Source organism: Capra hircus, chromosome 11 (assembly GCF_001704415.2).
Source record: "Capra hircus breed San Clemente chromosome 11, ASM170441v1, whole genome shotgun sequence".
In the NCBI taxonomy this organism is placed as follows: Eukaryota; Metazoa; Chordata; class Mammalia; order Artiodactyla; family Bovidae; genus Capra; species Capra hircus.
In genome coordinates this window covers 90,157,888-90,302,066 of record NC_030818.1, presented here as the reverse complement: position 1 = coordinate 90,302,066, position 144,179 = coordinate 90,157,888, and positions in this window count along the sequence as shown.

The window sequence follows — 144,179 nt, the reverse complement described above, 5'->3', positions numbered from 1 at the left end:
CTTCTTCAAAAGTTTCCTGCCAGGGTTGGGCCATGGGGTATAACCTAAATAATTTGATGTAATGCTAACATTAGGCTCTTTCATGAGATCAGTTCTTACAGACTTTGATCAACAGCAATTCCATTCTTTCTGGCTGATTTGAACTCCTTGCTCTTGCTAAGAAGACAGAATGAAAGTATCTTGTGGTGGCAGGGGAAGGGTGGGAGCATTCAAAAGTGTGGCTTTTTATGTGCAACCTTCTTCAGGGCCCAAGGAGGCACCAACATCTTCTCATACTTCATCTGGTCCTCAGATCTGTCCGGGACAAACCCTCTGACCTCAGTTCTCAGCCCTTTCCTTTCACAGCAGCGTCCACCATGGGGGTGTGGGGCTTTCCTAGATGAGCATGTTTCAGGGGCATAAACTGCTGTTAGACCTAGAAAGGCCAGTCTACTCATTAGTAGCAAAGTGCCTATTAGTTTTGAAATCTAGGTCAGGTTTTCTCTGTATTCCATACTATTTTGTAGATATTTGGTCTTCCTCTTTTTGTTAAGCTAAAGGGCTTTCTGCTTCCCAAGTTCACCTAGCTCATCCCCAGACACTTCTTCTAAACAAACCAAAAGAGCAATTCTTCCTGAAATGGCAGCTCTTTAAAGCAGAGCACTGGCCTTCCTGTGGCAGGTGTGCAAGTTACAGCATCCTACCTGAGTGGGGGAAGCAGATGGTTTGTGCAGGAGTGTCACACTTTTCTGACCGTTTTGGTTCGCTTTGCAGTTCCCAAAAAAGGTGTCCTTTTCATTATAGGGGACTGGAGTGCAAAAGTAGGAAGTCAAGAAACACCTGGAGTAACAGGCAAATTTGGCCTTGGAATACAGAATGAAGCAGGGCAAAGAATAATAGAGTTTTCCCAAGAAAATGCACTGGTCATAGCAAACACCCTCTTCCAACAACACAAGAGAAGACTCTACACATGGACATCACACGATGGTCAACACCGAAATCAGATTGATTATATTCTTTGCAGCCAAAGATGGAGAAGCTCTATACAGTCAACAAAAACAAGACCAGGAGCTGACTGTGGCTCAGATCATGAACTCCTTATTGCCAAATTCAGACTTAAATTGAAGAAAGTAGGGAAAACCACTAAACCATTCAGGTATGACATAAATCAAATCCCTTATGATTATACAGTGGAAGTGAGAAATAGATTTAAGGGACTAGATCTGATAGTTGGAGTGCCTGATGAACTATGGATGGAGGTTCATGACATTGTACAGGAGACAGGGATCAAGACCATGCCCATGGAAAAGAAATACAAGAAAGCAAAATGGCTGTCTGAGGAGGCCTTATGAATAGTGGTGAAAGAAGAGAAGCGAAAAGCAAATGAGAAAAGGAAAGCTATAAGCATCTGAATGCAGAGTTCCAAAGAATAGCAAGAAGAGATAAGAAAGCCTTCTTCAGTGATCAATGCAAAGAAATAGAGGCGAACAACAGAATGGGAAAAACTAGAGATTTCTTCAAGAAAATTAGAGATACCAAGGGAATATTTCGTGCAAAGATGGACTTGATAAAGGACAGAAATGGTATGGACCTAACAGAAGCAGAAGATATTAAGAAGAGGTGGCAAGAATACACAGAAGAACTGTACAAAAAAGATCTTCATGACCCAGATAATCATGATGGTGTGATCACTCACCTAGAGCCAGACATCCTGGAATGTGAAGTCAAGTGGGCCTTAGAAAACATCACTACGAACAAAGCTAGTGGAGGTGATGGAATTCCAGTTGAGCTGTTTCAAATCCTGCAAGATGATGCTGTGAAAGTGCTGCACTCAATAGGCCAGCAAATTTGGAAAACTCAGCAGTGGCCACAGGACCGGAAAAGGTCAGTTTTCATTCCAATCCCAAAGAAAGGCAATGCCAAAGAATGCTCAAACTACCACACAGTTGCACTCGTCTCACACGTTAGTAAAGTAATGCTCAAAGTTCTGCCAAGCCAGGCTTCAGCAATACGTGAACCATGAACTTCCTGATGTTCAAGCTGGTTTTAGAAAAGGCAGAGGAACCAAAGATTAAATTGCCAACATCTGCTGGATCATGGAAAAAGCAAGAGAGTTCCAGGAAAACATCTATTTCTGCTTTATTGAATATGCCAAAGCCTTTGACTGTGTGGATCACAAGAAACTGGAAAATTCTTCAAGAGATGGGAATACCAGACCACCTGACCTGCCTCTTGAGAAACTTATATGCAGGTCAGGAAGCAAGAGTTAGAACTGGACATGGAACAACAGACTGGTTCCAAACAGGAAAAGGAGTACATCAAGGCTGTATATTGTCACCCTGCTTATTTAACTTCTGTGCAGAGTACATCATGAAAAACGCTGGGCTGGAAGAAACACAAGCTGGAATCAAGATTGCCGGAAGAAATATCGATAACCTCAGATATGCAGATGACACCACCCTTATGGCAGAAAGTGAAGAGGAACTAAAATGCCTCTTGATGAAAGTGAAAGTGGAGAGTGAAAAAGTTGGCTTAAAGCTCAACATTCAGAAAACGAAGATCATGGCATCTGGTCCCATCACTTCATGGGAAATAGATGGGGAAACAGTGGAAACAGTGTTAGATTTTATTTTGGGGGGCTCCAAAATCACTGCAGATGGTGATTGCAGCCATGAAATTAAAAGATGCTTACTCCTTGGAAGAAAAGTTATGACCAACCTGGATAGTATATTGAAAAGCAGAGACATTACTTTGCCAACAAAGGTCTGTCTAGTCAAGGCTATTGTTTTTCCAGTGGTCATGTATGGATGTGAGAGTTGGACTGTGAGGAAAGCTGAGCATCGAAGAACTGATGCTTTTGAACTGTGGTGTTGGAGAAGACTCTTGAGAGTCCCTTGGCCTGCAAGGAGATCCAACCAGTCCATTCTGCAGGAGATGAGCCCTGCAATTTCTTTGGAAGGAATGATGCTGAAGCTGAAACTCCAGTACATTGGCCACCTCATGTGAAGAGTTGACTCACTGGAAAAGACTCTGATGCTGGGAGGGATTGGGGGCAGCAGGAGAAGGGGACGACAGAGGATGAGATGGCTGGAATGCATCACTGACTCGATGGATATGAGTCTGAGTGAACTCTGGGAGTTGGTGATGGACAGGGAGGCCTGCTGTGCTGGGATTCATGGGGTCGCTAAGAGTCGAATACGACTGAGCGACTGAACTGAACTAACTCCCAGATTTCGGTGGGAAAAAGCCATCCTGAGAGGACAGTGAAGAACAGCTGGGCCCAGGTGGCTGCAGAGTGGGAACCCTCAGTGTCATTGGCAACAGCTACGGTGTCCAGCGTGTGGTTTGATGTATTCCTGACAAAGGTTCTAGGGTTATCTGTAAACAATAGCTTTCTGTGACATGAAAGAATCCCAAGAACAGATTCCATTTCTTAAAGCATCAGTTGGGCTTTTTCTTTTTTTCTTTTCAGATGACAGAGGGCTGTGGATGCCCCTGGCACTTAGTGGATGAGTGTGGCAGGGTGCTGGATGCTCCACGTGCACGGAAGGAGTCTCAGCTTGGGTGAGAGTCATGGTGGACCGGGGCCGGTGTGTTCACCCTGCGTGGTAGCAGGGATGACTTGGGGACACGCTCCATTCTATTTACTCAAGGGTCAGCTTTCCTTCAGCATCGCCCGTTGCCCTTCAGCCACCGGTGCCCGCAGGGAATCCCTTGTGTCCTCACTCAGGTTGTGTAGCGGTCATGTGTAAGAGGGTGCTTTTTTCACAGCTGCCCTCTTCCACACTGGTACTAGAAACCACCACGATCATGAAAAGACAAACAAAACAACTGATGCTACTGCAGCCACTTCCAAAATTATCAGAGACATAGATGGCATTCATCAGAGCCGCCGTCCTTAGTGATTTATGCCTCTGAGTACACACATCTCCACATTGTAAGGCTTCCTCTTTTTTTTTCAGGTGCCCCAGCAATGCTGGTGGGGCAGCTTCCTTCTCAGGCCTGAATGTGTGGGCACAACTGAAACTGCTCCTCTAGAGTTTCCGCTGGGCAGTCAATCTTTGCTTCCACGTCTAAGGTCGCAAACACTGCACCGCGGAAGGTGGTTACCCCACCCTTTCATGAGTTGAACCCACAATGGAGAAAGGGAAGAGAAAGGTCACAGGGGATTTCACATCCAGAGGGGAGAGGCTCTGGGGCACTGTGAGGGGCACCAGTCAGTGGGAGGGGCGAGGGGGAAGGGGGCTCTGGGGAAACGTGGCTGAAGTCTCAGCTCCATCATGGAGCTCTTTGGTACCATGGATACACTGTTTACTTAATCCAGCTCCTGCTTTCCCTCCTATGAAATAAACGATGCTCTCAAACTCTCCAGAAGCATTTGGAAAAACTTACAAATTCATAAAAATGTTGCAAGAATGAAAAATAAGAGTATAAAGAATACCTATATACTCTTGACCCATTAATAGATTTGTTTTGAAATTTTTACTGCATTTGTATTTTCTCTCTCCAGATATGATACAGATAAAGACAGATATAGAGATAGAGATTGAGATCAATATCGAGATATATAGATATAGATATGTGCAGCTTTCCTGATGGCTCAGCAGTTTAAGAATCCACCTGCAATGCAGGACACACAGGGAATGCAAGTTCAATCCTTGGGCCAAGAAGATCCCCTGGAGGAGGAAATGGCAACTCATTCCAGTATTCTTGCCTGGGAAATCCCATGGACAGAGGAGCCAGGAGGGCTACGGTTCATGGGGTCACAGAGTCAGACATGACTGAGAAAATAAACACACAGATGCACACACACACATACGCGATTGTTTCTGAATCGTATGAGAGTAAGTCCTATGCACTATAACCCTCTATCCTAAATCCTTCAGCGTATATTATACACACTAATATGTACATACATACATAAAGCACAGTTATAAGCTGTAGTAAAATTAGTATTGGTATAACACTTCTATCTAACCTATCATTGCATTGCAGTTTTTGTCAACAGACCTAGTATTTTCTTTTTTCTTTTTCTTAGCAGTACGACGTCCAGTCTAGAATCTCATATTGCATTTACTTCTTTTATCTCTCTCATCTCTTTCAGTCTGGATCATTTCTATAACCTTTCCTTAGCTTTTACGACATGGACATTTTTGGAGAATACACTGCCTTTCCATTTTAACACCACGTTTCTGAGCTGGGGTTTGCCTGCTGTTGCTCCGTGGTTACACCAGCTCATGTTTTGGCTGTAATATGGCTTAGGAGATGCTGTGTCCTCCTCCAGGAACTCGATCTAGAAGCCCACGATATCCACGGCTATAATCACCCCATGAAAAGATTTTCTGATTTCTCTGGCACTGCAGTTTATAATTTTACTTTGCAGCTGATAAGCCATGCAAATAAATACTTGTCTGTTCTTCATCAGAATGTCCCTCTTGATTTAGGATAAATGGATGATATTTTTCATGAATCAGTATTTACTGTGAGGTTTGAGAAATGACGGGTTTCATTCTGCTACATTCTTTTCACATTTACTAGCTTGCCTTAGAAGTTCTACTAGAAATAAGAGCCCCCTCTTAGTCCCCAGTTTCTTATGCATTATTGGTATGAATTTTGGACTCAAGGTTATTACAGTTTAATTATCTTGATATCCCCCAGCCTTGCTGCAGTGTCTCTGTGACTTATCCTTGTCTTGGTTTTGAGCACTTTACTACTTTCTGGTATAAAACAATGTTCCAGGCTCAAAATGTACCCACTCTACCCTCACCCTGGAATCACCATGACATGAAAAATTTTTGAAAACATCAGCTCCATGGTTTATCCTGGAACACTGCTAGCAAAGTAGCCTGCATTATGTGAGACCGAAGCTCTTTAGATAAAAGTAAAGTAAGTCCCTTCAGTCGTGTCTGACTCTTTGCAACCCTTTGGATCTGTAACTGCCAGGCTTCTCTGTCCATGGGATTCTCATGCAAGAATACTGGAATGGGTTGCCATACCCTCCACCAGGGGATCTTCCCAAACCAGGGATCAAACCCAGGTGTCCCACATTGCGAGCAGATTCTTTACCATCTGAGCCACCTGGGGAGCCCTTTACACATAAGAGCATGTTTGTAAGGTTTGTTTCATTTCTAGCTTTAGGAAAATTCAATTATCTAACCTTTCTCTGATTAATTCCTATACCTGAAACATAGCTTTAAAAAAATCCACTAAGAACATGATCAAGTGCTTTAAATTTCCAAAGTTCTTGTCCGTGGCATCATGTAAAATTTAAGGAAATAAAAAATGACTCTATCCCCAACATTTGAAGGATACGATAATTAATCAGAAAACAGTTACTTGAAGGTTAATTCAGATAAACACTTAATCTCTGCAAGTCTGAGGGTGGGCAGACATGGGCCAGGTAGAGGATCTTCCTGGACAGGACAGAGCATCCTTAGTGGGCAGCCTCAGGCATGTTTGACTGGTTCTTGCACTCACCTGCATGTAGAATTCAAAGGCATCTGGAAAACAACAAGAGCTTAAGTGTCTGATCTTCATTACCTGAGGCTTCTCTCTTGGTAAAACCAATAGATGTTTCACATAGATTTACGACAAAGGAAAGGGAAATGCCACATGCCACTGGGCTGCAGCTTGGCTCACGGTTTCACCAGGAGAGGAGGTGATGGGTGTGAGGGACCAGGGAGTGAATGCTGAATTTCAGGTCCCCAAAGTGCCCAGAGCAGGATTCTAGCACAGGCCAGTCACTGAATTCAGTTAAGCTTTCTCTACATAAAACATTGTACTTGCTTTGTAATTATTTTAACCCATCCTTTAGACATGTTAAGGATATGCATGTTTTAGCCAAATACATGTTGGTTGTTAAAATAAAAGCAGAGTTATTTCCCAGACAATATATAGATAGACTAAAATTGTTATAAACAATAAGAAAATTTTAAAAGGTGAATATAAAATAAAAATTAGAAAAGCAAACAACAAATCGAAACAAAAAGGATTCTGCCTTGAAATCTTAAGCAAATTCTATTTTTTCAATGATATTTGATGTTTTCTTTCTGCAATTGTGTCAATCAACTTATAAGGGACTTTCAATTTCCATTGTAAAGTAGTAACATACACAATTTTTTGTTCACAGATAGTCAATTATACCAATAATATTTATTAAAAAGCTACATTTTCAGTAGAAGTCTGAAAGGAAAAGAAATTTTTAAAAGATATATGTATATATTTTTTTCAGAGCACCACTTTATGTCTAAAGGTGAAATATCTGCTTCTTTCTTTTGGCAAGTTCTCACATGCCCACCTACGCCCCTGTGAGTTTATCGAAGTCACAGGACTCTCTGCTATTGCCCAGTGAAAATCAAAGGCAGTTCTGCACAGCCTGCTGGAGCTGCTGAACAAGAGTCTTCACGTGGTGATGTGGGCAGAATTCTGCTGTGACATGAATTTACTGCTGACTCTCATCCCACAAGGGCAATAATATAATACAGAGGCTCTCCAATAGGCTTGATTTTTTTCTTTTTTTGGTTGTGGGTGATTTTTGTTTTTGTTTTTTGCTTTTAAGGAATAGTTTTATTGAGAAATAATTCACATACAATTTACCCATTTAAACTGTAAAATTTAGTGAGTTTTAGCATGTATAAGTTAACTATATACATATATACTAAATATATACATATATCCATATCTGTGCAATCATTACGACTAATTTCAAACAATTTCATTTCAAAGTGAAACCCAGTACTCATTAACTGTCATCCCCCTTATAATTGAGCTGTGATAATTCCTTATATATTTCATACCCAACTTCTTTATCAGACACATTATTTACGAGTGTTTTCAGTCAATGATCTGTGACTGGTCTTTTCATTCTCATCACAGTGTCTTTCAAAGAGCAGAAGCTCTTAATTTTGACAAAGTTCAATTTGTCAATTATTTTTCTTTTCTAGATTGAGCTTTGGCTGGTATTTCTAAAAAATTTTTGCTTAGTCTCAAGATCTGTTCCTGGGTATTTTTAATGCACTTGTGTAAACAGGCACAAATTATAACCTATCTCACCAAGGTCAGAAAATGCCCAGACCTGGGCTTTCAACTCCAACCTTTTTCTCAGGCAAAATGGACCCCACAGGCCTGCTCCAACGTTCCTTCTCTCTTCCCTCCCAGAGATGATCCCAGAACAAAGTATTAAACCCACTCAGTGGCTTTCTTTCTCCGTCTCCTCCCTTTTTCATTAATATTTCATCTCTAAGCCCGAACTGCCAGGAACCATGGTCTAGGAACGGTGTGGTTTTGATGAAACAGACCCTCAGTGTCTGACTCACTTGAGAGGCCAGCCTTGATGGAAGCCTTGAGGATGGAGCGAAGTGGCCCCCAGGCTGGGGAAGGAGGGCTGACAACTCTGAGATCAGGGTGTCGCCCACCCCAACCCCCACCTCACCCCCGCCCGTGTGAATCCATCTGCCTGTAGCTCCTGGTTTTGTGAGCTTTCGTTCTTTTCCAGTTTTTTAAGCAACTGATTTTTATTGCTGTTGTTGTTGTTTGGCGTATACATGGTGGGGTTGGGCACACTGGTTAATGAACAAGAAGCTGATTTCTGATTCTCCCCGCCCCCCTCCTTCCCCTTGTTTCCACCTGCTCCCATCTGCCTGGCCCCCTGGAATAGGACCGCACTTTACACCTCGCCCCTGCCTGGCAGGCGGCAATTAGGTTGTGTTGGAAGACTGAAGAAGGTGAGCATCTTGCAAATAACGTGAGAAAAGGCTCTACAGCAACTGGCGCTCCAAAGCGGAGGCGCGGGGGTCCGAGATGCTGGATCTTCGGGGCTCACCGCTCGGAGACTGTGGGGATGTTCGCGTTATTTGCTAAGGCACGCGGCCCCGCGCCAACTGGGCTCGGCGTGCCCCGGCATCCCTCAGAGAACGCGCGCCTGTCTGAATTCTGCCTGGGTGAGCCCCTGCTCACTGGGCCTCGAGGCGCCAGGAAACCTGGCTGTGTGCCTCCGTTGGGGAGGGGGAGAGGGAGGGGAAGGGGTGGGGAGAGGGAGGGGGAGGGGAAGGGGTGGGGAGGGGGAGGGGCGAGGGTTGCCTAGAGAGTGGTACCCGTGTGGTACCCTAGGGGTTCCCAAGAGAGCAGCGACCAATATGAGCATCAATATGGAAGCAGAGATGCTCTGGGAGCCTGCCCAGAGCAAAATCTTGATTTTTCTTCTCTCTCTGTTTCTCCACCCCCAGCTCTGTCCTCTCAGAAGCCTCTCCCAGGGGGAACTGCGTCTACTTGGGGAGAGAGAAGACGGCAGGCTGTTGGTCTCCTTTCATAGAGCGTATGTGTAGCAGGGGCGCTTGCCAGCTTTATTAAGGAAGCTTTAGATTCACGTTCTGGTGGGTGAGAGGGAGGGGGAGTCGGACAGGAAACAGTGGCCGCAGCGGTCAGTCCGTGACGGATGTCCCCCGCGCCCCCCACACACGTGAATTACCTGCTGACCTTCTCCTGGAGATAGAGGGAGGTTAGAGTCCAGTGTGCCGGGAGGCAGCAACTAATGTGTGTATTAATATGAGTTAAAAAAAAAAAAATCCCTGTGGATGAGGAAACCGCAGATAATGGGTGCCTACAGTTATTTAATAACTTTTCTGTCTTCACACTGTCTTATCTTGATCAGGAGACCCATCCCATCAAGCCTGCTAAGTAGCTCTAGCTACATGTGGTTGTTATATGCATTCGGGGAAGTTTTCACAGATATCTAGATGCCAGAACTGCAGTCACCCATTATCTGTGGTTTCCTCATCCACAGGGATTTTTTTGAACTCATATTATTACACATATTAGTTGCTGCCTCCCTCCACACTGGATTGTAAACCCCCTTCTGTGAAAGGGTAATTCCATAAGGCAAAATGGATCTGTCTCTCAAACTGAAATGAGTAAATAAGAAGCATCAACACAGTGAACTGGGTGTCCCCTCTTGTTAGACCCCAAAGGTCTTGCATATTAGATAACAAAGTGGCTTTTGTCAATTTCTGAATGGTCCTGGTGAATATCAGATTGTACAATACAAGTTGTACTCATATGTTAAAGAGGTAAGGGAGGTGGAATATGGACTTATACACTTCACATTCAGCTGTGGCAACACACGCACGCTAGGATGGACAGGGAAGCCTGGCGTGCTGCAGTCCATGGGTCACAGAGAGTCAGACACAACTGAGTGACTGAACAGGACCAAAGGATGTTTAATGAAGCAAATGAATGCAAAGGAGGAAAGAAACGAAGGGTTTCTTTACTAGGAGAAAACAGCTGTTCTAAGAGCACCTAGAAAACTAATGCTTCTTTCTGTCGATCAGGAACTATCATGAGTTTGAGCAAACTCTGGAAGACGGTGAAGAGCAGGGAAGCCTGGCATGCTGCAGGTCATGAAGTCACAGTCAGACATGACTGAATAACAGCACCATGCTGGGAAATGGAGGAAGTTAAGTGTGTGCCGGTGTAGGTGTGCACACACGGCTGCAGGGTTGATTCATCAGGGCGCTGGCAACACGCTCTTATCTTGTGCACAAGCTGAAGAAATAGTGTTAAAGGAAGAGTCATTTGGATTTGTGTCTGATGATAAAACCTTTCTCTCGATATTTTGATGAATGAATTTCTGTCCACCAGATGATAAGGAGATCTAGACCTGTGGCAAGGATCCTACCTAGTCCTTGTTTGTCCAATTCAAAACTTGTATTAGTATAAAGTTGACTGTGTGTATTTTAGATATTTTTCTATTAAATATGGAAAAAATAAACATATATTTTCTGATGTCTTGAAAGCTTGTCATTGTCATATGATAAATCTTATACACCCTCAGAGTTGGTGTTTCTTGCTTTCCCTGACTGCCTGGGTTGGGTGTCAGCTCTGGTGCTGATTCTTGCTGACGGGGGCCTGGGGGCCACCGGGAGCCCCTGCTGCGTCTGCTCCATTTGCCTGAACACTGTTATCTTTATCCTTCATCAGATATTTAGTGGGCGCTCCTAAGCCTTCTTATACAGAAGAAAGAAGATCAACCTTTAGGATTTGACACTTGTATCACCATGTAGTTTCAGCCTCACAAACAAGGCTCCTACCGGAAGGCTGTTCAGCTGCATTCAAGGTTCCAGTGAGACTCCAGGGTCCTAAGACCTGGAGTGGGGGTGGCTCTTCTGCCCCGCACAGCTCCATTTCTCCAGTTGCCTCCACCCATCCTGTGATCCGGGACCACTATCCCTAGCCCCTGCTCTCTGCCTCCAGTCTGCTGAGGTCTGGCCCCCACACTTAGGTCTGCATCTTCCTCCTGCTTGTTCTTCCCAGCTCCTCCTCTCCAGAACTCTCCATTTGCCTCTTGAGTCATGGAGGTCATGCCCTTGCAGGATGGGACTGACCTTCAGTTAGTGGGCTTTGGATGTGGGCATGAACGAGAATATTCTCCCAGTGCTCTTCCTAAACCAGGGACAGTGGTTCTGCTATCATTTGAGAAAGTCAACATTTAGCATCTAGGCCAATTTTTATATGCTCTCTAATTTTTTTCTTTTTCTTTTGCCATGCTGTATGGCATGTGGGATCTTAGTTCCCTGATCAGGGATTAAACTGGTGCCCTCTGTAGTGAAATCTTGGAGTCTTAACCACTGGACTGCCAGGGAAGTTCAAAATATGTATTGATTTTTGACAGCTCCAGCATATCCAGATTCACACACATGCACACATTTTTACAGACAAATCCATCTGTCTAGGTTATAAGAGACAAAATTGTGTAGTAGCTAAACTAGAGTCAGAATGTCAGTATTTTAATCCTTTCTCTCATCTCACCAGTTGTATATTCTTGAGCAGGTTATTTAACATTTCCCTGCCTCAGTTTAAGCATCTGTAAAATGAGGCTGACAATGGTACTATTCTCTTGCCTTTGTTGCTGAATTTGCATCAATTTATTTCATATGATCCACTTAGGACAGTATCACCTTTTAGGTTTTCAATTCCATCCTCAACATATCCATGAAAAGAGAGTAAACTTAGTAATTACCAGGGCTACAGGCACTTTGCTGACCTTAGTTGATTGTTGACTATATTTCAGGAGCTGTGCTGAGCACTTGCTGTCAATTGAATTACACAAGTTTACTGATACCTCTGTAATTAGGAAAATTAGGCAGCTCCAATGAACAATTTTCCCATCCACAAAATGGGCACAAAATATCTCTTTTGAATTGTGATAACAATTTAAGTGAGGTTAGGTGAAGTATTGGTCAAAGCGTTTACTACATGATGACTGCAGTTATTGTTGTGATGGTTGTTAGTATTGTCCTTGTTATTATTAATCACAGCAAGTTGTTTTCTTAAAGAGTGAAAACAGATTGTGCTCATCCACAGACCCCACTCGTCAGCAGAAGTATAACATGATACATATGTGTTCTTCTCAGGCCCTCAAGGTCTGGGGGAACATTTATTTCTTTTCTCCTTCTAAAAGCATGTTTAGTCAGTGTATGGGTGAAACAGGGCTTCCTAGGTGGTTCAGTGGGTAAAGAATCTGCCTGAAATTCAGGAGACGTGGGTTCAATCCTTGGGTCATGGAGATCCCCTGGAGGAGGAAATGGCAACCCACTCCAGTATTCTTACCTGGCGAATCCTATGGACAGAGGAGCCTGGCTGGTTACAGTCCATGGGGTCGCAAAGAATCAGACATGGCAGACGTGACTGAACACACGAACACACCCCATAAGTGAAACGAGAGCAGGAGCAAGGGTAAGAGTCTTTGTTTTAAAACAACACCATTATTTTGATATGGGATGGGATGTTTTAATTTTTCCAAACCTGTGTAGTCTTATGTATTTTGCTTGCATAGTTGAAGAAATTAAGTGTAAGTACTGCTCATTCTCATTAACAATAGGAACAATCAAACAAACAAACAAAAAAACTGTAAAAAAAAAAGGAATCAAATAATGTCCTGCAAACCTCACTGGTCCTGGACGGTTTAAAATTGCTTCTCCACCAATGCAGCTGTGACACAGTGTTTCCTGGGCTCCGGGAAGCTTTGTCTATAAACGACTCCATTTTGAGAGTGGCCCCTTGTTCTTTGGTGGTGGTTGTTGTTGTTACTTATTTATTTCTTCCAGGAACAATATAAGGGTCTCCAATTAGTTGCAGGTGCAAATATTATGCATGCAATTAATTGTCTTCAAATGGTTAATTATGGGCAGAATTGGCTAATTCAGGGTGCAATTAACTGCTTGCCACTTCTTCGGAGAATGCCCGTAGACAATTGTGTCTGCAATTAATTTACAAGAGCCATTCCAGTGAAAACCTTGAGCTATAAATCCAAGAATAGAGTGGGAGGATTTTTTTTTTCGAAGCAGGATTTCACTCTGGGTTAATTGCATTGACTCTTTCCTTTGGCTTTTCTATGCAGGTTGACTGTAAATGGGGTTTTCTATGAGCTTCAGACATGATTGGAGCATGCTTGCTCCCTTGGAGAATGCTGAAAATGAGCAGAGAATCAGGGAACCTTCATGGAAGCCGAGGGACCCTTGAGCATCCAGGATCCAAATGGCCTTTCAGGGAGCCCTATTGTCCATGTGGTGGTGGTTTAGTTGGCTCAGTCATGTCCGTCTGACTCTTTTGTGACCCCATGTACTATAACCTGCCAGACTTCTGTCTATGGGATTTCTCCGGCAAGAATACTGGAGTGGGGTGCCATGCCCTCTTCCAGAGGATCTTCTTGACCCCGGGATTGAACCTGGTCTCCTGAATTGACAGGTGGGTTCTTTACTGCTAAGCTGCAGGGAAGCCCCTGTTGTCCATCAGTTCAGTTCAGTAGCTCAGTCGTGTCTGACTCTTTGCGACCACATGGACTGCAGCACGCCCGCTTCCCTGTCCATCACCAACTTCCAGAGCTTGCTCAAACTCATGTCCGTCAAGTCTGTGATGCCATCCAACCATCTCATCCTCTGTCGTCCCCTTCTCCTCCTGCCTTCAATCTTTCCTAGCATCAGGGTCTTTTCCAATGAGTCAGCTCTTCCCATCAGGTGGCCAAAGCACTGGAGCTTCAGCATCAATCCTTCCAATGAGTATTCAGGACTGATTCCCTTTAGGATGGGTTGGTTGGGTCTTCTTGCAGCCCAAGGGACTTTCAAGAGTCTTCTCCAACACCATAGTTCAAAAGCATCAATTCTTCAGTGCTCAGCTTTCTCTATGATCCAACTCTCACAGCCATACATGACTACTGGAAAAACCATAGCCTTGATTAGATGGACCTTTGTTGGCGAAATTATGTCTCTGATTTTTAATATGCATCTAGGTTGGTCATAGCTTTTCTTCCAAGGAGCAAGTGTCCTTTAATTTCATGGAACTCTCTTGCATTTTTGATGATCCAGTGGATATTGGCAACTTGATCTCTGGTTCCTCTGCCTTTTCTAAGTCCAGCCTGAACATCTGGAAGTTCTTAGTTCACGTACTGTTGAAGCCTTACTTGCAGAATTTTGGGCCCTACTTTGCTAGCATGTGAGATGTGTGCACTTGTGCCTGTTGTCCATGGTTCTTGCTTATTTGTTTTCTCTGCATGTTCATTCATCTCTGTACCTTTTCTGGAACTGCATTTCGGTGCATTTGCAGAAATGGGTGTCCTCATGTCTTCCCCATCATGTTCAATGTCTCCACTCAACAACCGATTTTCACAGCTACTTTTTAATTTACTTATCAGCAGAGATCAACACTTAAACAGATCCTTTCCACAATCATTTAAGTATAGTTTTAAAATTTGCTATGTTCTTTCTGTGGGCCAACCACTGAGCTAAATACTATGATTATGTTATCATATTTAATCCTTACAATAATCCCGTGTACTAGGCCCTCTTTTTATCCCCATTTTGCTTATAAAATAAAAAGAGTTTTGGTGACTTGCAAGTAAATGGTGGAGCTGAGATTAAACCATGCTAAATGGATTCAAGTACAAGCAGCAATAACATAAATGCTGTGTGATGAAGGAGGTCAGCACAGAAAGGATGGATACCCTTCTCTTTGTTTCTGGTGAATTGTAAACTACTTTTTGGAATGAAAGTAAACAAAGGGAGTGAAAGAAATCTATCCAGATATATGCCAAGTGTCAGGGTCTTCATACACCTTGTCTTTAAACCCATCCATCTGCCTTGCATGAGAGATGTTTGTTACCATTTAAATAAGGAGTAGACAAATCTGGGAAAGATGAGCCAGCTTGCCAAAGTTCGCATGCCCCATCAAGCAGAGAGAGCCTGAAAGGACGTGTCATGGGGTTGACGATAATGGTAGTCACGACTCGTTGTTTCCTCGTGTCGTGTTTCCCAAAACTTCCTGTAAGATGACTTTGAGTAAGGTTGGGTTCTCACCACTTTTTAGGATGGTGGGTAACTCGAAACTCTTTTCTCCTGTAAAATATGATTTTGTTTTGCTCCTAAACAGGTGTGGCTTGGGGAAACATCTTCTGTTTCCATCAGGATGTGTGTGATCATTTGATGGGTGTGCGGGGATGATGCGTGGAGCCCCTTGAGTCTGATCCCCTACTCTGCATCCGAGACCTGGTTTCTTATTTACGTCTTAGGTCTTGGCCACACTCTTGGATTTAGGGTTTCTGATTTGCACTTCTAACAGAGATTAGGATGTTTGGTACCACTTCTGTCAGCTTGTTGTTGTCTTCAAAATCTCAGGCCCAGCATGACAGCCCATAGTGAGCTATTGTTTTGAACATAGACCCTCCCCTGCCCATTAAGTCCTTCTCCCTACTCCCACCCCCTAGTGTGACAAATACCTCATGATCAAAGTGTGGATTCCAGAGCATGCACCTGTAATAAGAATAACACTGTTCATTCCTCATCCTAGAAGATACAAAAGGTACCAGAAGGCTAAAAATTTGGTTTTCAGAAAGAAACAAGAAAAAAAAAATCCATTTCAGAAAGAAAAGACTTGTCAAGGCAATTTCTTGCAAGAGCAAACCTTTCATTAGAAATCAAGTTAGGTCTAGTTTTGAAGGCGTGGCGAGATATTGCCTGGCGTTTCCTATTGTCATTTCTTACATGACACAGACAGAGGAGAGTGATTGTTTTCAGTCCCACTTATATTAAAAGAGAACTAACCAAATGAGTAAAATCAAATATAATTAGTTTTACCTAAATTGTAGGTTTTCAGAGCAATTAATAAACCAGAAAGTTGAAAGCCGCTTGTTAAGCGAATCAAAGATCAAGGAATATATTTCCTTTATTGAATGTCATTCCTATGTAAACCAACCTACACAAATCATCTTCATGTTTGAAATATAGCAAGTGGGTAATTGGAATATTCAGCCGCAGCAGTAACTTAAGCACTGCAGGCATCTCCCTGGCTCCTGACTATAGCATGATATCTCCACCCCTAACTCCAGTTCTCATCCCTGAGGAGCTGGAGGCATAGTCGTCAAATACCAGGATACTGGAATCAGGGAGGACTCCAGTTTGAGTCTCAGCTTGGTTCCCCCACTGACTCTGGGACCAGGAACACTCCCTTTACCACCAAAGCCCCACATTCCCATCAGTAAAGTTGGTCTGCCCAAGTGGTGTAGACCCTGATGCCAGGAAAGATTGAGAGCAGGAAGAGAAGGGAATGACAGAGGATGAGATGGTTGGATGGCATTACCCACTCAATGGACATGAGTTTGAGCAAACTCAGGGAGATGATGAAGGACAGGAAAGTCTAGTGTGCTCAAGCCATGGGGTTGCAGAGTCAGATACAACTGAGTTATTGAGCAAAAACAGCCCAAGTCATATTGGATTGGAATTCTTCAGGAGGAATTCTTCAGATGTCTTATGCAAAGTATTAATATTTAGCAAACTGCTTTTCACATGGCTTAAACCAATAAGTGCTTTTTACTACCATTATTCTTATTTTCCAAATGATATGTGACATAATTCTGGGGAGCCAGTTATGGTCACATTATCTTTTCCAGAACTTACCAGTCCATTGTAGTGTGCCATGATCATGCACCTCTCTCCCCAGTTGATGGTGGGAAACTGTAAGTCACTTTCCTGGCTTGAGCCTTGATTTCATCAGGACAATGGACACTTCCTTCAGCCTTCATAAGAAGGTCCTTGGAATAGAGGTCCTTATGGCAAAGTTGTGCCATGTGCAAGAGCTGTATACTTGGGTGCCTTTAAAAATTTGGGGAAAATATTTCTCCCTCTAAAAATTCATATAGCTTAGGACCCCAGGGTGACTCTCCAGGGACACCTCATTATAGAACCACAAGCCCAGGAGATACTAAGAATTCCAAGGCAGCATCTGAAACTCCATTGCCATGTGCTTCATTCTATCAACCATTGAAGCATTTGGCATTTGTTCTACCTAAGTTGATCTCGCATTTTTCATGGCAAAGAAGGCACATGTGATACTGTGGTTTTATATTATATATATAATATATATAGTCTTTGTTTCTGTACAGAGTTCTGAAAACCCTTGAGATTTCTTGAGTGAAGAGAGTGACAAAGATGTCTTTTGTTACGTTAACGAGGGGATGTTTGGAAAGCACCTCAGGTCAGGGCGGAGCAGGGGGTGGGGGTGGGGGTTGCTGATTGCCTAGAGAACCAACCATATGTTTGAAGGGCTGGCACTTAAATGCCCTCCTCCTGGCCACTGAAAAGGGAAGAGGAGTTGGAGTATGCACCAGTGACCAACGGCCAATGATTTCATTAATTACACCTATGTAATGAAGTCTTCATAAAGACCCCAAAGTGGAGGGCTTGGAGAGCTTCTGGATTCGTGAATGAGGGGAGACTTGGGGAGAGTCGCATGATCAGAGAGCCTGGAAGCACCACACCCCGTAGCCACAGCTTGCCGTCTACATCATTTCCACCTGGCTGTTCCTTATAATAAGCAGTTAATCTAGTTAGTGAAATGTTCCTCTGAGTGCTGGCAGCAGTTAATAGAACCCAAAGAGGAGTTGTTGGAACCTTCTGTTTCTAGACAGTTGGTCAGAAGGGTGGGTAGTTATTTGGACTTGCAACTGGCATCTGAGGGGAGGTTGGAGGGGTGGTGGGCAGGCTTGTAGGAAGAAGCCCTTAATCTGTGGGGTTGGACATTATCTCCATTGTCAAGACACCCAGCTCATATCCAAGATTTGGCAGGTGGTGTGGAAATACCCTCCATACGCTGGAATCGGGAACTGGAATCCTTATCATGTATCATTATGCCTGTTTAGCAGATAAACACATTGAGAAAACAGAGCACAGAAGCTGTCCACAGAGTGTGGGATAAAGTGTAAAACATGCCTTCTCTTAATGTTTATGACAGTGACTCTTACCGACCTCTTACTTTAGCATCTCTTTACTATCACCCCTGCTTTTAGGTTTCTGTTGTTTGTTTGGTTGATTTTTTTGTTTGTTTAACAGATGGCAGAACAATTGCAGGAGAGGTGAGGACCTAATCTGTATGCCTAGTTTCCTGCAGCTCCAAGGTGTCTCCAGGATTCCACTGAAAGTGAAAGTGAAGTCGCTCAATCACGTCCGACTCTTTGCGACCCCATGGACTGTAGCCTACCAGACTCCTCTGTCCATGGACAGGCAAGAGTACTGGAGTGGGTTACCATTTCCTTCTCCAGGGGATCTTCCCAACCCAGGGACCGAACCCAGGTCTCCCGCATTGGAGGCAGATACTTTACCATCTGAGCCACCAGGGAAGCCACTGAGCCAGGCATCAAATGACGGGTGGTCCTTTATTGAGGACCTGAGAGTCTCCTGAGAAAAATGACCAAGGAGATGCTGGAACTGACTTTCCAACCAGGGTATTAGAAAAATAGAGTCTTCCATAAAGGAGCAAAGATTTTTCCTGGAATCTACCAGGAAGCCCAAGAGAAAATGTAGCACATTTTATTTGGACTATAAACAAACTTACATTAAAAAATGCTTGCCTTACTTCTAAATTAGATGTGGTACCAGGCAGTGGGGTAAATGGGCAGCCTGCAGGTTTGGGAGGCAGAGTAGTCTAAATGGGCCAATCCTCCTGTGAATGGCCTCATGCCCCAGGTAAGCTCTGTTCTGTGGGTCCAACTGAGAGTGAGGGCAGTGACCTTTTTCACAGCTCTCTGGGAGGACCTAATGAGATGCTGCATATCACCTGCCCTGTTGACCTTCGTATCATGAGTCGATTGTAAATGGAGAGATGTTCAAACCCATTAATACATCACCATTTTCCATCACGCCTAAGTAAGGTTTCCTTTCTGGAAACAAACGAGGGTGTACAGACCTTAATATAAAACCCCATTCCCAAATAAGCATACAAACCTTCATAGAAACTTAAAAAGATATTGAATAATTGAATAATAAATAGAACAGCATATAGATGAATTAAGAGCCCAGGAATGAGTACCATATGGGTGAGAATTTGCTTAAAATACACATGGGGCTTGGAGGGAAGGGGGCAGAAATAGAAGATTTTTGGCAAAAAAAAATACGCTTTGGGATGATGCCAAATTTGAAAACATTTGAATAAATAAGCTTAGGGAAAGTATAGAAAGATTTCTCTCATCCTCCTAGATAAATGAGAGAGAAGAAATGTAGGTGTAGATCCAGAAAACTCACAGAGAACATGCAGGCATTTTGGCAGAAACTAGTTTGGAGTTGGCTTGGCCAGTTTCAGAAACAAGACCCTTCCTCTAGGATGTTGCTGTTTAGCACACAGCACTCCGTTGAATGCTTGCACGTAGAGGCATCTTTCCCTTTAGTTTCAGCATAAGCTCCACCAGGAGTCAAGTAAGGGGTGTGCCTGGCACATAGGACACCTCATACCTGTGTAATAAGAGCCTGCACCTGTCTTTTCTGCAAAAAGGATGTGAGATCCTCCTAGAATGTCAGTTCACAATCACATTCTTTTTGTTCAGTCCACCATCTCACTTGTCATTTTCAAATTCTCTGCTGTTGTGCATGAATATGGAAATGTGCCTTACTTTCACTCTCTTTTAACCAGGACAATGACTTCATTTAAATAGACATCCTTCTCCCAAATATTTTGGTCCTGGGCTCAAGAATCTATTATATTTCAAATAAAACATGTACAGGGAGAAATAATTTTGTGTTAACTGTGCACTGACTTTCAGGTTAGAACTCATTGACATCCATTTTTTGGTACTGTGTGGTCAAGTTCAGTTCAGTTGCTCACTTGTGTCTAACTCTTTGTGACCCTGTAGACTGCAGCATGCCAGGCCTCCCTGTCCATCACCAATTCCTGGAGCTTGCTCAGATTCATGTCCATCAAGTCTGTGATGCCATCCAACCATCTCATCCTCTGTCGTCCCCTTCTCCTCCTGCCTTCAATCTTTCCTAGCATCAGGGTCTTTTCCAATAAGTCAGATCTTCGCATCAGGTGGCCAAAATATTGGAGCTTCAGCTTCAGCATCAGCCCTCCCAATGAATATTCAGGACTGATTTCCTTTAGGATGAACTGATTGGATCTCCTTGCAGTCCAAGGGACTCTCAAGAGTCTTCTCCAGTACCACAGGTCAAAAGCATCGATTCTTCGGTGCTCAGCTTTCTTGGTCAAAGAAAGCACAACCTTGTGGTCAAAGATAAACACGATTTTGGGTTGGAAAGAAGTCAGTTGTGTCCTCACTGTCCAGGGAGAGCTGACCCTTCATTTCTTCACCCTCGCTGCCCTCAGAGCACTGACCTGAGATTTCCAAGGCTGAAGTCCCATTTCTGAAATCAGAGGAAGTCTGTTTGTGTGCCCAGCACTCTACGCCTGCTCCAATTTCCCAAATTCTCAGTTACTCACTCATGGTGCTCTGCACTGAGCACCTACTGTGTCGCTTGGCAAACATCGTGGCGGGTCTCAGTTTACAGAGCCTCTGCCTTGAGAAGCCCCCTCCTGCCCCTGGAGCATGCACAGTGCATACTCAAGAGGCTTCAGAAACACAAGAACAGCAGATAGGTGGACCATGACTTAGCACCTCACATGGCCCTTCGCTGCTCATTGGACATCAAGCCAAACAGAAGGTACAACAAAAGTACAAGCTCTCCAGCCTGCTCTCCCCCTTATACTTTTCTTAAGCAGCATTCTATAAGCCATGTGCTCTGTCACCTTGAGGAAAGTAATTTGTTTTTATCAGTACAAGTTATAATATTTCTTCCAGGGATTTCTGTTTCTAAAAGATTCTAATGACTCACCAGTCTTTGGTGAGTAGATTCTATGACCTGGTCGCTGGAACCTTCATGATCTGGGGTTAAATCTCTCCATTTTTTTTTTTTTTTTTTTTAATGATTCAACCGAAGTGATGGAGTCCACACTCTGTGCTTTTCCCAACTCTGCATCTCTGTTCACTTTTTTTTTTTTTTTTTTTTGCGCAGAATGTCCTCTGTCTTCCTCTGTGTCTTTGCTCCTCCTCTCTAGACCCATCCAGTTCTTAAAGTGCTGAGTCATCCTTCATCTGCACACCTGGACCAGCTAACAGCCTGGTAGTGAGATGCTGATTTCAGGAAGTCTTGGCTGTGGATCTTGGATCTTCCAAATTTACTGATAATTTTGGGTGGATTATTTTCTCTCACTGATCCTCAAATTTCTTCACCTGTAAAATGGGACCAGCAGTGCTTATTTCTGAGTTACTGCAGGTGAGATTAAATAAGATGAAAGTTGCTCAGTGGTGACTGTAGCCCACCAGACTCCTCTGTCCCTGGGATCCTGCAGGCAAGAATACTGGCATGGGTTGCCACTTCCTCCTCCAAGGGATCTTCCACACCCAGGGATCGAACCCAGGTCTCCTGCATTGCAGGCAGATGCTTTACCATCTGAGCCACCAGGGAAGCTATCTACATGCATTCAGTGCTCCTCACAGTCTTTGCCTCATGTCTCTATTTAGTTATTTTTATATTTTTTAACTCAATGAAAATCAGGTTCTTGTGATTCAAGACACTACTCTTCTTTTATACCACCATGATCTTAAAATGATGCCTTAATAGGCAGAGTAAACAGGACGCATGCCAGTATTAGTATTGTTTCTAAGTAGCTTTCAGGCACGTAAAGTAATACCTATATGACAAGAACAGTTCAGAATTTTGCCTTTTAAAAAAATCTACAAAACACAATTTTGTTTTAGTTTATTGGTTGATTTTTGCACTACTCAGATGTGTTCTCATGCTGTATTTTACACATAAATTTTAAAATGTTGTTTTTCAGATGTTAGAAAAAAATATTTCAATATGATAGGATGTATCAGTCTTCTAGAGTTGTCATGCTGAAACATCACAGACTGGGAGGTCTTAAACAGCAGAAATGTATTTTCTCAGAATTCTGGTGGCTGGAAGTCCAAGATGAAGGTCCAGCAGGTGTGAGTCCTGCTAGCAGATGGATGCCTTCTGGGCTGTGCTTGCCTATATGCCTGTGGAGAGAGAGGGGGTGAGGGTCCAGATGTTCCTTCTTATAAGTGCACTAATCCTGTCAGATCAGGGCCCCATACTAAGGCCACACTTAGCTGTCTTTACTTTCTTAGAGTCCCCATCTCTGAATAAACCACACTGGAGGTTGGACTTCAACATCTGAGTGGGTGGGAGACAGAATCATTCAGTTGATAATAAAGGATAACGGTCATCATCTGAAAATAACCTCCAAGGACCTTATGTGGGTAGGGTTTCAAGCAACACTTTCACCACTTCTTGGGTTGATGCACACCCCTGTACGTCTTTTTGTTCCTTTGAACATCTGCAGGATCTTACTTTCCATTTGGCCTTCTTTCCAAGCTCCAATCTTGTTTGTTAAAGAAAAGCCACCAAATTGTGGTTGACACTATGACTCAAATCTTGATGAAAAGATCTCTCCCAAACTAAGAAATATTTTTAAATAGATCTGATGTCGATGTGTTGAGTGGAAACTGCTTATATGCTGGTTTCCCCAGAGTCAGTGGAATGGCTATATTTTGTGTGACTGGTTTGTATTTAATTTAAAAAAAGAAAGATGAAATCATAGGCCCTGAAAATAAATTTAGAAGCAATTGAAAATAATTGTGTCATGACAAAGCAGTGCAAATTTTTATTCCAAAGCTAATATTCATTATTTTACCTCTTGGTATCTCTCTCTGCATCTATATCTAAACACATACAGGTATCTTCAGTATATGTGAAATATGTCAAAATAGGTATGCAATCTTTTTGCTTGATTCACAAATACACAGGCTAATCTAAACCCCAACATGTATACAAACCAATCCAAACCCCAACATGTGCACAAACCAATCCAAACCCCAACATGTACACAAACCAATCCAAACCAGCTATTGTGATTCAACTCAAGAAATGAGATTCTCTAGAAATAAGTGTGCAGGTAGAAATGATACAAATCCCCCATGTGTGATAAAATTCTAGCTCTGCAAGGTGCTCTGCACACCCCCTGCCCCACCCCCAGCCTCACTGTGTACGATCTTTTATCTTTAATATTTCCACATATTTTATACTAGTGGATCTTGATGAATTTAAGCCTGGGCACTGCACGGATTCCAGATTTCAAATGAATAACTCTTTCATTTAGTTAATAGCTGCAGCAGAGCCATAAAATGGTAATAGTTTATGACTTTCAGGATATAACCTGCAACCACAGACAATATAAATTATATTACATCGCACTTTACAGCCGTATGAAGCATAGCCAGGAGCTCACCACTGGTGTAAAGTCTGAGGAGGAGGGGGTGGGTGAGGGAAAGAACTGTTTATTTTTTTGCTTGTTGGCTAAAAAAACGCTTTCCTCTCATGACCCAGTAAGCCATAATTCTGATCGGAGGCGTCCACACCACTGTGCTGAAGACAACTGCGGCCACAAAAGAAAACTATTCTTAAAGAATGGAGGTGGATATTTTCATTCCATCCTCAACTTATAGGGCTTCATCCAGCACAAATGGAAAAGCAACCTCCGTTTCTGCTATAGGCATCGGTAATTGTTTTCAAGGAGACATGTGTCATTAGAAATGTGAGGTATGGGGGAGCGTATAGAAATGCGCTGTGTCTGGACTCGCCAGGGTTTTTGTTTTGTTCTCTTATCTGTGAAGAGAAGCCTGAGTGATGTTATCCTTCCTTCAATTGTTCCTGTGGCTTCTAAATCCTGCTTCATGTCTTGGCTTAAGGTTAGGCCTCTGAACTGAGAGTGGAGGATGAACCCTGATTCTGTAAATGGACCGTCTAAATAAAAAATGAAGATAATAGAGCTTCAGAAATTGTTAAGGGCCAGAGGGAAAGAGTGAGGCAGCCCAGCTTTTGAAACGAGGGAAGGCCACTCACTCCTTCGCTGCACCTGCTGCCTGAGAAGGGCTGTGTTTTTGAAGAGGCCTGTGGTCCGATCTGCATATCAAATAGCTGATTTGTAGATGAGGTCATTCATTTTGTGGTCTGTCTGTTTGCTGGGCTGAGGATGGGCTGTTGCCTAGCAGTGGCCCCCAGGGTCCCTGCAGCCCCTTAAGTCAGCAGCCCTCCTTGTCCATTCTGAACTCAAATCCAGGATTGCCTTTCATGAATAAATCTCTGAAATATCTAAGGGATTGGTAAGTTCAAAGCATGGGCAATACGTGACCAGCAAAGCTTTTCCTTGATGGCATTGGTTCATCAACTTAGGTATTGTTTAGGTAAAAAAGTCAGCTTGTCAACTTTTCTGTCTCCTGCTCACTATCACAGGGATGAGTAAGGCTTTAACACAGAAACATGGTACCTGCTTTGGGCGTATTTAGGGAAAGCTTACTGCTTGAACACAGGGTGAAAGGAGAAATTAAAATATGCTGCCCTCTCTGTGGAAATACATAAATACGGTAGAATTCAATGTGGAAAATTGATTCCAACTTCCAAGTAAGTTTTCTTGCTCTATAATTCTGTTAACCTGCTGGCTCTTACTGTGTGCATGTATGTGTGTGTCTGTGCTTGTGTGCATATAAACACACCCGTGTATTCCTGTACACACACACACACACACACACACACACATACACATTTTAACTGCAGGTTCTTTCCAATAGAAATCTGCAGAAGAATAAAATCATGACTTCAGGTCAGCCAGCACCTTTGTAATGTAGTCTTTGTATGCTTTTCAAAAGAGAACAGTCATTTCACCTGGTCTAATTCTTTAGACTGCATTTTTCATGGCTTCACGGCTTTGTCTAGTAGAAAATGTTCCAGAGCAGAACTTTCTTCTAAAACTTAGGAATTAGAACCTGGAACAAAATTTGATTTAAATACATAATGATAACACCCATATTGTGGAAGTGTGCATCTTATCACAGATCCTTTTCTGGAATAAATATCTTTCTTTGTTATGGGTCTCTGGTTCATTACATTTTTCAGTCTCCAACTGCTATTTCAGGCTGAAGGAATAGCTTTGCAGACTGGGAATATCCTATAAGATTACAAAATTTTGTCAGAATAATCACATACATTTGTAAAAACAATAGCAAGAGGGGGGGAAAAAAAGGTAGAGTTCCATAAGTCAGGTGGTGAAATAAAAAAAGTATGTTATTACTTTAAATAAATATTATAACAATAGTTGGAAAAAAAAGTATCTTTAGATCTTAAGGTGTCACTCCCTGAATAATCTGTTTCCTTCCTTAGAAAAGGGAAATCACCAACATATAGAACACTAACATTTACAAATTTCTTCAGTGAAGTGTGGTCAGTAAGGAATGCTTTTCTGATTGTGAAAGGGCCATTTAAAAGTAAGTAACCAGAAGGAAACTGGTCAACAGTGAAACCAACTAAATAGTGCTATTTGAAGATTGGCAATTCTACTGATTAATATCTATATATATATATATATATATTTTAGTATCTTGCAAAGCTGACATATAATTATAGAAATAATGACCTATGTTTGCATGAGTTTGAAGCTCATGCTGCTGCTGCTGCTGCTGCTAAGTTGCTTCAGTCATGTCCGACTCTGTGCAACCCCATAGACGGCAGCCCATCAGGCTCTGCCGTCCCTGGGATTCTCCAAGCAACAACACTGGAGTGGGTTGCCATTTCCTTCTCCAATGCATGAAGCTCATACTCACTTTCAAATACTTCAGTGGGTCCTCCCTTTCTTGATCTGCAGAGACTGAGGCTTCAGAAGCTGTGACTTAGTCAAGGTCATTTAGCAAATATGGAGCCAGGACAAAAATGTGGTCTTCTCACTTCTGGACTGATGCTTTGCAATGGCGTTCCCCAACAGATAACTGAATGGATAGCTGATGAGAACTGTAGGCTAAACACATAAAGAAATTCTATGCTAGGATAATTATATATATATAAGAGGATGAGATGGTTGGATGGCATCACTGACTCATGGACATGAGTTTGAGCAAGGTCTGGGAATTGGTGATGGACAGGGAAGCCTGGCGTGCTGCAGTCCATGGGGTCACAGAGAGTTGGACATGACTGAGTGACTGAACTGAATGAACGTATAGTTAGAAAGCAAATCATATTTTTTCAAAGTGGCATTTTTAATAACAATGTACAGGAATCCAATTCTGGAAATACAATCTGGTCGTGTACGTTGTGGAAGTCAGCAGACATCAGTTTCTTCAATAAGACTGGAGAGTAAAGAGCTATCCAACCCTCACTGTTGTTAAAGATACGATCCTGTATATGCAACATAGAGTAACAAAAACATAGTGACACAAGGTGCCCAGAAAGCCCAGGAGGAGTGGGATTTACATCTAGATCTAGCCTGATCTTTGACCCTTTTTACAGACCAAAAGCCTTTTGGAAACTGAAGCTCTCAGCCACAGATTAATGAACTGCAGGCGGGTCGTGGGCCCTGCGATACTGCTCAGAGAATGTGTTCAATTCCTACAGCAGCGAAGAGGTTAACATCAGTCATCTCCTAGGGAACCAATTGATGGTTCACTGCAGAGTGCTGGGCAATGACTGGTTTTCTGTTTAATAAAGTAAAGGTTGATGGCTATGGATGATTCTTTTTTTGAGTCCGTTTTTTTTTTTTTTTTTTTTTTTGTCACTGTAAGCAAGTTAATGCCTCCTACCATGGTACAAACCCAGAGATATTCTTCACACTGGAAAAAACTTGGGATTTAAAAGCAACAGGAATATTTGTAAAAATGCTCTGATAGTGTGTATATTTACAATGTCTTATTTTAAATATTTTTATGTGAAATTACATGCAAGGTGTTCCCACCATTTAAAACCATTTACAAAGCTGTATCACTTTCTTCCTCGAGAATGAGAAAAGGTTAATTTCTGTAAATTACACAAAACAAATTTTAAGGTATTGGATATTTTGTGATATATTTGCCAGCTTTTAAAAAAAAAAAAAATGGGATCTTGATTCTGAAAATAAACCAAAGCAGAATTGTGTAGATACCCCACCTTCAGACACACACACACAAAGATTCAAAGTTCCTTATGCCTGTCTCCTTTCTCTTTCAAAATCAGCTTTTCTGCGTGTTGTGGTGTTGACAAGAGGTAACAGGAAAACCAGTGCATTTGAGCTTAATGAGCAATTCATCTGCACACTGAGAAGTAGAGAGGGAAATAAATCCAGGCCAGCACTGTTCAGGTGGTGGTGGGGGAGAGACATTTCTTATTTATCATGCTGCATAATAGAGGACTGATCTCCTTGCCCATAAACTCCCAGCCACCAACAGAACATCTATTTTGCATCCTTCTGCTCCAGCACTGACTTTCCCCATGAAGCAGCTTTGTTCCTCCACCTAAGAAGCCTCGGTACCCAGCTTGACATGTATTTTGTTTGTTGCTTGGCTGTCTGATTACTGTCCCCAAATATACCCTTAATAATTTAAGTATACACACACAAAGATACTGGCCTCATTGATCAAGGGCAGATCATATGCAGGTGTGGATATAAAATGCACAGACTCCGGCCCCGTAAATGAGGCCACCATCTCACAACAGCAGGGGCAGGATTGATTTGGGGGAGCCACAGAGAAGACGGCCCTGTGAAGAGCTTTCTGAACACATGGCCAGGGCTCGGGTTTGCACCGGGAGCCCAGGAGGCTGCAATCCTACAAAAGAGCTTTGTTAAACCAAATCTTTAATTCCAAGAGGAGTGCCTAATTTACACCCTGCCTCAGGCTGGGTATTTTGCATCTGCTATTTTTACAACATTTCTGAGGTAGCCCTTTGTTATTGCAGTTACCAATGGAAAATCAAAGGCTGGCTTTCTCCCCTCTCCCTAGTAATCTCCCCATGTTTTGTCATCCTCACTCTGCTCGAGATTAGAAAAATCAACAACACGATTCCCAAACCTAATGAATAGACAACACTAAGGAATGTATGCGATTTTTTTTTTTTTTTTTGCACCAAGTATATATTCTGGTAGTAAATTCTGTGATGTTCACCGCATCAATGGTGCGTAACCCTGTGCTTTTCTTAATAGGATTTATGCTTGTCGGCTTTCTATATGCCCTGCCATGCTGGATAAAGGCAGGCAGAGTTCCCCTGGTAACCACGGCCACTCCAACACTCCCAACTCTTGGCAAATTCCTCTTAAGCATAAAACAGACAGCTCCGGGAGACAATGTCCGCTGATACATAAACATGACAGACCCATCTCTGGAAGCCCAAGGTGTCCAGCCTCCGACCGCATCGCGATTTTTCTGATTGTTGGGCCAGATACTTCTATTCAGTCTTCCCTTTGAAACATCTGCAATTGGCAAAACAAGAAAATCTTAATTCTTTCCAGATTCAAATCTATTTCTAGTCAAATGTCACCAGATTCCACGGAGGATGGAGGACACAGAAGTCTTCCTGCCTCTGCTCAAATTGAAAAGGTTATTTCACTGTCTTCAAGATGGCTCAAGCTGCTGGGGGAGGGGGAGCTGGGGCAGGGGGTGGGCTGGGGGGCTGAGCCCTGAATGCAGGGGTTGCTAGGAGATAAGTCCAGCTTGCCGACCACATTGGTTGGCGTTATCTCTAATTGACAGCTCCTTACCCTCAGGGTCTCATTCTAACCTTGAGACCCAGACTATAATGAGAGGGCAGCTTGCCGTCACCCCTGTTTTGGGCTCAGGCAGCAAGATTCCTGGCAGCCTGCTTTTCTGGGGTTTTGTTGGGCCTCTTTAGGATGGAGGCCCTGAGAGGGAGAGAGACTGTTTGCAGCCCCCTCCCCCTGGGCATCACTGGGGGCTTGTTCGGTTCCTGCCACCTGAATAAACTTTCTCTTTCACTTAAGATGGTCTCCCTTTGAAATCAGAAGGGTGTGCTGGGAGAAGCCTTCACTGAACTTTAAAAGGATTTGGAATTTGAGCAGGGAAGGTGGATTTTTAAAAAAGGGAGGGTAGGGGAGAGGGGGAGGGGGGTTGGGCAAGGAGGAGGGGGAGGGACATAGAAAGGAAAGAAAAAAGAAAAAAAACCCCACTCTTTCTCCATGCTCAATCGTCGATGCCACCCCCAGCTATCCTTAAAGGGGTTCGCTGTGGCCTGTGCTGCTCATGAGACACAGTTTAGTTCTTGGGGACAAACAGTAAATAGAGACGCAGCACCAGGAAGAGGCTGTCAGACCTGGAGAAGGCGGTTTGGTCCGCCAATCTGAGGAGGGTGCTGACTTATTATTCTGACAAAATAACATAGATCATGAGATTCTGCCAAAGCCTGAGGCTAATCCACCGAATGGGCTGAGGGATCCTTTGCTTGGCAGAGGTGTCTATGAAGCAGCTCAGATTGCTGTGAGCAGGAAGGTGAAGCCAAGGAGGGAAGCTAAAGTGATCTGAGGCAAAACCATCCCCTCTATGAATTCAGCCCTTTCTTCTCTTCCAGGGCCTCGCCCCACCCCTAACTGCCAAGGACTCATTTAAAAATAACACCATTTTGCATTTTTGAATCTGATTGTTGTCATTTCACAGATGGCGAACCCTGATCCTTGCTTTTCCTACAGGAGGAAAATTGTTACATTGGGGTGCTTTCCTGCTTAATAAACATATTTTGAACATGCAACATACAATCTTATTAGAGGTTGTAATAATTGTGACAAGGTAATATTTCTTTTTCACCAGGGGAAGATGGCTAAAGGTTGATTTAATTGTGAGTGGGTTTATGGATGACTTAAAATAGGGAAATATCTGAGGAGTCAAGACCCAGAGATTAGAGACTCTGTTTATCCTTTGTGATCGTGAACAGCCTAGACACCAAAGTCATGTGTTTTCAACCCAACAGAGCGGGAGTGGGATGGATACAAAAGACCAAAATCAAAGTATATTCTTGAACAAAATAGTATGTTAGTTTTCTCCTATTTTCTAAATATTTTTGTTAAAATTTCTGCAAAGCAGGGCTGTTTCTAAAAAAGAATATTATTTCTAAATGTAACCTTTGTAGGGGTTAAAAGAAAAAACTACAAAAGCATCATCTTTACAGTTTTAATTATATTTTTATTCAATTTAGAAATGTAATTAAAAAAAGAAAGAGTACATATCAAAAAGAAAAGACTGATAATGATCAAAATAGTCAATAAATAACAAGATTTTCTTCTTATATTCTTAAGAATATTTTGGATACAATTTTAGTTTACAGAAGAGTTGCGAGAATAGTGCAAAAATGTCATATCCTTTGCCCATATTCTCCAATTGTCTACATTTTGCCCACGGCATTCTCAAACTATCTGTGAGTGTGTGTGTGTGTGTGTGTGTGTGTGTGTGTGTATTTATAGATTTTTTTTTCCTGAACCATTTGTAAAAGGTTGGAGACATGTCTCTACCTCTAAATGCTTCAGTGTGTTTCTCCTAAGAAAGTTTCTTTCTGTGCAATTACCCAAATCACAAAATTTAACACCGTTGAGAAATTACTATCTAATTCACAGTCTAAAATCAAATGCTGTTATGTGTCCCAACAAAGTCCTTTATTGCAATGCTTTCCTAGCTTCAGATAAATTCCAGATCTCATGCTGCATTTAATTATCTATAGGAGATTCGCCATCCTCTCACCTGGAAGGGTTTAGAATGTTCATGAGAGAGCACTGTAAGACACGTCAACTTTTGGTTGTTTTAATATGCAACATTGGGAGCAAGGAGAAACCCCAAGGTGAGTCTGACACTGGTTCTGTGAGAGAAGTCTTGACCTCTTTTAAGGAAAAATGGGTCATTTATCCTCACATATCGCCTCTAACAAAAATCACTAATGGAAATTTTAAATAGTTTGTAAAAATTAGTGATCTTATATAATATGAGAAATGGCATTGACTACAAGATAGCTGTAGAAACCAGCATGTGTATTTCTAAAAGATTCATACATATAAGCTGTCACTAGTGTGGGCACTTTTCCATGACAGGTTGAGAGAAGGGGGATTATAGATCATGAGAGAGTGAAGAAATGATATAATAAATCACCAGCTCAGGGTGCAAAGAAACAAAACTGTTGAGAAAGGCAAGAACAAAGTCGATTTTAAAAGTTCAGGTTTGTATCATCTCATTACCATCAATCTTGTTGTTAGGTTGCTAAGGCATGTCTGATTCTCACGACCCCATGGACTGCAGCCCACCAGGCTCCACTGTCCATGGAATTCTTGCAAGAATACTGACATAGGTTGCCATGCCTTCTCCAGGGGATCTTCCCGAACTGAGGACTGAAGCCGTGTCTCCTGCATCTCCTGTAGGTGGATTCTTTATCACTGAGCCAACAAGGAAGCCACTACCATGAATACTCTTTCATAAAAATGAATCTTGTAGATATTATCTTGCTCTCAGGTCCTTCAGACCTGTTTGGAGTCCAGGGGGTTGTTGCCTCTCTTACGTCCTTATCAGCCAGAGCAGGGGTAATGGTCCTTCTCTGAGTGGTGTTGACTTTATTTATTTAATTGGCATATAATTGCTTTCCAATGTAGTGCTAGTTTCTGCTGTACAATGACGTGAACCAGCTATAAGTGTATATATATCCCCTCCCCCTAAAGCCTCCCTCCCAAGCTCCCGCCACCCCCTAGGTCATCACAGAGCGCTGAGCTGAGCTCCCTGTACACAGGGAGCTTCCCACCAGCTATCTATTTCACTCATGATAGTGTATATACTGCTGCTGCTGCTGCTGCTAAGTCACTTCAGTCGTGTCAGAATCTGCGTGACCCGATAGATGGCAGCCCACCAGGCTCCCCTGTCCCTGGGATTCTCCAGGCGAGAATATTGGAGTGGGTTGCCATTTCCTTCTCCCGGTAGTGTATATATGTCAGCGATTCCCTCAGTTGGCCCCACCCTTGAAAAACAGTACAAATGAGCCTGTTTCCAGGGCAGGGATTAGAGACACTGATGTAGAGAACCGACTTGTGCACACAGGCAGGGACGGAGGGGGTACTGACTTCCGAGCACATAACGTTTATTGAGTCGGTGGCCGAGCTCTCTTCCCAGACAGCTGAGCACCTGATCCCAGCTTCCTGCACTTCCAACCTTCTCCACACAAATGAGCACAAGAGCCATCACATAAGGATGTAAGATCACCGGCGTGTCTCTCCCTGTGTTTCTCACTAACACAGGACAGGAGCCTTTGGCGTTTCCTGGCAGCATGAATCTTGACGTGTGTGCACACCTGCACCAGCGTTTGCACAGCCTCAGGTCCAGCTCTTTTGTTCACAGCCAGGATGCTCCCTTCCCTCAGTGTAGTTTTGGAGCTCACAGGAATGTATGTGCAATTAAACAAGCGTATTAAAAAGCAGAGACATCCCTTGGTCAGCAAATTTCCGTATAGTCAAAGCCCTGGTTTTTCCAGTAATCATGTATGGATGTGAGAGCTGGACCATAAAGAAAGCTGAGCACTGAAGAATTGATACTTTCGAACTGTGGTATTGGAGAAGGCTCTTGAGAGTCCCTTGGGCTGCAAGGAGATCAAACCAGTCCATCCTACAGAAAATCAACTCTGAATATTCATTGGAAGGACTGATGCTGAAGTTGAAAGTCCAATACTTTGGCCACTTGAGGTGAAGAGTACACTCACTGGAAAAGACCCTAAGGTTGGGACAGACTGAGGTCAGGAGGAGAAGGGGACAACAGACGATGAGACAGTTGGAAAGCATCACCGACTCAATGGAAATGAATTTGAGCAAATTCCAGGAAATAGTGGAGGACAAGGAAGCCTGGCAGGCCACAGTCCCTGGGGGTCACAAAGAGTCAGACACGAGTTAGCAACTGAACAACCACAACATTATTTTCTCAAGGGCAAGGATTCCTTGACAGCCAGGTTTTAATTCACTTTTCAAAACTTTGCGTTTTTCTTCCAAAGTAAACCACGAACTTTAGGCTGCAGCCTGTCAAAACAGATAGGGGTAGGCAGGGAATTCTACTCAGAAGGCGGCCTTTTCCAGAAGAGAAGTTCCTCAGGGTGGGGGGACAGGTCCTGACTGTCTGCAGCAGCCGTGACGTCGATCAGGGTTTGCTGGGCTGAAATGAACACTGTTTCTAGCAGTGGTTTTACTGATGTCTGATGGCTCCTGAAGATGAGGCTGATGGAATCAGGGAGAATCTGCTCTGTTGTCTTCAGCTATAATAACTGGACAAGAAAGAACACACATTTTCATGATCAAAACATCCTTGGGTGCTGCACTGAGTCCCCAGTGTAAGCACAAGTTGTCTATAATTGATCATTATTCCAATAATTTTCTTTCTTTCTTTTTTTTTTTTAAGAGGGTGAACAGGAATAGGTTCAAATCCATGTCCGTCACAATGAAAACAGTTACCTGCACTGGCTCTGATCACTCCCTATATTTGTCCCCCTGTGCCCGCCGACAGAGTTCGTCGTGACAGCAGACCCGTGACTTTTTCTCCTCTCTTATGAGATGGGAGCGCATCATTAGCTTGCAAGGCAAGTAGACGCTGATGATGAAAGCGCGGAAAGGAAATACATTTCAAATACGCAACTAAATGCCAGGAGCTCCAAAGTAAGGAACCACAACATGCAAAGGCCCATAGAGCAGACTCCTGAAGTCCGGTAGGTGAACGGCTACAGGATGGTTGCAGACAGACTGGGAGGTTTTTGGCACACTCTGGGGTCAACTATATCTTGTCTCTAAACACAGTCATTCCTCAGGTATACCGTCTTCTCAATCCTACCTATGACGCTCCCGTGGTTCTTGTGACTACATGCATACATGCCCTGCCTCGTCCTTGCTGGAGAAAAATGGGCTTCATCTAGAACCACCCCTGACCCCTGTCAAAGAGGATCTCAGGATATTTCAAGGTGCAAAGTGCTCTATAAATACTTACTATTTCTAGTCCACACTGGTGTCCTCCATGAATTTTTTTTTTTTTTTTTACTGTGTTTCGTGTGATTAGAGTGGGTGGGGTGAACTCACATGTAAGTGTGAAAGTGTTAGTTGTTCAGTTGTGTGTGACTCTTTGCAACCCCACCAGGCTTCCCTGTCCATGGAATTCTCCAGGCAAGAATGCTGGACTGGGTTGCCGTTCCCTTCTCCAGGGGATCTTCTTGACCCAAAGATCAAACCCAGGTCTCCTGCTCTGCAGGCAGATTTTTTACCACCTGAGCCTGACCTAACATGAGTATCGGTGCATCCCTGAGTCTAACCAGGGCTGACTTCGTGGCATGCCTTGAGGTTAATTTTCCTTTATTATTATTATTTTTTTAAGGCAGCTCATCCCTCATCTACAACATCCCCTTTACATTTTGCTTTGAGGTTGAGGCATTTAGGCCCCCACCCAAAGCCAAATGTGTTATTTAATCCATTAGCACTTTAGCCCAAAATAAACAGCACTCAGAAACAAGTGTGGCTCAAGAGTCATTTTGAAATCTTAAGCCCCAAAAAGACTGATCTGGAATTTCCTGTTTAGTCCTCAAATAGAAGAGCAGGTATGGTGAGGGTGGAGCTGGGGCGGAGAGCAGAGATGCTCCTTTCATTCCATCGGATATTCCAAGTGGAGAGTCAGCCTGGCTGCTATGAAGAATTCACAGACAAGAAGCCGGACGAGCCTCTTGCTGAATTTCTGGGTGAAAACTTTCATTAGAAACAAACAAACAAACAACAACAACAAAATAGAGAAGAAAAAAGCAGCAACCATGTGCTGTATTTTGTGTGGAGTTGGAGGCATACAAAAACCCCAGCCTTAAGGACACAGAAGACACTGCTATTATACACTGAGTTGTGTGCAGCGTGCTATGCTGTAATTATATATGAACTGTTATGGGGTTACAGATGTGGGAAATTAATTCTCCCTTGTGGAGTCAGGGGTGACTTCACAGAGGAACTGACATTTGTACTGTAACTTGAAAAGTGAGTGTGGCTTTGCCAAGTAGCCAAATGAGGAATATCATTCCAGGTAGCACAGTAACTTTAAACTAGGGGGTGGTATGAGTTTCATGTCATGTTCCCAGGATGATGGTAAACCTGCATCAATAGGGCTCAAGGTGCAGAGATGAAGGGGCAAAAATCAACCTGGGTAGGGATGCTCTGGGTGGGGTGGCCCAGGGCATTCTTTCCAGATGATGGATCAAGCATCTGCCCTGAAGGGTGCCTGGTTCCTGGTACTCCAGACACAGTGGTCAGCTACACGAGATGTTCCCAATATAAAGAGAGAATTTTGGATAATGAGGAGAGCTACAAAAAAGACAGATCATGCTACCTTCAGAGATAATATCTGTACACTGAGAATGAAGGTGTCTGCCTTTGACTGGATTTTCCAGGAGTTTTGCTCTGGGAGCCTGAGGTCTGAGCTACAGCTATTCAGCTGTCCTTCTGGCTAGGGGTCTGGTGTTAACCTCAAAGTTAGCGTTGCCAGTAACGAGACTGACTGCCAGCATGAACCTCCCAGAGTCCACATGGGAAGAAACCTGACGTCACCTCTGTTGTACTCCTGCCAAAAATGGAATATTCTGAGTCATCATAAGGAAACATTAGACAAAGCCAAATTGGGAGACATCTTACAAAACGCTGGCCTATGCTCTCCAACTGGGGAAATCTTAGTAAGTTCTGTTGATTGCATCATACTTTATAGAATTAATTGCATGATATTGATCACTGGAATGTGTTTATGAGAAATAATTCTTTATTTTTGAAAACTCACACTGTCGTGTCAGTGGTAAAGAAACATCTTGTCTGCAACTTATCTTGAAATCATTCAGAAAGAAAACTACATAACTGAGTGAGTGTGTGTGTGAGAGAGAGAGAGAAGGCTAAAGCAAAAAGCAAATGTGTTAACATTTGAGTAATCTGTACAAACATTATCCAGGAATTTTTTGTTCTATTCTTGCCACGTTTTGTGTGTGTTTGGTCTGAAGTACACCACAAATTGTCCTGTGGAAGGCGACGGTCCTCTGGAGGATGGAGTCGCACGGTGTCAGCTCAGGCTGTCCGACTCTCAAGGGTTTGCTGACAATCCATATTTCTGTGTCTAGCATTGCATCATTTCACAGTGCAGGTTGCAGACAGCAAGTTCTGGCAACAGCTTGGAGTTCCATCTGGCTGATGGAGGCTCACTCTCTGGGTACATATTGGTGCCTCACCCCAGCCCTTCTCAAGGATGACAGCTGGGCCAGAATGCTGTGCTCAGCCTGCTGAACCCCCTGCAGTCTGATCTGCGCTCTCCCCGACCCGAGAAAGCTGAGCCCCCGTGAGGGTCCCTGTGAAGTGCCCCTTGGTGAAAGCAGCCTCCCTCCTACCAACAGTAAATGTTCACTAACTCAGGGCTGTTAAAACTGGGAGGCAAAGTTCCTCTTGATTTTTTTTCTATCAAAGATTAAATCTTTCATTCCAGGGAAAAAAAAAGAAAGTAAAACTCCTATTATCAAGAAACTGTAGGAGGAACCATAAACTAATGACACTGGTGATCTTTTCCAATTAGGCTTATGTAACTTCCAGCGGGAAACACTTAGCTGATGGCTTCAACAGTTTTTTTTTTTTTTTTTTTTTTCTCCTCTATTATATAGAGAAGCAAACCACGGGTGCTGACTCAACAAGTCTGACTGCTTTGGCCAGGTCAGTTTATCATTTCTCTGGATTAAGAACTCCCAATTTCCTAATGCTTCTGACATCCAATCCAATTTTTTTCTTAGTCTGGAGCCCGAAACCTCCTCTCAATGGACCTCATTCTTTCTATGGAATCTTATTTTCAAAATTGCTCAAACTCAGCCATCATTGCATTTTCTCTCCTTGCTAACTAAAAAACAAAAATTGTTCATCAAGCTTCTCCATGTTCATCAAACATGAGGTTCTAGCTTTCAATCTAATGGCTCTTTAGTAAGCGCATTGAAAATGGTCATCAAATTAAAAAATAGACAAATCTATACAGTTTCTTACTAGTTAAATAATAACAGAAAATTTATTTAAACATCTCCTGACTCTTAGTTTTACTTCCTGTAAAAATGGGATATTCATTTTATCAGATAATTATAATTCGATTAAATGTGCAACTCACTAATGTACAAAAATTGTCTAGCATAATAGCTGGCACACAGTAGGAACATAATAAAAGTTGGTTCGATTTCTCCCCTCTTCCATGAATCTTTTTGATGACCCCTGTCTACAGAAGCGTTTTTCATTTTCTAAATATCAAAAGCATTTTTCTGTGCCGAGCAATTCACAAACTCAACTGCATATCTTTTTTTTTTTTTTTTTTTTTAACATTCTCTCCAGTTGTTTCACAGAAATTCAAGCTGTAGGCCATTTAGGGGAAACATTTTTTTGTTCTTTCATATTCTGTTGCAACATAGCATATTTATTTAACAAATGCAAACCGACTTCCCATAGTCAGGGTTTGAAGTGATGACTCTGTGAGGCCGTGAATTAAATAATTTATCTTACTAATAGAAAAGGGCACAATACTCTCAATTCTGACAAATATGTAAATGAGCCAATTTGCAGTAGCTAATAGAGTGTTCCCTACACAGCAGGTCTTCAATACATGTTCCTGAATTATTGACAGCGAGATATCACGAAATTCTTCCATTTCAACCCAAGTGACAAATAAACATAATTCTTGTGTTCTATTAGTCTCCAATTTTTTTCTATTATATTCAACCAGCAATGCATAGAGTTTCAGTGATATACTGAAACAGTTTATAAAATGCAATACTCTCAGTCCTGTGTCACTGAGCACACATTTGTGGTCCTGAAAATATGGAAGCCAAAGTCTCAAAAATTAATTCATACTAACTGAAGCTCATGTGGCTTCCTTGGTGTTTCAGCAGTAAAGAATCCACCTGCAAGAGACATGGATTCTATCCCTGGGTTCTGAAGATCCCCTAGAGAAAGAAAAAGCAACCCACTCCAGGACTCTTGTCTGAGCAGTCCTATGGACAGGGGAGCCTGGTGGGCTACAGTTCATGGAGTAGCAAAAAGTCAGACACAACTGAGGGAAGAAACAACAACATCAGGGTCAATTGAGCATAAAAGAAAGGCAATTGAGATTTAAACAAAGGATATGAAAGCAGCTTCTAAAGCAGCCTTAGTGAGAAAACTGCTGTGGACCCCTGGCCCTTTGCTTCTTTTCCTCTTTCCTTGTGGCTGGTGGAGGGGTCCCAGGATTGGCAACCAGAAACAGAAGCATTGCTATGGTTCTCCTATTTCAAGTTTTCTTGATGAGACACAAAGACATAAAGAGCCCAGGCGGGCCAGGTACCACAAGGGGGCTGATGCGGCTGCAGGGCAATCTGTCTTGTGTATGTTTCATAGAGATGAGTTGGGGTGGGGTTGGGGGACTGGAGAGGATGCAGCCAATCCAAGCAAAATAATACTGAAGAGACAACAAGAAGTTTGGATTTTTAATACATTGGTCTCAGAATAATCAAAACATCTAAAAATCTACATAACACCAATAATCGTATAATAACACACTATGAACAGTGTTCAAAAAGACCAAGGTCACGTCTACATGATTAACAACTCATAAACTAATGTCTCTTTTATTATTAGATCAAGTTCTTTGAAAGGGTACTTGGGACAAAACGGTGCGGAGAGCGGATTTTTCCTGGTTCCTAACACGGTTTTCTGGACTGTGTCATGAAGGACCGTGGGTTAAGAGTCACAGAATCAGGATCTACTTGTAGTACATCCCTAATTAGCTGTAATATGGGAGGAGTCACTGGACACTGCGAACCTCTGTTAGTCTGGGAAAGTGACATGTTGGGAGACTTCTTCTCCAGGTTGTCAGAGGAAACTGAAAGTTTCATGCACGAGTGAAACCTGACTATACTCATACACTGTAATGTTTTTAATATTTTAGAGATTAAAAATAAATGCCTAAGATATTCATAGGTTTTTCTATTTGAATAAGGAAGACAAATGTCATTTCAGATATCAGTTAAAAATCGTGCAGAATGTACATATGAGTCCCTGGAAATATGTTGAGAGAGCTCCCTGCATGCGTGGTCTGAAAGCACCCGTGACTGCTCTCTCTCTGATCACAAGTGAGAGATGTAATTCAGCAAATCTTTTCTGCTTTCTTCCAAGAAATCTAATAAAACCAGTTCTAGGAAAAGCCGATATGGTTAGAGTCTACCAGAGATGAATATATACTCAGAATATTGCCTCCAGGTCCAAATAAATAGATTTCCTTATTATGGCTACAATATGATCACCAATGTATGAAATGTGGATAAAATAATAAAAGTAAAAGACATAGAGCAGAAAACCACAAGGCTAAAAGAAAATTTCTCAAAGAAATATTTCAAATGATCTGAAATATCTCAGCAAATTTTTCTCGAATAATAATAAAAGAGGGTTTAGATGTTTACACACTTCGGCATCCCACTCTGCTTTCCCAGGGGGATGAACCCCCGTCTCCTCTGAGTTGTCCTTAGACTCCTGCATATGTATTGACATGAAATTGCCTACAGAGAGATCTCAGCCTGAGTAGGGGCAGGCGGGGTAGTGTGTGTGTCAGCGGGGGCGGTGGGGAGGGATGGGGGGGAGGGGTGAAAACTTGCAAAGGAGTAAGGTGGATAAGAATTGCTCCCTGCTGAACTAAATTTTCTCCTGGGTGAAGCTCACATTTAAATTGTGTTCTTATAAGCTGGGCAAGTCAAATAAAAGCTAAAATCAACCACATTCTTGACCTCTCTCTCTTTCAACGTTTCTCACTCAGTGATATCATCCATTGAGCACCTGCCATGTACAAGGTCTGATTGGGAAATGAACGAGATGGAGATTTTTGCTTCCTCTCTCTTTGCACCTACAAGTCAAGATGTATATTGCAATTAATATAAGACGTGAACAATGAGGCTCCATAAATGCATTGCCCCTTTCAGGAGAGAGCTTATGCTCAGATAAATATTTCAGGGGTGAATGACAGAGATTTGCTAAGGCAAGGAGAAAGGGAACTGTTAAGTTGTAGCAGGAAGAAAAGGTAAGATTTGAACTTTGGAGGTTTGGAAATTGATAAGGCAAATGGCTTCCCTAGTGGTTCAGATGGTAAGGAATCTGCACATAATGTAGGAAACCCCAGTTTGATTCCTGGATTGGAAAGATCCCCTGAAGGAGGAAATGGCAACCCATTCCAGTATTCTTGCCTGGAGAATTCCTATGGACAGAGGAGCCTGCATCCATGGGGTCGCAAAGATTCATACATGACTGAGAGACTAAGCAGAGCGCAAGGCAAAAGGCTTCAGTCAGGGCAGCAAAGAGGGAGCGCATGTATGTTAAGGAGCTTCCCCGATGGCTCAGCCAGTAAAGAAACCACCTGCCAAAGCAGGAGACATAGGAGATGCAGGTTCAATCCCTGGGTCAGAAAGGTCCCTTGGGACGGAAAAGGAAATGGCAACCCACTCTAGTACTCTTGCCTGGAAAATCCCATGGACAGATGAGCCTGGCAGGTCACAAAGAGTCAGGCATCACTGAGCAACTAAGCGCACACCCACATGTATGTTAGGATATCAGTAAAGTGGGGTTACATGAGGAGTGTTTGGAGCATATATAAAGTGTCATAGAAACAGCTGAGAACAACTGGACTGATGATTTTATGCATATTCTGTGACATAAAATAAAAATATATTGTAAATAGGGGAGCAACATTAATGGGGGGGGTTTCATAAAAAGGAAAAGAGAAGGACTGGACATGCATACTGATCGGGCACCTGTGGTTTCAGCCACCCTTATAGGCACTTACTCACTGAAGATGACCGGGAACAAATAACCCACCTGAGAGATAGTGAGTTACATTTTCAAAGTCATTTGGTTGACTCTGGTAATTGACAGAGATGGAACTGGAACTGATTTCTTCTTGGGAGAAATGCTTTCTCTCTCTCTCTCTCAATACCATGTCTTGAATTGCATAGAATAATCTGATAATAGTTTTAAATAGGAACGGAAAATATAATCCTTAATATGCTTTGCAAGAGAAGCATACATAAAGGTACAAGGAGGTCTGGCTGCAAGACATGTAATAAATCTTATTCATATGGTGAAAGTGAAAGTTGCTTGGTCGTGTCCAACTCTTTGCCACCCCATGGACTGCACAGTTTATGGAATTCTTCAGGCCAGAATCCTGGAGTGGGTAGCCTTTCCCTTCTCCAGGGGATCTTCCCAACTCAGGATAGAACTCAGGTCTCCCTCATTGCAGGGAAGCCCAATAATTTTGGAGTGGGTAGCCTATCCCTTCTCTAGCAGATCTTCCTGACCCAGGAATCAAACTGGGTCTCCTGCATATAAAATGATGACAAAATAGTAACCGATATCTATTGCATAGTGAAGACAAGCCAGTGACTTACAAGAACCCATTCTTTAAGAGTTATGTAAAGGTCTGGAGAAAGCAATGGCAACCCACTCCAGTGTTCTTGCCTGGAGAATCCTAGGGACGGTGGAGCCTGGTGGGCTGCCGTCTATGGGGTAGCACAGAGTCGGACATGGCTGAAGCGACTTAGCAGCAGCAACAACTACCAGTAGGAGAAAAGTTCATTCCAGGAGCAGACACAGTCTAGGCAGGCTGAAGCTGAAGCTCCAATACTTTGGCCACCTGATGTGAAGAGCCAACTCATTGGAAAAGACCCTGATGCTGGGAAAGATTGAGGGCAGGAAGAGAAGGAGACGACAGAGGGTGAGATGGTTGGATGGCACCACTGACTCAATGGACATGAGTTTGAGCAAACTTCAGGAGATGATGAAGGATGGGAAAGCCTGGTGTGTTGCAGTCCATGGGGTTGCAAAGAGTTGGATATAATTGGAGACTGAACACCAGGCAGATCAACTGCCGTTCAGGAACTATCACCGCACTGATACTATTGTGCAGTCGCTCAGTCATGTCCAACTCTTTGCGAACCCATGGAATGCAACACACCAGACTTCCCTGTCCTACACCATCTCTGTTGCTGCTGCTGCTAAGTCGCTTCAGCCATGTCTGACTCTGTGCAACCCCATAGACTACTAGCCTACTAGACTCCTCTGTCTCTGGGATTCTCCAGGCAAGAATACTGGAGTGGGTTGCCATTTCCTTCTCCAATGCATGAAAGTGAAAAGCGAAAGTGAAGTTGCTCAGACATGCCCAACTCTTAGTGACCCCATGGACCGCAGCCTACCAGGCTCCTCCGTCCATGGGATTTTTCAGGCAAGAGTGCTGGAGTGGGGTGCCACTGCCTTCTCTGCACCATCTCTGTGAGTTTGCTCAAATTCATGTTCATTGAGCCAGTAACGTTAGCTAACCATCTTCTGAAATGTAATTTGAGAGTAAAGCACTCAGAGATAACCCCAGGTGACCAGGTAGGAGCTGATGGTGACAGTTTTGCATAGCACTGAGCTGCATGTCTTAAAGCAGACGCCTTCGAAACTTTCCATCACCTTGCTGATGCTTAGTAGTTACTACTGTTTGGTAACATGTGTTTCAAGAAGAAAGTCATAAAACTAATTAAAAAATTAATCAGCTCTCTGGCCAATAGAAAAATTAAAAGTACTGCTAAGCTCAGCTATAAGCCACTTTATGGTTTTATTCCTTGGGGGCTAATTAATATCCTGTGAAAAAAGGAATGGAGAAGCGATCATGTGTCTCTTTGGAATAGATGGAGTTCCCCGTTCAGAGCAAAGCTCCAAAGTTTTGTTATCTTTTTGCTGACTAGAAATTATAGATATTTGTGCTCTATAAAGGAATATGCCAGAGAGTTTAGAAATAAGTCCTATTAGTCAGAGTAAGTAATGCTAGCTACTGTGACAACTGACCTTCAAATCCCAGCAACTCAACAAAATAGCCTGAGTATCTAGATATCCAGCTCACCAGACAGCATCAGAGTCCAGCGGAGTCATGGCAGGGGCCCAGGGGCCCTGCTGGTCCCACCCTGTTCCATGCTGTGGACAAAGCCATTGCATGGTTCCAACCGTCACCGCAGTCACTCTGTTACGTGCCCATTACCCATTCCGGGGTAGAAGATGAGGAAGGCTGGCTGATGTCCTCTAGCGAAGGCAGTTTGTTGGCCTGGCTGTTCAAGGACTTTCCTGCTGGAGATCAATGTGAGACTCAGAAATCTCCACAATACTCACCACCCTGCTGTCCAACATCAGGCTTCACCCCTTGTGATCTCAGGTTCATCTATGTCCCAAATCACTGCAGATGGTGACTGCAGCCACAAAATTAAAAGACACTTACTCCTTGGAAGGAAAGTTATGACCAACCTAGGCAGCATATTAAAAAAGCAGAGACATTACTTTGCCAACAAAGGTCCATCTAGTCAAGGCTATGGTTTTTCCAGTAGTCATGTACGGATATGAGAGTTGGACTATAAAGAAAGTTGAGCACCAAAGAATTGATACTTTTTAACTGTGGTATTGGAGAAGACTCTTGAGAGTCCCTTGGACTGCAAGGAGATCCATCCTAAAGGAGATCAGTCCTGAGTGTTCATTGGAAGGACTGATGTTGAAGCTGAAATTCCAATACTTTGGCCACCTGATGCGAAGAGCTGACTCATTTGAAAAGACCCTGATGCTGGGCAAGATTAAAGGCAGGAGGAGAAAGGGACGACAGAGGATGAGATAGTTGGATGGCATCACCGACTTGATGGACGTGAGTTTGGACAAACTCCAGGAGTTGGTGATGGACAGGGAGGTGTGGCGTGCTGTGGTCCATGGGGTCACAAAGAGTCGGACATGACTGAGCGATTGAACTGAACTGTACTGATACTCAAATCTTTAACAAAGGGATGAGTTATCTATAACTCAGGCAGCAGTTTCTAAGACTGAGTATTTATGTCTTAAAGTAATTTTAAATATCATTTAATATTTTGGAGTGTTATAGATCATTGGATTTTTCAACCTATAAGGCTTTTCTTTCTATAGTTTCTTTATCCCCTTTCTTTCTTGCTTATGAACTGGCTATTTCCTTCTTGAGCTTATCTGTTTCTTTGCTAAATTCAGTCACCAAGAATGAAATCAACATACTGATTCCTTTCAATCTTTTTTTTCTAGAGGTCTAAAAAGTAAAGCTACAAAATGTAGATATTCTAAATATATACTAAAATTAACACAAAAGTCATAGACACATTCTTACAAACCATTAAGAAAAACACAAAGCTCAACAGAACAATGGGAATATATGAACAGGTGTTCTATAGAAGAGGAAACACAAATAGCAAATAGACACAGATAATCAGAACCCTTATAGTCCAAGTGCATATAATTTAACACCTCCATGAATTACAGTTATATCCCTATTCTCCTGAAAAGAATATTAAAAAAAATATGATTAAGAGTGTTGATATCAAGAGTTCAGGACTACAAAAATCTGGAAGCAATCTAAAAGTCATCAAAAGAAAATAGTGAATAAACTATATGCCATTGTTATTAATTTATTTTGAGTCTGATAATATATATCATTGGACTCAAAATAAACTAATAACAATGACATACAAGATATGATAAATCTTGGCAACAATTTTAAGTGAACAAAGGATTATGAAAGATTATAAGCAGCATAAAATATACTTTGAGAAATTAAAACAACTAAGATAGAAACACGTGTCATACAAACTCTGTGTGATGGCAAACACCACGATAAGGATATAGATGCTCTCGAGATCGCCGCCCATGGGTGCCCAAGGTGATGGTTGAATGCAAGTCCTTGCTTTTCTTTCATGGGAGGTTCACAAGTACTTATCAGAAGATTCTCAATAGGTAATGTGCTGAATCAATGATTGTGAACTCTATGTGGACTGATGTGTATTTCATGAACCTAAATGATTAATCCATAATCCAATTATAGGCACTTGACATCCAGAAACCAAGAAGGAAGGAGGAAAGGAAGGATAGAGGGAGGAAAAAGGAGAGAGGGAAGGGAGGGCAGAAGGGAGGGAAGGGAAAAAAGAAAGAAAGGTAGGAAAAAAGAGAAGGAAAAAATTTTTTTAAAAAATAAACCAAGCAGAAAAATTACACTTCCTAAAAGTGATGAAATTAGCCTTGTTTCAGTACCAGTAGTCAATGCCAGAAATCTGGCAGTGGAGGAATATCTACTAATTTCTTAGAGAAAGAAAATGTGAGCCAAGAATATTACATGCCCAGTTATTTTTTTTTAAGTGTAAAAAAGGAAACAGAAAGACATCCTCAAACACTAAAAAGAAAGAAAGAAAAAAAGAAATATAACCCCCATATGTTCTTTAAAAAAAAAAAGTTTACTTAATGGAATAACTAATTCTTCAATTGTTGTACAGAGAAGCACTGATACAAAGAATGTGTGCTGTCCTCAGGGTGAGAAAGCAAAACAGCAGAAAAGAATCTGTGACCCAGCGCTTCTATTCTTGCCTAAGATGTCATTCAGGTACAAAGTCAGCAGGTAGGTTAGAGAATCATTTGCTCTTAATGACGATGAAACCCCATCAAACAAGAAATCAACAAAGAAATTGCGGGAATGAAGATGTTGGGGGAAAAACGGGTCATAGCAGCTATGAATCCACTTAGATACAGAAGTTGTGCTACACAACAATTATAGATACATAACTGAATATAATTTTAGTAAAATGCAAACAAAATATAATTTCCAAAACCAAGAGATGAGGAAAGAGAAATGTAAGAGCACTATTTTCTTCATTTAATATAGCTTACAATAAACCAACCTGTGTAAAAATAAATATTTAAATTGAAGTGAAATTGGCAACAACTGGTTTTTTTACAGAATCACCTTATTACCTTTAGAATCTTTCTTGGAATCAAATATGTAGAAAGGGTGGAAGTCTATAGTTCTTTCAGTTACATTTTTTAAGGTTTTAGTGTTTACAGAAGTTTCAGGTTTACAACAAAACTGAGAGGGAGGTATAGAGATTTCCCATACACGCCCTGGCCCCACACGTGCATGGTCCCTGCAAAGTCACTTATCAGAATGGTACATATTTTACCAAGGATGAGCCTCATTATGACACCATAATCACCCAAAGACCATAGTTTACAGTAATCTTCACTCTTCATACTGTATGTGAAGAAGCCAGTATCCATCTAATCCATTATTATACTTACAGAGTATTTTTTGTTCTAAAAATACTCTGTGCTCTGCCCATTCAACTTTCCCCACCCTCGCTTCTGGCAGCTGCTCACCTTTTTATCGTCTTTACACTTTGGCCTTTTCCAGGATGTCCTATGGTTGGAATCTTATAATTTGTAGTCTTTTCAGGTTGGCTTCTTTCAATTAGTAATATACATTGTTTTCCTCCATGTCTTGGCTTGCTAGCTCAGTTCCTCTTAGTGATGGATAATACTCCTTTGTCTGGATGTACCACAGTCTACTTGGTCACCTAATGAGGAAATCTTGATTGCTTTCAAGTTTTGGCAATTATGAATAAAGCTACTATAAACATCCTTGCCTAGGCTTTGTGTGGACATAAATTTTCAGCTGCTTTTGCTAAATGCCAAGAAGTTTAGTTGCTACCTTTTATGGTAAGAGCATACTTAGTCTTGTTAAAATAATTAAAAAAAAAAGAAAAAGCCAAACTGTCTTCCAAAGGGTCTATACCATTTTGCACTACTACCAGCAATGAATAAGAGAGTTCCTGTTGCTTCACGTCCTCACTGGTATTTTGTGTTGTCAGTGTCTGGATTTTGGCCATTATAATAAATATGTGATGGTATCAAATGTCTGTTCTAATTTGCAATTCCCTAATGACATATTGTGTGGAACACCTTTTTATAAGCATATTTCCCCGCTGTGTGTCTTTTTTGGTGAGGTGATCGTTAAGGTCTTTTTCCAGTTTTGTAATGGAATGGTTTGTTTCCTTACTGTTGGAAGTTTAGAGTTCTTCATATATTTTGGATAACAGTCCTTTATGCGATGTGTTTTTGCAAATATTTTCTCCTAGTCTGTGTCTTGTCTTCTAATTCTCTTGATACTGTTTTTCACAGAACAGAGCTTCTAATTTCAATGAAGTCCAGCGTATCAGTTATTTCTTTTATGAATTATCTTTAATGTCATATCTAAATAATCATTGCTATATCTAAGGTCACCTAGGATTTGGTTATCTTGTATTATCTTTTGGTGTCACAGTTTTGAAAATTTTACTTTTATGTCTATGATCCATTTTGTGTTTTTTTTAATGAAATTAGGTGTTTTTGTTCTGTTAAAGTAAAACTAATTTTCAAAAATTTCATAAAATAACACAGCATGATCTCATTTTTATGAAATGGTTTGTCCCTGTATTTTTGTTTATCCATCTCTGTATCTCTCTGTTGATCTAACCTTGTTTCTATATAAATGGACATAAATGAGCAGCAGTTGTAAACGCACTGTCCAAATCTAACTACAGATGTAAACTGTTTGGTTCACACAACGCTCTGTTGTTTTAACTCATATCTCAGCGCATTTAGCGAGGGTCTGCCATTTCTGTTTCTTTTCAGCCACCTCATCCCATTTGTCTTTTACCTAGTTAATTCAGTATTTATTTCAACTTATTGGCCCCTGAAGTAATATGATTCCATAACAATTGCATGAACAGTGTACAAAGAATGTTCTTACAATCTGAATAATGAGATTTGTTACTTTCCTATGGTCTTTTTTTAAACTTTTAATGTCTGTAGTGCTGGAAATGTGTATAATGTGTTGGTACAATTTATCTTAAAATTGTAAAGTCAATGTAAATATATTCAATGTATGCAATCAGCTAGAAAAAAATTGCTTATAACATTTTTATTTATATGGTGACTTCCATGAAAAATAACTGATAATAACATGTAGATTGATGACAATTTTGAGACCGTTTTATCCGAAGCAGATTCTGCAACCGACATGTCAGATGTCAATATTTATAAAACAGGCACAGTGGTAATGTGTACCTAATTATGTCTCAAAAACATTAGGAGAAAGGCATTGATACATATGAAGTGCTTTGAATAATTTGTAAGAAAAAAAATGATATACAAACTCAAGATGGTATTAGAAAGAATGATAATTTACTGTGGGATTTTTTTTTTTTTAACCAATGGATCTCAGCCCCACTTAAATCCGCTGTCTGGAAATTGTTCAATAAATTCCCAGAAATGTGTGGATCAATCTAGATCAGCTTACGTGAGCAGATTCTACAAATCAAAGCAAACCTTTCTCATGAGACTTGATCTCAAAATTAAATGAATACTGTTGAGAATTCTCTAAGCTTCCTTTATTCATCACCTGCCTTCTAGCATCCACACTTTCTGTCTTTCACAGGTGATCTGCAGCTTAGATTTTATCTTCCTTTTCTACATCCTCAAGCTCCTGCCCAGTCTCTAAAAATCTTTGTTGTAAGCTCAGAAAACTACTCTCTCCTGAGGAAATCATGAATGTCCACATCCTGATTCTATGCATTGTGCTGAAATTAACTAGCCTCTTCCCTCTTTTTACTACACCCGCAGTTTGGTGCTCATCCTTCAAAGCCTGATCTGTGCCATCTTCCCCGAGAACCCTTCCTGATGCACTCAGAGATGACTAAACACTCTGGGTTTCAATAGTGGGTGCTCAGACTGTTGCACAGATGGTGTCCACATCACTGTGAAACTGTGGGCTGGGCTTAGGTATTCTCTCTGCTTCCTGTCAAATATGTTAAACCTTGATACCACTGACAGAAAGCATGGGTCTTGTGCACATGGTGGGTTGAGAGGAATTGAGTTACCGTGAAATGAAAACCAAGTTTAGAATTTCATTTAATAAACTTCAAGTAGGTGGTCTCAGAATTACAGCCTCAATTATCTTAGTAGTGAGATCTGGGTACCCAGACAAGCGCATCTACTGGAGAGTTGGCTGAGAGATGGTTGCATCTGTGATTCTGTTTTTCAGATGGGATATTACTTTATCAGCTTCCCTGGTGGCTCTGTGGTAATAAATTCGCCTGCCAAAGCAGGAGATGCAGGTTCGACCCCTGGGTTGGGAAGATTCCCTGGAGAAGGAAATGACAATCCACTCCAGTATTCTTAGACAGAGGAGGCTGGTGGGCCACAGTCCATGGGGTTGCAAAACAGTCAGATGCGACCGAGTGACTAAAGAATAACTATTGCTTTACTAGGTCATTCTTGTGTAAAAAGGAGCAATTTCATTAGAATAATATGTTTTAAAAGGTCACCTAGGGCTATATTTTACTCCATGTTTGCTTTATGTTTCAACTGCATTGTAATAGCTTCAAAGCTTCCAGAACACAGGCTTTGCATAGCATGAGTCAGAAATAAGTGAGCATTGAGGTGCAGAGTCTTGACTGCCTCCTTCGTCTCTTGTCCCGTGCTGGCTTCAGCTCCATCTCAGGGGCAGCTCTGAGGTGGGGAAGAAGGGTAGCCACTGCTGAGGACAGTTTCCTCCCAAGCCATGGATCTCACAGGTAGTCCATTCCGAACCTGTGTGGCTCACAGAATCTCACATTCGCCACTAATACAACACAAAGGGGAAGCCAAAAACTAAACAGTATTATTAATAGTGACAGAAAGCTTTTAGCCTGACTCCCTTATACAATGATGGATATTGTTTATCATATTTCACTTGTTGCTTTTAAACTTTCCTTGTCAGAATGAATCATGGCTGCTAAGGGTAAGGGGACAAGATTATAGACAACGTGATTCGTCTAATTGCGATCGCCCCTCATCAAGAGGTGGGAGCAAAAGTAAGCAGAAGGAGCAGGCAGGCCTGTCTAGGGATGAAAAGCATTCTGTTTGCCAGGATCTGTCATGGTTGCACCTGGACCCGAAAGAAAGAATGCAGTCTGCCATGTGGATCATCTCCTGTCTGCACTAAGAGAGTGGCATTTCAGTCTGATGCTTACTATCTGGTAGATTGATAATGAAGATTAATTCGCTTATCTCTTTGCTACATAAATTAGTGTACAGAAAAAAAAAAAAAATCTTGCAGCTGCCCAGAATCTGTCTTTAATGATGCCTTATTTAGTCTCCTCTTATATGTAATGAAGTGTGTGGAAATGCACAGAAGCAAGATTGCTGCATGCCTGCTGCGCTCTCTCATCCTGACTCTCAAAGAATTCCAGTGCACTAGACGTTCAGTCGGAGAAGGCGATGGCACCCCACTCCAGTACTCTTGCCTGGAGAATCCCATGGACGGGGGAGCCTGATGGGCTGCAGTCCATGGGGTCGCGAAGAGTTGGACACAACTGAGCGACTTCACTTTCACCTTTCACTTTCATGCATTGGAGAAGGAAATGGCAACCCACTCCAGTGTTCTTGCCTGGAGAATCCCAGGGACGGGGGAGCCTGGTGGGCTGCCGTCTATGGGGTCTCACAGAGTCGGACACGACTGAAGCGACTTAGCAGTAGCAGTAGACATTCAGTAAACACGTGTTAGTTTTTAACAGTCATTTGTATATTTTTGTTATTTCTTTCTTGTTTTGGTTCTGGCTAGATCTGATCTGTTTAATATTCTTGGGAAAGTGAAAGTCGCTTAGTCGTGTCCGACTCTTTGTAACCCCATGGATTATAGAGTTCATGGAATTCTCCAGGCCAGAACACTGGTGTGGGTAACCTTTCCCTTCTCCAGGAGATCTTCCCAACCCAGGGATCAAACCAAGGTCTCCCACATTGCAGGCAGATTCTTTACCAGCTTAGCCACCAGGGAAGCCCAATACTCTTGGGAGGAACAAAATAATTCAAAAGACCCTAAGTAACAAAAATCAATCTTTTGATACATACAGAAGCTACAAATTCTGAAGCTGAAATTAAGACTGATTCTTTAAAACAAAACAATACAAACCATAGACATTTGGTTTTTAAAAATGAACAGAATTCATAATGTATCTGTAAGAGAGTAAGAGGTTACTAAAGGTAATTCTTACAGGTGTTAGTGGCAGATGGAAAATTATCCAGGTGCTGAGACTTCTCTGAGAAACACACTTACGTGTTCATAGACCATCCTGCTTGCTATTTACCATAGATGTTGTCTATCTCTCTGATGTCAAAGCATATCCCAGGGACCCAAGAGTCAGAAAGTTTGGGTTCTAACCCCAAATTAGCAAAGCTTATTTCGCCACAGTTCTGACAGGTAACACTGCCAAAGTTCATCCAAACAATGTCCCTCATCAGTATCAAGAGGAAATGGACCACAAGTCCTCCAATACTGTGACTGCCTCGTTAGGCTCACGCCTCTATGACTTGGGCTAGTCAACACTGCTAATCTTCAACTAACCCAACATGGACCTAAAAGTACACCCTGAAATCATCAGGGGTTGTGGAGAGTAGAGGAAATTATAACAATGATAACATTTGTAGTATAGTGCTTGGTACATTATGACTGTTAACAACCTGAGCTCTTATTACTGTCCTTGTTATTTATGAGCAATTGTGACATGACATGGATGGTAAGTAATTTCTACTGAGAAGCAAAAGAATACAAGAGGCAAAGATATTTTGAATCTGAGCTATGCAATGGAACTAGGGAGGAACTGTGATGAGACACAGAAATGAAGAAAGACTAAGAAAAAGAGTCAAGGCTATGGTTTTCCCAGTAGTCATGTATGGATGTGAGAGTTGAACTGTGAAGAAAGCTGAGCACAAAAGAATTGATGCTTTTGAACTGTGGTGTTGGGGAAGACTCTTGAGAGTGCCTTGGACTACAAGGAGATCCAACCAGTCCATTCTGAAGGAGATCAGTCCTGGGTGTTCTTTGGAAGGAATGATGCTAAAGCTGAAACTCCAGTACTCTGGCCACCTCATGCGACGAGTTGACTCTTTGGAAAAGACTCTGATGATGGGAGGGATTGAGGGCAGGAGGAGAAGGGGACGACAGAGGATGAGATGGCTGGATGGCATCACGGACACGATGGACGTGAGTTTGAGTGAACTCTGGGAATTGGTGATGTACAGGGAGGCCTGGTGTGCTGCAATTCATGGGGTCGCAAAGAGTCAGACACGACTGAGTGACTGAACTGAACTGAACTGAAGAAAAAGAGGAAGTGGGATGGCATTCATGTGGGTCAAAAAATGAGTAGAAAGTGGAAGGAAGAGAGCAAGTGCCATATACAGAAATCCGAATCTGTTTAGCTGTCCTGTAGGGCATGTGAGAGTTGGACCATAAAGATGGCTAAGCATCAAAGAATTGATGCTTTTGAAATGTGGTGCTAGAGAAGACTCTTGAGAGTCCCTTGGACTACAAGGAAGGAGATCAGACCAGTCAATCCTAAAGGAAATCAACCCTGAATATTCCTTGGAAGGACTGATGCTGAAGCTGAATCTCCAATAACTTGGCAACCTGCTGCGAGAAGCTGACTCATTGAACAAGACCCTGATGATGGGAAAGATTGAAGGCGGGAGGAGAAGGGGGTGACAGAGGATGAGATGGCTGGATGGCATCACCGACTCAATGGATATGAATTTGAGCAAACTCTGGGAAACAGTGAAGGACAGGAAAGCCTGGAAGTCTGCAGTCCATGGGGTCACAAATAGTCAGACATGAGTTAGCAACTGAACAGGAAGAGTATGGGGGTGGCAGGACAGATGACTATAGGGTAGAGTTGGGTCTAGATGTGATGTAAAGACAGGCCATGATCACTACTGTTCCAGTAATTCTGGCTTGAGTGACAGGAAGAATGATGAAGCTTACTGCATGAAAGTCTTAATTTCTTGCTCTACACATTGCCAGGAAGAGGGAAGCCCAGAAGCGTGAACATCCCATCCTCTGCGCCACATCTTACTCATTCCTCCCCGTAGAGAACGGGTTGGTTGTGACAGGTTTGGATCCACTTTTCTGAATTGGATAAAGTCACTCTGTTAAAAGATTTATCACTGTGGAGTTTGGACTCTTTCATTTCCTTCTGAGATCCTAGGAAACAGTCTTCCTCCATATGTGTGTCTGTTCAGACCCAAATCTTCCCACCGAGTTTGTTCAGCTGGCAATTTCAAGATCTGGATTTGACTCTGTGGAAGGGTGTCAGGCAGGGAATGCTGGCAAGTCCATTTGGTCATATGTTAACCAAATCTTTCCACCTAGATTTTATCTGTGATAAATGCCCCAACTGTCTGATTCCTGTATCTATCTCTCACTTGGTTCCAAACTGGGCTGTGAATTAAATCCTGACATTAAAGCCTGAAGATGCCATATAGAATTTGGGGAAGATTAAGACAGTGCAGTAGTGTCAAGGTGTATCCTGATCTACCCAGTAGATTTCACCTGGTTCATCTCGTTTTACTGTCAAATAGGTCTATTGTCTGAGGAAGAACCTGAGACTCTGAGACGAAGTCAGTTACAGACTTTGTAGGCAGTAATGCAACATTAGAATCTAGAGATTTCTGAGTTAAATAAAGTGTGTTCTTTTCTGCTATATCTCATGGCTGATTTTCAATTAAACATGTTAAATTTCATGTTTCTTTAGTTTTTCTTAATTTGTGTGTGTGTGTGTGTGCATCTCACAGTCCTGGCTGGATTTAGAGCTATTCAACATGACAAAAAGAACAATAATACCTACTTCTTTCCCTCCAAAGCATAGAGTTGTTCATATTGTTGAACCTTTGCAAATACTCTTTCTGGATTATACTTATAGGTTATAAGTGATTACATATAGTTTAGGGATTTTATGAAATCATGCTTCAAAGGCCCTAGCATTAGTAAGTGTCAGAAATGAAAGTGAAGGCCAGACTAGATATTCCAGAATTGAATTTGTGCCAGGAACATGAAGGGCCTTAGATCACTCAGCTTTTTTGTAACCTCAACTTCCTAAAACTACCCATTACAGAAAGATGTCTAGAAGATCAAAATTCTGTCAGATACAGTAAGTGTTGAGAGAGAAGAACCAGCATTAATGCTTAATAACAATGCTAATTCCTTAGGAGTCTACCCTGTTTTGAAAATTCCTTTTATAGCAAGTTAGAATTTTTCTCTCTTCAGTTCATCTCCAAATCTACATTGGAGACAAGTATAATAAGTATGAATCATTGGTGCCTATATTAATCACTATGATGGATGGATGAGGTTTACTGACTAATTATATATTAAGTCAAGCACTTCTCTTCCTCCTTGAGATCATCTGCCCAAGGTTTGCAGATTGTTTTTCTGTGTGTTTCCTAGATAAAGCGCATTAACCCAGCTATACACTTAATGTTTATGCTAAGCTTTATAACAGATTCTCTAGTCTGCTATTATGTACATTCTTGAGCCTCATGTCTGCTTCTTGCTGGAATCTGTATAGGTATAAATATTTGCTATGTCCATGCACTCAAAATACAGTTCCAGGTACCACCTCAGTAGTTATAAATTTCTACTTGTTTATCACACTCTATGAATGAATATTAGCATCTTTTCCCCCCTTTTTACTAGTAAGTGCAAATGTTTCTAGTATACGTGGTTTACCCCCACTGTTTACTACTACTATTTGACTATCCTGAAAGCTTTCCATTTACTTTCTTTTTTCTCACATTATTGCATATCCCAGCATTGTCACTAAGTAGATTAAGGAACACAGGGCTAGTTTTATATTTTGCTGAATTCTTTCTCCTGGTAACCTTGCTCAGGCTTGGAAACTCACATATGTGAGCAGGGTTGCTGATCTGATAGAGTCTTGTCCCAGCAGACAGGCTTGTCTTAAGTTTAACTGACAAGAAACCATGCTTATCCATCAGAGAGGCATATTCCCAGGTTAGGACCAAGCCACAAAAGCAGCGAACAAACAAACAAACAAAACAAAAACAAAGACAAAAACAAAAACACTGCTACCTTCCAGCAAAGGGTGAACGGTAAAAATGCAGAAAGTAGTTTTAAGTGCAGAGAATGTGCTTTGCTTCCAGCCCAGGTAATTTCTGTTCCAACATTTCTTTTCCCATTGAAGTGAGGCCATGCACCAGGAAAAGGCCATGTGATGCCCTAACTGGAAGGCAGCTACCTGCAAGACAGGGAGAGAGCCCTCACCAGGACCTGAGTCAGCAGAAGCCTTGATCTTGGACTTCTGGCCTGAACAACTGTGGGAAATAACTTTTCTGTTGCGTGAGTCACTCAGTCTGTGGTACGTAGTCATGATGGCCTGAGCAGACTAGTACAATGGGAGTTATTGTCCACATGGAGGTTCTGTGGCGTGTGGATGTTCAAGGCCGGGAGTAGGGATCGAGAGGCAGGATGCTTGACACAGACAGTTTGTAGGTGGCGTAGTGGGTCAGTTGGGGCAGGAGGAAAATGCCTATCATAGTGACAAACTAAAGAATGTAGGAGACCAACACATGGAGATTTCACTTATGTGGATAATGAAGTGACTCAGATTATGCCAGGATTGTGTGGGCAATGGTGTCCTTAGCAGTTGTTTTCCACCTTCTGTGTATGGAAAATGACCTGGAGGTAAGGCAATAATGATAAGGAAAAGTCAAGGGTGGTATACCTGAATGCCTAGTTCTTTTTCTTAAGTTAAATTATAGTTAATGTAGTCTTCCGTGATAGCTCGGTTAGTGAAGAATCTGCCTGCAATGTAGGAGACCCTGGTATGATTCCTGAGTTGGGAAGATGCCCTGGAGAAGGGATAGGCTACCCACTCCAGTATTCTTGGGCTTCCCTTGTGGCTCAGTTGGTAAAGAATCTACCTGCAATGCAGGAGACCTGGGTTCGATCTCTGGGTTGGGAAGATCCCATGGAGAAGGGAAAGGCTACCTACTCCAGTATTCTTGCCTGGAGAATTCCATGGACTGTATAGTCCATGGGGTGGCAAAGAGTCGGACATGACTGAGCGACTTTCACTTTCACTTTCCATGCTTGATGTACAATGTTGTGCCAAACTGTTGTACAGCAAAGTGAGTCAGCTATACACATATATGCATTCTTTTTTAAACAAATATTCTTTTCCATTATGTTTTATCAGAGAATACTGAATATTTCTTTTCAAAAACAAAGGAATGCAATGTGAGCAAAGGAGACTTGCTTCTTCTGATCAAGCTTGATATTAGAAGACCAGCTATCATCAGCACAGGACTTCGTAGAAAGTGGGCTTCTTGAAGGACACACAGGGATCAGTCAGGATAAAGAATTAGAGAAAGATTTCCAGGAAGAGCATCACGGTCCAGGGAATTTTCTGGTTATCAGTTAGAAGCTGTAGCTTCTGAGGACCTCGAGACCAGCATGGGCAGCGTGACTTGACCCAAGGCAGGGGAAAATGAGGCAATCATGAAGGGACCGAAGGATGGGGTGATGGGGAGTGGATACAGAGGTGGCTGTCATTTAACCCCAAGTGACTGGACCTCAAGTCATTTTTAAGTATTTTTACATAATCAAGGTTGGTTAACTATGGTATTGAATTTCATCCCCAAATCTCAGTGGTTTTGTGCGACTAAGGTCTGGTCTTCATTTCTGCTGCTGCTGCTAAGTCGCTTCAGTCCTGTCTAACTCTGTGCGACCCTATAGACATCAGCCCGCCAGGTTCCCCCGCCCCTGGGATTCTCCAGGCAAGAACACAGGAGTGGGTTGCCATTTCCTTCTCCAATGCATGAAAGTGAAAAGTGAAAGTGAAGTCGCTCAGTCGTGTCCGACTCTTAGCAACCCCATGGACTGCAGCCCACCAGGCTCCTTCATCCACGGGATTTTCCAAGCAAGAGTACTGGAGTGGGGTGCCGTACAGTCTAATGACAAGAGTATATGTTGGTGGTTGTCATCCACTTGTGACCTGCCTGGTCATTTCACAAGCCTTAGCTGTGTTGAAAGAGGAGATAGCAGGGCTAAAATTAAGAGGATGGGGAAAGAGACTGAAATATGTTCCTAGTGCTCTCTCCGCAAAGCAACATTTGACAAAGAGAACAACTCGAATGTCCCATATATCCCATACTCAGTTTCCCCTGTCAGCAACATCCTATATTAGTGTGGTACTCTTGTTACAACTAATGAACCAATATTGAACCAATATTATTAACTGAAGTCCATACTTACTCAGATTTCCATAGCTTTCACCTACAATTTTTCTTTTCTGATCCAGATTCCTAAGTAGGATCCTATACTTGATCATCATGTCTTCTTAGGCTCCTCTTGGCTGTATGTGAAAGCATACAGCATTGATCTCTCTATGTCTGACTTAGTTCCTGGCTTCCCGGGTGGCTCAGACAATAAAGAATCTGCTTGCAGTGTGGGAGACCTGGGTTCTATCCCTGGGTTGGGAAGGTTATTTATCATAATGTCCAAAAGTCTATCCATGTTATCAAAAAAGAAAGAACTTCTTTTTTATTGGTGAATGATATTCCTGTGTGTATATACATCTTCTTTATTGATTTATCTTTGGTGGACACATAAGTTGTTTCCATGTCTCAGCTGCAGGCTGCAGTGAATGTGGAGAGGCAGCTCTGTCATCAATATAGTGACTTTCTTTACTGCGGCTGTATATCCAGAAGTGGGATTGTGGGATCTTTTGAAAGTCCTATTTTTAATATATAGGAAGCCTCTGTATTATGTTTGCCATTTTTGTAACTATAAAACTATTTTTTAATTATTTAAAAATACGTTTTATTTTTAAATTATTTTAAAAAGAGAAAAAAAAAACTGCTGAGTGTAATTAATTGGGAAATTTATACAAATGTTACCCTGGTCACTGATTTAAGTGCCTTCCTCACCTAAAAAGAAATCATTTTAATGAAAACCCATTTTCCCATGGAATATTCCTAACAGCAATCAGCATCTTTCTTGAGAACGTCAACAGATGTGTCTTACTGGAAGCATCTGAGTCCTTCTGGAGCCTGCAGAAATCCTCGTATGTACTGATGGCAAACGGAATTACAGTGAATAGAGTATATAGTAACAGACGTATCAGGGTGGATTTGACCAGACTCCAACTTCAGGAAGATATTCCAACTGACAACCTGCTGTGCTGTACAAGGTTTGCTCACAATGTCTCCTTCTTCTGAAAAGGTAGAGGATAGCGGCAGGCATTAGCAACAGTGCTCTGACCTGCTACAGCACAGGAGTCTTCATCTCTTTACCATGCTTGAGTCTTATCTTGTTGAGCCCACCTGCCCTTCTTCCTCTGTCTGTCTCCTTAAAGTCACTGAGTCCTGCACCACACAGAAGCAGACAGTATGGGTCAGTTGAGATCTGCTTAGATTAAGAATGCCAAGACGGCACACAACTGAACTACAGAATTCGGCAACGTCTAGAGTCAGGGATCCCTAATGACTGAGCTGAGGGCTGGTGCATCCCCATCGAGGTGCTGGAGGGTGAAGCAGAAGGGAGGGACCCAGGGCTGGGAAGAAAGAGGACCTGCAGCCTCTATTTGCACTCCCAGGGAAAATCCACTTTCAGTTAGAGTAAAATATAAAATAGATGGCAAATAGATAGGGGAAAATGGACACAGTGACATACTATATTTTTTGGACTCCAAAATCACTGCAGACAGTGACTGCACCCATGAAATTAAGATGCACGCTTCTTGGAAGAAAAGCTATGACAAACCTAGAAAGCATCTTAGAAAGCAGAGACATCATTTCCCTGACAAAGGTCCATCTAGTCAAAGCTGTGGTTTTTCCAGTAGTCATTTATAGATGTGAGAGTTGGACCTGAAAGAAGGCTGAGCACCAAAGAACTGATGCTTTCAGACTGTGCTGGAGAAGACTCTTGAGAGACCCTGGACTGTAAGGAGATCAAACCAGCCAACCCTCGACCCTGAATATTCACTGGAAGGACTGATGCTGAAGCTGAAGCTCCAGTACTTTGGTCACCTGATGTGAAGAGCTGACTCACTGCAAAAGACCCGGATGCTGGGAAAGATTGAAGACAGGGGAAGAATGGAGTAGCAGTGGATGAGTGTTGATATATACAGTGGATTATTACTCAGCCATAAAAAATGAAATAATGCCATTTGTAGTAATATGGACAGACTTGGAAATTATCATACTAAGCAAAGTAAGTCAAACAAAGACAAATATATGATATCACTTATATGTGGAATCTAAAAGAATGCTACTGCTGCTGCTACTGCTGCTAGGTCGCTTCAGTCGTGTTCGACTCTGTGAGACCCCATAGACAGCAGCCCGCCAGGCTCCCCCGTCCCTGGGATTCTCCAGGCAAGAACACTGGAGTGGGTTGCCATTTCCTTCTCCAATGCATGAAAGTGAAAAGTGAAAGTGAAGTCGCTCAGTCGTGTCCAACTCTTCGCGACCCCATGGACTGCAGCCTACCAGGCTCCTCCGTCCATGGGATTTTCCAGGCAAGAGTACTGGAGTGGGGTGCCATTGCCTTCTCCAACTGCTGCTGCTAAGTCACTTCAGTCGTGTCCAACTCTGTGTGACCCCATAGACGGCAGCCCACCAGGCTCCTCTGTCCCTGGGATTCTCCAGGCAAGAATCCTGAAGTGGGTTGCCATTTCCTTCTCCAATGCCCACATGCATGCATGCTAAGTCGCTTCAGTCGTGTCTGACTCTGTGCAACCCTATGGACAGCAGCCCACCAGTCTCCTCTGTCCACGGGATTCTCTAGGCAAGAATTTTAGAGTGGGTTGCCATTTCCTTCTCTAAAAGAATGATACAAACGAATTTATTTACTACCATCAGAAACAACTCACAGGCACAGAAAACAAGCTTATGGTTGCCAAAGGGAAAAGGTGGGGGTGGTATAAATCAGAGATTAAGATTAACAGATACACACTGCTATACATAAAATAGATGATCAACAAGAACCTACAATTTAGCACAGAAGACTATATTGAGTATCTTGAAATAAGCTATAATGGAAAAGAATATGAAAAAAATAGGTAGGTATGTGTAAGTGAGTCACTTGATAGCACTCCTGAAACTATCACAACATTGTAAACCAACTATACTTCAATTTAAAAAATCTTCTATGAGGAAAAAAAAAAAGAAATACCAGTAATCTAGTCTGGGTTCTGCCAAAAGCTCTGGAATTTGGGAAAGTTACTTATCTTCTATGAGCCTCAGTTTCCATGGTTATAAAACAGAATGTGTGTGTGTATCTATGTGTGCTCAGTTGTGTCTGACTCTTTGTGACCCCATGCACTGTAGCCCCCAGGCTCCTCTGTCCATGAGATTTTTCAGGCAAGAATACTGGGGCAGGATGCCATTTCCTACTCCAGGGGGTCTTTGAGATCCAGGAACAAAACTATATTTTTTGCATCTCCTGCATTGGTTGGTGGATTCTTTACCATTGCACCACCTGGGAAGCCCCATAAAACAGAATACTAATAGTAAAATAGCTCACCGGATAGCATCACTGTAAGAGTTAAATAGAAGTGTGTGTAGCAAAGGCCTTTCAAAATGATTAGCCCAAGTCAGGCAGTATTATCGGCAAATATTATTGACCCAACCCTGATTCTACATCATGGATCTTAGACTATGTCAGTCTTTTTAGATACACTTAACACAGATCTAATCTTCCCTTTCTTCCTGGTTTTCCCCAATTTGTGTCATCCCCTAAGTGAAATATTCCCTTTCCCTATCAGTTAAGTTCAGTCGCTCAGTCATCTCCGACTCTTTGCGACCCCATGAATTGCAGCACGCCAGGCCTCCCTGTCCATCACCAACTCCCCGAGTTCACTCAGATTCACGTCCATCGAGTCAGTGATGCATTCCAGCCTCTGTCGTCCCCTTCACTTCCTGCCCTCCCAGTATCAAAGTCTTTTCCAGTGAGTCAACTCTTCACATGAGGTGGCCAAAGTACTGGAGTTTCAGCTTCAGCATCATTCCTTCCAAAGAAATCCCAGGGCTGATCTCCCTCAGAATGGACTGGTTGGATCCCCTTGCAGTCCAAGGGACTCTCAAGAGTCTTCTTCAACACCACAGTTCAAAAGCATCAATTCTTCAGTGCTCAGCCTTCTTCACAGTCCAACTCTCACATCCGTACATGACTACTGGAAAAACCATAGCCTTGACTAGACGGACCTTAGTCGGCAAAGTAATGTCTCTGCTTTTGAATATGCTATCCAGGTTGGTCATAACTTTTCTTCCAAGGAGCAAGCGTCTTTTAATTTCATGGCTGCAATCACCATCTGCACTGATTTTGGAGCCCCCCAAAATAAAGTCTGACACTGTTTTCACTGTTTCCCCATCTATTTCCCATGAAGTGGTGGGACCAGATGCCATGATCTTCGTTTTCTGAATGTTGAGCTTTAAGCCAACTTTTTCACTCTCCTCTTTCACTTTCATAAAGAGGCTTTTTAGCTCCTCTTCACTTTCTGCCATAAGGGTGGTGTCATCTGCATATCTGAGGTTATTGATATTTCTCCCGGCAATCTTGATTCTAGCTTGTGTTTCTTCCAATCCAGCGTTTCTCATGATGTACTCTGCATAGAACTTAAATAAGCAGGGTGACAGTATACAGCCTTGACGTACTCCTTTTCTTATTTGGAACCAGTCTGTTGTTCCATGTCCAGTTCTAACTGTTGCTTCCTGACCTGCATACAGATTTCTCAAGAGGCAGGTCAGGTGGTCTGGTATTCCCATCTCTTTCAGAATTTTCCCCAGTTTATTGTGATCCACACAGTCAAAGGCTTTGGCATAGTTAATAAAGCAGAAATAGATGTTTTTCTGGAACTCTCTTGCTTTTTCCATGATCCAGCGGATGTTGGCAATTTGATCTCTGGTTCCTCTGCCTTTTCTAAAACCAGCTTGAACATCAGGAATTTCACGGTTCACGTATTGCTGAAGCCTGGCTTGGAGAATTTTGAGCATTACTTTACTAGCATGTGAGATGAGTACAATTGTGCAGTAGTTTGAGCATTCTTTGGCATTGTCTTTCTTTGGGATTGGAATGAAAACTGACCTTTTCCAGTCCTGTGGCCACTGCTGAGTTTTTCAGATTTGCTGGCCTATTGAGTACAGCACTTTCACAGCATCATCTTTCAGGATTTGAGAGACCTCAACTGGAATGCCATCACCTCCACTCACTTTGTTCATAGTGATGCTTCCTGAGGCCCATTTGACTTCACATTCCAGGATGTCTGGCTCTAGATGAGTGATCACACCATCATGATTATCCGGGTTGTGAAGATCTTTTTTGTACAGTTCTTCTGTGTATTCTTGCCACCTCTTCTTAATATCTTCTGCTTCTGTTAAGTCCATGCCATTTCTGTCCTTTATCGAGCTCATCTTTGCATGAAATGTTCCCTTGGTATATCTAATTTTCCTGAAGAGATCTCTAGTCTTTCCCATTCTGTTGTTTTCCTCTATTTCTTTGCATTGATCACTGAAGAAGGCTTTCTTATCTCTTCTTGCTATTCTTTGGAACTCTGCATTCAGATGCTTATATCTTTCCTTTTCTCCAAATTTCACTTGTGCTGTTTTGCATCTTTCCTTTTGGGAACTAAATTCTCGACATGATTATAATAAGCTTATTTAATTTGACATAAAGAAGTATATCAATCTAGCAGCCAATTTTTAAACTGTATTTTTTTTATTATTTCAGTATTTTCTGTGAATCATATCACTTTTTATTCAGAAAAAAAAGAATTGATGGCCTCTCTCTTGAACTTTTACTTTAAAACATGTTCTTCCTTTTTCATAATAGTTGAAAATATCTTCTTAATATCACTATGAATTCTTTAACCAAAGAATTACCATCAGAGGCACAGTAGGAAAACTGTCCATAAACCTTACAAAGACATGGGTCCACCTGCCATCTGACTTAATTTTAATGAGGTTGGAGAGTAAACGGCAGGGAGTAAGGAGAATGTTTCCACAATTCCCACCATGAAGGAAGGCAGGGGATTTTTACTCACACCCTTGATCCATACCAGAAGTTCCATCAATATCAGAAGACCCCCTCATCGCCATTAATTGATTCAGAGAAAAGTCTCTCCGCTTCCAGTTTGCGTAACAAATCAGCCAGGGCTGTGCAGTGGAGTGGATTTTAGCAATATTTTAGCTCCTTGAATTAGGGACACTGAGAAGTACAATTAGCAACAGCTGACCTTGGAAGCCCCACTTTCCCTTAAGAGCTTTGTCCATCCTCCATGGCTGCAGTCTAGCTTATGGCTTTAGAATCAGTAGGTTACCTTAGGGCTGCTAGGCACCTAGGCTGCATTTAGGGCAGGGAAGCAGCATGGGGCAGGGCAGCTGGGAACCAGCAAAGAGAACTGGGCTTCCATATCCCACCCAAACATCAGGAGATGTCCCCACTGTCACAAGCATACTACAGTCAGTGCATCACAACGCTTCTCCTACTCATCCTACAGAATTGTTGAGAAGATAAATAAACAGGAAACAAACAAATGTTTTTCAAACCATACAGTGTTGTACAGTAAAAGGCAGCAGGAGGGTTTACAGGGGACTGAGGCTTCCCAGGTGGTTGTTGTTCAGTCACTAAGTCATATCTGACTCTTTGCAACCTCATGGACTGCAGCACACCAGGCTTCCCTGTCCTTCACTATTTCCGGACTTTGCTCATGCTCATGTCCACTGAAGTGGATGATGCCATCCAATCGTCTCATCCTCTGCCGTCCCTTTCTCCTGCCTTCAATCTTTCCCAGCATCATAGTCTTTTCCAAAGTGTTAGCTCTTCACATTAGGGGGCCAAATTATTGGAACTTCAGCATCAGTCCTTCCAATGACTATTCAGGGTTGATTTCTGCTAGTTGTAAGGAACCCACCTGCCAGTGCGGAAGATGTAAGAGGCACGAGTCTGATCCCTGGGTTGGGAAGATTCCCTGGAAGATCCTCCGAAAAATGTCATATGTAGCCATTTTTATATGCAAGACAAATGAAGTGCAGAAAGGTGCAATAATCTTCCCCCGGTCACATTTTATTGTATGGTGGTGATGGTAGCTTTCAAATCAAATGATATACAAGATCCCCATAACCCTAAAATTATACATTTCTAATTTTTTCTCCAGAAGAGAATTAAAAGTTAAAAAATTATTGTATAAGTTTATGATTCACATCTATAGAATAACATTTCTTTTCTTCCAGGGATTTCTAGAAAATTGGTGGAAGCATATATACATAATTTCAAATGACTTTTTTCAAGAACTCATATTTAAGGGACTTCCCCAATGGCCCAATGGCTGAGACTCTACGCTCCTAATGCAGAGGGCCTGGGTTGGATAGCTGGTCAGTGAACTAGATCCAACATGCTGCAACTAAGACCTGGTGCAGCCAAATAAATAAATATTAAAAAACAATTCACAGTTGAGCAAATTTGTATGTACGGTGAAGACGGCAGGCTGTTAGGAGAAGGATAAGTTGAAAAAAGTGTATGAGGAATTGTTCACAATATGTTATGTGCAAAAAGCATAGCACAACTGTATGACCTAAACTATAACAAAATCGACCTACATATGAGCAGATGAGTGAAAAACAAGAAACTAGATATAGTTATACCAATGTGTTTACAGTAATTGTTTCTTTTGAAAACTGAGATGATGGAATTAAATTCTTTTATTTCTCTGTGTATTTTGTAGCCTCCAAACTTTCTGTTACATATTTTCATAATTTAAAAAAAGCTGATTTTAAAATAAGAATAAAATATGTTTATGGTCTTCCCAAGTGGCGCTAGTGGTAAAGAATCTGTCTGCCAATGCAGGAGATTTAAGAGATGTGAGTTCAATCCCTGAGCCAGGAAGATCCCCTGGAGGAGGAAATGGCAATCCCCTCCAGTATTCTTGCCTGGGAAATTCCCATGGACAGAGGAGCCTGGCAGGCTACAGTCTATAGGGTCGCAAAGAGTTGGACAGAACTGAAGCGACTTAGCATGTATGCATGCACTAGCCATAGAATTATTTTAATATTTATTAGACTAAAAAGAGCTCAGAAATCTTACCACATTTGAAGTATTTTAACAGTGTTTTATGTTTGTGCTTTTAATAGGCTGAAGCCCCAACCCTGATAACACTCCCTGCAGGGAGGTTACCAGTAGCATCCAAAGTTCAGGACCATGATTCATATGTGTGTCAATGAATGTGGACGATTAGGTGGCTTCCTTTATTTTACTTTCTGCTCCAATTCTGGCTTTCTTCCCACTGGGGATTACCCTGGATAAAAGACCTTGATTCCTTTTTTCCAAGTATTTGTGTGAACATTCTGTGACCTTGACCTGTCTGGCCACCCTGAGCTTGCCGTGGGAACCCAGGCAGTGAGGCCCCTTGAGGCTCTGCTTGGTTTGGGGCTGGGCTTGGAGAAGATGGGGCAGAAGGAAAGGCAGAAGCCCAGGGAGGAGAGTCGAGGGAAGGAGAGTCACCCCTGGTCCGCTGACCCATTCCCTGGGGAAAGGCAGCAGTTGACGGGCTGCTCCTCCAAAGCATCTCTTTCAACATTTTTGTATTTTTGACCCCACGTGTCACAAATCCCATCCTTCTTGTTTTGAATGGCCATAGAAATGGCAAACAGCTTCATTTCCCACCATTTGTTACTTTTATATAGCCACACATATATCCATCTCAACAGCTTAAATACTGCTTCAGGAAAAGCAGCCGTGGTATCTTAGGATGTAGACATGTTGCCCCTGTGTATACAGTGCTCTGTGCCTGGAACGCGGCCAGTTTAAATAAATAACATTTCTCTGAGGCTAGTGGCAGAGAGAGGAAAAATACAAACCCGTAGACATACAGGGGACTCTTACATAGCCTTACAGGTTCTTTGTAGCAGCAAAACCCCAAGGATAAAAAGAGGATGAAGCATTCTGTCTGGCTGAAGGATTCCATCTCATTTTCAATATGCTTAATGGACCATTCAGGTAACAGCCTGAAAGATGTCTCTGCAACAGAACATGTGACCAGAGATGGGACCTCGGCCTCTCTGCCGCCGCGATTAGAGCCAGAATCTACCTCTGTCGGGCACAGTTACTGGCCTGCGCAGCCATGGAGCCTCCTGATCCAGGGAGGATCTCGTCAGTCCCATTAAATACACACAGCACAAACCTTCTGCCCTCTGTAACAAGGAAACTCCTGAGAAAGAAGCAGCAGTATTAGGAGCCCTTCTAACTTGTAAGGAATATTAATATAATGTACTCAGCAGGGAGAATGAGCATTACATTTAAGCGTATCAAAAATGGCCAAGCATAAGTAGAACAAATTCTGCATTCAGGACCTTCTAACAGATTACCCAGTTACGTACGAACAGTGGCCACATTCTGCAGAAGGTCGCTTTTGTGTGTGCTCCTGTGTTACATTTGAAAATCCCAAGGCCTACGGACAATATACGTCAGCTTTGTATCTGTATTGATTTTTTATTCTTTCTGAATTGAACGTGAATATAAACAAAACCTTGACCTTCATATTAAGAGCTCTCCCAATAGCTCCCTTTGTTTGCAAAAGATATCACTAGGTTGCCTTATACGAAGCTCTGGTGTGAGTAGGACATGAAAAAGGCCCACCATTTTCTGTTAGAAATTCAGAAAACCCTTTCATTTTTCTTTCTTTAAATATAAACTGTATATAACTTCTGTCAAGAGCAAAGAAAAGCCCAGTGGGTACCTGAGCTACGGCAATATTTCCCCAGCTGAGAAATGAATGTGCGTTCATAAGCATTATGCCTGGTGACAGGCGGGGGAGGGGAAGGGTCTGGATGAAAAAAATCAGAGCCTCATTCTGATCACATCAATAGCAAGGCCAGAATCCAGAAACTGATTTTCACTATTGTTACTATTGTTTTGTTTTGCTTTTTTAATTTTTGCATAAGAGCTTCAAATTGGACACAACTAGGGAATGAGCATGACAGGTTGAAAACAAGGGAAAGAAAGACTCAGAAGGAAAAAAAAAGAGACAGGGGAAGACAAGACTGAAAAGTCAGGTTATAAAAGCAGAGAACAGTGAAAATGGTCAAGCTAGTGTTTTCTGTATGCTCATTTATATTCAAATACAAACACACAAACTATACACCCCTCCGACCAGGCTTGAAGAGAATTTGTTGTTGTCGTTTAGCTGCTAAGTTGTGTCTGACTCTTTGTGACCCCATGGAGTGTAGCCAGCCAGGCTTCTCTGAACATGGGATTTCCGAGGCCAGAATATTGGAGTGGGTTGGCATTTCTTCCTTTAGGGGATCTTCCCGGATCAGGGATTAGACCTGAGTCTCCTGCACTGGGAGGCATTTTCTTTTCTGCTGAGCCACCAGGGAAGCCTAAAGAGACTTAGAGCTGGGTGTTAAAGATGTCTTCATTGTTTCGGAAGAAAAAAAAACTTTCAGTTTTTGTTTCCAGGATAATCTGCATTACATTTAAAATTAAAAACAAAGCCCGAGAGGTCCCATCATCTAGGGGTGATGAAAATGGTATCTAAAGTCAGAGGGCTCTGCTAAATCCTGGTTTTGTACTTTTAGCTGCGCAAATATTTGTAGGAGTCTTAACAGTGCCTCAGGTTTCTCATCAGAAAATGGACTGATAGTTCTGATTAAATGATTCAGTACAGCGTCTGAGTCAATACAGCGTCAAAGTCGATACGCAGTAAACGTTAGCTGTTATTGCTGCTTAATTATCAAGAAAAATCCAAAAGTTCAGTGAAAGCTCCCTGGATCACTCAAATATGGAGGGTGTTATGGATAAGTGGGAATTCTAATTTATAGAGGACTGTGAGTGTATATTATTTATGTATGTATATGAAATATACATGTATTTTAAGTGCTCATGGAGACTTTATTATTTGAATTGACAAATAGTGTATTACCAAATGAAGCTAACTGAAGGGCCATTGAAAAACAATGGATTGATCTGCATTGAATGTTCTAAAAATTCTTCAAAATGATTTTCCAAGTAATTATTTCTTAGCTTTCATGCTTGTGTTAAGTTTGCTTGAGATGGGTGGAGAATAGTTGAAACAGCTAGTGTAAACATGGTCTCAAGTTCCAAATGACTGGATACTTCATAAGTTCGCATTTCTTTTTTCCCGAATTAGCTGCTGGTGCTGTAGGTCAGAGTGGATACAGGAACAGAGAGGAGCCCTGGGAGATGGGGACCTGTGCTTGGGCACCATACCAATCACTTAAAACGAGAATCTGGAGTTTAGATATTTGATTTCCAGAGCAGATTTTTTTCCTTTGCCTCGTTTTCTGCCCTCTCTCCTTCTTTCCTTCACTCTCTCCAATCCCTCTGAAATATCGTCTACTTGTTCTGGTCTTAGGTGTAACTAGGAAAGGAGAAAAGGCTTCTTGGCAGAGGAGGTGACATTTAACCTGGGCTTATGATATGGCACTATTTTCTTTTCTCTAATTTAAGAGAAATCCTATTATAAGGAGCACTGCTTTGGAGCACCACTAAGAAAAAAAAAAAAAAACCACTTCAGTTAAATTTTTTACTTATTGTCTACTTTATAACATTACAAATTTGGAACTTATCGAATATAAACATGACTATTGAAGGGCTTCCCTAGTGGCTCAAGGGTAAAGAATTCACCTGAAATGCAGACAATGCAAGAGGGTTCAGTCCCTGGGGTGGGGAAGATCCCTTGGAGAAGGTAGTGGCAACCTGTTCCAGTATTTTTACTTGGAGAATCCCGTGAACAGAGGAGCCTGGTGGGCTACAGTCCATGGGCTTGCACAGAGGAGGACACAACTGAAGCAACTGTGCACATGAAAATCGAATGCTGAAACAAAAGGGAAAAATCTGCAGAGTTGTGCCTTCAGCCAAGATGGAACCCCAGGGATCAGATTTACTCTGTCATACAAAATAAATAAAGACGAAAGCAGAGACATTACTTTGCCAACAAAGGTCCATCTACTCAAGGCTATGTTTTCTCCAGTGGTCATGCATGGATGTGAGAGTTGGATTGTGAAGAAAGCTGAGTGCCTAAGAATTGATGCTTTTGAACTGTGGTGTTGGAGAAGACTCTTGAGAGTCCCTTGGACTGCAAGGAGATCCAACCAGTCCATTCTGAAGGAGATCAGCCCTGGGATTTCTTTGCAGAGAATGACGCTGAAGCTGAAGCTCCAGTACTTTGGCCACCTCATGTGAAGAGTTGACTCATTGGGAAAGACTCTGATGCTGGGAGAGATTGGGGGCAGGAGGAGAAGGGGGAGACAGAGGATGAGATGGCTGGATGGCATCACTGACTCAATGGACATGAGTCTGAGTGAACCTGGGAATTGGTGATGGACAGGGAGGCCTGGCGTGCTGCGATTCATGGGGTCGCAAAGAGTAGGACACGACTGAGTGACTGAACTGAACTGAATAAAAGAAAGATGGACGCTATTTATGAAAAAATGTTTTGAGGACCCTGTCCATCAGATAGCAAAAAAAAGAAAAAAATTGGTGACTCCTAGTCAAGGCTATGGTTTTTCCAGTAGTCACGTATGGATGTGAGAGTTGGACTGTGAAGAAGGCTGAGCACAAAAGAATTGATGCTTTTGAACTGTGGTGTTGGAGAAGACTCTTGAGAGTCCCTTGGACTGTAAGGAGATGCAACCAGTCCATTTTGAAGGAGATCAACCCTGGGATTTCTTTGGATGGAATGATGCTAAAGCTGAAACTCCAGTACTTTGGCCACCTCATGCAAAGTGGTGACTCATTGGAAAAGACTTTGATGCTGGGAGGGATTGGGGGCAGGAGGAGAAGAGGACGACCGAGGATGAGATGGCTGGATGGCATCACTGACTCGATGGACATGAGTCTGAGTGAACTCCAGGAGTTGGTGATGGACAGGGAGGCCTAGCGTGCTGCGATTCATGGGGTCGCAAAGAATGGGACACGACTGAGCGACTGAACTGAACTGAACTGAAGAGATGTGAAACAAAAATTATGGACCCTAGGATTACCAGCTTGCAGCCTTGAGACAGTTCCAGGGCCAGGGGCAGGGAGGGGAAGCTGGGAAGGGCACACTGACTCCCCAGATGAGAAGACAGAGCTGAGAGTCTGGGACCCTGGGCGGCCTGTATTCTCAACAAGAGTGTTGAATGGGGGAGAGCTACACAGACGAATATCTCTGGATATCGGTAGAAAGCCCTCTTATTTCTGAGGAGCCCAGGTCAGCACATGACCTGGGACAAAGGAACAAAGAGCCAAGGATGGAGGTCCTGGAAGTGGTAAACAATTTCCAGGGCTCACAGAGGACCCAGCACAGTCCTGTTCTCCAAGCCAGACAGGAAGCCCTCCAGATTTGCCTGCACTGCGTAATGTACACAGTGTCTAGCTTCAAGAGTAGGAAATACTTTCTCTAGTGAGGACACAGCTCTACTTTCACATAACAAATCATAAAGGCAATCCATCATCAAGTTTGTATTAAAAAGAAGAGAAATCAAAATTTTGGAAGAAATGAACTAAGTTGGCAGCCTCACATGCCCAGATTAAAAATTTATTATAAATCTAGAGTAATTAAGGCCGTGTAGTATTGAACAAAGGATGACACGTGAAGAAGAACAGAGTCCAGAAATCAACTGAAACACGTAGACAAATTATTTTTGACAAAGTTGTAAAACTAACTCAGTGGAAAAAGAATATTCTCTCCTGTACTCAAACTTTTTCTCTTTTTACTATTTGCCATATTCTTACTCCATCTCTAGGACGTTTGCCTTGGGAAACAATAGACAATGGAGGGAAGGAGTGTTGGGTGGCCTTGAATGGCAGATGATGGAGTTGTAGTCTTTGTGTTCTTGGAAACTTTTATTTATTCTTAGATAGTAGGTCACAGTGAATCTTCAATAAATGAAGAAATAAAATCCATTCTATTCCTGCTCCACTGGAGAAGCGACTTACTAGCTTTTTCCTTCCTTAACTTCCATCATGATACTGTCACATTTTTTTCTAACATCCTGGACATAATTTATGGACTCTTGGTCAATCACTTGATTCTATTTTGCATGTATGTTGTTTAAGGTCCTGCATTTGTCTGCAGGAAGAACCAAGTCTTGGCAATTCGTGGGAAAATCAAATTATCTGGAAGGATATATGTGGGGTCAACTAAGAACTGAATGAAACAGTGGGCAGCCAAGAAGTTTGTGATTCCAGAAATCCAGATGGAAGGAATCTATAAAATATGGCCATTTTCTATTCAAGGGTCTGGCTGAGAAGCTCTGATTGGCTAGTGTAAAGCTAGCTCATGCCCAGCTCGGACCAGTTACAGTGCCTATTGGGGAAAGCTTAATCCTCACTGAGGAAAAGACCATTAATGTCCAATGTGGGGTGCTGCCTTCAGAAGACCCACAGGTTAGTACACTGGGGCTCCAGGGGAAGACTTTGAAATGGCTATTTTATATTTCTCCATCTTCAAATAAGGAAGACAGTATGCCCTATGGATAATGACTGGGTGAACTGATCTGGCATCCTCACTCGATCGTGCATCAGAAGGCCATGCACCATGCACTCTAGGGAAGGTACCTGAGGGAGGTATGGGGACCCCTGTTGTGTGCTGGGCATTACAGCAGCACTTGCACTCAGCTGTCCAACATCAGCAAATTCAGAGTCATTGACTTTAACTTATTTGTTTATGGATTCACAGATGACATTGTCCAATCTCATCTGAACATTCTTACAAAAGGACAATTATTATAGAAAATTTCTGCAGAGAAATAGTAGATTTAGGATTATGCTACTGCCGCAAGCACATGTGAACCTCAAGAAAATGGCAGAGCTGTGACCTTTGCTTCTATTGGGACCTCTTCATGGAACCCAGTTACAGAGGATACCAATGACTGCCAGCTCCATGTTGCCAGCAGACACCCTTGTAAAAGCAAATGGACTTTCTTCCTTCCAATTAAGATGACATTTTATGATGAATGCGGAAGTAACCAGGTTTTCTTTTAAAGAATCCCATGCTATTTGGTAAGAACATTATAGAAACAGGTGTTCAGAAATATTTCCATCATTATATGATTCCATTGCCAAAAATAATATAAGTAATTCACCTGTTTAAACAAGAAAAAAAAAACCCTCATTCATTGGTTTTTAAGAAACTTGGGAATATAATTTTTACTTTTTATAAAAATTAAAATGAAGAGTTTCAGTGGGATTTTAACCCATCTGTTAATAGTATTTTTTAAAAATGCAATACCTTCCAATTAGTAAGGGGAGCAACTGACTGACATTATAAAGGATGGGAAATTGCAGGACAGATTATAACACAAGTTTTTACTTAATTGGCATATGGGCTTTAACACTAAGGATCATAATTTAATAAAGACAAAAAAGGAGCTTTCCTGCACGTTGCTGTGAAGTGTCTTTTTCAGCCATGATTGTCATTCAAAACAGTGGGATAAGCCGATCTTAGATCCATACACTGAAAGTGTTGACTCACTACGTGCTGCACCAAGTTTTTAAATTTAATAGACCGCATTTGAAGCTTTCCAGGTGGCACTAGTGGTAAAGAATTCGCCTACAATGTGGGAGACCTGGGTTCGATCCCTGGGTTGGGAAGATTCCCAAGAGAAGGGCATGACAACCCACTCCAGTATTCTTGCCTGGAAAACCTCCATGGACAGAGGTGCCTGGTGGGCTACAGTCCATGGGGTCACAAAGAGTTGGACATGACTGAGCAACTAAGCACAGCACATCAATAAATTATTACTGAAAATAGAAGTACCCATATTGTGTGTGTGTGTGTGCGTGTGTGTGTGTTAGTTGCTCAGTCATGTTCAACTCTTTGTCACCCCGTGGACTGTAGCCTGCCAGGCTCCTCTGTCCATGGAGTTCTCCAGGCAAGAATAATGGAGTTTGTAGCCATTACCTTCTCCAGGAGATCTTCCTGACCCAGGGATCAAAGAGGGTCTCCAGCTTTGCAGGCAGATTCTTTACCACCAGAGAAGTGCCACCCATATTATTTATCAATGCTGAAATCTACTTCATAGGAACGGATGTGTGGAAAACAATTCCTGAAGACCTTATCTAGAAAATGCTTTACCAAATGTCACAACTAACAGCTAAGCTCCTGTCGTGTACAAACATCTAAGTATCGCCTGTAGCTTCTTCCCAAGACATAATTGTGTAGTGGGGACAGAGGTCTTCTGTCTTGAGAAGTTGAAAGTATGTACTATCTGGACCTTTATGTAAAGTTTTCTGCCCACAGATTTAAAGAGTTGATAGTAAACATATTCAATGTATTGTTTTCCTGATGCAACCATATAAGGATCTTCTGTCAGGGTGGGGAATAAATAATTTTGTTTCTGGAAGAACTGTTGAGGAGTATGCCCCCACATTTTCAAGGGGCAGAAACGTACTTCTAAGAAACAAAAGGCAATTCTGTGTATTCTCTCTTACGATTTCCTTTCCTTACATAATTTTCAACCCAATGAAACATCCCTCTAACTGCACATAGTTGCCTTTGTTACACAAGGTTAGCATATCCCATGTTTACTTGAGCTTGTGCACTGAACTATTTTTCAAAAAGATTAATTTTCACTCAGTATGAAAATCTCCTTCAAATACTACAGACCTCAAGCATCTCCGGGGCGGGGGGATGGGGCGGGGGGGGGAGGGGGGGGAGTGGCGCTGACCTCTGGTGTTGAGATAATCTGATCCAGTATTTAAATAGCAACAGCGCTGCCCAGAAGTGAAGAAGGTCCTTGAGAAATGAGAATCTAAACGGACTATCTGACAGAATGAAAAACAACAAGAAAGTTCACAGACATTTGAAGACATCACATTACTGAGGGATTATATTTATTTGAGGATTTTTAGGTGGATGGATGCTGATTTCCTGGTGGAACCTGCGTAGAGCTCAAGTTCAAATCGTGTGGGTAGATTTCTGACTCCTGTGTGCTTTGTGTCCACCCTTTAACCATCACATAAGTTATGTCCTCCTTGAGTCAGTGAGGTCCTTGTTTCTCCACATTCGACTTGGGTGACAGATCACAATCAAGGGCCTCCTACCTACCAGGGCTGAAACCAGCCATCTAGACCAGTCCATCTATCCCTACATCCGTGGGGCTGACATTTACACATCTCAAGTGTTTTGAAAGGAGTGTACATGACCTGCAGGTAAGTTTTCATTACTTGCTAAAGTTTTTAAATATCAACCAAAGCAATGACAAAATTATAAATGAGGTCAGAGAGAGAAGGATATTCTAAATGATACGAAGTGCACTTCGGAAATTTTTCCATGATTATGACTTGTATTTGAAAAGAAATTTCTAATACTGTATAGGTTTTTTTTTTTTTTAGGGAAAATATTAATAAAGTAACCCATACTTGTGTAGCTCTTCTGTTTTTCTCAATTATCACTTATTTTCTTTATATGTCATAATTATTTCATTTCAGCTACCTGCTCTTCGACCACATTAATCCCAAGCATCTTTCTCTTGAGTTCTCTGTTATTAGAGGAAACAAGCAAAAAGCAATATCTGAGCTGCGCATTTGTGAAAAATGAGTTTCACATCAATTACCTGAATTTGTAGCCCAGATCTATCATTTGATATTTTAAGCTGAGCTTTATTCCCTGGGTTTACATTCACCAAAGTGTTATGAATTATTGGCAAATCTTGCCTTTATTCTGCTTCTGTCTCATTCACACTCCATTGGAAGCCAGCTCCACTGAACACTGTCCTGGCTTTTCTCTCCATCCTCAAGGCCACAAGTGTTCTCCACTGTCTTCTAATCAATATGAGTTGACTGGAAACACAGACAGGCTAGCACATGGCTTTGTCTTTTGCTGTATTTTCCCCTAGCTCTGAAATCTGTTCCTTTGTGTCTTATCTGTCTAGTAGATTCCTACTTATACTTCAAAGCTGACGTTTATTGTCACATCCCCTGAGAAGCTTTGCTGATTGTATACATTTTTTCCATCTTTGGCTAAAAGAACATAATCAATGTGATTTCGATATTGACCATCTGGTGATGTCCATGTGTAGGATCTTCTCTTGTGTTGTTGGAAGAGGGTGTTTGCTATGACCAGTGCGTTTTCTTGGCAGAACTCTATTAGCCTTTGCAGTGCTTTGTTTTGTACTCCAAGGCCAAATTTGTCTGTTACTCCAGATATCTCTTGACTTCCTAATTTTGTATTCCAGTCCCCATTATGAGAAGGACATCTTTTTTGGGTGTTAGTTCTAGAAGGTCTTGTAGGTCTTCATAGAACCGTTCAATTTCAGCTTCTTCAGCATTACTGGTCGGGGCATAGACTTGGATTACTGTGATATTGAATGGCTTGCCTTGGAAATGAAAAGAGACAATTCTGTTGTTTTGAGATTGCCCCCAAGAAGATGAGATGGCTGGGTGGCATCACCAACTCGATGGACGTAAGTCTGAGTGAATTCCAGGAGTTGGTGATGGACAGGGAGGCCTGGCGTGCTGTGATTCATGGGGTCGCAAAGAGTCGGACACGACTGAGCGACTGAACTGAACTGAATTGAACTGCATTTCAAACTCTTTTGTTGACCATGAGAGCTACTCCATTTCTTCTAAAGGATTCTTGCCCACAGTAGTAGATACAATGGTCAGAGTTAAATTCACCTATTCCAGTCCATTTTAGTTCACTGATTCCTAAAATGTCGACATTCAGTCTTGCCATCTCCTGTTTGACCACTTCCAGTTTGCCTTGATTCATGGACCTAACATTCCAGGTTCCTATGCAATACTGTACTTCACAGCATCAGACTTAACTTCCATCACCAGTCACATCCACAACTGCGTGTTATTTTTGCTTTGGCTCCATCTCTTCATTCTTTCTGGTATTATTTCTCCATTGTTCTCTAGTATTGGGCACCTACCAACCTGGGGACTTCATCTTTCAGTGCCCTATCTTTTTGCCTTTTCGTACTGCTCATGGGGTTCTCAAGGCAAGAATACTGAAGTGGTTTGCCATTTCCTTCTCCAGTGGACCACGTTTTGCCAGAACTCTCCACTAAGACCTGTCTGTGGTGGGTGGCCATATCCCTCCATCTTGGACAACAAAGAAAGCTGAGCACTGAAGAATTGATGCTTTTAAATTGTGATGTGGAGGAGATTCTTCAAAGTTCCTTGGACTGCAAAGAGATCCAACCAGTCAATCCTAAAGGAAATCAGTCCTGAATATTCATTGGAAAGACTGATGCTGAAGCTGAAACTCCAATAATTTAGCCACTTGATGCAAAGACGTGACTCATTGGAAAAGATCCTGATGCAGGGAAAGATTGAAGGCAGGAGGAAAAGGGGACAACAGAGGATGAGATGATTGGATGGGATCATTGACTCGATGGACGTGAGTTGAGTAGGCTCCAGGAGTTGGTGATGGACAGAGAGGCCTGGCGTACTACAGCGGTCGCAAAGAGTTGGACACGACTGAGAGACTGAACTGAACTGAACTACGAATCTTCTCCCTTAGTTGTTCTTTCTCAGAGTTCTATTCTCATGATGTATTCATTTTCTATCCTGAATATGGACTGACCAGGAAGCACTATGTCTTGTGAGACTGCAAGGAACTGGAGGTTCAGGTTCTGAGGTCATCCATGCATCTCCAGGTTCTACAGCAATATTTGGTACTTGGGCAGTTGCTAGAGATTATCTTCAGGATGAAGGAAAGAAAGGCAGAAAGCTTATTAACTGGATGTTCGAAAATCTGCTAATATCTTGCAAAAAGATTTGACAATTTCAACAACATACTGTGGACCAGGCAGTGCTCCAATTGCTTTATGAGGCTGAACACCTTGAACTCACTGTCATCAGATGCGGTAGGTGGTATTTCTAGCATCCACAACTTGCAGACAGGGAAGCTGAGATACAGAGAGGTCAAAGACTTCACTCAAGATCACCCATCCTAGAAGCGGGAGGGGCAGGATTCAAACCAAGGCTGTGTATCTAGCCTTGGTGAGCTTAACCATAAAGCCATGGAGCCTCTCAAAGGTGAGGGGTCTGGTTCGAGAAACAGGGCATGCCCTAATGACAAGCAGAGTTAACGAGGTTCACCTAAGTCTTCATTCCTCTCTGCTATCCCCAGCCCTGCCAGTAGCAGCCCCAACACCCTTCTCTTGGAAGCCTGCTGTGGTTTCATCTGTTAGCATGTTTCTTCTCTCCAGGTGCACAGGACCTTATTATACCATGCTTACTGCACCTTTTACCTGCTATCATAGTGCTTTGTTTATATGAATGATTACTCCCCGACACTGCTGTTTCCTGAGGACAGAACTTACCTGCTGTATGTTTGATTAGTATAAACTGCAGCTAGCAGTCTGCCTCACCCCTGGTGCGTGTTTGACAAATATTTGTTGAAAGGATGGGTGAATGATACCTCTGTAACAAGAAAGCATTTAAAATACTTTAGGGTGAAAACAATTGCAGTGATTCAGCGTGTTAAACAAATAAACACAGAATAATAAAACACAGGCTAGCTTATGAACTAAAGGGCAAATTATGTTCCACCAAAGGTAACCACACAGAACAAATCCACAAGGCAATGGAGTAAGTCTAATACCGCTTCCAGATACCAGAATCAGAAAGGTCAGGCTGCACACTTGCAATGAATTCAATCAGTTATACTGTCAAACAGGCTGTAAGGCAAAAAAAATTTGCCTTTCACTTTGAAATCTTCACCCATAAATAGAGCATATAACTCTAGCCTTATTGTTGGGATGTGTGATTTACTTACGTGTATGTAAGTTTTTTAAAATGAGGAAACTATATGTATGTGTCCACATACTATATGTATGTATGAATTATGTATGTTCTATTAAAGAGGATTTAAATGAGAGTGCCAGGGTGATGATGTAACTCTAAAATTACAAATATCCAAGCCTGTCTTTCCATTTTTCTTTCCAAGAAGGATGCTGTGGGACCTTGACCTTCCCCTGTGCTTGCTGAGTCAGATGAGCCATTTGTATCTACAGATGCTCGGAGCAGGGATGCTACATAAACTGGTCCATCTTTAGCTTCTTTCCTTTTGCAGAGAAGGCAAGAAAATAGAGACTATGTCTGTTTCTGTTCATCACTTGTTTTTCTCATGTAGCATCATACATACCCAATGGTGTGTCCCACACCGTAAAAGGAAGTGCGGTGATCTGGGAGACACACTGAGCCTCCTTTTTTAAATGCAATTCCACGATGTTCCCCTGGTTAGTGTGGAGGCCTCCTTTTAAATACAGTCATCACCTGCTCTGAGGTGATCTGCCAGCGGACTACAGTTTTTAAAAGACTTAAGATTTTTAAAAGTTTTTCAAGCAAGTCTAAATGCAGGCGGAAAACTCATTTTTAGACTTCAGTCAGAGAATATCTGTACTCTGAAATTTGGAAACTTTCTTTTATACCAACATGACAGAAACATGACAACCCAGATATCTCAATTTGTGTTGTATTGTTTAACATAGAGAACCATATTCAATATCTTGTGAAAATCATAATGGAAAAGAATATGAAAAAGAACAATACACATATATGTATATATATATATAACTGAGTCACTTTGTTGTACAAAATAAATTAATATAACATTGAAAATCTACACTTCAATAATTTTTTTTTTTTTTTAAGGAGGAAAAAATGGCAACCTGGTAAAAGTTAACAATGACTAAGTCCCCCAGGGCAAGAACTCAGGCTCTGGCTATTTCACCAATAAAGAAACAAATGGTAAACCCTTAAAAATGGGCTGGAGAGGTTAAAGCTGTGTTATTTACCTGACATTTGGAAAGCATGGTTAGAATTAAAAATAAGAAGTATAAGCCCCAAATGAAATGTTTGAAAGGATATTTATTCAAGAGGGAGGGGATATGTATATAGTTACGGCTGATTCATGTTGTTGTACGGCTGAAACTAACCAACACTGCAAAGCAATTATCCTCCAATTAAAAACAAAATCTTTAATTGGCTGCTGCGCTCACCCTCCACTTAAGGCAGATACCATAATTTCATGTTTGCAGACGAAGCCTCAGATGGGTGCCGTTCACAGCCCGGGGGCATCTCTGTGCTAGCATCATGCTGAATGTCTCCTCCGTTGGGGCCCCTGGAGCCCTGTCTTCTATAGGATACCCTGCTCCTTTCTCAACACACCCTTGTTTCCTGTCTGTGGAAGTCCAGTCGGCACTGTTTTTCATTAGCTCTTGATCCCGAGGTGTGAAAATAAGTCACGTTGGCGTTTGTCTCATGAAAGTGTTATTCTAGGTATTTACGTTTTTCCTTATTGGAGCCACATCAGGCCTCGAGAAGAGACCACAGACTAAAGGAGAGAAGCTGTTATGAACAGGCTGAGTGTCTGCTAGCAGAGATGCAGAAGATCCACCGCCAGAATATGTGTGTGTGTGAAAGTCGCTCAGTCGTGTCCAACTCTTTGCAACCCCAAGGACTGCAGCCTGCCAGGATCCTCCATCCACACGATTCTTCAGGCAGGAATACCAGAGTGGATTGCCATTTCCTTCTCCAGGAGATATTTCCAACCCAGGGATCAAACCCAGGTCTCCTGCATTGCAGGAGGATTCTTTATATCTGAGCCACCAGGGAAGCCTCTGCTTGTAGTGCAGGAAACCCGGGTTCAGTCCCTGGATTGGGAAGACCCTCTGGAGAAGGGAATGGCAACACACTCCAGTATTCTTGCCTGGAGAACACCATGGAGAGAAGCTACAGTTCATGGGGTTGCAAAGAGTCAGGCACAAATGAGCAACTAACACTCAGAATAGTCAGCTATTGACTCATTTTATTGGCTGGGGGAGTCAACTTTGGGAAGATGGTCCTATGTCAGCCTCCATCTCTTGTGAAGTCACCAGAGGTTCTGCACCAGGACAGGACCCAGAGGGGAAGCCTGGAACTTGAGGTGCTGAGGGGCCAGACCACTGTGGAACCTCAACTGCACATAAGGTGGGACAGGGAGAGGACAGAGAGGTGCCTGAGCTCAGAAGAAGAACTCAGAAGGGAACCATACAGCCTGTTGAGTTCAGTGATGGCACATAAGTAGAGAAACCCAAGACTCCAGTCAGGAATCTGAAAGCAAAGCCCCCAAACTAAGTCAACTTTGAGCCAGAGTAAGAGGGTTTACTTTTCTCCTGATGAGGACTTCAGACATAGTGTCCTTTATTCCAAGCCATCTATCTCATTGGGAACTGGATGTCCATAACTGAATTGATGCTAAATGAATTGACACATGCCCTTTGAACAAGAAAACCATCCATCTCTTCATTCTGGAGGCTCTGCTATCTGCACATACATATGTGGGGTGAAACTTAGCATCTCATTTTTTCCCTGACATTCTTTCACATTTTTAAAATATTTTGAATTCATCTACTCATTCAGCAAATACCTAATTGATACCTATTACTATGCCAAAGCCTTTGACTGTGTGGATCACAATAAGCTGTGGAAAATTCTGAAAGAGATGGGAATACCAGACCATCTGACCTGCCTCTTGAGAAATCTGTATGCGGGTCAGGAAGTAACAGTTAGAACTGGACACGGAACAACAGACTGGTTCCAAATAGGAAAAGGAGTATGTCAAGGCTGTATATTGTCACCCTGCTTATGTAACTTGTATGCAGAGTACATCATGAGAAATGCCGGGCTGGATGAAGCACAAGCTGGAATCAAGATTGCCGGGAGAAATATCAATAACCTCAGAAATGCAGATGCCACCACCCTTATGGCAAAAAGTGAAGAAGGACTAAAGAGCCTCTAGATGAAAGTGGAAGAGGAGAGTGAAAAAGTTGGCTTAAGCCTCAACATTCAGAAAACTAAAATCTGGTCCCATCACTACATGGCAAATAGATTGGGAAACAGTAGCTAACTTTATTTTTGGGGGGGGCTCCAAAATCACTGCAGACGATGATTGCAGCCATGAAATTAAAAGACACTTACTCATTGGAAGAAAAATTATGACCAACCTAGACAGCATATTAGAAAGCCGAGACATTACTTTGTCAACAGAGGTCTGTCTAGTCAAGGCTATCATTTTTCCTGTAGTCATGAGAGTTGGACTATAAAGAAAGCTGAGTGCCGAAGAATTGATGCTTTTGAACTGTGGTGTTGCAGAAGACTCTTGAGAGTCCAAGGGACTGCAGGGAGATCCAACCAGTCCATCCTACAAGAAATCAGTCCTGGGTGGTCATTGGAAGGACTGATGCTGAAGCTGAAAGTCCAATACTTTGGCCAACTGATTCGAAGAGCTGACTCACTTGAAAAGATCCTGATGCTGGGAAAGACTGAGGGCGGGAGGAGAAGGGGACAACAGAGGATGAGATTGCTGGATGGTATCACCGACTCAACGGCCATGAGTTTGGGTAAACTCTGGGAGTTGGTGATGGACAGGGAGTCCTGGCATGTTGCGGTTCATGGGGTCGCAAAGAGGCAGACATGACTGAGCAACTGAACTGAACTGAACTGAACTGAACTAATGCATTGGTAAGGGGCCTCAGAAATTTCTCTTTGGATACTAAACTCTTTGAAGTCGCTCAGTCGTGTCCGACTCTTTGTGACCCCATGAACTGTAGCCTTCCAGGCTTCTCTGTCCATGGGATTTTCCAGGCAATATACTGGAGTGGATTGCCATTTCCTTCTCCAGGGGATCTTCCCAACCCAGGGATTGAACCCAGGTCTCTCGCATTGTAGACAGACACTTTACCATCTGAGCCACCAGGGAAGTCCACTAAACTCTTTGGCCTATGCCATTTTGTAAGAATATAAGCCCCTAGCCTCGGATGTCAGCATACATTTTCAATGCCTGAGAAATAAGTAAAAATGTAGATTCTGGGTCCATAGGTTCAGCATGACTCCCAAAACTATGCATTTCCAACATGCTTCTGGGAGACGCCAACATCATTCACCTCTGGACCTCACTTAAATAGCAAAGTTGCAAAGCTGACCGATAGTACTTCCCATAATAAGGGCAAGTAACAACTTAGAGAACTTTTTTAAAAATGCTAATTTCTACTCATTCTAAGGATTCAGTTGGCTGGAGAGGAAACTAGGTACCTGTATTTTCAAAAAGGCTCTCAGGTGACTCACATGGGACCTAAGTTTAAAAAGCCTTACACAGGACTGTCTCCCTAAATATGTTGAAGCCACTCGACTTCAAATTAAAAGTGGGTAGATGTACCTGCTTGCTCCTGGGGTCCTATGCAGTCACTGAGCCCCAGACAGAAGAAGCAGTTACAGTGTGAGAGTAGAGACTCTTAGCAGCCGAACTTGATAGAACTCCTAAGTTGCCCCGCATGCAGGATGCCAGTCTCTGCATGCTCAGCTGCTGTAGCTAAGAGGCATGATCGTAGCTGGTTAGACCCACAGAAAGAACCCTGCCAATCCCTCTCCAGGATGGCTCCAAGTTATTGGATACTCTCTGCTCCACATATTCCTGTCGGTCTGTTAAGATCTGGCAACAGGATTGGTGATCCTCAGAAATAGTGCTTCCCTCCTCTCTGTCTGCTCAAATCTGCACTAAATCTTGTCAGAAAGGTGAAGGATTTATACCTGCTTCTCTCTTTGTGCTAGAGATATTTTCTTCTCACACTAAGTCTGCTGAGGACCAAAAAGATGCATTAAAAATGGAGCTTTTGATTTATTCCTATCTTCGGAGTATAATTATAATTCTGAGTTAAAGATCCATATATTTAGAGAAACGGGAATAAATAATTATTCCCAGCTTTGAAACTGGAAAACCAGTCTCTGAGTAGTGAGGGACCCTGGAAATACACCAAGAGAGAAAGGATTCCGCCTCATGGAACTCAAGGTCTAATATCCACTTATGGGATAAAAAACATGGAATGTCAATTCATTCATTTGTTCATTCAATAACAGAAGTACAGTTTTCGTATCTTTTTTTATTAGCAAATGGGACTTTGTATGAAATAGGCATAGACAATATCTTAGTAGTTCATCAAATATTTGTTGTTATTTCCTGAAAAAGTGCACGTGGATGTTAAATTTGGCCCAGAGTCCTAACTTCCATGATACGTATCTCCATGATGAGAGTGTTTTAGGATTGCCCTCCAAGGACTTTCTGGAATAAGGCTGCCTTTGTGTCCACATATTCCTACAGAATTTCCCCACCATGTCCGGCACAGAACAGGGTCTGCAGCAGATAGTCTCAAAGGTAATGATTTAATTTCACATCTTAAAGTCACCACCACCACAAGGACAGGCCCCATAAATACCATTACACTGACTCAGTTCAGTTTAGTCGCTCAGTTGTGTCCAACTCTTTGAGACCCCATGGACTGCAGCACGCCAGGCTTCCCTGTGCATCACCAACTCCCGAAGCTTACTCAAACCCATGTCCATCGAGTTGGTAATGCCATCCAACCATCTCATCCCCTTCTCCTCCTGCCTTCAATCTTTCCCAGCATTAGGGTCTTTTCCAATGCTTTTTAACTGTGGTGTTGAAGGAGACTCTTGAGAGTCCCTTAGACTGCAAGGAGATCAAACCAGTCAATCCTACAGGAAATCAGTCCTGAATATTCATTGGAAGGACTAATGCTGAGGCTGAAGCTCCAATACTTTGGCCACCTGATGTGAAGAACTGACTCATTACACTGCCTACCCTGCCTGTGTAATCTATACCAGTAGGAAAAACAGATTAAGGATCTCAGGGCTTTGCTTTTCTCCCTTCCTCTTGTTTTTTTTTTTTTTTTTTTTTTACTTCTCTTTCCCTCTCTGTTTTCCTTTCTCATCCCCTGCCTAGTGTCTGTCTTCCCTTTCTATCTCCCTCTGGGCTAGAGATTTCCATTTCAAATAATGTTGATCTAATCTTGAATAGAACAGCTTTTAACCTCATAGGTCACCTTAAGAGAAAAATCCTGACATTATTATGTAAATATGTTTTACTTTTTATGTTAATCAGGAGTCTTTGCTTTGCAAGTGGTCATAATATACACTAGCATCTCAGAGGTCTGGGCTGGTCTTTACTTCTCCATAAAATACAGAGAGCCTGCTTGGCTGCATAACAAGATTCTTGGACAAGAGAAAGAAAAGGAAGCTGACGCTGATAGAAGACTCACTTGTTACTTCCACACCATGCTGGGCAGATTCACTGAAGAATTCCAGACAGGAGAGGCAGAGGAGGTTCTTCTCCTGGCAGCATTGTGCTGATTGCCATTCTTTCTCTTGGAGCATCCGTTTCTCACGGTAGAATGAGAGATTCTCCACTGTCCCATCAAAGAGAGTGAAAATCAAACTTATATCTACTCTTAAAGATATGTGAGCATTTAAGAGATGAAAAAAAACTAAACCCACACACAACATTGTGGAACTAACACAAAAGTAAACATGGGACTCTCACTTGGTTATTACTCTTATGATTAAAAGATAAGCGGGAACAGAATTCTTGAAATAGAAGTGACACAATATAAAATAATAATGTACATATATACACATATACCTATAAACTCTTCAACCTCACTAACTGTCATCTGTCAAAAATAAAAGACTATAACAATACTTAAGGTCCACATGAGTAAGGTAACAGATATTCTAAAACTAAAAATGTCATTAAGTATCCTCTAGGACAAATTGGCAATACATTAAGAATCTTAAAATTTTATATTTTTCCTCATTTATCAGTTTTCCTTCTGAGAATGTATCTTAAAAAGTAATCTGAAAAAAATTAATCTGACGAATAGAAAGCAATATCTGTAAATGGAAATGCATCATAGCATTGTATTTGAAAGGGCAACATAGAAATGAATTAACTGATAGAAATAATTGGCTAAAATCACTTATTATCATGTACACATGATGCTGTATCAGGCAATAATTAAAAATAGAACAATGTCCTGAATAAATTTTATAAGTATGCCTTTGGCTTATTCAGTGATAATGCATTAACCATGTAAGAAACATATTTAGCAAGATACACACAGAACAATTCTTTGTGATGTAAAATATGTACACATCTGTCCATACATGTGTAAATGTGCATATTTGCATAAGTTTAAAGGGTGGAAAGGAATAAGTAATCGCTAGTAATAGCAATTTCTGAGTGATTAACATATTGGACTTCTAAGTTTTTGATTCAAGCTGTTATTTATGACGTTTTCAACATTAAACTCATTCTGGGTTTAGAAATAGAAAAAGAAGAGCAAAGCATTATATATTTCTTAAGGACTCCATATTTAATATATAAAATTTAGAAATCCCCCTGAAATAGTGAAATAGAAGGAAATGAGCCTTTTACCAACACCCAGAAATGACTTCAGACATGACTTCGTAATTTTCCTTCCACCATTTTGCAGTGAAGTTATAATCACATTTTATCCATGGAAGTGTTCTTGTTTCATTCACCATCAAAACCCCAAAATTGTCCCCCAGCATTCATCCTTTACAGAGCGGCCCCCATTACATTAGCCAGAAAACTGGGGTGCTTAAGCCATGGCCTGATGTTTTCATCAGTGTGAGCTTTCTGACAGCCATTATGGGCAAGGATCCCTGCAAACTTCAAACTTCACCTTACCAAGTTCTTAAAGTAGAGCCCTCCTTGCTCCCCTAGGCAGTGTTTTCACACGTCTCTCCTACACTGTGTGTGTGCTTGCACGTATTACACTGGTGAATACCCAATGGCATCTTTACTGAGGCTGCATCTGCGGAAAGTCATGGGGACTCACTCAGCAGGAGGGAAGGAGTTTGCTCCTTTAAGGGACCCTGCCAAGGTCAGGTCTTCCCAGGTGGCGCTAGTGGCAGAGAACCCGCCTGCCAATGCAGGAGATGTGAGAGATGTGGATTCAGTCGATGGGTCTGGAAAATTTGGAGGAGGGCTTGGCACCCTTCTCCAGTAATTCGACAGAGGAGACTGGCGGGCTGCCGTCCTGTGGGTCGCCAAGAGTCAGACAGGACTGAAGTGACAGCACACAGACCTAGGTCAGGTCTGACGGATGTCAAGTGCGGCCCGGGTCCCAGTGGGTGCCTGAGTTGTGGGTCAGGCTTCTGTCGGTTCTGCACAAATGGATTTTTAGGAGACCTCCCCTACTCATCTCCGCCTCGCCATGGTTCTCCTGCTTTGAGTGGGCTCTGAGAGCAGAAGCTGTTCTTCCAGGCTCTGCAGATACAACCCTCAGGTTGCAGAGGGGTGGTTCCACTACAGACCGGCCCACCGTGGGACACACCCTCTCAGGGAGTCCTAGCAAGCTCAGAGGAGCAGCAGGGGGCTTCAGAGGTAGACCTGGAATCCCACAGCCAGAAAGGCAAGTGCACCAATTGCTTTTGTTTGAAAGCAGGATCTACATTAGGAATATGTTCGTGTTGTTGTTATTCAGTTGCGCAGTCTTGTCCGACTCCTTGTGACCCCATGGACTGCAGCATACCAGGCCTCGCTGTCTTTTCATCTCCTGGAGTTCACCCAAGTTCATGTCCATTGAATCGGTGATGCTATCCAAACATCTCATCCTCTGCCTTGCCTTCTTCTCCTTTGCCTTCTATCTTACCCAGCATCAGGGTCTTTTCCAATGAGGGTGGCCAAACTATTGGAGTGGGCTTGAAAACTGACTTTCCTCTAAAATTTCTTGCAAACACTTCCAATCTTAAAAATTACTTTAAGAAATGAGATACAAGCCAAGAAACCAAGGCAGGAAATGATGAGGTTAAAAAAATAAAAATATAAGCATTGAGTAGAGAGATGGGCCCACCTAAATTCTAGTCTCTACACAGTCAATATTTCACTGTAGCCTGAGTCATTTCTCATCGTAAAATTCAATTTCTAGTCTGTTATGGCAAAGGAAGATGCAATTAGGGTTGTCTTTAACATATTTAGATACGAAAGTGTGTTGAATTTTTTTTAGATCCATTTAGTGAGGGTTGGTATGAATATCTGGTTTTAAAAATGGTTATCCCTCACAGTAAAAGCACAGCGCCTGGTATACCACACTTGAGGAAAGAGGTGGGAGAATGGCTGGGTTGAACTTAAAAGCCGGTGCTGTCTCCATCTTTAGCCTGAAAGCACTTAGCAAATTTGAAGGAGGCTGACTTTATCTCATTTCCTTTCTTCTGCTATCAAGACTTATTTAAGCAGACAATTAAAAATACCATAAAACACTTTTGCCAACTCCATTGCATTGTATTAAACTTGCTTCCAGAATCCTGTGACTTCTGGAAGTTTCCCATGCCTGCACCTTCTCCTGCAGGCCCCCAGATTCCTTCAAATGACCTCCTCAAACGATGCTAGGTTTGCACTGAGGATACAGAGTGGACACATGAGGCTCACGACGTCTCAGAGTCCAGGATGAACGCTAACACACAGCGGGCAGGACTTCAGCCCCCACTTGCAGGTGTATACAAATGTAGTTTGCTTGTTATTCTTTAACTCAAGGTTGGTTCTAGTCTGAGTCCCTCCTTCGAGGTGGAGGCAGACACAGAATGCAGCCATGCCTGGAGCTCATATCCAGTGTGCAGACACTGTGGGGTCCCTGAGGGAGACCTCCCAGCCTCCTGCCTTCCCTCTTCGCAGGCATCTGCTGAGATGCCCAGATTCCCTCGTTCCTCTCATCCTACTGGAAGCTACACTCTGAAGCTCCAGACTCCAGTCTGCTCGCCATGTCAAGTCCAGACTCTCTTTACTTTGTGGCAGGCTGGAGGCTCAGAATCCACTCTGCTGCTTTCAAGCCACTCTAGGATGTGCAGGTCTTTGCAAGGATCTTCTAATGCCTCTGCCTTCCTCACACGTCTGGAGTTGGGTGCCTGACCTGAGTATTTTATACAAGCTCTTCTCCACCACGAGTGTCCTGCTGAATCTAATGCAAGCTGTTTTAAGAGTGACAGCCTTGGATCTGAGTGTATCCATTGCCTCTCTGGGTGCTGACATTCCAAGGACACAAATCCCTTCTCATCTATAAAACCTCTGAGTTTGGGTTGGTACCCATTGCATTCTCCTTCTCATTGCCTAAGAGCCAAGCTACTTACTTTCCATTAAACTCCCTCTCCAAATGCACATATTCACACACCTAGGTGAGGCCAAGTTCTCTGGTCCATTTATAGAACCTCACTGCCTCAGTTTCTTCATCTATGAAATGGGGACAAGAATCAGAAGCCAGAATGTTTATATAAGTGTTAAATAATAGGAAGACAGCTTCTGTCTCATAATTGACTACTGATAAATTGTAAATGGCTTCCCTGGTGGCTCAGATGGGAAAGTGTCTGCCTGCCAATGCGGGGGACCTGGGTTTGATCCCTGGATTGGGAAGATCCCCTGGAGAAGGAAATGGCCACTCACTCCAGTACTCTTGCCAGGAAAGTTCCATGGATGGAGGAGCCTGGTAGCCTACAGTTCATGCAGTAGCAAAGAGTCGGACATGACTGAGTGACTTCACTTTCACTTTCAAATGGTAAATATTTATCAAGCACCTCCCATGTGCCAAGCATTGGTCTAGGCACTGGAATAAAGAGAAGCAAAGTCTTTGTTCTCATAAAGCTTACCTTGTAATCATAGAAAGTACAAAAGTGAATAAAATGTAAAATATTTAGATAATAGGAGATAATACTCTGTGTGCTTAGAAGCTAGTCATGGTGTGCATGTCTCCTAGGGGCAAGTGAGCAATTCACTTGGCCTTATTTGGATTCCAGGAACCTGAGTAAGAACTCGTGAGCACTCTTCTGATCAAAATCCTCTAAACTAATTTTTACCTCAGAATTTAATCTAAAGTCCTTACCGACAACAAAATGTTCTTCTCAACTCACCGGAGGCTCTTTCTGGCATTCTCCAAGGGGACATAATCTGTCCCTCAGCCCATGCAGCAGTTTAACCACACCTCACCTGTGTCACCATTCTTGTGTGCCTTTGTGGTATTAATATTATCAAATAGACTCCTGGATTTTCTCCTCTTCTATAAAACCAGGTATCTTTGAGGTTTCTCTCTTTACTTCATGAGAGAGTATTACATTTTTGCCATAATTTTGTTCTATTTCTTTTGGTATCCTAGAAACTACATTAACACATGATATTTTTTAAATAGCATGTGCTCAATTAAACTTGTTTAACATAAATGATAAATTAGCAAAAGTAAGATATAAATACATTTCAAAGATGTGTTTGTTGTTACCTGGAATTCTTGCATCACAGGAGGGGTTATTTTTTCCTTTTTTTTTTTTTTAACATTTTCAACTTTAGCAATTGCTCCTCCAACCTTTGGAACTGATGGCATGCAGAGAAGCTGAATTATGTTGCCTGGATATTGGTGGCTTCTGTAACAGAAATATACATATGTATAAAATAATGAAGAGAACTACTGGGATTTGCCCCACACGAACCATTTTGATTCCAGCTAAGGTAAGGCAGAAGGCTGTAGCAGGAGCAAAAATGTGTTTTGATATTTATTTAATTTCAGCCCAGCATATTTATACTAATTAGAGCTGTGCCTTGCAGGCAGATGTTCAAATCAGCTGGGAACACAGGAGGCAAACATAAGGTTCCTGGAGCTCCCTGTGGTTTTGGCTGGACTGGCAGAGTCTTCGACACAGGCAGATTTTATGTGAGGTATGGAGGCCTCTTTGGCCATTGAATTTCAGGATGGAATCTGAGCTACTGCTCCTAGCACTCCTTAGAGTCTAGATTTCTCACTGGTGTTTTCATTTTGTTCAATCTTATTCCAAAGTTTGCCCTGCTCCCTGTCTGTTCCCTGAGCCCACTCTGTATCACTGCTCAGACCCAGATTCTCTTCTCTGGTGACCCAGTGGATGCTCTTTCCTCATGGAACAAGGTCAATGTGTTACGCAGTCCAGTTTGTTGAAATTGTGACTCTTACTTTCTAAGCTGTGAGCCTGGTGGAGTTCTTTTATAATTTTCCTAACCTCAGTTTTCATACTGTTCATGGGGTTCTCGAAGAAAGAATACTGAAGTGGTTTCTCATTCCCTTGTCCAGTGGACCATGTTTTGTCAGAACTCTCCACCATGACCCATTCATCTTGGGTGGCCCTACATGGCATGGCTCATGGTTTCATTGAGCACAATAAAGGATGGAAATGGTATGGACCTAACAGAAGCAGAAGATATTAAGAAGAGGTAGCAACAATACACAGAAGAACTATATCAAAAAGATCTTCATGACTCAGATAATCACGATGGTGTGATCACTCACCTAAAGCCAGATATCTTGGAATGTGAAGTCAGCTGGGCCTTAGGAAGCATCACTACAACAAAGCTAGTGGAGGTGATAGAATTCCAGTTGAGCTATTCCAAATCCTGAAAGATGATGCTGTGAAAGTGTTGCACTCAATATGCAGCAAATTTGGAAAACTCAGCAGTGGCCACAAGACTGGAAAAAGTCAGTTTTCATTCCAATCCCAAAGAAAGGCAATGCCAAAGAATGCTCAACTACCGCACAATTGCACTCATCTCACATGTTAGTAATAACATCCTCCCCAGGATGTCAATGAGCACATATGGTCAGATTATTTTTGACTTAAAATTCTCAGCATAGTTTTTCCTCTGAAATCCAAATGAAGAGACTCTACAATGTCTTAGTGTCTTGAACTCAAGTGTCTTAAGACATTTTAAGTGTGCTGTGTGTTCTTATTGCTTTCTTTGTCCTCTGTCCATATTCCCTGCCATGAATGGTGCCACCATGGGAAACGAAACCAAAGAATCACCACATGCTCCTGCCCTGTATCTCCCTGCCATATCCAATCAGATATGACATCCCATATATTTTACCTTCTTAATTTCTTTCAAATCAAAATGCATCTTTTCTGGTTAAAAAGGAAAAGAAGATTTGAATATTTCATTACAAACTTATACATATTCTTTATCAAATATTAGAGAGTGTATAAAATAATGCAGAAATGATCTCAGCTCTCCCCTACAACAACTCGGGTCCCAGAGTTAACCCCAAGAGTACTATGTTTTTCTATACAAGTTTATGTAATGCAAAGTGGCCACAGGACTGGAAAAGGTCAGTTTCCATTCCAATCCCAAAGAAAGGCAATGTCAAAGAATGTTTAGACTACTGCACAATTGCACTCATCTTACACACTAGCAAAGTAATGCTCAAAATTCTCCAAGCCAAACTTCAAGAGTACATGAATCATGAACTTCCAGATATTCAAGCTGGATTTAGGAAAGGCAGAGTATCCAGAGATCAAATTGCCAACATCTGTTGGATCATTGAAAACACAAGAGTGTTTCAGAAAAACATCTACTTCTGCTTTATTGACTATGCCAAAGCCTTTCACTGTGTGGATGACAATAAACCGGAAAATTCTGAAAGAGATGGGAATAGCAGACCATCTGACTTGCCTCCTGAGAAATCTGTATGCAGGTCAAGAAGCAACAGTTAGAACTGGACACGGAACGACTGGTTCCAAATAGGGAAAGGAGTACATCAAGGCTGTATATTGTCACCCTGCTTATTTAACTTAAATGCAGAGTACATCATGAGAAACTCTGGGCTGGATGAAGCACAAGCTGGAATCAAGATTGTCAGAAGAAATACCAATAACCTCAGATATGCAGATGACACCACCCTTATGGCAGAAAGTGAATTAGGAGGAGTGTGAAAGTGAAAGAGGAGAGTGAAAAAGTTGGCTTAAGGCTCAACATTCAGAAAACTAAGAGCATGGCAACCAGTCCTGTCACTTCACAGCAAATAGATGGGGAAACAATGGAAAAAGTGAGAGACTTTATCTTTGTGGACTCTGCAGATGGTGCTTACAGCCATGAAATTGAAAGATGCTTGCTCCTTGGAAGAAAAGTTATGACCAATTTAGACAGCATATTAACAAGCAGAGACATTACTTAGTCAACCAAGGTCCATCTAATCAAGGCTATGGTTTTTCCAGTAGTCATGTATGGATGTGAGAATTAGATTATAAAGAAAGCTGAGTGTTGAAGAACTGATGCTTTTGAACTGTGATGTTGGAAAAGACTCTTAAGAGCCCCTTGGACTGCAAGGCTGGAAATCAGTCCTGAATATTCATCGGAAGGACTGATGCTGAAGCTGAAATTCCAATACTTTGGCCACCTGATAAGAAGAACTGACCCATTAGAAAAGACCCTGATGCTGGGAAGAATTGAAGGCAGGAGGAGAAGGGGATGACAGAGGATGAGATGGTTGGATGGCATCACCGACTTGATGGACATGAGTTTGAGTAAGCTCTGGGAGTTGGTGATGGACAGGGAAGCCTGGTGTGCTCCAGTCCATGGGGTTGCAAAGAGTCGGACACGACTGAGCGACTGAACTGAACTGAAACCTCAGTTTATTCCTCTGTACAATGAGAATGCTCAGTCGCTCAGTCATGTTTAACTCTTCACGACCCCATGGACTGTAACCCATGAGGCTCCTCTGTCCATGGGATTTTTCAGACAAGAATACTGTAATGGGTTTCCATTTCCTCCTCCAAGGGATCTTCCTGACTCAGGGATTGAACCCTGACTCCTTCATTGGAAAGCAGAATCTTTACCACTGAGCCACCCGGAAAGCCTGTACAATGAGAAGAGATGATCTTATTATAGGGTTTATGCATATTGAATGAAGTAATGTACATAAAATTTCCAGCACAAAGTAAATGATCGATGTGTATGAATCCTGGCTCTCAGCCATGACCATCCCAGTTAACACAACTCCAGATGGAAACTACTAGTAATCTAGTGTCTGCCTGAAACTGCTAGCAGTTGAGTGTCTGCCCAAGACTGCTAGCAATCCACTGTCTGCAGAAAATTGCCAGTATTCTAGTCTCAACCTGAAACTACTAGGAATCTAAGGTCTGTTCCATTGCCCTCAGTAGCCTTCTGTCTGCTTTTGAGACCTTAAGACATATATAGAAGTTTTGGTATGCTATAATCTATTTGTCTATACTTGATCTATTTATGTTATCATTTAATTTATTTAAAGAAATTTATTTCCTGGATTAATCTTCTTTACATAAACTCTGTGTGCCCACCTCTTTCACCAGGTTTAAAGCCCTGTGGTTTAGCGATGAATGGTCATCTACGAGACAGGTTCCTGGCCAAGGCTGCCTGGATGGTCATGAAACCCAACCTGCAGACTGACTCAGGTGTCCCCATCTTGGCTGACACTAGCATGGGATGTCCATCACGGTTCATAACTGGAGCTGCAGGCAAAGCTGAACCTCAGACCTGGCTGTGAGGGGCCCACATGTTTACAGTCTGCGTGAGATGGTCTTTTGTGAGTTTCCACATTTTAGGTGTTCTTTTCTCTTTGAGTGTCATCTTTTGTTTTAAATCTTCTGAAGCATTTTCTTTGGCTCTTTTTCCTGATAATTTCTATCTAAGAGTTGATGCGTCATTGTGTTTGGAGGATCCTCTTCTCTAGGAAGTTGAACAAACACTGGAGTGAGGAACACAGGAAATAGTATCTTCATTTAACTCTTTAGGCCAATGAAATGTCCACAGTTGGACACAATCTCAGATTTCAAGGCCAGGCCTCCACACTGCTGTTGTAGTTTAGTCACTCTGTTGGACACAACTCTTTGCAACCCCATGGATGGTAGCCCACCGGGCTCCTCTGTCCATGGGATTTCCTAGCTAAGAATACTGGGGTGGGTTGCCATTTCCTTCTCTGAGTGATCTTCCCAGCCCAGGGATTGAACCCACATCTCCTACATTGCTGGAGTATTCTTTACCACCAAACCACCAGGGAAGCCCATAAACTTTTCAAGATTCAGTCAAAGGAGAAAGAAAATAAATATCCGTTGGCTACTTAGTGCATTTCAGGCAATGAGATTAATGCTATGTTTTATCTCTATAAAGTTTTCTAGTTATACTATTATGCTCATGTTTCTACTTAAGAAATCAAATTTCAGAAAAGCTAAATAATTTCTCTAGAATTTAGTAGAAACACTGAGATTTAAACTCAATTTTTGTTTCTTTTCTTAAAATTTTTTTTGATTGAATATAGTTGATTTTCAATGCTGTGTTAGTTTCAGGTGTACAGCAAAGTGCTTCAGTTTACATATATAAAACTCAATTTTCTTGATTAACATACTTGCTCTTGAATCATCACGTCTTGTATTTTTAGCAGGTCATTATTATATTTGGAACTTTTTATGAGAGTGTAATAAGATTTTAATTTCAAGATTTAATTTCTTCAACATATTTGTTTTTTATGTAAAGAGAAGTAGAAATTAGATACACATTTAAAAATTAAAATATTCATAAAAATAATGCACAATTTTTTTTTCTGAGGCAAATTATTTATAATAATCATGCTATTCTAAAGGGGTCGCTAAATTACATTTTTGTGTCAAATAGATAAATTTAATTTCTGGCTGTATTATGCTATCCTTGAGGCCTTGGGCAAGTTATTTAATTTTTAAGCCTCAAATTCCTCATTTGGGGGGTAATAGTAGATACTCTGTAGTCTGGGCTTTCCTAGAAAGCAGAACTGAGACAAGGCTGATCCAGATGGCTAATCCTGAGGAGGGATTTCCGGGAAAAAGAATGAAGCAGTGGGAAGGGTGAAGGCATTTTGTGATGGTTTCCGCCTCCACTGCTCAACTCTATGTGTATGGCTGACTCCCTCACACTGGGGCTGAGGGCACATGTGCACCGGCCTCTCAGGAGCCCAGGGAGCTGAGAAAGCAGAAGGCCTTGCAGCAGGAGATGAAGGGGTACCCGGTCAAACCTGTGAGAAGGTGGCTTCTGCAGCATCCGCTGAGTGGATAGCAGAGTCGAGAGACTGCGTGGGTCCCCAGACATATACTCTTTCTTCTCCTCCTTTACTCCTGCCTTGCATTAAGTCCAGAGAGCCTTCAAAGTGGTGCCAGGTTGCTTCACAAGGGACAGCATGGAAGGATTAATATAGCAAGACACAGTCTGCGTTCTTGTGAAGCTGACATGTCGTCTCTGAGAAGGATGAGTCACTTCCTCTGCAGGATGAATGAAGTTTGGTCTTCATGAAGTGTGGTGCTGAGGCTTCAGAACTGGCCTTTGCAGTGGGCTGTTTGGGCTTTCAGCACTGACAATAATAGATTAACTAGCTTTGGTGAGAAGGAGCTTATGCTATGGGGTCCTCCCAAAGCTTCCATCTTTCCCATCATGAGCACTCCATTTACAGATCTTTTGGAGAAGCTCTGGGTGGGCCAAGGTAAGATGAGTTGGGTTGTAAATGCTGCTTGTTAAGTGGCTTCTCTATAGACACTCTGTAGAACTATTAATGTAAAAATTGTTTCACTATTAATATCATAATGTAAAGCACAAATATTTTGCATGCTTTATACTCATTCCCATAGATCCACCCATCTCCTTCCATTTCCTTGTCTTTCTTTGCTCAACTGTTCAAACCATCCTTCCTTGATCAGCAGTCCATTTGGACTTCATGCTTCTCTTCTTCTACATGATTAAAGAGTTTTTCCTATAGCAGTTTCTTTTTACTACCAATTTCAAGTCCAACATGAATGGGGTTATTTTGTGGCAGTAGTCTGTTTTCAGTTGATTCATTTATAAACTGGACCCAGTTCTTTCTTTGTCTGCAGGTAGGTTGAGGAAGAGGCATCTGTTCAGAAAGGTGACGTGAGAGGTGGAACCGATGTAGTTAGGCATCCCACGTGTGTAATGATTTGCTCAGACCCAGTCCCCCATGTTCCACTTCCCTCACATGATGACTTAACATTCTGCCTGTCTTGCAGATCCAATAATATGCATCTCGTGTAGAATAGCTATGGTCAAGTTAGCATGAAGTCATGAGTATAGTATAATACAGCCCACTATCTAGACAGCTCTTCCCTGGACTGTCTCCTAGATTTGGTTCTTATATCCAGGTCTCAGGCTAAATATCACTGGCATTCCCCGCCTACTCTAGAATTAGACAGGCTTCACGTTGGTCTTTTGGTCCCCCTCTTGCATCACCCTCATTTACTCTCTTCATCATCACTCTCTGAAATAGCTATGTTTACTTGTCTCCTGTTTGTTTATCTTTGACACCTAAATTTAAGCTTTATAACATCATGGACCTTACTTCTTTTGTCCATATCCTATCTAAAGTTGGTTGTGTTCCAGCAGATTGTAGATGACCAACATATTTTTAATACATAAATATATATGTTTGAACATCTAGTATTTTATGCCACTATGTTCATAGTGGCATATGTACACATATTTGTGTGTGTAATTATGTCCCATTTGGTGATTCTCAGCAAAACTGCAGAGAGACCATCCACCACTAGGAATTAGATCTTTGCCAGTGTTGCTGAATATTCTTACAGATGAGGTTTTGTTCTACAGAGATCTGAGTTTTAATTGACACACTGTTCAGAAAAAATGTCACCTGGATTTTTTGATTCCTACTTTGACTCAATATAAGCATGGTGTACTTACTACAGAAAAATCTATTTCATTCTTATCAACAAAGAATTAAACATGTACCTTTTAAAAAAAGATACTGTTGTCAGAGAATGAGGGATTACCCAAGATCATCAAATATTATAATTTCACCATAAAATAGTTTTAAATGAATCTATTACATGTATCACTGTAACATGGATGACTCTCAAAATTTTAACATTGAGAGAAAAAGAGAAAAATGTTTATAAAGATCAGATATTGTCTGATTTTATTTCTAAAAATTTGATCAGAGGTTGATTAATCTATACGCATTCACAAAAGGGATCCATACATACACATGCAACATGGAAACACTAAAGAAATAGTAAAATAGAGATTATTGGTTACTTCTGATGGGAAGGAAGTAGGGTTCAGCTGAGAAGGAGTGTACTGAGTGGGGGCTTCAGAGGTAAATGCAATATTTTAAGTACAATAAATTTAACATTTGGATGCAGATTGCTGACTTTATTATTATTTTAAAGACATTTATAAACATGCACATATAAAAGCAAATAGCATGTGTGTGTATATGTGTTTATACACAATTACTCTTTTATGTATGATGGTGAAATTAAAATTACTAATGAAGATGCTAATGGATTCCATTCAGAGGTCAATGTTGACTCCTCCCACAAAGTCAATATTTATTCTCAGCTGAGATAAAGCATAGTGAGCACTGGACACCCTTTGTATCTTCAGTTTTGTGTTTGGGAGGAAAGTACAAGTATGTCTTGGCAGTGTCCCCAGGAGGCCAGAACTCAGCCAGGAGCTGAAGAGCTGGGTCTTGTACAGAAACCGCACATCAGCTGAAACTTGTTTTCCACCAGTCCCCCCTAAGTTTTTGTGACTTTTCTTCTAGGCATCTGCATATTCAGTCAGACTCAGCTGAATCCCAAGCTAACACTCGGCTTGTATGGATGCAATTTTCCACACATATTAAAAATTCTAAACAAACAAATGAAAAACACATCACAACATACATACATGATGTCCTCAGAGCCTGGATCCTAGCTAGGCTGTCATTCCAGACATGGGAGAGAGGCTGACCATGGATGAGGGGACGTGGTGGTTTGACAGAGGCCGTGGCAGGACTGTGAAGAGTCTCAACAAACAGGTGTGAACGAAGTCCTGTGGGGGTCTGTGAGCACACTCTTGAATCCACATGGAGGCCTGGGGCAGGAGAACCAGCCTTGAACCCTGACGGTCTGGCAGGAGAGGCGGAAAGATGTGAGACAGAGAAAAGCACCTCAGTGCAAAGTCTGAAGCGCCACCTGGTTTGGCTGAATCACAGCAGCCGTCGTTCAGTTGCTGTTGTGTCTGACTCTGTGCAACCCCGTGGACTGAGGCACACCAGGCTTCCCTGTCCTTCACCATCTCCTGCAGTTTGCTCAAACTCCTGTACCTTGAGTCGGTGATGTCATCCAACCATCTCATTCTCTGCCACCCTCTTCTCCTCCTGCCCTCAGTCTTTCCCAGGATCAGGGTCTTTTCCATTGAGCTGGCTCTTTGCATCAGGTGGCCAAAATACCGAAGCTTCAGCAACAGTGGTAGCCCATTTCCCTTTTCTCAGTATTTCTTCAAGAGTGAAAAGTGTAAAGAAGGTGCCTGTCCCACTCTAGTTTCCTCCTGACCCTCAGGACTATCTGGGTTTCTGACGCTCTGCGGAGTAGAGAGGAAGAGAATGTGGTGGCCAGGTCCAACATGGAGGGCTGAGTCTCTTCTCCTCATTCATCAATAAACAGAGCTCCAGACCGTCATCTGACTGCCTTCTTTTAACATCACCTTTATACAACATCTTTCAGAGTGAAACTGTTGCTAATCAAGGGAGGAGCAGCCAAGAAATCACTTGAGGCAGGATTAAAGGAACCAGAGAAGCTCATCAAGATTAGGAGACCACCACCTGAGACAAGATTAAGAGGGTACAAGCTCTGCTCACACCCTAATCTTGTCAGGGACCCGAATTGTGACCCATTGCAATAAAACTCCTTCATTAAGTTCTCCAGGGGAGACATGGTTTTTCCCAGCAAGAGCCTGCTATGGCTCCCCCTTTGCCTGACAAAGCAGTAAAGCTCTCCTTTTCTGCTTCACCCGAAACTCCTATTCAGCATGGGTGCACAGCAAGGCCAAGCTTTTGGTAACAAAAGCAATCACAACTAAATCTCTGCTGAAAAGAGGTTTCTTTTTCTTTTAACATCAACCTGGTCCAAACTGAGAATGAATTTAAGAGCGCTTGTTATTGTTTATGAGATTGTTGGAAGAAGTTCTCAAACAGCCATGTTTCTTGGCTGTGCCTAGAGTCCCAAGCAGTCTCCCCAGCCTTTCCAGGGGCCGTGCTCATTCCGCTCGCTGTTGGAGCTGCCTACTCAGCAGGATATCTAGAAATCACAGTGTAGCCTTCTCCCCCTTTACTCGTCCCACAAGCATTAGTATTAATTTTTATTGATTTTCAAAAATACATAGTAAGACAAAAAGCTATTTCAGAGAGCTTTAACTGTGAGAAAGCTTTTACTAGGTCATAACCTCGTTAATTTATGTTCCGTTCTAATTCTTCCTTACTTAACACAGTCTTTCACTGGTGACCCAAGATTTTAGCCTGTCTTTATAGTCTGCTGTGAGTTACTCCCCAGGAGTAAGCTGATACACCAGGAAGGAAGGTGCTGGTTAACCCTTTAGGCTACTGAGGATGTAAGCTATTTTCTCAGACAAGACCTTTCAAGGTGAAGGGTGTGAATGCAAGCAAGTCTCCGTTCCCTTGGATTCCAAGGCCAGTGTCCCAAGGCTGTCTACATGAATGTCAATTTTCAGAAGAAAATCACTAAACCTCCATTTAGCCAATGGACCACTAACTCCAATACTCTGGCCACCTGATGCAAAGAACTGACTTATTGGAAAAGATTTTGATGCTGGGAAAGATTGAAGATGGGAGGAGAAGGGGACGATAGAGGATGAAATGGTTGGATGACATCACCAACTCCATGGACATGCGTTTGAGTAAGCTCTGGGAGTTGGTGATGGACAGGGAGGCCTGGCATGTTGCAGTCCATGGGGTTGCAAAGAGTCGGACATGCCTGAGCAACTGAACTGAACTGAACTGAGTGAACACCAGATTTTTAGATACTGTGCAGTTAATTGTTTCCTTATCAACTTAAATTCTGTGTGCTTTTTGCTTTGCAATCTAAAAGGACTAAATAGACATTACAAATATTTATGGTGTACTTTTTTCGTTAAAATATTTATGAATAATAAACCTTAAAGAGGATATAGAGAAAATGGTACCCTTCTATACTGTTAGTGGGAATGAAAAAGTTTTGCAGCCACTTATGGAGAACAGTATAGAGGTTCCTTAAAATACTTAAAATGAAATTACCATGTGATCCTTCAATCCCACTCTTTTCCATATACCTGGAGAAAACTCTAATTCAAAAAGATACATGTACCCCAATGTTCATAGCAGCAGTATTTACAACAGCCAACATGTGGAAACAAACTAAATGCCCATCAATTGAGGAATGCATAAGGATGTGGTGCACGTATACAATAGAATACTACTCAGCCATAAAAAGAATAAAGTAATCCCATTCATAGAAACATGGATAGACCTTGAGATTATCATGTTAAGCTGCTGCTGCTGCTAAGTCACTTCAGTCGTGTCCGACTCTGTGCGACCCCATAGATGTCAGCCCACCAGGCTCCCCCATCCCTGGGATTTTTCAGGCAAGAACACTAGAGTGGGTTGCCATTTCCTTCTCCAACATGTTAAGGTGAGACAAAGACAAATATCAAATGATATCAGCTATATGTAGAATCTAAAAAAATGATACAAGTAAACTTATTTACAAATTAGAAATAGATTCTTTCCTGTCTTCCTTCCCTTCTTTCTTTTCTAGAGCTAACTGTCTATCATGAGCTTTTCTCTGGATATACTTTACTACATGAGAAGCTCTTCTCACATCCTCATATATATTTTTTTATGAGGCTCAATCTACCTTTATTTCCATTCTTAGAAATTCTCTGAAAGGGAAAACTAACATTCCCTTATCAGCTTTGTCTGGCTATTTCAGCAGAGTTTCCAGCTGTTTTGTGAGGCATTAAAATGGAAATTTGCCAAGGGTAATACTTAATCATCATATCATTAAGCAAAATAAGCATAATATAACTTTACAACACCCCCTACCATGGGTTCTTTGAAAGGAGAGCAGGCCCAGCATCCCCTTCTCCCCCTTCTTCTGTTTCCTCCTCTAGAAGGTCCATCTCAGCCCTTCTGCTGTAAGTGTCCATCACCCCCAACTCTGAACCTCCTGCAGCGGTCACCCCCACACCAGGGGCAGGGGCGAGCTCCTCAAGATGCTGATTTGAGGTGAAACTTTTAGAAAGGCTTTCCATTTGCCTCTCATTTGGACTTAGGCCATGGGATTAACCTCAAAATGCTTCCCCCAGGCAGATTCAAAATAAGCTTTAGACGATGTGAAGTCCATCTTTGAACTTTTGAGAAGAGGCCTCTGAATTCCAGACGGTTGGCAGGCAGACAAGCAGGGTGGATGCAGACAAGCAGGGTGGACGCGAACGGCTCCTGGGCCCTTCAGCCAGTTAGATAAAAATCAGATTGGCCAAGGTCCTGAATGTGTTTTTATAAGGAAGGGAATAAAAATACGCTTCTGCCAAAAGTCTCCTCTTGTGACCAGTGCGATTTTAATTACATTTTTTTTGGCATTGTCAAAAGCCCTGAACCAGAAAATGCGCTTAATTAGAAACAAAAACAAACAAACAATTCCTTAAAAAAAAAAAAAGAGTTTAAATGCTCTGGAGAAAGTTAAGAGACATAAAAGTTTCTAAAGAAATTATTTCAAGGAAAATATTTTCTTTCTTGTAGAAAGAAAAAGGGTGGTGAAGGATTCATTAAGCATTAAAAGAGACTTTGTTAGGCTGCATGAACAACAAAAATGTAAAAAGGGAAAAGCAAGGCAAAGTTAAAATAAATATTGTTTGGATTGACTCTGCTCTTATTTTTCTTATTATTTCCTATTGTAACCAGTGCTTGTAAAGTGTGGCTAAATTTTGAATATGTGGGAACACATCAGCATGTAACCATGTGCCTGTATCGTCGCACGTGGCACCCACAACTGTATGCCTGTATAGTCACACGTGGCACAGGCAACTGTGTTCCTGTATGGTCACATGTGGGACACGTAACTGTGCATTTTTCTAAGGTCACTATAATGCACAGTGTAGACCGTTTATAGCAGTTTAATCGTGGTATACAGCACACACGTCACTTTCTAAGGTATGAGGGCTGTCCATACTGTGTTACAATGTTACAAATGCATCACTCCTGTGCTTATATGAGGAATCTAAAATATGACACAGATGAACTTATCCACAAAACAGAAGCGACTCACAGACACAGGGAGCAGACTTGCGGTTGCCGCGGGGGACAGGAGTGGGGGGCAGTAGGAGTTTGAGATTAGCAGATACAAACTGATGCATATAAGAAGCGTAAACAGGGAGGTCCTTCCTGCTGGGTAGCACAGGGAGCTACGTTCAATTCTCTGTGATAAACCACAATGGAAAAGAATATGAAAGAGAATACAAACATATATAAAACGGAGTCACTTTGCTATACACCAAAAAGTAGCACAACATTAAATCAACTATACTTCAATTAAATACACACAAGCCTACATAAAATGCATCACTCCTTAGCACCTATCAGGTGACACCCAGTCCCTTAAACAGGCACCCAGGCCCCTGAAGGAAGCGCATTTTCAGCGCCCCGTCTACCCTGGACCTAAAAAACTCTCTATGCTCAGGCAACACTGATTTCAATGCCTTGTAGCTCAGTGATAAAGAATCCGCCTGCAATGTAGGAGATCCAGGTTCGATCTCTGGGTGGGGAAGATCCCCTGGAGGAGGAAATGGCAACCCACTCCAGTATTCTGGCCTGGAGAATTCCATGGACAGAGGAAACTGACAGGCTACAGTCCACGGGATCACAGAGGCAGACATGACTGAGTGATTCACACACACACACAAACTTGTTTTTAGCTCCACATGTGAGCTCCTCTGCCTGGAATGGTTTTCCCAGTTTTACCCTCCCCTGGGTCCCCTTTATCTTGCCTGAAGAGGAAGTCTCTCCTGGTCTCATTGCTGCAGGTCCTCCCACAGGCCTGTCACCATTTAGAACTGTGTGTCCGATGATGCTTCTTTCTGACTCCGTAACACCGACTGGCCAACAGTGGTGCTCTTTCCTTCTGTATACCTAACCACAAGATCGCACCATTCATGTACTCAGTGTGCAGGAAGGATTCATTGATGGATCATTAAAAAGAGGAAAAAAAAAGATAGGAAGGATGGAAGAGAAATATAAGGAAGGCGGGAAGGAAGGAAAATAAAAAAGACATGAGAAAGGAAGAAAAAAAGAGGCCCAATTGTTTTGGAGTTTTTGCCATCACAGCTTTTAGCAGCAATACATGAAAAGACTCGGGAAGCAAACCAGGAGGTTGATTTCAAAGAGAAATGGGTGGAGGGCACCAAAGGAGAAGCCGAAAGACGTCTGCAGACCGCACGAACAAACGCAGATGTGATGCTAAAAGCAGAGTGCTAGTCCTCTGCTTCTTTTTCCTTTAAAATCCAGGTCTTTTGATCAGATCTTTAGGAATCTGATTACTTAGCACTTCTACATTTTACCAGATTTCTAGTATGCTAACTTTCCTTGTAAGAGGCCTCTTTAAAAAATACATAAAGAGGATAAAAGGGGGTTAAAAATAAAGGGGGTAAAGTTAAGTTTCAAACATTTTCAAAGGTTAAAAATTACATTAGAACAGACGAGACCCCTTCATGGAGTAAGTAACCAAATCTGAGAAGTATGTGTTATCTCCACGGAGAAAATTTGAGCTTAAGTGAAACCAGAGGAGGCGGGTCACTCCGTGCTGACCCCAGATGCCTTGCTCTCGGGTCTGACTCCAATTCAGACTCGGTCAGCAGTGCCAGAGCTCTGCACAGAAGGGCTTTGTGGCCATCTGGGGGTGTTTATTTCAAGTTAATTTTTCATCTAAGGTAGAGGAAACTTGTAAAACCCAATGAGATAAACTGCAGAAAGGAAGCACAGCTCCAATACGAAGGTGTGCCTGGAGAGACAGCTCATTTGTAAAACTCTGACTGTTGGAGAAAATAAAGAATTCTTCAGAAGAAATGGCTGGACAAACACCTCTCACAGTGCAAAGAGGAGGTGTGCAAACTTAGAAGAAAGAGTCTAATGCCTTGGATATCCATTCTTAATTGTGAGCACTCAATTCTTAGCACCATACCCAATAGTAACGTCGTCTAATGAGAAAGTCTGTCTTTAGATGATTAAACAAATTGGTCTATAAGCTCACTTTTCTCAACTGGTTTTCCGCATGTGAGAATAGACTTTTTCATAAACTACAAGGCTGCTTATTTGTATCAATATAAATGCCCTAACAATTTGGATTTTCTTAAGAGAGTGTTCTGAAGATGACTGCTCCCTGAGATGTTAGTAGCTGTTGTGTATATTTGGGATATTTGAACTAAACAAGTTTCAGTGAACCAAAGACTTCTTAAATCCTTACATCTGAGAATGAAAGGTCAGTTTTCCAAAGAGAAGGGCTGTTCTCCATCTTTCATTCTGCTTCTCAACCTTGATTATAAAAGCATTCCTAGTAGGAGCAGACTTTGAGAAATGCTGATTCAGAAATCATGGAATATGAAAGCTGAATCAGACTTCTGGGGGAGGGGGGGCAGTCTCAGGGCTTATATGAGTAATGTGAGATCTGAAAAACAGAAATTCCTAGTATCTTTCCAGAAACTGTTATTTGGAAGATTGAGGATAGCATGCAGAAATCTGAAGTTTGAAAACATTCTCTGGCAATTCAGAACAAGATAACATTGCCTGGAAGCCACTATTTAAATTATTAGCTTTTATTTTACATAAAAAGAAAATGAATTCTAGCTGTGAAACTGACTCACTGGCTCCTCTCATCTAAGGAACTTCAACTTACAGATGACCTCACAAAGTCCACCCCAGCTTCTGCTTTCTTGCGATTCACATCTCATCGGAACAAGCAATGCCTAATTGCTGTGGGGAAGTCTGAGCTACCAAACACAGACTCAGAGTGCTTACTTTGAAAGCCATACAGACTGGATTCTATTCTCAATCCTGTCTTTAATTAGTAATGAGATCCAGAAGACATTCTCTTTCATGTTCCAAAGGAAAAGTTTGAAGGTAGCTCCTAAGAGCAATTCTGTTCTGGTTAAGTAGAAAGATGCTACAGGACAGTGTGGTTATGTCATACATTTCAGCTCCACAGTTTGTGTTCCTGACAAAGTCTGCTCAGGCTACAAGTTTGAGGGCCAAGTAGGCTGGCTAAGTAATTCCTAGAGCCAGCAGGGGAAAACAGCCCTCCAGACGTCTGACCACACTCCAGGAGTGATCCCACCAGAAAGTGACTCATGCATACCATTCGCTTCAATTCCCTGGTCTGAGTGATCACAGATCAAAAGTCAGACTCATAACAGGAAGTGCTTCTAAAATTATAGCCCCCTCCGTGAACCTGACCTTCCGGCTGTCCCTTCTTTGTGATGGGGCATAATGGAGGCGGCTCTGGTTACAGGGATGGAGGCTGGGAGAGCCAGGCAGTCAGAATGCAGCGCCCCCGCCCCAGCACCAATCACAGAAGAGGGTTTCTTTGTGCTCGGTGTGGGGTGGGGGCCCAGGGTCAGCACCCAGGTTTAGAACTGTGGATTGTTTTCAGCTTCAGTGCTTAGCAAGGACAGAAGTTTTCTCCAGATGGCTTTTCTGGAAAAAGGTGAGTGCCTTACCATTCACCTTCTCCTTCTCCCTGAAATTTTAAAACTTTCTCTAGAGAAAAGCTCTAATGAACTCAAGTGAGCTTACTTCTGGGTCCTCGGCAACCTGTGGTGTTGAGCAAGGCAATAAGCTTTCAGGATGAAGGGGGGACAAAGCTGTCTGTTATCCATCCCTCAGATACTTCCAACACTTCGATGTAGCTGAAAAGGCCTCACAAATAATTGTGAATGCAATTTTTATTGGGTGTTTCCTTGGTGGCTCAGACAGTAAAGAATCTGCCTGCAGTGCAGGAGACCTGGGTTTGACTCCTGAATTAGGAAGATTTCAAAAGCTAAAGGTATGATGGCTAGGAGAAAAACTCTATCTTAAAACTTTACATATAAAAATATACATATGCATTATAAATATATTACATTTAATACAATTTTATTTATAAAAATGAATATAATATATATAAAATGTATAATGAATATGTATTTAAGGGGCTTCCCAGGTGGTGCTAGTAGTAAAGAGCCTGCATGCCAATTCAGGAGACACAAGAGACCCAGGTTCAATCTCTGGGTTGGGAAGATCACCTGGAGGAGGAAATGGCAGCCCACTCCAGTATTCTCGCCTGGTGAATCCCATGGATGGAGGAGCCTGGCGGGCTAGAGTCCATGGGTCAGAGAGTCAGACACAACTGAAGCGACTTAGTAGGAATAAATGGGCATTTGGTCAATGACAGCAACAAGATGGCATGAAAGTTGATGATTTGTGTTCAAAGGAGATGTGATTTACTTTTAAAGGGGAACTAAAAAAAAAGATTTTAAAATATTAGATTTTTAAGGACGGGCTCCACCAATATTTACTAGTGTGGAAAAACTATAGAAGTTGTCCCATCTTACTTGCTTCTGTGTCTTGAAAAGAGGTTGACAGGGAATGCTGAGGTTTTACTCAACCTTGAACATCTTCCAGGTGGGCGCCAGTGCTAAGACCCTCTCCAGTCACCAAAGCCTCTCACACCTTCCCTCACTGCCTCTTCTTGTAAGACCATAAGCCATTGTTTTCAGTCATGCATTTGCGTCTTCTACAGCTATTGAGTACTGTGTCTCTTGAAGTGGAAGAAAAAAAAAAAATAAAGCTCCAGTCCATCTCACATTCAAGAAGAATGTATAGGTGTGGAAAATGCCATAGATGAGGTCATTTAACAGTACTCTAAGAATATAAAAAGAGCAAGTCACTAGCTGTGCTTGGAACTCTTTAAAAGTATTAGTCATTCAGTCATGACTCTTTGCAACCCCATGGACTATATCCCACCAGGCTCCTCTGTCCGTGGGATTTTCCAATCAAGGTTATTGGAGTGGGTAGCTACTTCCTTTTCCAGGCGAGCTTCCTGATCCAGGGATTGAACTCAGGGTTCCTGCATTGCAGGCAGATTCTTTACCATTTGAGCCACCAGTGAAGTCCCTGGAATTCTTTAAAAGGACTCAAATATCATTTGTGCTTATCTTGAGGAAAAAAAATGCACATTGTCAAAGCAGAGGAAGGAAGGACATTCAAGGCAGAGAGAGCAAGGTATGCAAATATATGAAGATGTGAGTAAGAATATTTTGAGGGTAGACGGCATCCAGTCTGTGTGATGGGCCCCGTTTGCCCGTGTTGGGGGTGTGGGTGGGGTTAAGATGGGGGCAGAGGAGATGTTTATTAACATAGCAATTACTCACTGAACTCTCAGCCTGGCAGAATTCTGTGTCTAATCAAATCACGTCTTCTCCCGCTCTCCAGTTCCCTGATACTTAGCTGTCTGCGTGTGAGCAGTGTTGATGAACTAAAACTTCAGCGGTGACATGACACCCTGTGTTCTCAGGTGCCAGATGTGGAAAGTGAGGTAAATATTTAAGTATCTTGGTCTCACAAATGTTGGAGGCACATGTGTTTCTTCCACAGGTAAAATCAGATAAAAAATGCACCAACAGGAATAGTAATAAAGTCCTTTGCTTCTCCCCAGGCTCCTGGATCCAGTTGTTTTGGAAGTAGCTATTATGTCCTCAATTGATCTCTTTGCTGAGGCATTATCTGTTTTGTTCTAAGTTCTCTATTATGGTAATGTTGCAAAAGACAAGAACACCAACAGCATTTTAGTTCTTATGAAGCACTTCACACACATTGCTATATTGCGTTTGAGAGAGGATGTATAAATGTTACTAACTTCAATTTAGAAATGGACTCAGAAGCTCAGAGAGGTCACACAGCTACAAAATTTCCAAAAATATGGCTCCTGATTTTTATCTTAGTGATCGTGAGCTCCGATTCTTGTTTAAATCAAGACTTAAAACCTCATAAAACAGTTACCACTGTCCTTTGAGTACAGTCAGACTGTAAGAGCTCCATGCAGAAAAAGATTCCTTTCTCCAGATAGTTATGCATTTTTATTTCAAAGGTAATAATGATCAACTCATTAACTGTGATTGCCTTAAAGCATTTTGATAAGATTCATCTACAGATTACTATTATTTAATGGATGTTTATTTTAAATAGCTAGTCACTTACGTATTCAGACTGAAATAATCCCTCTGCTCAATCTTCCTTAAATGGATATTGTATTATTTTCAATTGCATTCAAGCAATAAAGTAACAGAAAGGCAATTCCATGGATTCACAAAGCAAAGTTGAATGTTAAAAGCAAAGTCTTTTATGTAATCATATAAGATACAGTGACTTATCTTCATCAAGTGCAGAGTCTCAACTAAATTGGGTTTGCAAAGCTGTACAGTAAGTGCTTTCTTGTGCTTTGAAAAATTAAGGTAAGTAAAAATATAGGATCTCATCTACCTGTAAGAACCTGGCCGTGCTTACTTTTCAGGCTTGTTATAATGGAATTTCCTCATCCAGCAGAATCATTTCATCCCTAGAATACTATTGTGGCAGCATTCCAGTTTCTGGACTAATTGTGCCCTTGGGTTAAAGGCTTTTAGGAGATAAACTGAGTCTTCATCCAACAAGAATTCAAAGAGTGTCTACTATAATTCCAGCCAGGAGAAAGCTTTCGAGAGCTAAAATAACATGTGTCATATTTGCAAGGGCTCGGGGCTAGTGAGGGCACTGAAGTCACCCAAGGCTCCAGCATAAGGGACACATGTTGTCATATAGGGTCTTCCCCAGTGGCTCACAAGTAAAAAATCCACCTGCAATGCAGAAGACACAGGTTCAGTCCCTGGGTTGGGAAGATCCCCTGGAGAAGGGAATGGCTACCCACTCCAGTATTCTTGCCTGGAGAATTCCATGGACAGAAGAGTCTACAGTCCATGCAGTTACAAAGAGTTGGACATGGCTGAGTAGCTTTCACTTTGTTACCACATCTTAGAAGAACAACTGGAGAGGTCATCCCCAGGTTTGCAGGATATATCTGGAGTGATCTTATATAAAATGTGAACACAGGACATTTGCTAAATTTATATGGAGCAATCTCTAGGATGGAGGTGGAAAGACATGGAACAGATAAGCAGTCTTTCTTCCGAGTGGCTAAAAGTGTAACACCTTGAGATGTCTTTGGGATGGCTGAGATGATAGAGCAGAAAAACAAGCACAGGTTCAGGAATAAAGTCTAAAACAAAAATCAAGAGGGCTAATGAACAAGTATAGAGGGGTTTCAGTCAAACAGATTTTTGTAGGAAACTTTAGAGATACCCCAGGGCTATTTGTAGCAAGATTTTATTAATTTAAGAGTGTTTTAAAGATGATACCAAGGAATCAGTAGCCAGTGCACTTAAGAACTATCTGTATCCAGCAACTAAAACTAGCTATTCCCAGGCAATTGCCCAGTATCACTTTGACATCAATGTTCTATTTCAGATTTGCCAAAAGTTTTTTAAAGAGTAACACTAACTTATATGCAGAGTACATCATGTGAAATGCCAGGCTGGATGAATCACCAGCTGAAATTAAGATTGCTGGGAGAAATATCAACAACCTCAGATATGCAGATGCCACAACCCTAACGGCAGAAAGTGAAGAGGAACAAAAGAGCCTCTTGACGAAGGTGAAAGAAGAGAGTGAAAAAAACTGGCTTAAAACTCAATATTCAAAAGATCATGGCATCCAGTCCCACCACGTCATGACAAATAGATAGGGAAACAATGGAGCAGGTTTTATTTTCATGGGCTCCAACATCACTGTGGATGGTGACTGCAGCCAGGAAACTAAAAGATGGTCCTTGGAAAAACAAACCCAAACAGGAAAGTTATGTGTTGCAACCCGTAATTTATACAGTCTCTTCATTCACTCACTGTTTTTGCAGCAAGCATTTATTTTGTGCATGCTCTCTGCTGGTCACCATTCTAGAATTTTGGGACCCAGCAGTAAAAAGGTAGGTTACACTTCTTTATTTAAGAAATACATATTCTCATTGGTAAAGAAACATTAAATAGGTAAAAGAATATTTTGATCTCAAATTAATCAATCCAATGAAAAAATTAAAAGTAATGGAGATAGAGTGGGAAAATGAGGAAAGAGGTAATATCTGGGAGGGGTTTTGGAAGAATGGTCTTTATGTTGAGATGCTACTCTTTAAAAGGAAGCATGCAAGTGAAAATCTGGAAAAAAAAAAAAAAAAGGAGCAACCTAAGTTTGGGTTCCACATGCTGTGAGCTCTGCCTCTTGCAGGTTCAGCCAGCGGTAGATGCTGAACCAGTGGGTGGGGAAGCCTCACTGTACTGGACCTTTTTGTGTAGGGGACTTGCCATTAGTGAATCTTGGTATCCTAGGTGTCCTGAAACCGTTCCCTCATGGATACTAAGGAGCGACTGTACTGTACACAGAGGCACAGCAAGTGCAGAGGCTGCAAAGAGGAAATGGCTTTGAGCCAAGTGTTTTCTCAGTGTGACCAAAGCTGGTGACAGAGGTGACCGTACCAGGAAAAGACATTGGTAAAGTGGGCAGGGAGGGCCCCGACAAGGGCCTGGCAGGCTCCGGAGTGAGAGTTGAGAGCCACAGTCTCTCTGCTATGAGGCTGCGCTGGGGCAAGAGGTTAGCAGTGGGACAGGTAAGTGGCAACTGCTGGAGACCAGGAATGAGACACCCTGGGCTTCAGAGGACCAAGAAGTAACATTCTGGAGCCACTTTCTTAGAACCGTAACAAGACAGATTTTATAGTGAAGCCACTGGTTTTCACTGAGATACTTAAACAGGATACATGTATACATATCGCTGATTTACAGCAGAAAGTAACACATTTAAATGCAATTATACTCCAGTTTAAAAAAGAAAGAAACACGCTTATGAATATCACTGACGTTTTTACAAACAGACAAAGATGAGAGTTTCACGCAATGCGCATTAGCTCACATACTGTATGGTGCTCTTTTCAAAAGAATTCTTTGGAAGAAAGCAGCTGAAACAACATATTTTGTCTCCTAATTTCTGAAGAAATACACTTTATCGAATATTCCTTTTGCTTTTTATTTTGATGTCTATTAAACTTGAATTTTTTTATCTACTTAAAACATATTGAAATAGAGTATGCATGGAGAAAATTTCACATGCGGTTTACATCTCTAAAAAAGGGCTTATTGAGAAAATTAAATAAATATCCATGTCAGTTCCTTAGCATCAAAACTAATTTGAAGTAGACATTCAATAAATGCTATTTTTAAAATTATTTTTAATTATTTCTTTTATTGTTTCTGTCCAAGGGATTATCCAGGCAAGAATACTGGAGTGGGTTGCCATGCCCTCCTCCAGAGGAATCTTCCCAATCCAGGGATTGAACCTGAGTCTCCTGCATTGCAGGCAGATTCTTTATTGAGATGAACTCGATGCCATGACAAACAGCTAACTCTGATTTTCCGGCTGTAATGACATCACTCTCTTGAACAACCTTGGCTTGGGTTCTTTCATTAGAATTCTCCCAAAGTGACAACAGTTTATTTCCCACAAAAGAAAGATCTGATTTTCAGCTGGCATAGGAATCCAGGCTGAAATCCTCATGGCCCACACGAGGGACATTGCCTGTAGAGAGCTCAGGCTTTACATCAGTGTGCTGCAAAATAACACCCCATTTGACAAACAGAGCAGAAAAGCCATAAGAACTGCAGGGCCAGTGGTTGCTGCATAGTCACCTGACTTCCAGGCAAACTGGAGCAGTCCCAGATGAATAACTCAAGTCAAGCAGACATCAGAAATAGCGACTCCCCATGTTTCCGCAAATAGAGTTTCTTATCAAAGTCATCCACCACTCAAAGACTTAATTTATTTCTCTCACTTAGTAAAACAATGGCCCTTTTATACAGCATCTGAATAATGTAAACCTAATAAAGGCAAGGGAAATCCTATCATCCAATGTGACAGAGAACACGGGCCTTAAGTGTTTGAGTAGAAATGATCTCTTTCACGGTATCATGGGGCAGTGGATAGACAGATGAATGTCAGTACTGCACCTGGAATAGAGTTTAGTAATTCTAACCCCTGGCATGGAGGGAATAGCAAGGGCGGCCAAAAAAAAAAGAAAAGAGATATTTCACTCATTGCTGTGTTAGGATTCCTGACAACGTTAACAGACACTTTGGTGCAAGGACTCAGCTCTTGTCTGAGCACCCCAACAGGAGACCCAGCCCTAATTTTCTGGATATGTGGAAGCCACGCTTCCAACAATGCCTGGCATTGTCTTTTTATGATGTGAAATCACTCTTTTTGGTATGAACAGGCCGAGTGTGATACATGTTGTGTGTCGAATGGGGCTGGGGTGCTGATGACACTACCCGGACCACGGGATGCGATTTTATAAAAGGTAAATGTGTTAGGAAGTGAGTCCAGTCAGTGCTCAGGCCATTTTGGGGGAAGACAGCATGGACGTGTATCAAGTTCTCAAACATGCAGTCTCCCTCACTGGTGCTGTCTCATGGTTGGTTGTGTCTGCTCACAGCTGGGTCCCAAACTGAATTCTGGACAGGTCTCAGGTTGCACTCATCTACTTGGCATTTATCTTACTGCTCTGATCCTGGTTTCCCTCCCTCTGACACGGTTCTAGCCACTCGCTATGGGCCCTCAAATTCCTTCTCTTTGTGGGGTTCACAAATTTGTTTGGGTTTTATCTTTCTTTTGAAGTCATATGTCCTTCCCTAGACTCACACCCCTTTTTCTGGTCTGATTTACAGGCTTCCCTCACCTGGGAACGCTAACATCACGAGACTTAAACCTGACAAGTGTCAATTCTGTAACTTCACAGACCGGAGATGTTGAGTACCCACTAAAACACTGAGAAGAGTTAAATGTTTGTGGCTGTAAAAAAGGTTTGAGGTCATCAGGCAGTTAAATGACTTGCCCCAGGTCACAGAATTAAGCAACACATCAGTGGTTCTCATCAGATCTCTCAAGCAAAAGCTCCTCCCCATTTCAACAAAACCCTTCACTTTCACCAAAAACCACTTACAAAAATGGAGCAATTCTCTAAGATGCTATGAATTCTTTACTGATATATTTTATCTTGGTGGTGATGTTGTGCAGTTGCTAAATCGTGTCTGACTCACTGTGACACCATGGACTGCAGCACACCAAGCTTCCTTGTCCTCCAGTATCTCCCAGAGCTTGCTCAGACTCATGTCCATTGAGTCAGTGATGCCATCCAACCATCTCATCCTCTGTCGTCCCCTTCTCCTCTTGATCTTTCCCAGCATTAGAGTCTTTTCCAGTGAGTGGGCTCTTGGCATCAGATGGTCAATACCTGAAGATGAACCTATAATCCCCTGGTTACAGATAATTATTTTTTATTCTATTTTTTTTAAATGGAGAGAATCAATTGGTGACAATACATATATAAAGTCCGTGTAAGGAGTGTCTATACAAGTTATCTCGGTTTCTGTTGGGAATAATAATTCTTCATTTAATACAGTATAAATAAAAGCGTTAATTTAGTGAGTTTGCATGCCATGTGCTATACGCATGCGTTATACTGGCATTTTACATAATTCATCTCACTCGAATTTTAAAACAACTTGAGTAGGGACACTTCTGGAGAAGAAAGTGAAGGTTAGAGATGGTAAAGATTATTTTCAAACTCACACAGAGGCAGAGCCAAAAATTAAACTGACATCTGTCTCTCTCCCAAATTCATATTCCTAATATACCATCCAGCCTTATTAGTCCTCTTAGCATGAATGATATAATTTTAATAATTTAATGGCATCGCCCATAGGCTTTATAGCAGAAAATATTCAGCAGTAATCATCTTAACCGGTTACTGAAAATGACAGGTAAGTTGATTCTCTAAGTCAGAGGCATTAAATTTAGTTGTTTGTGGAACAGCCCATATGTGAAATAAAAAACAAGAGTCCTCTTCTATCTGTATATTCATCTTGAAGTCTTTCTCATTCCTCTTTGACTTGTCCTTAATTAATTTAACATGTTACTGAAGCATTTCTTCTGTCTTCTGAGACACACATCTCAAAAGCCCTTGCTCCCGTAAAGTATAGCACTCGTGCGTCATCAGCTGGGCGACAGCTCAGTGCCGCTGCTGCCGTAAATGAAGCTGTGATTTTCCTCCTGTCGGAAGTTCAGATGGAGGTGCGCCTACTTACGAGAGAGAGTTCTAGTGCCGAAGGCACCGTTTCTAATCGGCTTCTAAAACCACGCTCCCTCTCCTCTGAGGAGGGCAGACCGTTAAGGCACACATTCTCTGAAATATAATTCAGAATGTGAAGGTGTGAATGACTGGGATGTTCAGATTCAAAGTAGGGATGACCAGAGAAGCTTTTGAGGAGGGACACAAAGGTCGTCAAGCCCGAGGGGCGGCCGAGGTGAAGCCGTGAGCGTGTTCCGGTCCCAGCCTCTCAGAGCACTCACGGGGGACCTGTAGCCTCAGGACTCCTGAAGCCAGGGTCCCGTGAGGAACTCAATCCTTTCTCAGCCTGAAGTACTTCCAAGTCCCAGGCCAATGCCATTTCCATTCCCAATTCCCTAAAAGACTTTTTTTTTTTTGCTACCCCTTTGATTCTCCAAGAGCCTCCTGTTAGCATGGCCGCAGGATCACTCAGCACATTTCAGAGAGATGAGCGATTGCATATCTCCAGCCCTCACCAGAAAGAAGGGCAAGGATGCCTTGTCTTGTTGTTCAGTTGCTCGGTCACGTCCGACTCTCTGTGACCCCATGGACTGCAGCACACCAGGCTCCTCTGTACTCTTCTATCTCCTGGAGTTTGCACCAGTTCAAGTTCATGTCCATTGAGTCCGTCATATTATACTTTTTGCATTCCTGGAGCTCAGCATAGTGCCTGACACAACATACAAGATCAGTACAGGGTGTTGAGTAAATTATCCCTCTCCACTGAGAAATAAATCAATAGGAATGGTATTCAGTAACTACAGGCAGGCCCACCAACCATTAAAGTGTGAAACAGAAACGCTGATTGGTACAGTTCTCTAAGAGGATGAAAAAAATAAGGGCTACTGCTAATGGCCTAATAATCTAATGTGTGAAATCCTTGATTAAGTCCGTCAAGACTGACCAGGGTGCTCACGGGGGTCCCTCTCTCCACTTGTGGCAAAGCTTCACATTCCTGACTCACGTGTACCCCTATTCCACATACTGAGTAAACTATTATTAATAAGAACTGAAAGCGAACTTACAATGATGAAAAGTGGACTGTGTTCAGCACATCTTCTCTGCAGAGTGCAAATGCATCATTAAAATAAACATATGAGCAATTTTTTAGTGAACGTGTTTCTACTTGCTCCCAGATGTTTGTCACATTATGGCACCTGTGTCTCCACCTTCCTGGGTCCTGAATCAGGTGATATCCATCACCTGTTAGGACATCAAGTCCCTCTGAGAGGGGGGTCCTAGGTCCCCAGGGAGAGACAGAGAAATTCACATTTAAGCATCTCACGTGATAGGTAATGGACTAATACTTTAAATATAGTTTATATTGAAAACAATTTTAGTGCTTCAAATATAGATTCTGATTCACATTCACAGGAATTTTGTAATATAATTATGATCTCCATTTCATATGAAAACAAATGTCAAAAGCAAGAAACAGCTCATCCATGTTAATACTTTTTCAAGGATTTTAGCAAAAGTCTGACCGACTTCAAAATCCATGTGGTAGAAAGAACCATAGCAACTGCCTTCCAGACTCTCCAGTGAGGAGGATCTTGTTCCAGAGGAAAGTTTATTTTTACCCATTGGTGAGTATGGGTCAGACATCTACCGTGTACCAGCCGTTCCTCTAGGTCCAGAGAACTCACACAGTAAAAATCACAGACAACATTCTTGCACCCAGAGAGCAAACAGCTGAGTAGCAGGATGAGCTGTTTTCCACCCACTGCATATAATAATTACACAGGTATAGGCATCACTGTGTCCCCAGATGCTTTGGGATTATTCAATTTAAAAAATCCAGTCCTGCCCCCTACAAGTATGTCACATCCCATTCAGTCAATTTTGGAGTAACTTGTCCATCGTGTTTCCTCCCTGATGAAAACAGTTTGATTCATCAAGCATTTGGAACTATCATTATCATATAGAAATAGATAACATAAATCCAATTCAATTTTTTTCAATAAAATGGTTTTCTACATTTACTTTTCAAATTGGTAAACATGGCACTCTGCAAAAATGGTAAGAAAAACCAAACAAAGATAAGACAGAGATACAGACTCCATCCAGTGAAATTAAGAGAGCTGTAAACCCACATGGACACTCTTATTGCGGATTCCAGTGGCTCCTGATTTCAGGCTAAGGAGGCCACAAAAAGGCCTGTGGTACCCAGGCTGGAGGCTAGTGCTCTCCTGGGACCTAGGTTGGCACCAAAGAGAGTCAGGGAAAGAGGAACTCAAGCAAGGACAACATAGATGCCATGATGCAGGGCAGCACCATGAGTCAGAGACTGGGGGGTCAAGAACCCCATGACCTCCAACTGCTGCCTGATGTGAAAAAACAAAAGCCAATGAACTCTCTCCTATTATACAGTCAAGTCTGTGTCATAGGTGAACACACATACCAGATTCCTCCTGGTAAAAAGACTTTAGCCACATGTTAGATTTTGTTTAAGAAATGCACATCCTTTTATTTCAACTTTACATATATATGACTTTTTAATATTGTCTTTGGAATTATTCTTTTCATAAACAAATATAAATAAATATGTCTCCCTTAATGCACTGGTAGCCAGGGAAGTTTAAGTTAACTGGCTCTCCAGAATAGAGGAAACTTCGATTTATATATTTTTTCCAGTTTCTGCATTGTAAACACTCCCACCATGGTCAGTTTCAAGCTACTCATGTATGAATACCTGGCTCATAGAATTCCTAAATATTTAACTGTGTTTGACTTTAGTTCTCATGAGCCAGTGGGAGTCAGTCACTGCAGTCCATTGTATCCCTTTATTGACACAATAACTATCTTTTGTCAGGTGTCCTGAAATCACACAGATTATTTCTTTTTTTCAGTTCAGTTCAGTTCAGTTCAGTTCAGTTGTGTCCGACTCTTTGCAACCCCATGAGCCGCAGCACACCAGGCCTCCCTGTCCATCACCAACTCCCAGGGTCCACCCAAACCCCTGTCCATCGAGTTAGTGATGCCATCCAACCATCTTAGCCTCTGTCGTTCCCTTCTCCTCTTGCCCTCAATCTTTCCCAGCATCAGGGTCTTTTCAAGTGAGTCAGCTCTTTGCATCAGGTGGCCAAAGTATTGAACTTTCAGCTTCAGCATCAGTCCTTCCAATGAACACCCAGGACTGATCTCTTTTAGGATGGACTGGTTGGATCTCCTTGCAGTCCAAGGGACTCTCAAGAGTCTTCTCCAACACCACAGTTCAAAAGCATCAATTCTTTGGTGCTCAGCTTTCTTTATAATCCAACTCTCACATCCATACATGACCAATGGTTTTATATTCGCAATAACTCTGCAAGGCAGTGATTCAGGATGTTTTCCTTTTTATTTTACAGATGAGGAAAAAACATTTTCAGCAAATCTGAAGAAGACTGCCAAAAAAGATAACATTAAACATAAAGAGAATTCAGCAGACATCTGATGATTTGAATTGCTGACAGTGGGAATGGAGAAAACACATACATAGAGGACTTGCGTGTCTGATATCTACAGATGCTCTTTAGAGAGAGGCAGTACCTGTTTGGATCTTCCAGAAGCCTGGATTGGCCTTCCTGGTGGAACGTGGAGCAGGAGACCAACCCCCACTGTACTGGGAGTCCGTGGGGCTTCAATCAGCTGGAGGCTTCAAGTTTAAGTTCAAGTTCAAGCATAGGGTGCTGAGTGCCAGCCAGGTCTGCCTACCCTTCAGGATACTCATAATCAACCTCCAAGAGAGCCTTCCTGGTGGTCCTTCCTTGTCACAGCCCATCACTTTCAAGAACTTTATCTGTAACCTGCTGTAAAGCTAGACTTTCATGAAGTCACTCTCAGCTTTTTTCTCCAGGTTAAAATATCCCTTTGCATGAAAGTCCCCCTTGGGTCCTAGTTCTCTACTTCTTTGTCATTTTCATGAGTCCTATTTGAGTTCTGTTGGAGAGACAAGAGAATGATTTCTGAGGGGCAGTCTCACCCCTGACCTCCTGCTGACAGGCAAAGGAAACCACGAGTCCAGAGACAAAGGTGGTCAAGGGGCCATGCCATGCAGGGAAATCTCCCTCCGGGCCTCTCTCTGGATTCCTTGGCAACACTGAAACCTCAGCACATCAAGGCTTCTCTGCTCTCATAGACTGTGCTTCTCTGCACTGGGGGAGCCCCGGTTACCAGAACTGAAGATCTAGAAATGTTCACAGACACATCATTCCAGACACAAGACCGGGAGCCAGTGGGTTTCCATTTCTTAATCTCAAACAGAGATTCAGTTGAAGAGAAGATTCAGAAGCATGATGTCCTAACACATTTATAGTCCAGCCCAAAGTGGATTCTGCAGAACAGTGAGCCACAGGTCTCCCTGATCTGAGAAGATAAGAACAAATACTCTTCGTGTCATTTTCTTCATTTAATGTCTTTGCACTGGAGCTTGCTGGGGGACCCTTTCAGTCTTGCTCCCTGCTAGTCACATTTAGAACAGAGACCAGCTTGTGGTTTTCCTTGCACATGTGTTAGTCTTGGTTGGAGGAATATCCATCACTTAATCTCCCCCCACCCCACCCCCTGCCCACCACACTGCTTCATGAAGTTTGATATCACTGATGAGAAAATCAGGGCCCTTTGCATCTTAACCCTCTTTCATATAGTGTTTGCAATAAAAACCGTGAACTTGCAAGTGGCGGAAATGCTCTGGAATTACTTCAATTGTAGAAAATGTGTAAGCAGAGTGCACAGCATCTGAACCTTCAAGGTGTTCGTGTAGCCCAGCCTCACGCAGGATGAGACTTGGGGCAGAAGCACCTCTGCTGTTTCTCTTCAGGACCTCAGCGAGGTGAAGGTTGTCACGCCCTTCAGTGCAGCAGGCGTGAGAATAGAGAGCGGAGTGCCGTGGTTCAGTCATATGTCTACCAAGAGCTATGTGATCTCAGGAAAGTCACCTAACCTCTCTGATCTTTATTTCTCTGTTTATATTGTGAGACAGTTAATCTCTGTTCTTCCTACCACAGCCGAATACGCTAATGCCATGAAATGTTTTTCTAACTCTTTTAAAACGCTGCACAGCACAAGGGTAATTAATTATAATCAAGAACCGTCCCTCTTTTCAGGCTGGGAAATGCAAACCAGATAAGTAATTACCACCCATCTGAACAATTTCTTTATATTTTCACATCAAAAAGTGCATCAAGATGATTTGAAGTGAAATCAAACTATTTAAGGATATAAAATTTCAAGAAAACATAAAATGTATAGAATAGAATAGGATAAATTAAATAAAAACAAAAAGCAGTGTCTTCAAAATAAAGACCATGTAAGGATTTGTGTTCTTTCAAATCAGAAAAAGTGAAAAGACATTCAATACCTTTACTAAATTACTTGGAGGCAGTTTAAATAGGCGAGAGCAGGTTGAGGGATTCCTGACAGGCAAATTGCTCACCTATGGTATGCCTCTCTCTCTGACAGAAACAGAGAAGCTTTGAAATAATTTATGTTGTCAGATGGTGTTATGTTTACTGGAGATGATTCTAAACCTTAGAAATTAAAAGGCCTCAAATTTTGATCCTCATGTGTCAAAAGGAGGTTAAACTATTTTGGAGGAAAAACAGCATGCTTTAGATACAGCCTGGGGGCCATGTATGAACATGAATTCTTGAATATTTTGAGTTTCATACCTAGCAAATGAAAAAGCAGAGAGTAATAGTTTTTACTTTATGGATAGTTTCTTTCAATACCTCTTCTAGCTGGAATTTTTAAAATATAAATGTATTTATATTATTTATATTTTAATATAAATTTATTTTAATTGGAGTTTTTTAAAGTATATGTAAACACTGCTATACATCATACTGGTTTTGCTGCCTGCAAAGATTCTAAAAAACAGGAAAAGTATACATTGATGAAAGTTCTGTCTTATTTTGGCATTCATCTTCTCATTCATTCATCCTTTAATTCTTTGGACAAGCATCTCTTTAACAAGCATGTTGTGTCAAGTAGTAGGAGCATTCTAAAACTAGGGTATATTACACAGAAAGAATTCATGATATCTCTCTTACAGACTTTAGAGTCCAGTAAGGTAAAGATAGATTTTTTTTTTAAATGGTTGATGATTGATTGATAAAAATACAAATCTTATATTGCTAGCAGGATGTGAAAGTAAAACAGAAAAAAAAATATAAAGCAAAATATAAAGCACAGAGTTTGGAGGTTTGGTTGATGGGGGCCTAGTGTCTCAAATGGTACAATTTCTTTTTAGACAAGTTAACTTCTTGACCAAGTAAAAATATATTCATAATTATTCTCTTAGTTCAGGTATACAGCAGGACTGAAGGGTTTCCTTTTCCACTGAAACATGGGAAAAAGGGAAATAATTATAGAGGACTTTATAGGCACGCCATCTATGTCTAAAGCTCATGGTTCCTTCCTTTGCAATTTGTTGGAATATCTGTAGAGTATAAACATGCTCTCTGTAGCTGAATCACACATTCTGAAAGAAGACTTAATGAGTAAGTTCCATGCATTCACCCACTGCTAAGATCAATATCAATTCAATACCAACTTTGTAAGAATATCCTCAAACTGGAGGAACTCTTGGCTGGTGATAAACACTGCCATACACACATGCATATAATAACAAAACCAAGTTAATTTGCACAATCTCATTCATTTTTCAGCAGCCTGGTAGGATAAGTTGTGATTATTAAAACCCCATTTCATGCTTAAAAAAAAAATTAAATTCAGAGAGGTTTGTTGTTGTTCAGGTGCTAAGTTGTGTCCAACTCTGTGCAACCTCATGGATGCAGTACGCCATGCTTTCCTGTCCTTCACCATCTCCCGGAGTTTGGTCAAGCACATGTCCATTGAGTCAGGTTAGGCAATTGGTAAGAAGCAACAGTTAGAACTGGACATGGAGCAACAGTGAAAGTGAAAGTGAAGTTGCTCAATTGTGCCCGACTCTTTGCGACCCCATGGACTGTAGCCTACCAGGCTCCTCCCTCCATGGGATTCTCCAGGCAAGAGTACTGGAGTGGGTTGCCATTTCCTTCTCCAGGGGATCTTCCCAACCCAGGGATCAAACCCTGGTCTCCTGCATTCCAGGCAGACACTTTAACTTCTGAGCCACCAGGAAAGTCCAACAGACTGGTTCCAAAAAGGAAAAGGAGTACGTCAAGGCTGTATATTGTCACCCTGCTTATTTAACTTCTATGCACAGTACATCATGAAAAATACTGGGCTGGAGTAAGCACAAACTGGAATCAAGATTGCCCAGAGAAATGTCAATAATCTTAGATATGCAGATGACACCACCCTTATGGCAGAAAGTGAAGAAGAGCTAAAGTGCCTCTTGATGAAAGTGGAAGAGGAGAGTAAAAAAGTTGGCTTAAAGCTCAAAGTTCAGAAAACTAAGATCATGGCATCAGGTCCCATCACTTCATGGCAAATAGATGGGGAAACAGTGGAAACTGTGGCTGACTATTTTTCTGGGCTCCAAAATCACTGCAGATGGTGACTGAAGCTATGAAATTAAAAGACGCTTACTCCTTGGAAGAAGAGTTATGACCAACCTAGCGTATTCAAAGCAGAGACATTACTTTGCCAACAAAGGTCCATCTAGTCAAGGCTATGGCTTTTCCAGTGGTCACGTATGGATGTGACAGTTGGACTATAAAGAAAGCTGAGTGCCAAAGGATTGATGCTTTTGAACTGTGATGTTGGAGAAGACTCTTGAGAGTCCCTTGGACTGCAAGGAGATCTAACCAGTCTAACTTACAAAGCCCTACTGTATAGCACAGGGAACTCTACTCAGTATTCTATAATATTGTAGCAGTTAACTTGGAGTGGGAAATGGCACCCTACTCCAGTATTCTTGCTTGGAAAATTTCATGGGCAGAGGAGCCTGGCAGGCTACAGTCCATGGAGTCACAAAGAGTTGGACATGACTGAGCAACTGAGCACAAATCATACTAATAATAACCTGTATGGGAAAAGAATCTGAAAAAGAATGAATATATGTATATGCATAACTGAATCACCATGCTGCACACTTGAAACTAACACAAATTGTAAATCAACTACACTCGGATTAAAAAAAACCGCAAAACAAAATAGCTCATAGCCAAGAGATAGAAATATATGAGTCAGAAGTAAGGGAATGGGCTACAGTATGTGTAAAACTCTATTATCTGGGTCTTTAAGCATTTGATTCTTAACTTAGTAAAGGAACAATTTTTTAAAGATCTCTTTCTCTTCTTTTTAAATCTTGCTTCAAGCTCTAAAAACACTCTTTTTGCCAGTCAATGCTGAGAAACATCTCATACTAGCTGGTGGCTGCCTTTCCTTGAAACTGAAACCTGTGGATGCAGTGGGTTTTAGATAAAACCTTTGCATAAGAAAACGTATCTGGAACAGTTTTCAAACACATTAGTCTAAAGCAGTGGAATAAGACTTCAAGACAAATTTCGTCACCCCAGCCTCCTGCTCCATACACGAAATTCAAAGGGAAAAAGAGACCTTCTCGAAGTCCAGCAAGGATCTATCTCTGTAATGTGGGGCTCGTTGAACAGCCAAAGCCTCGCATCTTGAACGTCTTGCCATGATCCCCAGAAGATTTGCGTCAAGGATAGCACTTAGTGATATTGCATGGTGATAACAGTTTTTCTCGGGACCATGGTTCAACATGGCAGGAGGGAGGGGAGGAAAGAGAAGGTTCTTCTCAAATAAGAGGGATGGGAACTGTGTCTGTGAGAGTGTGGGTGGGGCATGTGGAGAACATGGGCTGAAATCCAGGTCATCTCCTACACTCCAGAGGGGTGGACTTGATACTTGGGAGAGCGAGAGCCTGGGGAGAACTCCTGAGGCTCATTGTGGGGGATCCCGAGGGAGAGTCCCCCAGGTTCTGCTCCCTGGTCTGCCTCTGAAGTCTGCAGTGAGGGTTTTGCCTCCCTCCTTCCTCCCTTCCTCCATTCCTTTCTTCCTTTTTTCCTCTTTTTTTTTTCCATTTCTTTCCCCCCTGAAATAGCAAATTTTTACCAAGCAAATAGCATAAAGAGGATAAAAAATTGTTTCTGAATATCAGAACCAGACCAAATCCCAGACTCACTCCTAAACAGCTTCATGAATTTGGACAAGTGATTCACTCCTGCACCTCCTTCTTTTTTTTTTTCATCAGGTGAAGAACAGTAGTACAACTCTTAACCTGGGAAGTTGTAAGCATTCATTTAAAGAATGTCTGTAAACTTCTCCATACAGTTCCTGACACAAAGGAGGTGATCTGAAAACACAGCTTTCCAGTACTTTTTAATCTTGGGATGACAAGTTTTGCACCATGAAATGTCACGGTCAGAGACTGGCTGATTCTCCTAGTATTTCTGAGGGACAAAGTCCCTTCACATAACAGTACTACTTGGTCACAATTTTACCCATTAATTGGATGCTGGAAGAACTCTGGAAAGTCTCTAAGCAAAAGCTTATCTCAGGGACTGTTGACTATGAGGTTAATTCCTTTTTGCACAGCCTTTGAAGAGGTGTGTCTATAAACTTCTGTGACCTTGGGAGTGACCACAACCTCCTGGGTACACATGTCTCAGTTGTGTTTAGACAGGGTGGCTGAGCTGTGGGAAGAGCTTGTGACCTTTTATTCACCTTTCCCAATTTCTTCTCCTTCTTCCAAGATAGTGTGTGGCAGCAGGATTGATATCAAGTATAAATTTTGGTCCGAGTGAAGACCTTTCAGAGCATTTACGGTGACAGAAGGCAGGTCACAGAAGGTTCACTGAACAGAACTTTCTAGAAAATCTGTCAACTTGACCCAAGCATCACCTGGAGGAGCAGCTGAGAGATGGAAAGGGGCACAGGTCTGGGTGCCCCCACCCTGTTCCCAGGGGCTGGCTTGAGGACAGTACTCAAGCTCCCTCATGCAGATTCTGGTCCATTGGTGGATGTTCTGAAGATCCTTCAGTTAGTACAAGCAGGCGACAGTAAGATGTAGCAAATAATTCAGACCTACAAGGTGGTCCCCTGGGAGATAAACTGTCAGTCAATACACAATGGACTGAGCAGGTCCTGACAAGTCACCTAGAGACAAAGATCAAAGCTGGTTTGCAACCAGACTAAAGTATTTGCATATCTAAAGGAGCTCTATGATACTATGAAAGGAGTTACGTCTAATGAGAAGTTTAGAAAATAAGGTCAAGTATCAGCTGGCTTCTTATACTTGATTCATGAACCTTGGTGCTCTAGTCTCTGAGACAAAATGACTCTGCCCTGAAGAGAGATGTGATAACATGATGTCAGGTTCTTAGGGATTAAGCTGCAAAACATTTGGACCTTTCATCTAACCCCCTTGATCTTAATTATTATCTGGCTTCGCTTGTCTATAGATGTACCTAAAGAGGACTAGCTGAGACAGCTGGTACAAATGTTCTGATTTTTAGCATAATTATATTTTAGTGACGGTGTGTGTGTGTGTGTTCATTGTTCAGTCATGTCCGACTCTTTGTGACCCCGTGGACTGTAGCCCTCCAGGCTCCTCTGTCCATGGGGATTCTCCAGGCAAGAATATTGGAGTGGGTTGCCATTCCCCTCTCCAGGGGATCTTGGCAACTCAGGAATCAAACCTGGGTCTCCCACACTGCAGGCAGATTCTTTACCATCTGAGCCAACAAGGAAGCCCATTAGGGAGAGTAGTAATCAGATAAAGTAAGCCATTGAGTGTTGATGGTTTGTGTTCAGAGCAAACAAGAATGTTGCGTTCTCCAAAGTTTGGGTTATAGCCAGGCTGGTGCAATGCAGACACGGTGGAAAGAAGGAAGTTGGGTTGTTTTAGAGAGCATACAAGTCTAGTCATTTCTCAGGTCCTGACACTGTGTCTGCTGGTTCCTTCACTCAGTCCGAGGGCCCTAGTCTTCACCTCATTGAGCCACTCACCCATTTTCCTTAAGTTTTGGATCCTTTGGACCTAGCAGAGTGCCTTGACTACCCCTCTCTTTTGGGGAGCAATTGAAGTTGACCAGGCCTGGATGCAAGACTTCACTCTAGCTCAGAGTCCCAAGCACAAATAGTTAAAAAGATAAGCTAAAAAAAAAGAAAGATGATAATTAATAAATATAAATTCCCAGACTTTAGAAAATGGTCTCCATCTCCTTTGAAGCATGAACATAGCGAAGCCGGCATACCCACAATTAGATGCCAAAGTTATTGTCAGATTCTTTGAAGAAAATAGCAGAGCATTCTTGAGATCTGTGGGGGGAATATGATATACTTACAAGTGCTGAATCTCCTCAGGGGGGAAAGTAAGGTTTTTTTAACAGATGCTTTGCTACCTTAGAATTAGACAGCCATGTTAATGGGTGTCCCCGTGCTTAGAGTTGTCATACATTTATTATGATAACTTTCATTTCAAATCTCTCTACATATTATTATTTTGTCAAAAGAACTATTGATTATTTAAAATAGTGCAATATTGTTACCCAGAAAAAAAAAAATTCAGCACAAAAGGAGCTTTCTAAAAAGCAGCTTAAATACCTTATCTCTGTCGTTAATCCCCAGGAAGCATGATTTTGATTTTCAGTTCTTTGAAATTTTTCCCTCTGTTACCTGCCATCCAGAGTCCCATCTTTGCCTGCCCCCACAGTGGTAGAGAAATCCCCTATCTAAGTGTGTTCTTTCTGAGTAGGGGCGAGCATGAACTTGTACATTTTGTGGGGGCTTATCTGATGGCCAAGAAAATAGGAGGTGCCCCTCACACCCTATCATTTTCTCCTGCAGATGCCTCACAAGTCTCCAGTTTTGCTTTCATACGAATAGTAAGCCCATTTCAAAAATTTAGTTTAGCCTAAAGAGTGAGAGAGTAAAGTACAAATTAGGAGCATAAGAGAGGCATGTCATATTTTAATGCCTGTTGTATCATTTTAGAATAATGTGTCCTGTGCTGAGTTGTGCTGGAACGGACACACTTGGCCATGCATGGCCTTGCTATTGGGCCCAATTTGGGAAGGAGGAAGGCAACAGGAATTAAACACATGCACAGGAAGATGCTTGTGGAGGGGTTATCAACAATGTTTTCTTTAAAATAATTTTTATTGAAATACAGTTGATTTACAATGTTGTGTTGGTTTCAGGTATACAGCAAAGTGACAGTTACACAGAAAAGTGACAGTTATACAGCAAAGTGACAGTTATACAGAAAAGTGACAGTTATACACGTATATGCCTGCCTGCTAAGTCGTTGCAGTTGCGTCTGACTCTTTACAGCTCCACGGACTGTAGCCTGCCAGGCACATATGTCCTTGGAATTCTCCAGGCAAGAATACTGGAGGGGGTTGCCATGCTCTCCTCCAGGGATCTTCCATATACATGTACAGTCCATGGAATTCTCCAGGCCAGAGTACTGGAGTGGGTAGCCTTTCCCTTCTCCAGGGGATCTTCCCAACCCAGGGATCGAACCCAGGTCTCCCACATTTGCAGGCAGATTCTTTACCAGCAGAGCCACGAGGGAAGCCTTCTTTTTTATGTTCTCTTTCATTGTAAGTTATTATAAGATTAATGAATATAATTTCATGTGCTGTACAGTAGGTCTTTGTTGGTTGTCGACTTCATATGTTGTAATGTGTACGTGTTAAACCGAACTCCTGATTTATCCCCTCTCCTTTCCCCTTTGGTAACCATATGTTTATTTTATACGTCTGTGAACCTGTTTCTGTTTTGTAATTAAGTTCATTTGTATAATTTCTTTAGCGTCTGCATCTGAGTGAGTGCTCAGTCTTGTCTCTTTGTGACCCATTGGAATGTAGCCCGTCAGACTTCTCTGTCCATCAGATTTCCCAGGCAAGAATACTGGAGTGGGTTGCCATTTCCTCCTCCAGGGGATCTTCCCAACCCAGGGATCAAACCCACATCTTTTTCATCTCTTGCATTCTTCACAACTACACCACCTGGGAAGCCCTGGTGTTGATATATGAAAGTAGCTACATGTAAGTGATAACATATGATGTTTTTCTTTGTATTTCTGGCTTACTTCAGTTAGTATGATAGGGCTTCCCTGGTGGCTCAGATGGTAAAGCATCTGCCTGCATGTGGGAGACCAGGGTTCGATCCCTGGGTCAGGAAGATACTCTGGAGAAGGAAATGGTAATCCACTCTAGTATTGTTGCCTGGAAAATTCCATGGATGGAAGAGCCTGGTAGGATACAGTCCATGGGGTCACAAAGAGTCGGACACTACTAACCGACTTCACTTATTATGATAATCTATAGATTCATTCATGCTGCAGCATAGTAGCGTTATTTCATTCTTTCGTATGGCTGAATGATATTCCATTATATATATATATATAATATATATATAACCCATCTTCTTTATCCAGTCATCTGTCAGTAGACAGGTAGCTTTCAACACTATTTTCTAGTGGAAATGGCTTTGAGGTGCAAACATAAGAGAGTAATTAAATTAAATATATACCATCCAATACCATTTTGGAAAAGGAGTACATCTTTATAAATTATACACATATTCATTACAAGTAAGAATGAATGAGAAAAAAGGGAAGATCATCACCAAAAAAACACTTATTACTGATAAATTACCTCCATTGGTATTTACTATAATTTTATATTAAGAGATAAAAAATAAGATTAAGAAACTAATTGCATTATTAGAAGCTGAGTGGACATTTTATGCCAGGTTAGATTGTCTCTAGAGGCTTGTTTTCTGCTATTTTTCAGAACTCTTTTTCACTTTCTCAATAGGTATTCCATTATGATGGTACATATGTGTTTGATATTTCCCTCTTTAAAAATTGCTCATATATTATTTTTCTATTACAGGAAAAGCAAGAAAGCAAAAGAGAAAGTCTGAGTGACAGATGGAAAATGTCTTGTCCCCTGGCATGCTAATAACTTCATTAGGACCTTCAGTGATATACCAGGGGAGGACAGCTTGTCCATAGGGAAAGCACTCCCTATGGTGAACGTGGGACCAGAGAGAGCAGAATAAAACCTCTCTTTTCTGACACTATCATGACCGTGGCCTCAGTTTATTTTTAAAACAAGAGTCACTTTTGTCAAAGCCAGAGGAGATTATAAAGAGATTGGCCAGTGATTTCTAGTTTATCGATAGGAAAAACAGAGAAAGATCAGGAAGTGACCAGCTCAAGTTCGGTAACCCATGCCAGAGTTCAAGTGGCTGGGCTCTGGCCTTCCTTTCTCAGCCCTGTGCACAGTTCACTGCTTCTGGGGTGACCTGCTCTCTCCTTTGCATTTCTGTTTGAGCCCATCTCCCTAGAGGGGGTCACAATGAAAGAAGGTCTGTCCCAGGCCAGCTGGTCGACCCTCCCTCTGCTGTTGTTTAGCAAGCCAACAGCTGAGGGGCCAGCTCCCCGAGGGAAGGCAGCCCTCAATCTCATCCTCCCTTTCTCCTGAGGCCACAGGCAGAAGGGGAGGCGGGGACACGGCTTATTAGTAGCAGCTGCCCCATATATCAGGCCCTTAGTTCCCAGAACTCACTGAGTGCTGCCTAGCGATATTTATATCTCCCGGACACACTGAAATACTTAAGCAATGGGCTTTAGCCACACAAATTGTTTGTGCATTGAAAGTGTCTTTGTTTCCAATAGTTATGGAACTGAATTATAGCAATTCTTTAAAATGTTGTGTTAGCTATTTCGAGGATAGCCCTTAGAAGTGTATCATGGATGCAAAGCTAAAGAGGTAAGAAATGCATAATGAATCCAGAATCTTAACTGCACCATCATCAGCACGCTTCCCCCAGTCCACTCCCAGTGACCCTCTATGACCAGAGTACACAGTGGAAGAAATAACTGTATAATGGCAGGTTCCCCACAAACACTCTTGGAGGGCAGTGATATTTGGGGCTTCCCAGGTGGCACAGTAGTAAAGAATCTGCCTGCTAGTGCAGAAGATGCAGTGATACAGGCTCCATCCCTGGGTCGGGAAGATCCCCTGAAGAAGGAAGTGGCTACCGATTCCAGTATTCTTGCCTGGGAGATTCCATGGACCGAGAAGCCTAGCAGGCTACAGTCCATGGGGTCACAAAGTGTCGGAAATGACTGAAGCAACTTAGCACAGCACACGTGAGTTCTAGACATGCTATTAATTGTTTTCTATTCAAACAACATTTTTCATAAAAATGAAAGAAGGAACAAGGATAAAAAGGAAAACAAGTCAATCATTAACTGTTTACATTGCTCATTTTCAAGGCACTATATGAGTTTACACGCATTCTCTCATCTTTTCACTTGTTCTGGCTTCTGCTTGACATGCTGTTACACACTGTATCCTTTAGGCTCATACGCTCTGGCTGTTCAGGTCTCTGTTCCAAGGTCATCCCAGGATTCACACCTGGAGGCCTTCCCTTACCAGCTGGTCTAACCAGCATTTCTGTCCTTAACCCACTGCCTGGGGTTGTTCACTGCTCCCTTGTTCTACATGGTTGGTCGTCATAGCCTTCATCACTGTTTGGCATACACACACACACACACACACACATACACACACGCACACACACACACACACACATACATATACATATACACACATTGTTTTTCAGTCTCTCAGCTGTGTCCAGCTCTTTGCAACCCCATGGACTGCAGCATGCCAGACTTCCCCCTTCTTCACTGTTGCCCAGAGCTTGCTCAAACTCATGTCCATTGAGTCTGTGATGCCATCGAACCATCTCATCCTCTGTTGCCCCTTTCTCCTCCTGCCCGCAATCTTTCCCAGCATCAGTGTCTTTTCCAATGTTGGCACCAGGTGGTCAAACTACTGGAGCTTTAGCTTCAGCACCAGTCCTTCCAATGTATATTCAGGGTTGATTTCCTTTAGGAGTGAGTGTTTTGATATCTTTACAGTCCAATATGAAGCAGCCATCATTCTCGCAGTAGGAGAACTTTCTCAGTAGGTCTTCAGTCTCCTTTGCTGTAGTGAGGCCCTAGTTCACTTTTCTCTGTGCTTATATATGCACCCTCTAGGGGCTTATCTTTGGTCCTAAATGGAACAGATGAGCAAACCTGGTCTGAGAGTGACCTAACTCCCCATGCAAGGACAGCTCACTGAGCTATTTTGGAGCGAATGGAAAAACTGCCACCTTTTCCCAATAGTATTTAAGCTAGAGATACTTGAAGAAGCAAAGAAGGCCAGGGAGAAAATAGATGGTGCTACCGTTGTATGCCCTGAACCCTGAGTCAGGACTGATTGGGACAAACCTGTGGAGGCTGCTGGTATAATACTCAGGCACAGAGCATGCACCCGCCCCATTCAAGTGTGCTTCTTCCCTGCAAAGTCTTTTTCAGCCTGGGTGGTAGACTGGAGGGTCTGTTCAGAAGCATTTACACTTGCTTCCGCCACTCACTCCAGGGCAAGAGCAGCTGGGGACCAACTTTGAAGTTAATTTATCAGCTCCACGGTTCCCTGACTATATGCATATTATGAACGCTAACCCAAAGCTCACTGCTTTGGAAACTGGAGTTTGGATTTCTCAAGAAATTGGTTTTGCTTTTCCTTTCTTCTGCTTCACCCCCCACCCCCGCCACCATTGCCTGGGCTTCCTTTGTGACCCAGAATGTAAAGAATCTTTCTGCAATAAAGGAGACCCAGGTTTGATCCTTGGGTCAGGAAGCTTCTGCTAGAGAAGGAAATGGCTACAAACTCCAGTATTCTTGCCTGTAGAACTCCATGGACAAAGGAGCCTGGCGGGCTGCAGTCCATGGGGTCGCAAAGAGATGGACACAGCTGAGTCACTAACACTCTCACTTTCACTTTTCATTTTTTTTCTAGCTCCTCTTTTCCTTGGGAATAAAGTCCTTCAGAAGTTCTGGAGTCTTGCACATGTCTACATCATGGAGGCCAAGGGCTTCAGACTAGCTGACATATGGCCACACTCTAAGGTCACTCTGTAGCCCTTCCTTGCCTGCCAGTCATTTCATTCCCTTAGAACTTTGGTTTTCTGCACCCCATTCATGTCTGACACAAAAATTTGGAAATGTGTCTTTTTTATAAGCTAAAGGTGCATTTTTTAAAAATGTTCATTCCGTCTGAGATTTCAAGGAATTTATAATAGTAGGCTGTTCAGATTCTACTGACTTGATTTATTGGCCACATTGTTTTCTCTGAGCTCAATTTCTTTCTTTGTGAAATGGTGATGGTCATATCTACTTTGCAGATGTGTAAAAATAAAAATTAAAGTATATGTGTATATTTTGATGCTAAATATTATTGGAGAGAATATATACATGTGTATTTTTGTTTGTTTTGTTTTAGTCGCTAAGTCGTGTCTGACTCTTGTGACCCCATAGGCTATAGCCCACTAGGCTCCTCTGAGTGTGAGATTTTCCAGGTGAGAATACTGGAGTGGGTTTGCCATTTCCTTGTCCAATATGTGTGTATAGGTGTGCATATTTAATGTCTACTTATATTCAAATATATAGGGGACGACAGAGGATGAGATGGTTTGATGGCATCATCGACTCAATGGACATGAGTTTGAGTAAACACTGGGAGTTAGCAATGGACAGGGAGCCCTGGCGTACTGCAGTGCATGAGGTTATAAAGAGTTGGACACGACTGAGCGCCTGAACTGAACTGAACTCTGTATATATATATATATATAGAGAGAGAGAGAGACAGACAGACAGACAGAGAGAGATCTTATTTTTTTCAACAATACATGAAACAGAATATTCAGTCTATTTAGTAGCTAGTAACAGCTGGTTTTAGAAAAGTCAGAGGAACCAGAGATCAAATTGCCAACATCCGCTGGATCAGGAAAAAGCAAGAGAGTTCCAGAAAAACATCTATTCTGCTTTATTGACTATGCCAAAGTCTTTGACTGTGTGGATCACAATAAACTGTGGAAAATTCTGAAAGAGATGGGAATACCAGACTACCTGACCTGTCTCTTGAGAAACCTGTATGCAGGTCAGGAAGCAACAGTTAGAACTGGACATGGAACAGCAGACTGGTTTCAAATAGGAAAAGGAGTACGTCAAGGCTGTATATTGTCAGCCTGCTTATTTAACGTATATGCAGAGTACATCATGAGAAATGCTGGACTGGAAGAAGCACAAGCTGGAATCAAGATTGCCAGGAGAAGTATCAATAACCTCAGATATGCAGATGACACCACCCTTATGGCAGAAAGTGAAGAGGAACTAAAAAGCCTCTTGATGAAAGTGAAAGCGGAGAGTGAAAAAGTTGGCTTAAAGCTCAACATTCAAAAAACGAAGATCATGGCATCAGGTCCCATCACTTCATGGCAAATAGACGGGGAAACAGTGGAAACAGTGTCAGACTTTAATTTGGGGGGCTCCAAAATCACTGCAAATGGTGATTGCAGCCATGAAATTAAAAGACGCTTACTCCTTGGAAGGAAAGTTATGACCAACCTAGACAGCATATTCAAAAGCAGAGACATTACTTTGCTAACAAATGTCCATCTAGTCAAGGCTATGGTTTTTCCAGTGGTGATGTATGGATGTGAGAGTTGGACTGTGAGGAAAGCTGAGCACTGAAGAACCGATGCTTTTGAACTGTGGTGTTGGAGAAGACTCTTGAGAGTCCCTTGGATTGCAAGGAGATCCAACCATTCCATCCTAAATGAGATCGCTCCTGGATGTTCATTGGAAGGTTGATCCTGAAGCTGAAACTCTAGTACTTTGGCCACCTGATGCGAAGATTTGACTCATTGGAAAAGACCCTGATGCTGGGAGGAATTGGAGGCAGAAGGAGAAGGGGACGACAGAGGATGAGATGGCTAGATGGCATCACGGACTTGATGGACATGAGTTCGGGTAAACTCCGGGAGTTGGTGATGGACAGGGAGGCCTGGCATGCTGCGATTCATGGGGTCGCAGAGTCGACACGACAGAGCCACTGAACTGGACTGAACTGAACAGGAAACAGAATATTCAGGAACTGGAAAGAAAGAGCATGCTCACAGGGAGGGAGGCTTTAAAGTTTCTCCCTGCAGGCCTGCCCCATCATTCCATGTTGGGCTGAGAGCCACTCTAAAAGCACAGCAAGGACACCATGAAGCTTCCACAGACACAGCCTTCCAAGAGTGACTCCCTCCAGGTCCGTCAACAGGAAAGAGAAAAACCGTTCTGAAACCCTCGTTGGATTTGGAAAGCTTCACTCCCTCCTGGACAGGCGTTTCAACACAGCCCTGCTGAGCATGCAATGAACTTTGTTTTGAGTGGCAGTCTGCTGTTTTACTCACCGAAGCCTCTGTCTAACTGAATTTTGTGGAGCACCGACTCAGATCACTCCAATACTCAGGTGCCCAGAGAAGTCAGCGTTCATGAAAGGAAGCCCCTGTCAGGAGCGTGCATGTCATCTGGCCCCGAGCTGTCAGAGAACAGATTGCGGAATTACCATCAGAATACAGGAGTGTGGGACTGCAGGCAGCAAGTACAGAGCCGGCAAGCATATGTCCCCAGCATGATATTTTAGCTTCACGCGAAGCCGTAAAGTGGAAATAAGCCAGCGCTACCGCAGCAACTGCTCACTGCTCTGTCTCCCCGTGTGGCCACGTTGTGCCATATGTCCACGGGTTCTCAGCAAAGGGGGCATGGCTTACTTCAGCAGACTGAGAACATTTCCCCGAAGGGCTCAGAGCAGTGGTGTGAAACAGGTTAGGAAGGGCGCGCCTCATTTTATTTTCCAGCTTGCCTCATGGAGCTTTTGCAACTCTGGTAGAAATTTGGAAGGAGGTCTCTCCTCGTGGATTAATTATGGTAAAGATGTAAAAGCTTTCATAAAGCGAAACACATGATCTTAAGATTTGGAAAGTCAAACTCTGTAGACAGCTAATATTTGCTTAAAGTGTTGAATATTAATAGTATTTCAAAAAGGAGAAAAAATGGATCTTTATATTATTCTTAAAGTGTTATCAATTTCTAAAAATATATTAAAATGATTTATTCACATGAACCTGATCAACTTCCCAAATTTGAGCCCCGTATTATGAAGGAAGAGACCAAAACCCCCGGCAATTGAGCCATGCGTACATGTGAGCTCAGTCACTTCGGTCGAGTCCGACTCCTTGTCACGCTATGGACTGTAGACAACCAGGCTCCTCTGTGCATGGGATTCTCCCAGCAAGAATATTGGAGTGGGTTGGTCTCAGCCCTCCAGATGCAAGTGATGCGGCTTTCAACAATACCTCAGACTCCTGGAGTTTCCACTTCTTCAAGTGGAAATGGCATACACGTCACACAGGGCTGTGAATATGACCCATGAGAACGTATGGGAAGTGGCTACCATGATGGGTCAGTTGTGTCTCAATCAGCTCTTTATGAGGTCATAATATGGACTCCGCTTTCTAAAGAATAAGGCAGATGTTATTACTTCAGTTTGTAAATGAAGGATGAACTGAAGTTCAAAGAAATGGATGGATAAAATATTAGTGTTGATTTGGACCGACTCCTTTATTATTTTTTTTAGCAGAAGCAGATCATATACTGGCATACTGATCTTTCTATTCATAAAAGATATCTTTCAATAGATACACACTTGGCCATTAAAGCATTTTGTGAGACAATCTCATATAGAACCATATAATTACCACCTTTCAAAATTATCTAAATATCTTTCATGATAAAAATGCATCTTCCACCTTTCTGAATCTGTTTTCTCTCTGATATAATACAGGTAAAGTTGCCTGTTGGTGGTGGTGGTGGGGTCTTTACCATTGATCACATACCTGGGTGCCCATGAGGTAGTTTGTCCATGTGTTTAGATCTAGTTAATTATCTGTGACTGGAAATAAAGTGTGGTAGGAATTAGTGACTGTAACAACAACAAAATGGTATACACTAATTGTTAACTAGGCCATGATTTTCATCGCTTTTGATTGGTTTGAAGATATTTTGCCCCTGAATTCTATTTAAGTCTCTCACCTTGTGGTGTTTTTTTCCACCCTTCCTTAATGCTTCAAGGGGGAGAAGAGAAGCCGTAAATCATCTTTAATTTTGTACTGAAGATAAGGCACAATGTGATGTCCTGCTACCTTCCCAGAACCATGGATTTTCTTAATTCTCAGCCCCACTAACTAAGATGTTCTATCTCCTCTTTTACCAGTTCCATTCATCAGCCATATTGGATTCCTCATCTTTTTTGAAGGATGGTGCATTTTTCACACTGCTGCAGCTTTGCAGATTCTGCTCCCTTCCCTGAAATGTTCTTGAAGTAGTTCTCACAGTCACGAGACCTAAGAGACACCAGTGCTGAAGGCTTTGAGGTTTTGGGGCTAGTTCTGCTAGATGATGGTAACTTGCATGGCTCCATCAGAGGCCAAGGCCAGAAGCACATCCTCCCAGAATATGTACAATAATTGCTGTGAAGATACATACTGTTAAAGCAGTTCAAGATGGGGTCTGATTGAATTATACAACTTATTAAGTGCTACAAATACCTATTCAGTACTCTTGCTTCTACCCAGATGAGATAAAAGAATAAAGCAGAGATTGTTGGGAAGCAAGGAAATTAAGCTTTCACCACAAGCCCTGGAGAAGTTTTTCAGGCAGAGATGCATAAACACATGAGATAAACTACCAACAAAGCATTGTTGTTCAGTCACTAAGCCATGTCCAACTCTCTGTGACCCCATGGACTGCAGCAGGCCCAGCTCCTCTGTCCTTCAGTCCCTCTCAGAATTTGCTCAAACTCATGCCCACTGAATCAGAGATGCCATCCAACCATCTCATCCTCTGTCGCCCCCTTCTCCTTTTGCCCTCAGTCTTTCCTAGCCTCAGGGTCTTTTCCAGCGAGTGGGCTCTTCACATCAGGTAGCCAAAGTACTGGAGTTTTAGCATCAACATCAGTCCTTCCAACATCAGTCCTTTCAAGGTTGATTTCATTTAGGATTGACTGGCTTGGTCTCCTTGCAATCCAAAGGACTGTTAAGAGTCTTCTCCCACACAGCAATTTGAAAGCATAAATTGTTTGGCTCTCAGCCTTCATGCCCAATAAAAGTCACATGTGTTGATGCTGGGCCAGGACAGAGAGAAGCATGTCAGGGCTGGGGGAACAGAGCCCTGGTGCTCCTTTCCTGTCCCAGCCTCCACTTAACACATCAGGGCTGGAGGGAGCTATGTCCTTCAAGCTGTACATTTCTTTGGAGCATAAAGATAGTGATACTTCTTCATTACTTCCTTGCCTTTCACACTGAGCTATTCCATCTGCATGGATATTGTGGGGTGCACAATCTTCCAGCCAGGCACACCTCCTTCCTCATCTTACTCTACATTTTCTAGCTTGTGCCCCTCAGAGAATTATTCTGTCACTCAATTCTCTGAAGCTTGGGGTTTGGGATCCATAGCATGTTTATTTATTTATTAAATCATTCATTCATTCGAATACTCATGTGCTGATTTTCTGATAAGCGCTGGGCCTGGAAAGGATTGAGGCAGTGGACAAGATAGTCAAAGCCCTTTCTCAGATGGGTCTTGTCTTCTAAGGGAGCACTACATACAGTCACACACAGGAAGCTGCTCCACGGTGCCGGGAGTATACTAAGTAGTCAGGAAATGGTGCCTGGGCTCCTCTCCTGTCCTGTCTTTTCTGCACACTCCGTAGTGCCTCTGTCTTCTATGTGCCCCAAGGAATCTCACAACAAAGGTTTCTAATTTCTTTCCCAGCTTAGAGAGTAGAGACAAGGTTTGCATGAGCAGCCAAATGGAGAATTTCTCTTGGGAAACTTCACTGACTCTCTGCAGCTGCTGAGAAAAGGCCTCTTTTACAGGATCCTGCTTAAGTCAAAGGCACTCTATTAACTGTGATTCATAGCCTGACTGCACATTGCGATAGAACTAAGGAAAAGCAAGAATTCTCAAAACCAAGCAAAAAATGAACAAATTCCAACAAAGTAGATTAAACCCCAAACCCTCTCTTCCATTAACAAAGCACCTTAGGGATACTGAGGCCCTTCCATGGAATGTCTTCTGATTCCCACAGCAAAGATGTATTAGTACGGTGCCCACTTAAAAGATGTGGCTCAGAGAGCATGAAGATAAATCCAAGGGTATCATTCAGGAGGGTTTTCAATTTCCCATCAACAGAAGATGACTGTGGCTTATTGAAGCAGGAAACAAGCTTATTAAAGAGGATCAGTAGATCACAGGGTTTCCAAGTGGTCAGAAGCAGCAGTCTGACAGCTGTGTGGGTAAGAATCATACCTGACATCACAACCTAGACAGCTGTGCAGAGAGAGGTGTGCACAGTGCTGCCTCACGGTTGGCACCTCTGGGCACATGTGTCAGGGCGGGACCCCAAGGCAGTCACTACCTGTACATCACTGCTGCTCATCTGGCTTGGAAGTCATGTGCAGTCATGGCTGATTGACACTTACGAAGAGTGGAGCCCAGGGACACCTTGTGTCGAGGGCTCAGGACAGGAGGCTGGACAGGAGGCTAGGCAGGAGGAACCTATGAAATTCTTTATCTTAGTAAGAAGTGATTCTGAATCTCAACACCCATACCAAAGGGAATCCCTCAAACATAAGGCAGAGGTCCCCATGCTGGACACCAAAGCATAGCAAATATCCATCAAAGCAAGTTCATACAGAAATGGGCAGAGCATGGACTGTGAATGTAGTTGAATGTCTAAAACTGTTTCCCTTATTGGAGAAGGAAATGGCAACTTACTCCAGTGTTCTTTCCTGGAAAACCCCATGGTCAGAGGAATGTGGTGGGTTACAGACCATGGGGTTGCAATGAGGTGGACATGACTGAGCAGCTAACACTTTCACTTTTTCTGATCACTGTATTTGTCTGAGGACTTTGTTCATTTTGGTATAGCCACTCCCTCAAACTACCAGAGATATTTGGCTGGTCTGGTTTCACTTTGCTTTTTACTTACTAATATATCTCTAGTGCCAAGAAGAGTGCAAGACACTGAGTGGGCACTCAAAAATATTTTTAAAATAATAATATGGATAAATTAATGGACAGGGAGTGGTTCTTATTCTTCAGAACTCATACCTGCATATTTTCAGTCCAAATATATGTTCAGTGTGATATTGCTTTTCTCAATATATATTTTTTATTAGAGTACAGTTGACCTACAGTCATGTGTGATATTGTTCATTATTATTGCTATTCATGAGCAGGCAAAGAACAAACAACTGCCCTCTCTTCATATTCAGTTATATAGAACCTGCCACATCTCTGCAGCCCTATAATCATTAAAAGCCCTATCTTGACTCAAGTCTCCTTTAACTGCCAGCCAACCTCCCTCTCCCAGTTTCTCCATGAATGAATGCCCCAGCACACCCCTGGAATCTTCCCACGGCATCAAAGTCCTCTGTTCCTGCATCCACTGGGCTATCTCCTGTCTTCACCTTACCCATCCCTTTGCAGCATTTGTTACCATAGCAACATTCTTTTTTCTTGAGTTTCTTCATTCCCTTCATTCCCAACAGAACTATGACTCTGTTCTTTACTCTTAATTTTCTCTCTAGTTTTAACTGTTTCTTCTCTTTGGGGGCTTCTCTTTTTGAGTCCTCTGTCAAATCCCTCCTTTGGCTCTTCAGTTCAGTTCAGTTGCTCAGTCATGTCCGACTCTTTGCCACCCCATGGACTGCAACATGGGGCCTCCCTGTCCATCACCAACTCCTGAAGCTTGCTCAAACTCATGTCCATCAAGTTGGTGAGGCCATCAAACCATCTCATCTTTTGTCATCCCCTTCTCCTCCTGCCTTCAATCTTTCCCAGCATCAGAGTCTTTTCCATTGAGTCAGTTATTTGCATCAGGTGGCCAAACTATTGGAGTTTCAGCTTCAGCCTCAGTCCTTCTAACGAATATTCAGGATTGATTTCCTTTAGGATTGACTGGTTGGATCTCCTTGCAGTCCAAAGGACTCTCAAGAGTCTTCTCCAACACCACTGTTCAAACAGTTTGAACACTGTTCAAACTTAACTTTCCTCAAACTAAAGCCTTTCTGTCTGGACTTCTTTTTCTAATAGTATCTGATAGTAGCTTAGTGGTCAGCGTATGCCAGACATCATTCTGAGCACATTACACATACAATACATTCAATCTTTATATTCATCCTAAGAGGGAAGCTTTATCAGTGTCTCTGTTTTTCAAGGGAAGAAACTGAAGCTCAGAGCTAGTAACTGGAAGTGCCAGGAGACAGGTCTCAATCAGTGCTTTGAAGCCCTATTTTCAGCTTTCCCTTCTTTCTCAAGTGAGTGGAGAGCTCCCAAGAACTGCTTTAAACTTGTGAGTGGGGAAGGCCATGGAGCCAGATCTGAATATCATTGTATCACCCTGGGTTCTCCATAGAAAAGGACCAGTAGGAGATATCCATTCATAATGTATAATCAGCTCACGTGGCTGTAGATGGTATGCTAATTCACTTCAGTCGCGTCCATTTCTGTGTGACCTCATGGACTATAGTCTGCCAGGATCCTCTATCCATAGGATTTTCCAGGCAAGAATACTAGAGTGGGTTACCTTGCCTTCCTTCAGGGGATCTACGTGACCCAAAGATCGAACCCATATCTCTTACATCTCCTGCATTGGCAGGCGGTTTCTTTACCATAAGCATACATGAGAAGTTCCAATAAGTTATCTGCAAACTGAGGATCCAAGACAGACCATGGTGAAAATTCCAGTCCAAGTGCAGGAGAACCTATGTCTAAGCTGGAAAACAGGCAGAGGAAGGGAATTCTCGCTGACCTCACCTTGGGTTCTGTTCAGGAGCCACCAATGCAAGAGGTCTACCCACAGTGGACAGGAGAGTGTCTAACCTAGTCTACAAATTAGTCTCATTGAGAAACAATTTCACAGACACACCCTAAATCATATTTAGCTGAACACTGAGGTATCTCATTGTCCAGTCAAGTTGACATTGTGGAATATGTGAGGAACTGAAGGGTGTGTGAACTTGAGAGGCACCATGCCCTCACCTCACAGACATGGGGACCAATTCTCATAAAGTTAGGTCATGGGTGCATGGCTCTGGAGGCTAGGCCTTCTGACAGTGTCAGTTCCCCTTCCACGAACTGTCTGACCATATAGTAGGTGGCCGAGGGGCAATAGGAGACATCTTTGCTATCCTAATGTCCACTGCTTTTGAAGAGACAATATGGACAAGAATAGCTGAGGGCCTGACAACATTGTGGTCATGTATGGATGTGAGAGTTGGACTGTGAAGAAAGCTGAGCGCCGAAGAATTGATGCTTTTGAACTGTGGTGTTGGAGAAGACTCTTGAGAGTCCCTTGGACTGCAAGGAGATCCAACCAGTCCATTCTGAAGGAGATCAGCCCTGGGATTTCTTTGGAAGGAATGATGCTAAAGCTGAAACTCAGTACTTTGGCCACCTCATGCGAAGAGTTGACTCATTGGAAAAGACTCTGATGCTGGGAGGGATTGGGGGCAGGAGAAGAAGGGGACGACCGAGCATGAGATGGCTGGGTGGTATCACTGACTCGATGGATGTGAGTCTGAGTGAACTCCGGGAGATGGTGATGGACAGGGAGGCCTGGAGTGCTGCAGTTCATGGTGTCGCAAAGAGTCGGACATGACTGAGCGACTGAACTGAACTGAACTGAACTGACAACATTGGTTGTAACATCAGAGGGCTCCAGAGTATCAATACAAAGATATGGGTTGGAAACAGAGAGAGGTAGACTTCTCTAGTGGTCCGTGACCAAGACTTCACTTTTCATTGCAAGCAGTGAAAGTACTATATCTGGTCAGGGAACTAAGATTCCATATGCCTTGTGGCCTAAAAACCAAAACATAAAACGGAAGCAGTATTGTAAACAAAAATTCAATAATGGCTTTAAAAATGGTTCACATCGTGGTACATATATGCAATGGAATATTAGCCATTAAAAAGACCGAAATAATGCCATCTGCAGCAACATGGATGGGTGTAGAGATTGTCATACTGAGTGAAATAAGACAGACAGAGAAAGAGAAATATCATATGACATTCCTGGTATGTGGAATCTAAGCAGAATTATTACAAATGAACTTACTTACGAAGCAGAAAGAGACTCACAGACTTAGAGAAGGAACTCAAGCTTGCTGGGGGAAAGGAGAGTCAAGGAGTTTGGGATGGACAGGTACACTGCTATATTTAAAATGGATAACCAAAAAGGACCTACTGTGCAGCACAGGAAACTCTGCTCAATGTTATGTGGCAGCCTAGAGATGGTGGGGAGAGTTTAGGGGGAAAACGGATACATGTATCTGTATGGCTGAGTCCCTTGGCTGTTTACCTGAAACTATCACAATATTGTTAATCTGCTATAGTCTAAAACAAAGTTTTAAAAAAAATGGTTCACGTCAAAAAATCTTTAAAATCAAACAAACAAACAAAAAACAGAGAAAGATTGTTAAATTACAAATTGTGTGAACTTAAAAGGCAATGGCAACCCACTCCAGTACTCTTGCCTAAAAAATCCCATGGACGAAGGAGCCTGGTAGGCTGCAGTCCAGGGGGTCACTGGGAGTCAGGCACGACTGAGCGGCTTCACTTTCACTTTTTACTTTCAGGCATTGGAGAAGGAAATGGCAACCCACTCCAGTCTTCTTGCCTGGAGAATCCGAGGGATGGGGGAGCCTGGTGGGCTGCCGTCTATGGGGTTGCACAGAGTCGGACAAGACTGAAGCGACTTAGCAGCAGCAGCAGCAGCAGCAAGTGAGTCATTTAACTTCCCTGAGCCTTAATTTCTTCATCAATAAATAAAGGTAGGAAATCTTATTCAGGAAAGTTAGAAATATACATATATGTGCGTGTGTGTGTACATAATGAGTTATAACCATTTGTATTTGGTATCCTGTAAATGGAAGGCATTGTCATTACACAATGAATATGGCATTTAGTGACTCAAGAAGAAGCACCTAATTCAACTCCATATTCTGGGTCTTACTCATTTCCTTGCTACTCTGGAGAAGAGTGTGGGTTATAAAAATCTGCACTGAGATTATTATTTCTCCTCGAGGTTGACTTAAACTCTCTCATTATTTCCCAGAAACACAAGACAGCATGCTCTCTCCAGGAAATCTTGGTAACTCCTTGAAATTCAGCCCCAAAGTTTCCAAGAAATGAGAGGTTTATTTGAATAAATCTGTTTTGCTAGATAAATTATATCATATAATAGGGAAAACCTGCCACAATTTTGTGACTATTTTAGATGAGTTACAAGCAGTTAGGAGGGATTCCAAAACATTTGTGCCAAAAGCGAAAGGCAAATGAAAAGAAGGCTGCACATACTTCCTAAACTCCCCAAAATCAAGCATCATGGCCACAAATGGCTGGTTCCATACACCTTATCTGCAAGCTGATCAAAAGCTGCAAGAAGAACCATAAGGAATAAATTCTCAGGCTAGTTGTTAGCTTCCTCTGAAGGACTGTGAGTTCTCTAAGCACAGAGACAACTTCATCCATCCTTTCACCTCTGCAGAGGGCTTGGCCCACATGGAGAGGCAATAAGTTCAGGCCAAATGCAGCTTACTTTGATGGAGTCTTTTTTTTTTTTTTCTCTCAGTTGTGTAGAAACCCAAATTATGTGGTATTACTACAAATCGCGCCTAAGTGCTCTATTTTTGAGGTTTTAACATGTCTGAGTTTGCATAAACACTGAACAAGTGTTTCGGCCTTGTAATGGTCACCCTATTTTCCACTTCTTCATTCACTTAATGAGTAAAATCATTTCATTTTTCCATGTATTAGTCAGGGTTATCTGGAGAAACAGAACCATTAGCATACAGATATGGACATAGATATGGATATGGATATGGGTTAGATGATGCAGATAAAATAAGGTGTTGACTCTTGCAGTTATGGAGGCCATGAAGGCCCATGAGCTGTCCCCCTGCAACTGGAGACCCAGGGAAGCTGCTGATGTAGTTCAGGGAGTTGAGAGGGCTGATAGCACAGATTTAAGTTCACATCTGAAGGCCTGAGACACAGGAGTACCAGGCAGGATAATGTGTCTCTCAGCTGAACAGTCAGGAAGAGCAAGAACTCAAGAATCCCCAGCCCTTTTCATTCTGTTTAGACCCTCAAGGCACTGGATGACTGTCCACCCACACTGGGGAGGGTAGCCCACTTTACTCAGCTCATCAATTCAGATGCTCATCTCTTCTCAAAACATCTTTGTAGACACACCCCGAAATATTGTTTAAATCAAGTATCTGGTCATCTGTGATCCACTCAAGTTGACATATAAAATGAATTGTCACACGAGGCATAAACGAGATTTAGAATAAAAATGTTTCAGGCTCAACTCGCACTAAAATGTAGATGATTGATGTAAGATTTTAACTTGATAGAAAGAGGAAATAAGAGAAATGAGAGAAATAAGGGAAGTGAAGTCACTGTGTGTATTATAAAGAAAAACACACACAAGAAGAGCTGAGGGCTGCAGAGACAAGCATAAATCTCTGAATAATTTTTTTGAGACAATCTTGGACATGTTGTTTCAGGAAAGACAAAAATCCTAAGGGTAAAAAGCAAAGCAAGATAGCTGATGAATTTTTCCTCCAACACACCCTTAACAGTTATTTTTTTTCTACAGCTCCTTTGAACTTTTCACTCTCACTCTCAAAAACAAAAACAAAAAATTACTTGTTTACATTTCAACTCTTCAAACACATAACTCACTCTGTGAAATATGATAATAGGCATGGAACACAGACATGATGAAGTAAAACAAATAAAATGTAAGCGTAGAAAACCTTTTAAAGGAATATCAGAACTATCTGATAGAACATTCTGCTATGATGGGAATGTCTTTAGATGCATTGTCCGATACAACATGGAGTTGTATTGCTCACTTGAAAATGGACAGTTAAATAGAAGAGTTAAATTTTAGTTCATTTAAAATGAAACTTGAAGAGCCATATGTGGCTAGTTTCTACCGTATCTAGTTGTTACAAGGTTTGAGAGAAAATAGAAGTTTTAGAAGACAAGGTATACACAGTCAAAACCTCTGAAGTAGGAAGGTGTTAATGAAACAACTTTTCTAAAATTAAAAAAGAAAAAAGACTCAATGCTTTTTGTGGAGAAGACACATCGTATCTTCAAGGAGCTTCCCAGGTGGCACTAGTGGTAAAGAACCCACCTGTCAATGCAAGAGACTCAAGAGATGCTGGTTCGATCTCTGGGAGTAGGAAGTGGCAACCCACTCCAGTATTCTTGCCTGGAAAATTTCATGGACAGAGGAGCCTGGTGGGCTACAGTCAATGGGGTTGCAGAGTCAGACGTGACTGAGCGACTGAACATACATGCTTACATGGTATCTTCAAGAGCATTGAACAGAAGAGTCTGAGCGGAGTTTTGAGGTGATAAAATTGCTAGAAACCAAAATTAAGATTCCTTTTAAGTATTCAGGAAAAATAGAAAATCATTTATAAAAGAAAACTGATATCAAACTCTTTCTCTGCTGCAACTCTAAATGTTAAAAGACTGTGCAGAAACCAGAAAAAATTGTTTAGGGAAATAACATGTGGTCTAAGAAACTTTCTCAGGTTTATTCTCATTCAATTAAAACATGACAAGCTACCTGAAACATAAGAGCTCAGAGATACTGTTCCCACCAAGACAGAAAAATCTTCAGTTAATAGTCAATGAGGGAAAAAATTGGCTCTGAATATTACATAGGTAACTATAGGAATAAGAATAAAGCACATTGCA